The 123,908-nt window shown below is 44.6% G+C and overlaps 11 protein-coding genes across 17 annotated transcripts in view; 4 read left to right on the plus strand and 7 right to left on the minus strand.

Annotated features, from left to right (window-relative positions):
- The window catches only part of LOC130381076 (patatin-like phospholipase domain-containing protein 7), a 31,163-nt gene extending 17,392 nt beyond the window's left edge, over positions 1-13,771 (minus strand). For 2 of the 3 annotated variants that reach the window (XM_056588497.1, XM_056588495.1), the window contains exons 1-18: positions 12,855-13,771; positions 12,647-12,721; positions 12,122-12,209; positions 11,798-11,880; positions 11,370-11,470; positions 11,131-11,271; positions 10,479-10,638; positions 9,981-10,061; positions 9,482-9,610; positions 8,944-9,024; positions 8,109-8,232; positions 7,217-7,282; positions 6,370-6,449; positions 5,957-6,112; positions 5,615-5,692; positions 2,514-2,719; positions 2,007-2,138; positions 1,439-1,562 (exon numbers count right to left, since the gene is read on the minus strand). In XM_056588497.1, coding sequence (XP_056444472.1) covers positions 1,439-1,562; positions 2,007-2,138; positions 2,514-2,719; positions 5,615-5,692; positions 5,957-6,112; positions 6,370-6,449; positions 7,217-7,282; positions 8,109-8,232; positions 8,944-9,024; positions 9,482-9,610; positions 9,981-10,061; positions 10,479-10,638; positions 11,131-11,271; positions 11,370-11,470; positions 11,798-11,880; positions 12,122-12,209; positions 12,647-12,721; positions 12,855-12,905 — 1,956 coding nt within the window. In that variant the 5' untranslated portion in view covers positions 12,906-13,771. The remainder of the gene's footprint in view (positions 1-1,438; positions 1,563-2,006; positions 2,139-2,513; positions 2,720-5,614; positions 5,693-5,956; positions 6,113-6,369; positions 6,450-7,216; positions 7,283-8,108; positions 8,233-8,943; positions 9,025-9,481; positions 9,611-9,980; positions 10,062-10,478; positions 10,639-11,130; positions 11,272-11,369; positions 11,471-11,797; positions 11,881-12,121; positions 12,210-12,646; positions 12,722-12,854) is intronic. The other variant, XM_056588496.1, reaches the window with a different exon arrangement.
- A 9,696-nt stretch (positions 13,772-23,467) lies between these two features.
- Positions 23,468-29,071, minus strand: clic3 (chloride intracellular channel 3). 2 transcript variants are annotated; one of them, XM_056589500.1, is made up of 7 exons: positions 28,858-29,071; positions 28,675-28,783; positions 27,324-27,430; positions 26,741-26,866; positions 26,497-26,603; positions 25,471-25,646; positions 23,468-24,759 (listed from the first exon to the last, which is right to left on the minus strand). In XM_056589500.1, exons 2-7 carry the CDS (start codon positions 28,708-28,710, stop codon positions 24,589-24,591), a joined length of 723 nt encoding a protein of 240 aa, XP_056445475.1. In that variant the 5' UTR covers positions 28,711-28,783; positions 28,858-29,071; the 3' UTR covers positions 23,468-24,588. The 2 variants fall into 2 exon arrangements, with proteins under 2 accessions (XP_056445475.1, XP_056445474.1); XM_056589499.1 differs by having other exon boundaries at positions 28,675-28,757; positions 28,858-29,054.
- Positions 29,072-34,682: 5,611 nt separating this feature from the next.
- On the plus strand, positions 34,683-38,030 carry LOC130381698 (alpha-(1,3)-fucosyltransferase 7-like). Its single transcript, XM_056589408.1, has 2 exons — positions 34,683-34,938; positions 35,343-38,030. The coding sequence occupies exon 2, from the start codon at positions 35,350-35,352 to the stop codon at positions 36,418-36,420; it is 1,071 nt and encodes a 356-aa protein (XP_056445383.1). The 5' UTR covers positions 34,683-34,938; positions 35,343-35,349; the 3' UTR covers positions 36,421-38,030.
- Positions 38,030-40,890, minus strand: pou5f3 (POU domain, class 5, transcription factor 3). Its single transcript, XM_056589406.1, has 5 exons — positions 39,726-40,890; positions 39,491-39,602; positions 39,205-39,335; positions 38,696-38,860; positions 38,030-38,594 (listed from the first exon to the last, which is right to left on the minus strand). Exons 1-5 carry the CDS (start codon positions 40,497-40,499, stop codon positions 38,322-38,324), a joined length of 1,455 nt encoding a protein of 484 aa, XP_056445381.1. The 5' UTR covers positions 40,500-40,890; the 3' UTR covers positions 38,030-38,321.
- Positions 40,891-45,782: 4,892 nt separating this feature from the next.
- Positions 45,783-65,851, minus strand: LOC130381517 (neural proliferation differentiation and control protein 1-like). The gene is made up of 9 exons (XM_056589165.1): positions 65,517-65,851; positions 56,078-56,224; positions 49,004-49,108; positions 48,348-48,575; positions 47,685-47,751; positions 47,260-47,338; positions 46,765-46,844; positions 46,314-46,422; positions 45,783-45,986 (listed from the first exon to the last, which is right to left on the minus strand). The coding sequence occupies exons 1-9, from the start codon at positions 65,611-65,613 to the stop codon at positions 45,915-45,917; spliced, it is 984 nt and encodes a 327-aa protein (XP_056445140.1). The 5' UTR covers positions 65,614-65,851; the 3' UTR covers positions 45,783-45,914.
- A 1,259-nt stretch (positions 65,852-67,110) lies between these two features.
- On the minus strand, positions 67,111-81,252 carry si:ch211-282j22.3 (ER degradation-enhancing alpha-mannosidase-like protein 3). The gene is made up of 20 exons (XM_056587611.1): positions 79,106-81,252; positions 78,943-78,988; positions 78,098-78,198; positions 77,727-77,766; positions 77,428-77,540; positions 76,829-76,982; positions 76,107-76,241; positions 75,654-75,759; positions 75,458-75,555; positions 74,821-74,946; positions 74,590-74,673; positions 73,647-73,730; positions 73,327-73,451; positions 73,040-73,205; positions 72,140-72,297; positions 71,701-71,818; positions 71,156-71,329; positions 70,741-70,906; positions 69,548-69,739; positions 67,111-68,969 (listed from the first exon to the last, which is right to left on the minus strand). Exons 1-20 carry the CDS (start codon positions 79,258-79,260, stop codon positions 68,686-68,688), a joined length of 2,625 nt encoding a protein of 874 aa, XP_056443586.1. The 5' UTR covers positions 79,261-81,252; the 3' UTR covers positions 67,111-68,685.
- A 194-nt stretch (positions 81,253-81,446) lies between these two features.
- On the plus strand, positions 81,447-88,737 carry anxa3b (annexin A3b). The gene is made up of 14 exons (XM_056587613.1): positions 81,447-81,761; positions 82,081-82,121; positions 82,349-82,399; positions 82,724-82,811; positions 82,919-83,013; positions 83,137-83,250; positions 84,156-84,246; positions 84,347-84,426; positions 84,690-84,746; positions 85,100-85,193; positions 85,284-85,379; positions 85,867-85,925; positions 86,524-86,646; positions 86,762-88,737. Exons 2-14 carry the CDS (start codon positions 82,110-82,112, stop codon positions 86,819-86,821), a joined length of 1,020 nt encoding a protein of 339 aa, XP_056443588.1. The 5' UTR covers positions 81,447-81,761; positions 82,081-82,109; the 3' UTR covers positions 86,822-88,737.
- On the minus strand, positions 86,294-95,404 carry rcl1 (RNA terminal phosphate cyclase-like 1). The gene is made up of 9 exons (XM_056587612.1): positions 95,162-95,404; positions 94,758-94,829; positions 94,460-94,635; positions 93,599-93,673; positions 93,365-93,489; positions 92,890-93,015; positions 92,628-92,784; positions 88,226-88,329; positions 86,294-87,345 (listed from the first exon to the last, which is right to left on the minus strand). Exons 1-9 carry the CDS (start codon positions 95,289-95,291, stop codon positions 87,192-87,194), a joined length of 1,119 nt encoding a protein of 372 aa, XP_056443587.1. The 5' UTR covers positions 95,292-95,404; the 3' UTR covers positions 86,294-87,191.
- Positions 95,405-95,931: 527 nt separating this feature from the next.
- Positions 95,932-101,998, plus strand: ak3 (adenylate kinase 3). Of its 2 annotated transcripts, XR_008895333.1 has the most exons (6): positions 95,932-96,319; positions 97,714-97,833; positions 98,192-98,364; positions 98,741-98,784; positions 98,871-99,057; positions 99,179-99,266. XR_008895333.1 is itself a non-coding variant. In XM_056588302.1 (5 exons), exons 1-5 carry the CDS (start codon positions 96,172-96,174, stop codon positions 100,158-100,160), a joined length of 651 nt encoding a protein of 216 aa, XP_056444277.1. In that variant the 5' UTR covers positions 95,939-96,171; the 3' UTR covers positions 100,161-101,998. The 2 variants fall into 2 exon arrangements, 1 of the variants encoding a protein (XP_056444277.1); XM_056588302.1 differs by lacking the exons at positions 98,741-98,784; positions 98,871-99,057 and adding an exon at positions 100,070-101,998 and having other exon boundaries at positions 95,939-96,319; positions 99,179-99,297.
- Positions 101,660-110,134, minus strand: cdc37l1 (cell division cycle 37-like 1). The gene is made up of 8 exons (XM_056588301.1): positions 109,674-110,134; positions 108,463-108,780; positions 107,983-108,076; positions 107,646-107,761; positions 106,575-106,697; positions 105,945-106,121; positions 105,572-105,643; positions 101,660-104,387 (listed from the first exon to the last, which is right to left on the minus strand). Exons 1-8 carry the CDS (start codon positions 109,782-109,784, stop codon positions 104,268-104,270), a joined length of 1,131 nt encoding a protein of 376 aa, XP_056444276.1. The 5' UTR covers positions 109,785-110,134; the 3' UTR covers positions 101,660-104,267.
- Positions 110,135-111,360: 1,226 nt separating this feature from the next.
- Positions 111,361-121,342, plus strand: exd3 (exonuclease 3'-5' domain containing 3). 3 transcript variants are annotated; one of them, XM_056589243.1, is made up of 16 exons: positions 111,361-111,462; positions 112,663-112,722; positions 114,895-114,959; positions 115,427-115,582; positions 116,203-116,388; positions 116,478-116,531; positions 116,792-116,931; positions 117,032-117,138; positions 117,329-117,402; positions 117,602-117,640; positions 117,737-117,855; positions 118,335-118,482; positions 118,725-118,923; positions 119,397-119,500; positions 119,673-119,817; positions 120,134-121,340. In XM_056589243.1, exons 2-16 carry the CDS (start codon positions 112,704-112,706, stop codon positions 120,223-120,225), a joined length of 1,647 nt encoding a protein of 548 aa, XP_056445218.1. In that variant the 5' UTR covers positions 111,361-111,462; positions 112,663-112,703; the 3' UTR covers positions 120,226-121,340. The 3 variants fall into 3 exon arrangements, with proteins under 3 accessions (XP_056445218.1, XP_056445217.1, XP_056445219.1); XM_056589242.1 differs by having other exon boundaries at positions 111,372-111,471; positions 120,134-121,339; XM_056589244.1 differs by lacking the exon at positions 111,361-111,462 and adding an exon at positions 115,133-115,183 and having other exon boundaries at positions 112,700-112,722; positions 120,134-121,342.
- The last annotated feature ends 2,566 nt before the right edge of the window (positions 121,343-123,908 follow it).

Below are 123,908 nucleotides of genomic sequence, written 5' to 3' on the forward strand. Positions count from 1 at the left end.
CTTGAAGCAAATCAAATGACGTGTTGGAGTCACTGTGCTGGAGGAAAGGAGGGAAATGACACCAGCCCTAACTTCAGGACACTTTGGACCGAAATCAATACCAAGTAACAAATGCTGGAGACCACATTACTAATCATAACCCTACATTCACACGATGCTTCGACTTTTGTAACATCCATAAATATCCTCACACAGTCTGTGTCACGACACACAAAAAAACCTGCGAAACCGAATCATCTGATCGAAACGGGGTGGGGCAATGACGTCAACAGAGGCTACATTTATCTCAGAGTGCCATCCACCTTTCATAAACATCTTAATTTCCAGCGTCTCTGGCATTGGAACTGAGCCTCCGCGGTAACGGTAACCATGGCACCCGGATGCCAGTGCATTATTATTAGCATCCGTGCAGAGATGTAGAGCACATCAGCCGCCAGAGGGGAGGGTGAGGAATGGGGAATAGGCGTCAGCGTGGACTTTTGACAGGATGGACTTTCGCAACAGCTTTTAACGGTGTCAATGTTTTGCAAGGTTTAAGGTTATATCATATATAAACACACACACACACACACACACACACACACACACACACACACACACACACACACACACACACACACACACACACACACACACACACACACACACACACACACACACACACACACACACACACACGTGTATACTTCTATTTATACTTCACATGTGGTTTGAAGAGCCAGTGAACCCACTGTTACAGATGGAATTCGAACACTATGGGATTAAAAAAAAATATGTTTGGACTGAGTTTTAGGAAAGAACCACTTATCCCCATGGTTACGCCAACTTTATGATACTTTTTTAGTACCGTCGTTGTGTAACCGTTATCTGCGTTAATAACTGCGCTGTTGTATATAAAATCCGCCACACAACGTAGCAGTACTATTTGGTTAAAGCAGAACTTCTGATCCAGAAGTTCTACTAAGTTATGACAGAACTTCTGATCCAGCAGTCCCACTGTGTTACAGCAGAACTTCAGAGCCAGCTGTCCAACTATGTTACAGCAGAACCTCTGATCCGGCAGTCCTACTATGTTACAGTAAATAATCTAGGGGGGGGGGGGTGGCACAGAGCCTGGGCAGGAAACCAATAACAAGACACGGTGTTGATTAGAATCCTTTGCAGACACCTTTCCATAGTCTGCTCCCGCTGGCCGAGTTTGTGTTCTCCAAATAGGCGCCTACAGATCTCCATCTACAGCCTCGTGATTGGTCAATACAAAGATGATGCAAAAGAAAGATCTGTCCCACTGAGTTCAATCAGATTAGAGCTCGCCTGCCATCAGACATTAGATGATTCATGGAAAGTCCAAACTTTCATCTAAACTTCCGATGATTCATCTAAAGCCTGCGTTGGGAGAACAGTAACCCATCACCAGGTTTTTGTTTCATGCGGTTACCACGCCGATGAGGTCTCCCCGTCCGTACTCCCCCGTCAGCTCCTTCTTGCCGTCGTCCTTCTGGATGACAGAGCGCAGGCGTCCGCTCAGCACGATGTAGGAGCTGTCCGACTTCTCTCCCTGCCTGAGGCGCACACACACACACACACACACACACACACACACACAATTAGAAATCGTTCGTTTTCCAACTGATCATTTGAAATTACCAAACATAAAACAAATCAACAAAAAGTATCACAAAAGATGTTCAACTAATAAGAATAAGGAATATAAAATCAACAAAACAAAAGCCAAAAACGTCATTCAAGGAAATGTATCTGAATCTAAAGACTGGTACAAATAATTGTGTACATGTCCCAGTGGGACCACCTTGAGGACATGATACAGTAGATTCTCTGGATAAACGTGGCAAACAAACCAAAAAGGTGTATCCATTATCCATTTCTTTTTTTTACGATATACTACGCCTGGAGAGCGTTGAACGAGGACACTTGCGAGCGACTGAAACTAGGTGACCCGTGTCCACCCAGGGCGAGGCGTGGAGAACGCCGAGCGGCGGGCCTACCTGTAGACCGCCCTGCCGGCCTCCACCGCCACCCAGTCCAGGGCGAAGTCGATCTGCCGCACGAAGGGGGACATCCTGCGGACCACCGTGTGGGCGATGTTCAGCAGCACCTTGGGCTCCACCCGCATGATCCTGCACACACACACACACACACACACACACACACACACACACACACACACACACACACACACACACACACACACACACACACACACACACACACACACACACACACACACAGTAACATTACATTAACTTTACTTGACCATTATGCAATACAATTTATATAGTGAACTCTACTATATTTAAATTTAACTAAAATTATCAAAATATAGGATGACATCAATATACGGATGATGAATAGAACTGTCGTCATTTGAATACGATCCAGAATACTACAGAACCCCCGCGGCTGACATGTTGTGATCCCAGTGGCGGTGTTCACCTTACGGTCAATGTGTGTAAGCCTGGTGTGTGAGTCAGGGTGGGTGTCTGTATCTTTACTCATAGAAGTGGCTCTTTGAGATGGCGAGGAAGCGACAGTCCCGCTGGGCGCGCACGGTGAAGATGAGGGGCTCCCCAGTCAGCACGGCCAGCTGGCCCACCAGCTCCCCGGGGAAGGTGACGAACAGACACGACTCCTCCTCGCGGTCCACCATCCGCTGGAACACGTGCAGGGAGCCCGAGATCACAAACTGGATGCTCACCTCCTGGGGGGCCGAGACGGAGAGACAGGGTGGGAGAGAGGGAGAGAGGGAGAGAGAGAGGGAGAGAGAGAGAGAGGGATAGAGAGGCGGATAGAAAGAGAGAGAGTAAGGGAGAGAGGGATAGAGAGAGTGAGAAAGGGAGAGAGGGATAGAGAGAGGGAGGGACCGAGACAGAGAGAGACAGAGATGGAAATAGTGATAGTGAAAGAGACAGAGAGATAAACACAGAGATAAACAGAGAGAGTGAAAGAGAGACAAAGATGGAGAGACAGAGAGAGAGGGATAGACACACAGACAGACACATAGACAGAGAGACGGAAGAAAAGAAACAGAGAGGGAGAAAGAGGGGGAAGTAAAGGGATGATACGAGAGAACGAGGAAAGGGGAAAAGGGAGAGAGAGAGAGAGAGACAGAGACAGAGACAGAGACAGAGACAGAGATAGAGAGAGAGGGAAAAAAGATTGAGAGTGAGACGGGCGATGAGAGGGAAAGCAAGACAGAGAGAGAAGGGGAGTGAGGACATGAGAAAGCAATCATTGAGTGATAAAAAAAAAAAAGACCCACAGTCCATTACTTGATCATGTGACACTTGTGAGGAAAGGAGGAAGGAGTTTATCAGATGGAAGGGATTTGATAGAAGTGCGGCCTGAAATATGCAGCCATTATCTTAACTCCCTAGAATTCTAAATTGTCAGCCCTGAATACTGATAGGGAAATGCACACGCTATTGACTCACTGGTCAGGACTGAAGCTGAGGGAATGAGGTCATCACCCGCTGTGTTTAAACCTGGAAGGATTCATTTTAGTTGTGGAACTGGGTCATCACCGGGGAGATAGTCATTCATGAGAGCTGAGCCATACACCTGGCTGTGTGCCAGCCTCATAAACTGCTTAGAGAGGGAATCAATTAATGAAATAAAACCCCTGCGACGCCAAACAAATAAGTTCTTCAAAAAAATATTAAGATGCGTGTGGCTTCGAGGACATAAAGGATTCTCTGAGCGCATTTTGGTGCTCAAGCAAAAACACACTTAAGTCACAAAACCGATTGGCAATATTCTGTTGAACAGATTCCCATTAGGACTTTTTGGGGGCACTCAGAAAGAAGCCATTTTGCACCAGGGTGCCATGATTCTCCATATAGCAGATATAGAAAGCAAATTAGTAGAGTGCATGTGGGCATTGAGTGGCCTTGATTTAAAAGTCGAGAGCACACTAGAATATTTGCCCAAATGGTACAAATAAAAGAACAAAGAAATATCTAAAGACAATGGCCGTTGATGGCGCCCCCTCAGTCCAGACCGTATGAAATCAATCCCACAGAATCGCCTTCCTCTCAGCACATGAGACGGAAGCAATTATGAATGCTATATCTATATGAAATATATCCAGGTCTGTTGTGACACAAACAAACCAACTGCTGTGCTTTAGCCTCAATTCAATCCTCACACAGGCGGCAAAGGGAGGTTCAACCTTGACAGCACTTTATTACAGCACTCTTTCACGCGCACACACACACACACACACACACACACACACACACACACACACACACACACACACACACACACACACACACACACACACACACACACACACACACACACACACACACACACACACACACACCATTCTTTACGTTTACTGCCTCAATTCCCCTACAACTCCACTCCCTTGCCTCTCCCTCCCTCCCTCCCCTTCACCTCCACTCCCTTGCCTTGCCTCTCCCTCCCCCCCTCCCCTTCACCCTATCCTCCCCTCCCTCTCTGCAGTAGGTGGACTGACAAACGGGGCCTTGAGACGACATAAATGCAGTATTTATTCTGTACTGTACTTTACACGCTGTATTTATACCATAGTGACACCAGTGAAGCCCATTATTTTCTACTCTCCTGCAGTGAACAAATAGCGAACAATTAATAAATGCTTTGGGTCTAAACATAACCGTTTAAACATCGGCTGCCAACCGAGCAAGCCTGGAGGGAAAGAATGAACGTGAGAACAAAAGTCAACTCCAGTTCTTAAAAGTGTGCACACATTCACTTCTAAATAACTTATTCTTCCTAGTTTTGCTGAGACTATACTGAGAAGATAACCACATGAACCTGTCCCAACGATACAACAACCCTCATCATTCTCATCATGTTCACGGTTCCATTTGGAGTTACATGTGGTACGTCAGAGTAGACACACCCTATTATCGCTGTAATTGGAAGACTAAAAGCTATGATGAACTGCAAAAAACCCTACAAAGTATTTTTTTCATCGTGATTTAGATTTGTCTTTTGGTCTTACCAAAGCAAAATGCACATAACGTCCTTTGCAGAGGTAAAATGGATTAGCGTAATCCCCAGCAACGTTTGATGGGACTAATTACTTTTTTTTTCAGGGAAAAACTTTTTGTGGGGGGGGGGGGGGTCGCAATCTTTTGCATCTTGTTGTTTAATTTGATTCAAATAGATAGGGTACAGCTATATACTTGCCTCTAATGACTAGCAAACAGTGAGAGTGGCTCTGAATCATGAAGAATCACACCACGATTGCTACAGTCACAGTCCCGCCCCAAAATGACGAGATGGCAACAGGGAGGGCTGTTCTAATCGGATCTGGAACTCACACGAGAGTGGAGTTGCTATGCGACATGGGGGTTGAGATGGAGGTTAATATTAGGTTGTTTGCAGTCATGTGACACTCATGCCTCACAAACTACAGATAGCAGGGCAGGAGGTGGAACAGCGAGCGTGAAGCGGCGGTACTTGGTTTATATTAACAGTGTGGAACAAAATCTTCCAGAAAGTAAAACAAAAACATACATTGGAATGGATTCATATTTTTATAAAAAAGCTACTAGGCCGGACGTCGACTCTAAAAGGACCAATGAGAGAGGGATGCTCTGACCTGGTCCCCCTGATGAGCCACCACAGACCCGGCCTCTACGTGGTGGAGGGTGACCCGGTTCTCCAGCAGACTGGGGTCCTACAGCAGAGGAAAAAATGAAAAAATACTGAAAATCCAAGACAGACAACTTTTTTTGGGGCTATTGATGTGTGAAGTGTGAAATAATGAGTAAATGAGAGAGAAGTGAAAGGGAATCGATAAAACATGATTGATGCTTAATGTCCCCCACATTCATTTCTCAACTCAAATAATGGTAATCGGTTTCACGCCTGGCCGAACAAGGGTCCCTTTCACATCACAATGGATTTTATTTAGGGCGTTTTACAACCTCCATCCTTGTACCTGCAGCTGGAAGATGCCCAGGAGGTCTCTCTTGGCCGCCTCAAAGACCTCCCTGCTGCTGTAGACGTCGTCAGAGCGCCCCCTGCTGCCCGAGTAGAGGAACGCGTCCGCCAGGGGTCCGTCCGTGGGCCCGCTCTTCTTGGGAGTGCTGCGGGACTGAGGAGGTTCGGGGGACAAGTTTATATTGAGCCTTGTGCTGAAATTACTGCTCGGAATGATCCAATTATATGCAACAAAAATAGTGTTACTTGTCAACATTATACTGGAGTGAATTTGTGTGAGCAATGTGATAAGATCGCACACTAAGCTACAAGGCTATTAGTCGAAGGATGGTCTTAACGTGACGTGTGCGGAGGGCAGCGGGTCGTCAGAACGTGTAAAGGGGGCAGCGATGGGGCGGAGGAGGCTCCTACTTTATATGAGGTGGATGATGGTTCATCGCTGGCGCCTTTGGACCCGTCAGAGTCCAAGCCCGCGTCGTGACCTGAAGACGCTGTTCACAGAGCAGAGCGTTAATGCACACACACCTTTGACCTTTGACTTGGAGCACAACTACGCTCTTGAATTTATCTGTGTTTCAAATCTGACAGTTCAGTTGTCATCATCAGCTTCATCAGCGTCAGTAACATCATCATCTTTATCATTATCAGTATCATCATCAGCATTGCTTCAACTGGAATCACCATTTCAACATTTTAACTGATTGCAGAGAAGAAAGTAAATTATGAATACAGACTGGTTTACTATCGGGCTTGTAAATCAGAATGAATCAAGGGATTTTTTGTTGGAGATATACCGTAACCCAGACTAATGAACACTTTGTTTTGCTAGCAAGAGTTAGCTGCGGCAGTTTCAAGTACAATGTCTCGCCATAATGACATTCATTTCCCTATTAATCACTAAAGAAGGACCAAGAAAACATTACTACCAACACCAATAACGAATACATTCCAAGGCTCCTATGCAACCAAATTGGAGGCAGTCACTGCGGTACGACCTCACAATGTACAAGTCCTACGAACCAGGGAGAGTCTTTGAGGATGAGGGGTAACACAGTTCATTCGATGGAAGCCGAGTGAACATGCTGGTGTCCAACGTGACCGTTTAATCACACAAGTGCTGACACCCAAGTCAGTTATGTGAAGGTGTTGAACCACTGCGTGGGACCCGAGCCCCAGTACCTCTGTACCAGTAGTTGAGGCTCCAAGAGCCCCTTGCTCATAGGTTTTGAATAGCCAAAGCCCCCCAGGCCTTCCTCACCTGTGCTGTCAAACGGGAAGGTGATGGAGCGCCTCTTCCTGTGTGGATTAGTATCCTGTCCGCCATCTATCAAACAGAACAGGGGGAAAAGGGCAGAATAAGATCATCTTTCTTGTTCTTCTTGATCAACACACAAGCCTACATTCATATGTAGGCTTGTGTGTTGAGCTAACCAGGTCAGGTGAGTGATTCCCAATCATTGGAACCAGTAGCCTAGGGCAGTGTTTTTCAACCTTTGGTACGTGTGCAGATTGTACGTCAGCTGGTCTTTCAATTGTTTTCCACCTGCTATGGTCTTTTTGTGTTAAAGGGGCGCTGGCGCTATTTGCTCACTCACTGGATATGTATATATCTCTTTTTAACTATTTGCATATTAGGTGTTCCATCCTTGAAGACAATCTAGTGGCACACCTAAAGATAAAAGCTTGGGAAACACTGCCCTAGGGTCCATGAGCAGGTTGCAGGTGGTATGATTGGTTGAAACAACACAGACTTTCAATTAATCCAAGAGTAAGGAACAACTAGCCTAGGTAAAGCTGGTCGATCTTTGGAAAAACATTAATCTTGATTATTTGCTCCAAGATTGAGTTCAGGATTATACAGCCGATTATGCATTTGATATAATGGCTTATTAAGGATTTGAATGGAATTTTTGGCACTGAATGCTTCGATATCTCTCGCAACAAGTAAATACAAATTTGGTTTTCTCCAAAATGGGAAAACACATTTCTAAACAGTTCTACTTTAAATCGTGGGAAGCTTAGAGCGTCATCAAAGTTCCCAGAATCGACCAGCCCGAGACCCAGGGGACGTGCGATCCAGAACCAGCTCGTAAGTGCTGGATACATGTGCGGGGTCTATGTGCTCATACATGAACAGAGGATCCACAGACCTGCTTCAGGGAGGGCCTCTGTGGAGCCGGGGGTGTGGGGGTCGGGGCGGCGGGAGATCTTGCTCGGGCTGGCCTCGCCCCCCGTCAGCCTGCTCAGGTTGGAGAGGAGCACGGCCTGCCGCTCCTGGCGGGGCACAGGGTACAATAACCAACAGGAGGACCACCCGGGTTGGTGGGGTGGTGTCCTTTAGTGTCCTTTAGTGTCCTTTGACTCTAGTTAGGATGGTTATCATGAGGGGTGAGTGAGTGACATTTTTTTATCAATGTGTCAACTTTCGGGGGTCAACCAGTTTACCCTGGATGCAAACATACGGTCAGCGTCATGGAGATTTAAACAGGAATCTGATTACACTGACATTTTGAGAATGGACCTTCAAGAGATGCCTAAAACGGTATTGACATCATTTGCAGAGAAGAAAAAATGCGTAGGGCCCAGTTGAAAGAAAATAAACAACTGCATTCCGTTAAAAAAAAGACAATATTAGCTCTGGCTTCGAGGCAGAAACTCTCTGTGTACCAGATATAGTATAGTACAGCACCACACCCCAGGACCTCTTCCCACTGAAAACGAGGGTCTATTTCTATTTATTTTGCTTCTGGTTTCACGCTGTGGCCCGGGGTAGCTGATTGTGTTTGAAAAATACGAGGAAAAGACTGGATCAACAAAGTCCTGCCTGGGATCTCCCATGGGTGGGCCTCCACCCTCCCCCCCCCCCCCCCCCCCAAGCACTTCAAGGTAACATTCTAGGAATGTGTCACGAAGAGAAAATGTCTTCAGCCCCCTTCAGCTAATCCTCATGCAACACGTGAAGTCAAAGGTGTGTATGTGTGTTACCGGATTGAAGAGTTCAGTGGTGAGGCCCAGGTAGTTATGCAGTGCCAGGAAGGTGACCCTCTGAAGGCGAACCATAATGATCTACAAGTCCAACAGGGCAAGCCAATAAAGAAATCAAAACATTTGAGTACACTAACCCAAACGCTTAAAAAGTCTAGTAATATAAAAAACATAATGTTACATAACAATAAATATGTACTATGTCACTTTATCACTACATCCAAAACAGGTCAAATGTTTTTTCATCATTCTTGGTGTTGCATTCTTTAAACAATACACACATATCATGTAAATGGTTTCTTGATGTTTAATGCAGATTTAATACACATATCATGTAACAGGCAAATGATGTGTAGTGCAGCTTTAAACACCTATATACACATGTCTTGTAACGGGTTATGGATGTGCTGCTTTCCACCTGTCTAGATAGACTGTATACAGTAACTGATGTTTTAGTGCAACTTTAATCCCGTCCAGGTTGACGACATTACTGAAGTATAGCGCAGCCTGAAACATGTGCAGGTGGATTAGGGGTTACCTGAATGACGCGGACAAGCGTCTCGGGGTACTTGTCGAACACAGACTGAAAGGCCGACGCAGGCAGACGCAGTACGGTGGAGCGGGAGGCGGCTCTTACCAACACCGTCTTAAAGGGAGCAGGGTAACCCTGGAAGAACGAGGAAGGTGACCAATTGTGACTGTTGACTTATAGTTCAGCTCGATTCCTACAGGGTTTTACCGGATTAGAAAATCAACCTCACGGGTGATGTGTCGTCTGTGACGCGCTACGACCGCCAAGTTAAATTGGGTCAGAAAAATAACAAATGTTCCCCTGTTCCTTGATTTGCAGTTCTCCCAGTCTACGCATCCGCCCCCAACCCCAACGAAATAGTCACACTATCCAATTAGAAAGATAGTGGTCTGGAGACAATTGGAATATGAAGCAGCTTAAGTCTCAGAGAACAGGTCAAAAGGTCAAAGTGGAAGAGGCAGGGCAGTGGCTGGGGTGTGCAGACGCTGAGAGAGAAGAGTCTCACCGTGATGATGTCCAGGATGCTCAGCAGACTGTGCACACTGTCACCAGGAAGAACCTCCTTCACCACGGGCTCTGTGCCATCCTGGGCCAAACCAAACAGAAAAGCACCTATTACGATGATCCCTGGATGGCTCCAAGGATAGTGCAGTGAATGCAGGGCAGTAAATGTGTGTTTAATTGACATCACATGGTGGCTTTAATACGCGTTAGGCTTTATGTCAGACAATGAATGCCTGTGGATTAGTGGTTTGTGGTCTGCAGTGTATAGATCAAGCATTTGTGCCTAATGAGGGAAGACACACTTCTGCATTTTGTTCAAATGTCCCCCATGAGCAAGGGATGCTTTTCCTGTTTCTGAATTGGATTAATCCAAAATGTTTGTTCATTCATTAACTAATTTATTTATTTATTATACTTGCATGCATAAAGTTATTTCCAAAAACGTTTGAAAGCTGTGAAAAAGAATGAAGAAGAATTAAGATTTTTCACGTCTACATACGTTCTCATGAATGAGGAGCTCCAGGCGGCCATCTTGGACAACATAGATGCTGTCGTCATCGTCACCCGGTCGACAAAGCTCCTCCCCCTCCTGCAGCTCAATCAACACCATGTGACGACAGAGCTCCAGGAAAAGAGGCTTCTCAAAGTGACCCAGCACTCTTTAAACATCATGGGGGAAAAACAAAATGCATTGCGTTGTTATTCACCAAATCCTACACATAAGGGTGGAAAGCACTTCACTTTTTAGGTTTGGCTATGTTCAATTTTGGACTTGATGCAATTATTACCATTAGTTCACCTTTAAAAATATGTTTGATACTAGGCCAACTAGAATAGGATCAACATCATAAATTAACTAAACACACACAAACAGGTTCACGTGTCATGGATGAGTGATGATGCAGAACGTTCACTTTTATATCAAGACACTTAAAAAGGTGCTTTAGGTACGATTTGGGAGTTGAAGAGAGAGAGCGACAGCAGAGAGAGCACAAACCAATCAGGCCCCTCCTTCTAGGATTAATGTCCACACACACACACACACACACACACACACACACACACACACACACACACACACACACACACACACACACACACACACACACACACACACACACACACACACACACACACACACACACACTTACCTGACATTCTTCAGCATATAGAGGACCTCTGACGGTAGGTTGGAGCTTTGAACGTCAAACTCTGTGAGGTCGGCTTCCAGGAGGGAGGGAGGGGGCTCCTTGGGCTGTAGAGTGGGTGGATCCTTGCGAATTCTGAGGATTCTGTCAAAACAACACGCACACATATCACACACAAGATCTTGTGGATTCACGTACACACGAGGCCGGACGAGCCCAAGGTGTGGCTACGAGGAACATACTTGCGAGCTATGCTAAGCACTTTGGTCCTTTTGCGTATGCGCTGAGGTTGCTTAGACGTGGAGGTCGTGGCGCCGGGGGTCGTGTCGGACAGCGTCTGAACCTGCGTCACAAAAGAAAACACACATTCAGCGGGAAATAGGAAAAGCCCAGAAGAGTCCTCCGCACAGCTGTTTACATGAGACGTAGTAGAGGGAAGCATAGATCAGAAGCTACATAAAAAACAATATGCAAATCAGTCAAATGATTTATTCATAATTTGATCAGCAGACGGCTTGAGCAATGCATTTGGACCGTTCTTTCATCAAACAAGCATTGACAAGCAAACAAAATAATGCTACAATAAGGGATGACAAATAAAAAAAGCTTAAAATGCATCTTCTGAGGCCTTCTTGGAGGACAAGAGAGAAAGAGAGTGTAGCAAATCTACCTTTCGCATGATCTTCCTTCCGTAGAAGAGCACTTTGTCCCTTTTCCTGAAGCGGTAATGGGGCACACCAGGCTGCCGCTCACCTACATCAAGAAAACAACAAGAAAGAGCCTTTGCTGCTTTGCTTTTGCAATTGTAGGCACATTTCCGCTGCATAGCTCCATGGAGGTATGCGCCGGTACGTCACTTGTGTAGCCCACAAGGGCCACTGTCGTAGGCAACAGACAGCCCTGCGAACTACGTCTTTACCACCGCTGTCACCGGCTAATTTACGCAGACAGCAAAAAACAAAATGGACATATATATAGAGAGAGGGAGACTCACGGGCCAGCTTGTGTCTTCTGTAGAGGAAGAGGATCACCAGGCCAATCAGAGACACGGCCACCGCCGCTCCAATCAGCACGCCGGTGAGCTGCGAGTACAAGACCAGATCCAGTGAGAGACCGGTCACAGGAAGACAACCATATAGGGGGCAGGAGGTTACAGGGACAAGCTTGTCTTGAAAAATCCTCATGGCCATAAACTCAATTGTCATAATGACATAGCTATAATTTGTATTCAGAAAATGGGTGTTTCTAATGGCATGCTGGAGAGGTTTTCCTTTCTTAATGTGTACAAACTATTCCTCTCCTTTTCTATGACTTGTGTATTTTGAGGAATACAACATCGATATAGAACATGTAGTCATTCTTTTTTGGGATGCACCAACTATCACACAAGTGACTGTAAACACCTAAACATTCTACTACAATTGTTGTGGTTGAGTTGTTCCGTTTCCTATAGCTGCTGTGCAATATGGATGACATACATTGTCCAAAATGATTCAATGTACATCAAAACATTACACACCATAGTTGTCTGCATCCTCTCCTCCACAAACATCTGCACCCTGGCTTTAAGCTCACTTCTGCTGTTTGCCCAAACCTGTAAAGATACAGCAATGTAGCGAATAAACCAACCAAATCCATATGTATTTGATTGCAGCTCACACTGTTGAGAAAAGACTAGTCATGATCCTAATGCAGTACTCTGGTTGCCTACAGTTAACGTTACTTACCGAACTCGTCCACCCACAGAGCTCCCCTTGCTCGCCATCCTGGCAGTTCATCCTATCAGACAAGAGGTTCAAACCTGGTTTGGTTGTGATCGTCGTCACCCACTGAGATACACAACGTTTAAACGTCCTTAGAGATCTCTAAACGTGCCGTGAGTGACACATTAACAGTGGAGCAACATACTCCAGCTTGACCGAGATGGTGGAGCTGGACCAGTGTCTTGTTGTTTTAGTCCGACTAGCCGGTGTTCGTACATAGGTCGCAAGAGAAACGTGTTGACGAGTAGCACATAGTTGGTTGCTTTCCTTCTCGGTAGTTTTGTTGGCAGTAGGAGCTTCTATACCAGCTGACTGTCTGGGCACAGTACTAGCTATGCTAACATATATCAGAGCTCAGCCATTTGTATTTTAGTAATAACACAAATACAACGATAGCATGCTATGCTACGAATGCAACCCTCAAGGTAACCTTTGCGAAGACTCTGTTGTTACCTTTTAGTCCGCGTGACCACAGATAGACAGCCCGGTAAAGACTTTCAATACACCATGAGTCAATACAAAGTTAGCAAGCTAGCATACAAAGTTGTTCAATGTAGATGCTGTCACTTTCTTTGCTCCGCCCACTTCCTCGAGTTAACCAATAGATGCAATGCGTATTCCTGCACTCTTGTCGGAGGGGGCAGGATCATGAAGATCATAGCGTTATACCGGTTTAGAAAACGCCGTTTCCGGTCTCGTAATTCCTGTGAGATGTATATGCCGGTTAACAGTCCTCAGAACGAAAATAATATTAACCTGACCTTAATAATCGCAATAAAGACAGGGAAAATAATTATGTAGGGTTTTTTTTACGAATAATTCAACAAAACAACCGAAGCATCCAACGAAAACGGCATGTTTCTTTCAGAAATCCCTCCCTCTCTCGCCCCCAAAACCATGTAACGGAAAGTCCCGCCCCTCTCTCGTCGGAACGAGATGAACACGTATATTTGTCGGCCGGTCTTTTGTAATTTTGGATTCTGTTTACATCCACTGGAGTTAACTGTTTTACTCGTATGATCCTTATCTATCTAGAATCTATCGATCCCCTCCATCTCTCAGATCTGCTGTCCACTACCTGCTCCCTTGCCCCCGGCCCCTCCCCACCTCCCTGCGGAAGTCTTGCCTCCCTGTCATATGCCAATACCTCACTAACCTCTTAAATTCCTCACTGTCCCATTGAACCGTCCCCTCCGCTTTCAAAACTGCTGCTGTCACCCCAATCCTCAAAAAACCTGGTCTTGAGCCTTCCTGCTTTAACAACTATTGTCAATCTCCAAATGCCCCTTCCTCTCAAAAACCCTGCCAGACAACTCCTAACCGACCTGGATCACAATAACCCTCCAGTCCAGATTCCAGACCCTCCACAGCACAGAAACCACACCCCTCAAAGAACTCAATGACATCCTCCGCCACCTGAGTGCAGCTTTCGGCTTCAACACCATGAGCCACAACATCTTGCTCACTAGCCTAGGAGACCTTGGTATTGAAGGCCCTGCACCCAGCTGGCTCCGGTTCTACCTTTCAAACAGATCACACTTCATCTCTATTCATAACCACTCCACTGTCTCATCCACAGACACACAAGGCGTTCCCCAAGGCTCTGTACTTGGACCATTCCTCCATAGATATACATCCTCCCTCTCAGACAGATTCTCCGCCATTTCACCCTGGAATTCCACTGATATGCTGATGACATTCAGATATGCCTCAGCACCAAATCCACCCACAAGCCACCCCTCTCTCACATCGACTCCTGCCTTTCTACCACCTTTAAAATATTGCAAAGATCAGGCCCTCCTTCACATGCATTGTTGCTGACACCCTGATCCACATCATCACCTCATACTGTCCTGACTAGTTCAACTCGCGTCTCTGGCAACAATGTTCAATCAATCAACTCCAACCGGTCCAGAATGCATCCGACCACTAACTTACACCAAAAATCCTGGCACCACATCGTCCCTCCACTGGTGTCCTGTTTCCCACCATATCAACTCCAAGATCCTACAAAGCCCTTCCCAAACTGGCTCCTCCATATCTCACTGACATCCTCTCCCCCTACCAACCCCCTCAGTCCATCACATCCACCTCAGCCAGCCTTCTCTCCACCCCCAAGCCCAAACTTCACAGTTTTTGGGACAGAGCCATCTCCAGGGCAGCTCCCCGGCTCTGGAACTCCCTCCCCTAGACATCAGAGACTCAGAGTCCCTCCCGGTTTTAAAGCCTGCCTCAGGAAGACCCAACTATTCTCAACTGCCTTCTCTTAGCCCTGCCCCTCCCCCATCCACCCCTGTGTGTTTGTGCTGCCTGCCTGTTAGGTGAGTCAATCTATGAAAAAAAAGGGCTTAACCCCAAAAAAATGTATACAATGGATTCAATGGATTCTAGTAGTATTTGATGTGCTGAATAACATACTAAAAGTATACCAAAATATACCTCCCAGAAAGCCCTCATTTCCAAGATGGCGGCCGAATTTTCAACTGATTCTGGTACTCCTGGACATGCTTATGAACATACTAAAAATCTAGGAAAATACACCTTCCGGAAAGGCTTCATTTTCAAGATGGCGTCCAAAATGGTCCCCGGCCAAGCTTAAAATGGCTATATATCTCAATAGAAAAAGAATATTCAAATGATTTTTCCTTGATTCTGGTACCTGTAAATATGCTTATGAACATACTAACAATCTAGGAAAATATACCTCCCAGATAGGTTTCATTTTCATAATGGCGTCCAAAATGGCGGCCGGGAGCTTAGAATGGCTATATCTCAAATGGAAAATGTTACAAAAGAATGTTTCAACTGATTCTGGTACCTCTATACATTAAGAACGTGCGACAAATCTAGGTAAATATAACTGCTAGAAAGGCATCATTTTCAAAATGACTGCATGATGGAATAGGGGAGCATGGACTGCGGGAGTAAGACAAGTTCCCGTGCTTTGACTGCGGGAACGGACAGGTTCCTGTGCTTTGTGCGAGGAAATCACACACACACACACACACACACACACACACACACACACACACACACACACACACACACACACACACACACACACACACACACACACAGTGGAAGGGGGAGTGTCTTCTTTATAAGACTTGCACCATTAGACTTACTTCGAGTAAAGACCTAACTTGAGCAGCAGCAGCATATTCGATTCATTGACGAGGTCATTGAAGACTACCGGTGGTATGACGCATGGAAGTGGAATGACTGACAATCAGAGAGCCCTTTGGAGCCCCATGTCAAAGTGCATAACATCAGAGTACAACACCGCAATGCAGGAGTTCACAAACCAGACATAAACAACATCAGAACAGCACAAGGACTCAACAGAGGCAAGGATGAAAAGGGATGCTGCTGACCTGGAGAAGATCACTTCAAAACTTGCTATATGGTCACCTTTCTCTCCAGACTCTTCTTTAAGGAATGTTGTTAAAGGTGTTTTTGCTGAGGACGGAGTGAACGTGCATGATTATGACTCTGTTGGACGCAATATCATGCACAAAATGATTGGACAGCCTGCATTCACATTCTCATTTAGTAGAAAGGATAAAGTCATAACCCTTGGACAAAAATCGTCTATCAAGGTTGCTCTCCAAACTGGAGAGCTATCATTGGAGGAGGTTATGTGTTACGAACTCAGTCCTTTCCCTCCTGCCCTCTTTGAAGCTGGAAACATCTTCCGCAAGGCTGATAAACCACAACTTGCACACGCAATCTGTGATCATGCAAGTGATGCAATCATAGATACTGTACCAGAAACAGATCATTATGTTCTTGATGGAGGTTCACTCCTTCACCGAATACCATGGAAGCTCGGACAAAGCTACGGTAAAATTGCGCAGTCATATGCAGACTTCACCATCCAACATTATGGCTCAGCTACCACCATTGTGTCCGATGGCTATGGGGATGGGCCATCCATTAAAGACAACACACATCAAAGAAGAGGAAACAATATTCATCCCATTGTGAACTTCACTGCTGAGACAGAGTTCTCAGGTAAGAAGGAGGAGTTCCTGTCAAGAGATCTAAATAAACAGAGGCTGATCCAAATGATAAGCGATGAACTGAAAGAAAGGGGTTGCACTGTGGTCAATTCAATTGGAGATGCTGATGTAGACATCGTAAGGGCCGCAGTGGAATCATCTCTTCTTCTCACCACTACGCTGATTGGAGAAGATACAGATCTCCTTGTCTTACTACTTCACTATGCACAGAGAGATAGTAAGGGCGTTTATTTCAGATAAGACAAGTCAAAAGCTGATGGCAGTTTTAAAGTGTATGCCGTAAACCATTAAAAATAAGTACTTGGACATGATGTGTGTTCTCAGTTGATGTTCATCCATGCTTTCACTGGCTGTGACGCAACTTCTCGGATCTTCGGGGTTGGCAAAAAGACTGCTTTCCAGAAGCTTGTAAAAGGGGATCCTGTCCTTCGATCTTGTGCCAATGCATTCATTGTCCCAAACCAGACCACAGAGGTGATCGATGACCTTGGGTGCCAAGTAATGGCTGTCCTCTTTGGTGGAAAGTGCACAGATTCCCTTGCAGCAATGCGATATAACATTTTCAGCAAGAAGGTTGTCTCAGCTTCATCAACTGTAACGCCTGAACGTCTGCCACCAACTGAATCTGCGACCAAATTTCACTGTCGTAGAGCATACTACTAGGTCATGGTCTGGATGGGAACAGAAGATGGTATGGATGCCCTGAACTGGGGGTGGAGCCTGCAGGACAATAGATTTGTCCCACTCATGTCAACAATGAATGTTGCTCCAGACAGTCTCTTGAAGGTCATTCATTGTAACTGTACCACTGCCTGCAAGACACTCCGCTGCTCTTGCAGAAAATATGGACTACCTTGTACTACTGTCTGTGGACCATGTCAACTTAAAGAATGTGACAATCCACATAACAAGTTTCTTCCAGAGGAGCCCGAAGATGATGATGAATAAAGACCACAATAAGTGTGGCATTTATGTTGTTCAACACCAACACCACCTTTCTAGTTTGAATAGTAACCAATTTTAACCATTTAACCAATGTAAGCTTTTTGAAAATGATGCCTTTCTAGCAGTTATATTTACCTAGATTTGTCGCACGTTCTTAATGTATAGAGGTACCAGAATCAGTTGAAACATTCTTTTGTAACATTTTCCATTTGAGATATAGCCATTCTAAGCTTGGCCGGCCACCATTTTGGACACCATCTTGGAAATGAAGCCTTTCCCGAAGGTGTATTTTCCTAGATCTTTAGTATGTTCATAAGCATGTCCAGAAGTACCAGAATCAGTTGAAAATTGAAAATTGTCAGTTGCAACATTTTTTCAATTTGAGATATAGCCATTTCAAGCTCCCTGCCGCCATTTCGGCCGCCATCTTGGAAATGGGGGCTTTCTGGGAGGCATATTTTGGTATACTTTTAGTATGTTATTCAGCACACCAAATACTACTAGAATCCATTGAAAAACCTTTTGTATCAATTATTTTGGGGTTAAGCCCTTTTTTTTCATAGATTGACTGTGTTGTCTCTTTAACAAACACTGTCCCTCATTGCAAAGCGTCTTTGACTTTAATAAAAGTGCTATATAACATCCATTAATTATTGTGTTCAATTCACTTAAAGAGCACACAAATGCAAACATGAAGTGTTTTGACTTGACACCTTCCTGGAGACAATTTGAATAGAATCCACCCTAAGCAAACAGATCTATGATTTCATTCATTTAATGACATTGACTTATCTCTCTGTGGCAGTTGGTACATAATCTTCACAGTGCCCTACTGTAAAGTGTAATCTTTTATCATATGAAGATACATCAGAAACACTATTTTAGAACTTTTCGCAATTTTTTGCAATCCAATTGAAATGTTCAGATATTTCACATAGCCTACATATAATGAATGCTTAGCTCAGATGTCAAAATAGATAGATTTATGAGAGGAAGAATTGTATTAAAGGGGTCACCATTCAAACGTGAAGAAACCTATCCCAAACCATCATAGACAACAAATCTCCAGAAGGCATAGCAGTGGCGCCCCAAAATCCCTATTACTAATTGGCTCATAGCTATGAACACTTGATTGATTTGAATCAACCAATTATAAAACAGCGAATCGGACATGAGCTTATTTGATCTCCCTTAATCTCTCCAAAAAACTTGCTGTGTTTTTTTCAGTGCACATTATTCGGCTTTTGCTAGCCTTTCTCTTAGACCACCGATAGTCCCTCAGGCGGACTACTTTTTGAGGTACTTGGCCACCGTGTGGTAGGCCCAGAGGATCCATCAAACGTGAAGAAACCTATTCCAAACCAACATAGACAACAAATCTCCAGAAGGCATAGCAGTGGTGCCCCCAAGGGGGGGACATGGCCAGCCTGATACAATTGCTGACCTTCGTCTGGCGCCACTGCCAATAAGAGCGACAGACGGATGTATAAATATTTGATTCGGTTATTTGGTTACCTAGTGAAATCTACATAGGAGACTTCGTTGGGGGGACTACCACATGACTTTGCCACATGTTCAGTAATTGCAGAGCTTTACCCGTTCTGCAACCTTGTAAAGTTTGCAAGTTTCACATCTCATTTTAGATAATCGCAATGTCATTTCCTACTGTTTACTTAAAACCCCAGGTCCTGGCCCTGCGTTCGTGCAGGCCCAGTCACAATTATAACCTCATGACCCAAAATAACGCTTGTAGCATTTAACAATATTTAAAATGTGTAGGAATAATAATGTGAATGGATGTCTATGTCTTTTGTGGTTAAATTATTGTGTAAAAATGCCTAACCCTAACCTATGTGTGTGTGTGTGTGTGTGTGTGTGTGTGTGTGTGTGTGTGTGTGTGTGTGTGTGTGTGTGTGTGTGTGTGTGTGTGTGTGTGTGTGTGTGTGTGTGTGTGTGTGTGTGTGTGTGTGTGTGTGTGTGTGTGTGTGTGTGTGTGTGCTTTCTTGTAAAGACCATGTCAATATTTATTCTAGGCTACTTGCCACTTTATAATCAATCAGGAAGATCGGTTCATTGATACATTTATGTTCTTTATTAATTCATAGACTTCTCTATACCTTTTCAAATTTTGAACAATGTTCAAAGTTAGTATTATTAAAGTTGCAATACTCAGACATATTACCCAGACATATCTGTAGTAAATGCTGATAGATACATATTTTAATTATCTTATCAATGAAATCACAATTTATAAACCGATATATTTTACAAGAACAAAAAAATCTGGCTAGCCGGCCTGTATATACCTCTCTTTGTTACAAGAACGTCCTGCAGGGGGCATGTCTCATTTTACCATCGACACTCCAAACCCCTCCCACTCACGGCCCCCTGAGCTACGCTACGCTGAGTCAATTCGCGCCACAGAGAGATCCACAGACACACCACAGAAGGTGTGATGATAGCGCATTAAAGAGTTTCAAGACTAGGCTACTCGAAACTCAAGAGAAAAGAGCTCAGACTGGTTAAAATGTATTGCACGGTGGAGTTTAATGTGACTGAGTCATTCTAATTCTGAAAGTCTCCTGCGTACTTACTGGGTGTGGCTTAATCGTACACATTGCCACGTTTTCTGAATCACAGGATGTTTATTTCTGAAAGTCACTGCAAAAGGTCATCTATCATACATATTTGTACACTGACTGGACAATCATGGCTAACTATGGCCAAAAAACCTTTGAATGGGTAGTAAAATATGTTTTATGTTAGTGTTCATAAAATCTGTTCATATGTTTGATGTTTTTTTTTTTTTTTCAATGGACGATACCTCAACGTCTACATTATTTCTTCCATCAAGATCAAAAAGCTAAATGCTGTTTAATGCAAACAATCCGGTCGTCATCATGCTTTCTTCTCCTTTATCGTACAATATACTTCCAGAAGTTCCAGATGATAACATGAGCAATGGATTAAGAAATATAACTTGATTTTCTATTTATTTAACAGCAAACCACAAAAATCCCTATTACTAACAGGATCATAGCTATTGAACACTTGATTGATTCAAATCAACCAATTGTAAAACAGCGAATCGGGCATGAGCTTATTTGATCTCCCTTAATCTCTCCTAAACATTTGCAGTGCTTTTTTCAGTGCACATTATTCTGCTTTTGCTAGCCTTTCTCTTAGAACACCTGGTGTCCCTCAGGCGGACTACTTTTCGAGGTACTTGGCCACCGTGTGGTAGGCCCAGAGGATCCATTCAAACGTGAAGAAACCTATCCCAGACCAACATAGACAACAAATCTCCAGAAGGCAGAGCAGTGGCTCCCACAAGGGGGGGACATGGCCAGCCTGATACAATTGCGGACCTTCCTCTGGCGCCACTGCCTAGAGCGACAAACAGATGCATAAATATTTGATTTGGTTACCTAGTGAATTCTAAATAGAAGACTTTGTTGGGAAGACTTACCACATGACTTTGCCACATGTTCAGGAATTGCAGAACTTTACCCGTTCTGCAACCTTGTTAAGTTTGCAAGTTTCACATCTCATTTTAGAGAATGCAATGTCATTTCTGTTTACTGTCTACTATAGGTAAAACCCCAGGTCCTGGCCCTGCGTTGGTGCAGGCACAGTCACAATTATAACCTCATGACTCCAAATAACGCTTTTAGCATTTAACAATATTTAAAATGTGTAGGTATAATAATTTGAATGGATTACTGTCCTTTCCTGAATCTTGTGTGGTTTAATTATTGTGTGAAAACGCCTAACCCTAACCCTAACCATATCATATATATATATATATATATATATATATATATATATATTTATACCACGGCCTGCGGGAATACTCGATTCTGATTGGATGCAGGGTGTGCATTAACACCTGATATACGGACACCTGGACAAGTAGTTCCGTCAAATTGTCTGTTTACCGTTCTCAATTAATGCGCTAGCTGGCGTATCGTCTCTAAAATAGTAGTAACCATAGCAACGAGAAACAAAACAAAGCTCAGCGGACTATAATACCTCCCGCTACCTCCTGTTCTAAAGTCGTAGCTATGGTCCGTCCTAATTACTGGAGGAGTGAACAACGTTTCCGTTGCATGAGAACCCAACGGGCGTGTAATGGTGGTTCCGGGTATTAGTCGGACCCTCAGGCGTAACCAGGGAAACAAATGTATGTTTTGTGGAAAACTTCATATTCAGATTGTAAAACGCATGAATATATAAATTAATGGTCTTAATTTGGTCACCGTTGGTAAGTGACCGTGGTATAAGCGGGATAATGCCCTTCGAGGTGTCCATTATCTGGAATTAATGGACTTCGCGGAGGCAACCGTCCTCCGCTTCGTGTCGGACGGTTCACGCCTCCACGTCATCCATTAATTCCTGATAATGGACACCTCGTCGGGCATTATCCCTTACATATATATATATGTAAGGGATAATGCCCGACGAGGTGTCCATTATCAGGAATTTAGTCGGGCATTATCCCTTACATATATATATATATATATGTAAGGGATAATGCCCGACGAGGTGTCCATTATCCCGCTTATACCACGGTCACTTACCAACGGTGACCAAATTAAGACCATTAATTTATATTTTCATGCGTTTCATGCATCTGAATATAAAGTTTTCCACAAAACATACATTTGTTTCCCTGGTTACGCCTGAGGGTCCGACTAATACCCGGAACCACCATTACACGCCCGTTGGGTTCTCATGCAACGGAAACGTTGTTCACTCCTCCAGTAATTAGGACGGACCATAGCTACGACTTTAGAACGGGAGGTAGCGGGAGGTATTATAGTCCGCTGAGCTTTGTTTTGTTTCCCGTTGCTATGGTTACTACTATTTTAGAGACGATACGCCAGCTAGCGCATTAATTGAGAACGGTAAACGGACAATTTGACGGAACTACTTGTCCAGGTGTCCGTATATCAGGAGTTAATGCACACCCTGCATCAAATCAGAATCGAGTATTCCTGCAGACCGTGGTATAAATATATATATACTATTCGCTGCCGAGAGAGTTCTACCGGCCTCCACGATCTGGAGGCTTTTTATGGACTCAGCAGCGCGGACGGAAGAATTGTGAGGAACCGGTGTGACGTAATCCTCGGCTTTCCTCGCCTGGTCTGTGGTGCTGCCCTCTGTGGCTAAAGTATCTATTGCAGCCTTCAGTAATGTCCTGCTCCCCTTGTGGCTATGTGTAGTATTTACGGCTAATATGTTTGGTCCTACCCCCTATTGGTTAAGTGAAGGAAATACAGCTTGTGTTATTAAAATACGTAACAATATATATGTATATATATATATATATATATATATATAGGCCTACACACACACACACACACACACACACACACACACACACACACACACACACACACACTATATATACATATAGAGTGTGTGTGTGTGTGTGTGTGTGTGTGTGTGTGTGTGTGTGTGTGTGTATGTGTGTGTGTGTGTGTGTGTGTGTGTGTGTGTGTGTGTGTGTGTGTGTGTGTGTGTGTGTGTGTGTATGTGCTTTCTTGTAAAGACCATGTCAATATTTATTCTAGGCTACTTGCCACTTTATAATCAATCAGGAAGATCGGTTCATTTATACATTTATGTTCTTTATTAATTTATACACTTCTCTATACCTTTTCAAATTTTGAACAATGTTCAAAGTTAGTATTATTAAAGTTGCAATACTCAGACATATTACCTAGACATATCTGTAGTAAATGCTGATAGATACATATTTTAATTATCTTATCAATGAAATCACAATTTATAAACCGATATATTTTACAAGAACAAAAAAAGGCTAGCCGGCCTGTACCTCTCTTTGTTACAAGAACGTCCTGCAGGGGGCGTGTCTCATCTTACCATCGACACTCCCAAACCCCTCCCACTCACGGCCCCCTGAGCTACGCTACGCTGAGTCAATTCGCGCCACAGAGAGATCCACAGACACACCACAGAAGGTGTGATGATAGCGCATTAAAGAGTTTCAAGACTAGGCTACTCGAAACTCAAGAGAAAAGAGCTCAGACTGGTTAAAATGTATTGCACGGTGCGGTGGAGTTTAATGTGACTGAGTCATTCTAATTCTGAAAGTCTCCTGCGTACTTACTGGGTGTGGCTTAATCGTACACATTGCCACATTTTCTGAATCACAGGATGATTATTGCTGTAAAAAGGTCATCTATATCATACATATTTGTACACTGACTGGACAATCATGGCTAACTATGGGTAAAAAAACTTTGAATGGGTAGTAAAATATGTTTTATGTTAGTGTTCATAAAATAAGTGATGACCTAAACGTCTACATTGTTGTCAACGAGTGTTCTTCCTCCATTATTTCTTCCATCAAGATCGAAAAGCTAAATGCTGTTTAATACAAACAATCCGGTCGTCATCATGCTTTCTTCTCTTTTATCGTACAATATACTTCCAGATGATAACATGAGCAATGGATTAAGAAATATAACTTGATTTTCTATTTATTTAACAGCAAACAACAAAAATCCCTATTACTAATAGGATCATAGCTATTGGACACTTGATTGATTTAAATCAACCAATTGTAAAGCAGCGAATCGGACATGAGCTTATTTGATCTCCCTTAATCTCTCCTAAAAAATTGTAGTGCTTTTTTCAGTGCACATCATTCTGCTTTTGCTAGCCTTTCTCTTAGACCACCTGGTAGTCCCTCAGGCGGACTACTTTTTGAGGTACTTGGCCACTGTGTGGTAGGCCCAGAGGATCTCTGAGGCAGGCGGACAGGTGTGGGAGAACTGGTCCTGCTTGTAGGCCTTGTCCAGGTACTGCGTTAGACCCGGCAGGAGGCTCATCTGACTGATATCCACGCCACGGTACTTCATACACACCGTCTGGAGGAAAGGATCAGAGACGCCTCAGAAATAAATATGTATTATAGATTCAATAAATGACATGAAACTCCACAACTGCGTTAAAAAAGAGGTTTGAAGATGAGGGTAAAAGAGCACAACAGAGAGACATAAATTGGTATTCCAAACCCCCCTCTTTAGTCTTTTGATTGGGACCTAGGGGTGCCAAAGCAGCTGCTGTTGCTGTAATCTGGACTGATGCTGAATTGGTTGATGAGTGACAGTGTCTGTATCTAAATATGTGTATGTTTCTGATTGTGTGGAAGCGTGTTTCTGTAGGCACTAAATTATCAGTTGTCTACATGTTTTGTGTGTCTAATCATTATTATTAAATAAATTATTTAAAATGTTTGTTTATTTATGTAAATTATCTCACCCATTGCAAGGAATGAGGGCTATCAAATACTGTGTTCATTTTCAAGATTACTTCCTTGCTAATAAAGAGAGTTTCATCTTGCCCTCTTGGGGGTTAGGGCTAAGGGGGTCTCATCAAGATATGGCATGTTAAGCTCTTAGAGACTGTAACTGTCATTAAGGGCTATACACATAAAAATGAATCTAAAAAAGTATTGAAAAACTCAAATGCGTGAGTTAAATCATAACTTGAGCTTGCTATCTGAAGTAGCTGTAAGAGTTGTATTGCAGTAAGAGACAGAGAGTCAAAGTGTGCTCTATGGGGCTTCCTCTACAGACCTTGACTATGTTGAGCTTTGGGAGCAGGTTGCAGTCTGCCAGGGTCAGGGCGTCTCCGTCCAGGTAGGCCCGGCTGGACTCTCCTCCGTTGGGGTTCTTCTCCAGCTCGTGAGTGAGGGGGGTCAGCAGGTAGTCGTTCAGTTTCGCCAAGCTTTTCAAGAACTTTTTTTCCAGCACTGAAAGGCACATTGAGGATCCCTCAGTCATCTTCTTTGAACATACACTAAATGTTATCCCTGAGCCCTACCTAGTGTGATCCCTGAGCACTACTGGGCTTTCAACACTAGTATACCTAGTGTTTTGAATGCACTGTTTTCATTTGGAAAGAGAAGCAAATATGTATTAAAATACAATTTCTCACTAAATACGCTTTTGACTTTAGGTTATTTATTTATAGCCTAATAGGCTATGTATTAGGTGTTCAATTATTGCCTTTCATCCCAAATGTAACAAACAAAAGTATCCGTGACTATGTTCATATCCATCCCATTATTATTATTCCATGTATATTTCCATGCTACACAGAAAAGCAAGAGCAATTCCTTTCAGTTTTACTCTTGCAAAAGCAAGAGAAAAACTGAAAGGTTGTGTACCATCTAAGTAGTGGTTGTCTCATATTGTATTTGGTTAACTCAGTGGGTGGCTTTTCTACAGCATGTTTGCAGAAAGCTTGCAGAAGGCGTAGCCTGAAATAGAACTGTTGGCTGTAGCCTGTGTTGTGTCTTGTTTACTACGTTAGGGCTCAGGTTGACCTGAGGAACTACTTTCTCTTGTTTCAGTTCTTTTTTTAATCATCCTACTGACATTTTTTAACGCGCAAAAATAATAAACAGAGCACTTCAAGTCCCTCAATAGTAAAGTGACCCAATGTTTCCCCTTTGGCTTTTTACCTTGAACATTAAATCAAAACAGAGGTTAGGTTAACACATGGCTCTCGTGGTTAGGTTACAACAATGAGGGGTCTGTCTGTGCCTGTCAAACGCCACCAACAAAATGCTTTCTCAGTAAGGATTAAGTTTCTCTTACTGTCGTTCAGTCCGGGGTTTGGATTCTTAATGTACGCTGAGAATTTAAGAAAGATGTCATCGCCAGCTGTGTTGGACTCTTTGTATCTGCAAGCCAGTTCGGGGTAGCTGCCAGGAGAAACATAAGGTATTAGTTGGTGTGGTTGGGCCGTTTTGCTTTCAGAGCTGTCATGGTTCACTTTGTTTGAGTACAGGACTGAAACTCAATGGACCAGAGCGTGTCCACGTTGTGTGTTTAAGCTCACAGCGGCGGTGACAGCGCCTGCTCCAAGAACTCCTCGATCTTGTTGGTGTCCGTGCGAACTTCCCCGTTGAAGACGAGGAACGGGGGCTGGGAGCCCGGGGCCACGTCCTTGAGAACCTCAGGGGCCCTGTGAGGAAGACGTCGGAAACAGAGAAGGATTGTGAGACACCAGCAAACAGATCTCCCTAACCACCAGGTAAGTAGGGAAAAATCTCAATCCCAAAGTCAAACTAGGTGTCAAACAATTATGTAAATCAAAAAAATTTGATCAGTATTTTAAAGAAATTTCCCAACGTTTAATGTGAAAAGATTTTTTCTGAATTAATGTTGGAGAAATTGAGAAAGCAATACGTAATGGCAACACCAGGGACGGAGTCCCTAACAATTGAAGTATTGCTTAAAAACATTAGCATTGCTATCATTATTGCTCCTAATGTGTGTGACTTTTTATGTGTGTTTCATGCTGGCCTGGTCTGTGGCATGATGTTTTTTCTTGCAATTTTTAAGACATAAATGATGACGGAGAAAGAAGGAGTGGTGAAGAGGAGTCTTAGGAGAATGTGTGGAAGTGGCACTTGACTCACTTCATGTCCACGGTGGTAAGTCTGAAGGTCGCACCCTTCAACCAGAGAATCATGAAGATCCTCTGACTGAACGGACAGTTTCCCACACCTGCACAATCATCACTCGCCTGATGCACACATATGCACACACATACCCAAACACACACACACACACACACACTCACACACACAGACACACTCACACAGACAGACAGACAGACAGACAGACAGACAGACAGACAGACAGACAGACAGACAGAGGTGTACAAATGTGTAAGAATGATTAGCAGTGGGGGCTACAACCTAATATCTATGTCTGTGTGTGCTCCTTGGTTTTGTTTCCCAAGTTCAGTGAATCCAACTTTCCGGTCTAATTTGGTTTCCCTTCTCGTTTATTACCTGGAGTTAATTCATTAATCGGTGGCTGTTTGTGTCTTTAAGCTAATTGCTCATGCAGGTGGGAACATAAAGCCCAGGAAAAGGAGGCCTGATTGCCAGCAATGTCCTGTGTGTATCAGTTTAGTTTCTGTTCTTTCTGGAGTCAGCTCAATGTATTTTGCAGTGTACTTGTGTACTGTGCATTTCAGTTCTCGGAAGTTGAAGGGGAAGTAAACATCGACCCTTCAGATGATCTGCATATGGGTGTTGTTTTCCCTCCACAACTTCCTTGTAACTAGTCACTAGGTAGCACACTACTATGCATGGCTGATGTTTGACCATGCGCTGCACTCTGTTTTACGTAAAATAAAACATCTATAAACTCGGACAAAGCCATTATTCCTGGTCTAAACAAACCGACCGGCCGAAAGATAGACTAATAGACAGATGAATATTTATCTTAATACAGCATTTCACCCAATATATTAACAAGACCTATTTACATAATGTGTCATCTTTGATTCTCCTGAAAGGTTTTTGAGACATTGGCATGTAAGGTATTTTGTAGAAGGAAACGCAGGTAAAACTGGCCAGTCGTCTTGTTCCACTCTGGTTACGGCTGTGATTCTGCCGTTTAAAACATACACGAGTGGTTGATTATCCCTCTTCCTCTCAATTAAAATACATGTGTTTTATAATGATGCTATTGAACTGCCACTGAATACATCTAAAGAAAAGTCGACCAAATAATAATGCAACAAATATTCTGCTACCATCAATACTGCTAGAGATACAACTGACATTGACATTTCAATGACATTTTTTAGCTATATCATGCTGCCAAAGAACAAGCACAAAATAAAACCATAGAAACTTCTCACATGACAGTATTTTGGGTTCTTATTGTAACTACAGCTGTGTTTGAGGTAGTAGTTATTAATACATTTGAATTAGTATTAATGTATGCTTATCTGGAGGTTAATATGGGGCCTACCTTTATAAAGAGTTCAATATTTGGGGGCTCAGCCATCTCTCTCTCCTCTCCCTCTCCATTTGGACTCACAAACGTAGTATTTCCTGCACAGTTTGCCAAAACCACAAAACTGGAGTTTACTGTGGGATTAAACACACAACACAACAACAGAACAACCACATCAACAACCCTAAGCGTACTTACTTTGTGTGTCTCTTTGACCTAGTGACATGGTTGAAGTCTGGTCAGCTGAAACTAACCGCCCGACAACACTTGATTCCCTCGACACCAAGAGGAGGATGCAACACTTGTAATTCGAGTGCTGTCTCTCCTTCTCTCTCTCTTTCTCTCTGTGTCTCTCTATCGCTGTCTGTCTCTCACCACACCTGTCAAGCTGTGCCTGTGAGCCCACGCCCCCTCCAGACTTTCCAGTTAGACCAGCAAATCTGGAAATCTCCTCCTTTAGCCTCCCTTCTTGCCAACACATTCTCTGTCACTCACTCCACCGCTCCGTATACTGTATCCATGAGATCACAGCGCTTTCCTTTTTCCTCCTCTTTGGCCTTGCCTCTCGGGCTACCGTCTCCCGCTGAAGATTGGATTGTTCTTCGTACGTAGGGTGGAACCTAAGTTCAAGTTTAGAGGGCGTGACCTTAGGCGCTACCTTAGGCGGGACCTTAGGCGTGACCTTAGGCGTGACCTTGGGTGTGACCTCACGTGACCTTCATGGCAGTGAGCCCTCAGGTGGCCCAGGGTGAAACCTGAGCGGTCGATTAACATCAATAGAGGGAACAATAGATGAGTGACTCGCTCTGACACATTGTCTGTTGTTTTGTTTTCATTAGCGACGCTCATGCACACATACACAAACACACGTGTGTCTCATGTTAATTCGAGAAAAGGAAGACCAGGAGAGCGGGAGACCGGGGGTCAGGAGAAGGAGAGAGGGAGAAAGGGAGAGGTAACACATGGCTCTCGTTTAACCGAGAGCCATGTGTGTGTGCAGGGATCTAAAGTAGTGCAGTTCAACCCAGGTCAGCTTTGTGTCCCAGCTTCAGTTTAATACTGAATTCCAGTAGGGTGTGTGATTCATGTGAACATTGCATTTAATGATGCGTTGGAATCCACAAATCACAACAAGTGTGCCAGAGATCAATTCTGATTCTTTCGAGCATATTGACATCGGAATTAGTTGTTAAGATGTTATGATATTATCAAACAAGGCGAGAATGTGTAAGCAGCCGTTTTAATGTTTATTACAACACACTGGAACGGCTCACAAATAAATAATAAGCAATAAGTTAAATATTTACAACTAGCATTTATTAACACGTATAATGTAATATGAGGTGTATATCTTCTCTCCCCCATTTATTCAAGTGTTTAGTAACATTGTCTCTTGTACAAGGAAACACAAACTGATGTTCAAATTGCATGGAAATGAATGAGCTGCTTTGAGCACCAAACACTTTACTATCAACATACATGAAGGATATAGGGTTTTGAAGTTTCTATACTACAAAGTCTACTTTTGTTCTTAGTGTGAGCCCCCCCCCCCCCTTCTCTTTTTTGAAGAACCATCTGTATCCTGAATGTCTTTCATTTACACAGCACCACTTTTGAAGAAACACTGCTGCAACATTTCTGAAAGCATCCCGCAACACTTCAGAGTCCTGCAGTTATGTCCAAATAGCATGGTCCTCTAATAGTTAATGTAGAATAATGTGGTAAATGTCTCGGGCTTTAGGGATGAGTCACGCATTACACCAAATGTGCCAGCTGAACTTCTAACTTCTAGCTGAACTAGTACTTCTGGAGTGAAACTAAACCACAGATGGAAAGCCCCCAATTCAGAAGGCAACCGTGGGCACATTAACCGTTGACTATTCTATCATGATATTGAAGATGAAAATTAGACTAGAGAGTCACTGCTGAACACTGGGCATTTCAGGCACATGCCTCGTCCAGAGATGCCAAAAGTATTCACATTCATTACTCAAGTAGAAGTATAGATACTAGGGTTTAAAAATACTTCTGTAGAAGTTGATAGATACTCAAACTGTTCAAAACTACCCCCAAAGAAATATGTTTCAGCCGCATTTATGCCTATTGAAAATGGAAGCATTTTAGTACAATGAAAAGGGGATACATATTTTTGCAGGTTGAAGATACAGTCTATAACTTTGGCTAAAGGGAAAGAGGAAACATGTATATTCTTCATTCAGTGTGCATTATAGAGAAGTATCCCATATTTTCACTGTTTTCGTATTTATTTGAGCAGGGTAATGAAAGGCTCTATAATTGCGATAGGCCCTCATTATTAGGTCTACCATGATCAATGTTATTATTGTTATCTATTCCGAATGCAACTGAAAAGTGGATAAGCTTACAGGAATAAAATACGATCAGCTGGTTTTCAGTAGACAGCTGTCAGTTTGGCCGCAGTGCAATGAATGAATAAATATCGTAAACACGTAGGAAGAATAAAAACATAAATTTTGACAGATATGCCATAAATTACTACTTTACAACCTTGTTGATAATCAACAGAATACATCAGCCATTCAAAGTGTAGCGTGTAGTTCCGCCCACACTGGATGCACGCGCGCTTCCGCAGCCAGGGATACAATTCTTATCGCGGGTAGCAAATCTTTTTTTCGTAGGTTGGTGGGGAAAGTAGCGCCTTTTCGCCTCTGATTCGCCTCTGATTGGTTAACCCTAACACTAACCATAACCCTAAAAATAACTCTAACCCTAACCCTAAACTCCCCCAAACAGCTAGGACAAATCGAAACACGATCTAAAGGAGAGCCCTTCTAGCCCTTCTTCTCAGAGGCGAAAAAGGCGGAACTTGCCCCTACCATCCTACGAAAAAAAGATTTGCTCGCGGGTAACTACATTGGGACGACACCGGAATGAAATTGGAGTAACAAGGTTATTTTTTAAATGTAAGAAGTAGAAAGTACAGATAATTGCATGAAAATGTAAGGAGTAGAAGGAAATATAATTACTCCAGTAAAGTATAGATACCCAAAATTTCTACTTAGGTATGATTACAAAGTATTTGCATTTCATTACTTGTCACCTCTGGCCTCGTCTCAAATGTCTCATGATGGTTGAACATTGATTGATTTGAACAATTCCTCATTCAATCAGCAGATGCTTTTAGAGAACCTCGACTTTAAGTGACTTACGATACACGTCACTTTGGAACTTAGGCCACCCTGGTCAGGGATGCCTACTGGTCAGGCCATGGACATAATGATTTGAGATCGAACCCAGAACCTTTGAGCTGGGAGTCGAACACTCAGGAAGGACAGTGTCTCTAAGACGCCTAGAATTACCCCTAACCACAACTCTCGATCCAGACGACCAGACATAACCCTTAACCTAGCCCTTGACCCTAACCCCAACCCTAACCCTGATGTTCAGACCTAACCCTAACCCTCTAACCAGACGACCAGACCTAACCCCAACCCAGATGTACAGACCTAACCCTAACCCTCTAACCAGATGACCAGACCTAACCCCAACCCAGATGTACAGACCTAACCCTAACCCGCTAACCAGACGACCAGACCTAACCCTAACCCTCTAACCAGACGACCAGACCTAACCCCAACCCAGATGTACAGACCTAAGCCTAACCCTCTAACCAGACGACCAGACCTAACCCCAACCCAGATGTACAGACCTAACCCTAACCCTCTAACCAGACGACCAGACCTAACCCCAACCCAGATGTACAGACCTAAGCCTAACCCTCTAACCAGACGACCAGACCTATCCCTCACCCAAACCAAGATGTTCAGATTTAGGCCCAATCCCATTTCTACCCCTTACCCCTTCCCCTTACCCCTCCCCCTTGTTTTGAAGGGGTAAGGGGAAGGGGTAAGGGGTAGAAATGGGATTGGGCCTTAACCTGAACCCTCGATCTGAAGATGCTGAAGATAAGACTATACTATTGACAACATGATAATGTCCACTAATATAACCAGATCTACGCTTTATCCTCAAACAGCAAACTAAAAAGAGACAACAAACTAACTCTTAATTTGGAAGCACATAAGTAAATCCATCTGTTGTTCTGCTGGTGTACTGTCCTCTCTTTTATGGTACCATGTTGGATTAATTTGGGACGATACTATTGGGATTTAATTGATTTGTTTGGGTGATGACATTTCTGTTCAGACGTGTATTGTTTACTATTAACCCTCATAGGGTGTTCGTGTTTTTGTTACACAGGAGGTGCTGCCGGGTCTGGTGGACCCATTGCATTTTAGGCCTTTTAATTCAACATAATCTAACTTTTTTTTTAAATACTCACCAAATGGTTACTTCAACCCAATTGCAAGTAATATAAACAACACATATGTTAAATTTGATCCCTTTACCTTTGTTAAATCACATTTATGAATAGAGGTGCCACTCGTTTTTGTTTCTTTTTGTATTAAAATGCAACAAAATAAGGAAATGCCTCATAAAACAGGCATAACTGGGAAATAATCAACATCATTAGAAATTGAAACATACTCAATAACATCTGTCTGAACAACACATTAAAGCCTTTGAACACAGCCATTATACGTATATCAGACTATACCACACATGAGGGGCAGAGTCTCACTGTGTGTGTATTGCATATGTATTTTTTGCACTGGTTGCATGTATATTGTGTTTTTCTGTCCATCATGGGTCCACACACTTCACAGCGTTTCTTTTTGGCTGACGGGCTGGTCCTACATCTGGCTGCTTGCGGGTTGTTTCTGGGGCTGACTGCTTGCGGGTTGTTCCTGGGGCTGGCTGCTTGCGGGTTGGTCCTGGGGCTGGCTGCTTGCGGGATGGTCCTGGGGCTGGCTGCTTGCGGGTTGGTCCTTGGGCTGGCTGCTTGCGGGTTGTTCCTGGGGCTGGCTGCTTGCGGGTTGGTCCTGGGGCTGGCTGCTCGCGGGTTGGTCCTGGGGCTGGCTGCTCGCAGGCTGGTACTGGGGCTGGCTACTCGCGGGTTGGTCCTGGGGTTGGCTGCTCGCGGGCTGGTCCTGGCTGCTCACGGGATGTTCCTGGGGCTGGCTGCTTGCGGGCTGGTCCTGGCTGCTCACGGGATGGTCCTGGGGCTTGCTGCTCGCAGGCTTGTCCTGGCTGCTGAAGGGCTAGTCCTGAGGCTCTTTTACGTTTCGGAGCTGGCTGATGCTCATCCTCCTCTTCAAACTCGGTGTCAGACTCTGAAATGTTATCCTCACTTTCCGAAACTATTTCCTCTGCATCACCATCAAAACCCTCTGTCTCTTCAAATATCAACTGTAGGGCAGTCTGAACAGAGAATCGCTTTGCCATCTTGATCAGTTGTGGTATGGAACCACGCTGACAGAGCTTTTTTATAGTGTCAGGTCCCCAAGCTTGATAGTGTTGGGTGCTCCAATTTTGCAACCTTGTGCGGGATGCACAAGGTTGCAAACAGTGGGTGCACACTGTGGGTGCTCACACCAAGGGCCCATTCACCTGCTTTACTCTTTCCCCCTCTCTCTTTCCCCCTCCCTCTCTCACACACACACACACACACACACACACACACACACACAGAGGAAGAAGGGAAAATTAGGGTGCACAGAACCTATGATTTCCACACTTAAACAGCTCCGAACACCCTGTGTGTAATATAAATGTGATGGGGGGGTATAGAGGGGGGGGTCATTGAAAATGTTTTCTGATTCATGTTCCTCACAGAAAATGAGCCAAAGCCAATGAATCTTAGTTCAAAAAAATAATTATTTATCACTTTTATAAAGCTAAAAACTGAAAACGGGTCCCACAGACCCGAACACCTTATAAGGGTTAAACAGTACACTCATTCAGATGGTAAAGCAATCTGGCCACATCCTGGCTCATATGCTTACAATTTTCCTTCGCTTCACAGAACTTTTCAGTTGATTTTGACATGAACAAGTACAATGTTGTGCAAGAGGAAACAAGCCAAGTATGGATTATTCACCAGACAGAAAAAGGGAAGGGAATATACCTTAAAAGGCAGTACAATCACAAAGAGAGAGAGAGAGAGGTAGAAGAGGAGAGAGAGAGAGAGAGAGAGAGAGAGAGAAGTATGTTTCAGACTGCTGAAGAGGAAGTGTTTTCACCGCTTAGCATAACCTGGAAGAGAGTCACCAAGACCTAACTGTCAATGTCAAAGTTGATGACGGTTGAAAACTAAATACTGAGAACATCGGTCGCCGTTGTCAGTCAGCAGCCTGTTCAGTGTTGACCTCGGATCAGAAGGACCTTCATCTCTGACAGGTTAGTGGGGATAAAGTGTGTTGCAGTAAAAGTGTTGTTTGGGGGTCACAAGGTCCCTACTTCAAGTCTTGCGTTAAAACCACAATGTACATGGTCATGGAGGTCTGGAGTTACATGGAAATATCCATTGGAAAGTATTAATCTAAATATAAATACATATGTGATACATGTTACATTTAAGAATGCACCTGCAGCACAATTTATGCAACAAATGTGTATTTATGAGAAATCTTGAGAAATCTAACTTTACATTTCAGGAGTGTGTGGGGTGTCTAACTGGCCTCAACCTCTAACCTTCAAATAATTGTACACACAGAATGCTATGTTGATATGTATGGTTATTGTATTTGCACACACATTTTAAATGGATAATTGTGATTTAAACCCGGCTGAACATTGGCCAGGGTCAACATGTCGTTGCAGGTCGCTGATCGGATGACTCTGAACCCCCTCATCGGTTCGATGAAGGGACTGCTCGTCTTCCTCCTCTGCCTCCCTTTCCCACTCCTGCTCCTCTGTGAATTGTGGTTGCCGCCCGAGGCGGCGTGGGGAGAACCCGCCCCCCATCCAAACGTCACCGTCCTGCTGTGGCACTGGCCCTTCGGCTTGGCCCTGGACCTGGAAGGGGACGTGTGTCTGAAGCGCTACAACGTGTCGTCGTGCAGGCTCCGGTCCGACCGCTCCACCTTCGCCACGGCGGACGTGGTGGTCTTCCACAACCGGGAGCTGGTGCAAGGCCGGCAGGCCCTGCCCCTCGTCCTGCCCCGGCCGCAGGGCCAGAGATGGGTCTGGATGTCTCTGGAGTCCCCGCCTAACAACGGAGACCTCCGGCCCTTTGCAGACCTCTTCAACCTGACCATGTCCTACCGGAGGGACGCGGACATCCACATCCCGTACGGGAAGCTGGTGCCCAGGGGACCGGGAGATGGAGAGGAGCCAGTCCTTCACAATAAGAGCGTCCCCGTCTGTTGGGTGGTTAGCAGCTACAGGCCGGATCACCGCAGGAGCCGGTTGTACGCTCAGCTAAGCGACAGCATCCCCGTCACCGTGTACGGACGCTGGAACCACAAAGCCCTGTCTCCGGAGGACCTCCTGCCCACCATCTCCCAATGCTACTTCTACCTGGCCTTCGAGAACTCAGAGTCCAGGGACTACATCACGGAGAAGCTGTGGCGGAACGCCTACCAGTCGGGGGCCGTTCCGGTGGTGCTGGGCCCCCCACTGAAGGATTACAAAGCCGTGGCCCCGCGCAGCTCCTTCATCCACGTGGACGAGTTTGCGTCCGTTGGAGAACTGGGCAGGCGACTGCGAGAGCTGGTGAGCGATGAGGAGAGCTACTCGCATTTTTTAGGGTGGCAGAAGGAGTGGCGGGTGAAGCAGTACACAGACTGGAGGGAGAGGCTGTGTAGTATCTGTTCTCAACACGACAGCTTACCTAAGCACAAGATCTACACCGACCTAGAAGCGTGGGTTAACGTTTGACCAAGGGGTCGTGGCTGAATGGAAATCACAAGAGGACAGTATCCTGTTTTTCCAGACAAGTAGCATTACAGTATTAGGTATCCAATAAAAACTTATTGCATTCAAGCTGCTACATACAATTTTGATGCATTGATATATAAAACGGAATATAAAAGGTTCAGCCAAGGCTATGCATTTGTTGATTTTTGCTTAACATTTAGTTTATATACACATTGTATGCGTAAATGTTCACCAGAAAGTGCGTACATTGTATAAATTGAGGGCACAAGCATAGCTCCTCTTTGCTCATTCGCTATACACAGCAGTGCTGCAATACTGATCTGAACATGGCAGAGTACTGACCTCAAACCACATGATAACGGATTAGATAGGGACCTCAAAACAGAAAGTGGTTCCACTTGCTTTCAGATCTATAAGTGTTTGAAACGCCCAACATGCAGTTAAAGACTACATGACCTAAAACCAATAATTCAAAGAAAAATAATTTATATTGGATTGAATACTTTTGAAAAATGCATTTAATTGCTTGGCGCAGATACAGGTGAAGTATAGGGGACACGCACAACAGAAAACATTGGGTGAGCTAGTTTCAATAAATTACCAAGTAGCAGTTAGAATACAGTCACTATTGTATGCATAGGTATTGCAAAAAAGGAAATGTAAAATGAAAAGGTTTGTGAACATATACCACAGTACCAATATATTAAAGACTTCTGGTGGCCAGTCGGTCAAATCTTGATTCAGTCAATGTAGGCAGACAAACTCGTAAAAAATGCAAAAGCATGTTTGCATAAGGCACTGCTCTCACACACGCAATAGCCCAGCTAGTAGATTGCGAAATTTCCTCTACAGAATCCCAAGTTCTGTCACTTCAACTTTGATCACTTGATACAAACTGTGCTGGGCTAAATTATATTCAACCAAGCCGTAGACAAGAGTTCCTTTTAAACATTTCCCTGTGGCCACTATAGCGCACCCCCTTCCAGGTCTTCATTTACAGTCCAGTAGCCAAAAGTCTTTAGCTGATGACTGAATGGAAATGGCCGACTAGGAATGTTAGTCATTAGTGAAAAATATATCAAGAGAAGTCATTACATTTTAGTCGTCGAGAACTTGTTTGTCAAAGATACTTCAAGCAGCATTGCATCTGAGAACAATATACACTCTTTGTACCTGAATTAAGATCATAAGCCATAATAACTAGCATGAGTTTGATCAGAAACACGCCCGTTTTGTGCATAGAACAAGAAACAGACAGTGGACTTTTGGTCAAGATAAACCCACTTTGTGCAAAAATGTTACATCCTCCCAAAAGGAGGATTTTATTAAAATGAACCTGGTCAAAAAGGAAATTCTAATGCATGTCATAGGTTGTAACATTTTTTTTTTTTTTTTTTTTTAAATCATTACCAATTGAAATTCCTTGTTGGGGTGTTTTTTTCTTATATCAAACCATCTTCCAGGAAATCCTTTTCACAGCATTTACAAAAATAAAAACGTTTAAAAGCCGAGCTCATATGAATCATCCTTCGATGTAGCTCTTACTGTAAACACTGAGATTAACCAAATGAGAACTCTGTTCTCACAACAATTCAGAACACGAAGGAAACCCGTGGCATGACCTCCAACTGACGAAACAATCTAAAATACACAAGTAGTCGCTCCTTCGGAGGACCAAAAAATAAAAAATAGAAAAGGCACGGCGGTGCAAATACTTGACTGAGGTAGCCGTCCGAAAGAGATAAACATCCAAACGATGCCGAGTCTTACAGGACCGGGTTGTCAACAAGCCCTCTCGCACACGAGTCTGTTGTGGGACCTCCACTCTCCCTATGACTGAGGGGGTGGGGGGAACTCCATCATAGGTCGGAGGTGATTGTTGTTTTTGGAGGGTTGGTGGACTATCCCGTCAGGTGACCTACCAGCCCGGGGTGCAGGCCCTGCTTGAAGGCGTCGGACCGGTGCAGCTGGGGCATGTAGAGGGTGGGCGGGCCGCCCGGGTACGGGTGCACTGGATACCCCTGGCCGGGCATGGACGAGGGCATCATGCCCATGGCAGGAGGATGAGGAGGCGGGGGGCTCTGCTCGTAGTACTGGCCGTCACACTCCTCGTCCAGGGGCAACGCCAGCCGCTTGCCCTTCTGCCGGCGGTTGCAGAACCACACGCGGACCACCTGGGAACGGACAAGCAAACACGGCTCGGGTTAGTGGGGGGGGGGGTCCGCGTTCCGGTTCCGTTCATAAAAAGGGTTTTGAGGCGGGGGGGGGGGCTTACGTCTCTCTCGAGCCCGAGGTCATCGGAGATGTGCGTGATGTCGATGGTGTTGGGCTTGGGACACTTGATGAAGTACGACTCCAGGGCGGAGCGGACCGTACCCTCCAGGCTGGTCCTCCGCTTCCTCTTCCTGGTGTCCACGAACACACGCTCAATTTTGTACATCTGAGGAGAAAAATACTGCCAACAGTCAGGACGTTGTTCCACACTATGAGAGTCACTGGCCTGAGAATGTTCAAGTGTATATTATCGTCCAGTGGCCCATTAGGTGAACATGACGTAATTATGGTAAAAATGCTTATTCACATATCGCCACCAGATGGCAGCATTTAACCGCACCACAACTTCAAGTAAAATGTAAGGGGTTAGCAAGGTTGCTTGCTTTTCTTAACAGGTGAATGCAACTGGTGGGTAAGATTAGCATCCAGCAGTCTTTCCTTCGTGCTGCAGGGAAAGGTTTGTCCATGCAAAATGTAGGCCTAGCCGTTGGTCAAACTGTTGAAACTCACATCTTGAGGATTATCTGAAGTCTCTGCTTCGTTCAGCCACCTCTGAAGCAGCGGTTTCAGCTTGCACATGTTCTTAAAGCTCAGCTGGAGCGCCTCAAACCGACAGATGGTGGTCTGACTGAACATCTTGCCTGGAAACAGAAACATTCAAACTTATAAACGAATGATTGGTTTGGGGGGGAAATACAAATAACGAAAGACATGCAAATTAGTCATGCAGAGTTAACAATTAAATGGCAAGCATTTACAAAAACATTTCAGATGGATTCGAGCCAATTAGGCCTACCGTAGAGGTTACCGAGGGCGAGGCCTACATCCGCTTGGGTGAAGCCCAGAGTGATCCGTTTGTGCTTCAACTCCTTAGCGAACTGCTCCAGTTCTTCAGTAGACAAGTTCTCCTGTTAATAAAAAAATAAAGCAAAGCGTTTAATGAGTCACCCCGTGTAGAAAAATAAGGTTGTTTTTTTCTTCAACAAGTGTGCACCAAAAAGGTAAATACATTCGGGTCAAACCGACTTTACCTCTTCCTCCGAGTCACTGCATCCCCCGCTAGAGGACCCACTGCTGCGGGTCGGGGCCGAGTTCTGAGCCGGAGGTGCGGGCACCACCTGGTTTGCGTTCCCGTTAAAGAACGAGTTAGCCTGGACTCCGTTGCTCGGTGGCGAGGGGGAGAGAGACGGGGAGGACGCGGACGACGTGGACGGGTTTTGATTAATGGGGTGTTGGGTGATGTGTGCAAGACCCGGCCAGAAGGACGGGTTCCACGCCGGGGAGTAGTAGACACCGTGGGCCATGGGCGCGGAGGCCGCGGCGGTGGTGTAATGCTGGGCCTTTATCTCGGCGGAATAGTCTTCCTCCGGTTCCTTTTCTGTTTTGATCTCAGGCATGGGCAATTTTATCTGTTCCCTTGTTTCAGCGATGGGAGGACTGAGGTTGGTGGGCTGATTGGTCGCCATGACCCCGGGTACCTGTCCGGTGTAGTCCGTCGCGGCGAAGGGATACCAATGCTTGGGTTGGCCAAACTCTCCAGTTTGTAGATCGGAGGTCCTGTAGTCCCCAGCGACGTGATGGAAGGGGAAAAATGTCTGCGCCGTGGCCTGGGCGATCCCGTTATAAGTGGCCTTGTTGAAGAGGAGACCCGGGTCTTGGAGGACGCCGGACGGGAGCTGCAGTGACCCGGCGTTGTTTCCCAGGTTGTCCTGCCCCATGGTGGGGTGGCTGTAGAGGTTGGCCCGGCTGAAGTCATACGGTCGGCTGTTGCAGTCAGAGGCCGGACTCTGCGACCTGTCGGACATCCTTTCAAGCCTCGGGCTAACAAACCGCTTCACGCTCGACACGAAATGCTAGGTACGGCTACCGGTGTTTCGTGCTCATCGGTTCAACTTTTGCAAAGCAAACCTAAAAAGCCAAAAAGTCGTAATGGCAAGGATCCACTAAAAGTAGGCCTACTTGAACGTCTTCTCGAAGATTCACAGTGGGGGCCACACTTTAGGAAGGTGTGAAGGGCTTTCGTTGTCTTTAGCCTTTTAGCTTCAGGTCCATAGAGCGGTATAATCCACCGGCCGCCTCACCTTCAGACTGCTGGTCGGTGTGTGTGTGTGTCTGTGTAGTTAGGAGTGGCTCCACAGGTCCTCCTAATCACGCGTACAGCTGCTGGAGATTGGATGATCTCGTCTCCCATTGGCCAGCAGTAATGGTTGATGGTGAATTTGTGAATGACCTTGAGTCCTCCCCACATGGGCGTGGTTTCCCCACTTACTTCTTTAAAACGTTTTCTACGTAGTTTATAGGTTATAACTTCGATTTAAGACTATACTCTTAAAACAGAAACCACTGTATTGATTTAACTGGCAGGCTTATGCACCCTACATGTTTGCCACCCATATAGGCTGTGAAGGCCTATCATTTGGTCATCTTATTAACAATGCTAAACAGCCACGAAATACATATAGCAACACTATAACTGCAGTTCGCCTCATGCATCCTCATTATGCTCAGTTTGTTTAAATTATGCATCGTAAAGGAGATGTCTTTGATATTAAAATGTGTCTAATTGTGTTCCCAGTGGATCTCATTTAATTTCCCCAACATTTAGGCTAACAAATGATCGAGAAGGTAAACCCACTCAGTGATATGTTTCCCCAGAAAACAGCTCAGATGATCGGCTGTCGTTTGATCGGAGATGCATATGATTTAGGCCTGTATTTCGATTCTGATTGGTCTTAGAATTACATATCGAAAGGTCTCCATGCGGTCTTCAATCAGGCTTACAATATAGTTTTCAGTAGGACCAGAATATTGGGAAATGAGTCGACAGAGTAACCAGCTTTCACAAACAACCAGACCTTGGAAGTCCAAAACCCGCAAATATTTGAAGAACTTTCGATTTATATTAGGCCTACGTAATTTGAAATAAATAAATACAATAAATGTATTCTATTAGCATATGCCTATATCGAATTTGTCTTCCAAGATACATTCTGACATACATCCTGAATGTTGGAGGGGAAGAAACAATACAATAATAACCGATACAAAAAACACACACAAAAAAAAACGGAGACAACAGAGAGGAAATTCATAAAACCAGCCCCCGGCATTCAGGTGGACCTTGGCCATTCACACTTGATCGGTGGCCATTCAGGGTGCTCGATGGCTGCTCCACCGATACAGATGCGCTCCCCCAGCGTGAGGCGTGGGCCTACAGATTGCGGCAGGAAGACGCGCCGCGGGAAGGGAGAGGGGGGGGAGGGGTGCTATTGTACGACCCAGCCCGGGGCACCCCGTCGACTTCAGACCCCGAGTTGCGATGGTCGACCATTAGCTCCTTTTCACATTGAACAATACGTCTCAACCCTTTGATTCCGCCCCACACCCACCTCTTCTGTGAAACAAACACCAGGCCCCCCTAGTTTCACTTCAGACGTACAAGAGTGGGAGCAAGAGAGAGCGAAAGAGCGAGAGGGACAGAGAGCGAAGAGAGGCACTTGCTTTTTCAGAAGGGGCAAAATGAAATCGCCTCGAGCCAGCAAAATAAACTTGGTCTAACCTGGATGCAATCGGAACATTATTTCTCATTTCCCACAGTTCAATTCCACAGTTTATTATGACCACTGCCCAGTTGAAATCCTATTATGACTGAACGTTAATTAAAAAAAAATAATAATCTAATTTGTCGTCAGCCTGTGTATATATTTTGCTGCATTGCCTTCCACTGTGCTCTCGGATGGAAATAAAGAAATGGGAGTGTAGTGGAAATAGCAGATTGAGCAGCGGTCCAAAAAGGGGGGTAAGTCAATGGCCTTCGAAGACATCAAACCCCGGCCATAGCATTGTCCTGGGCCATGGCCTTGGTAGAGGCTGGGATTGTCATGCAAAGTGCAGCGACACGAGAGTCTTCGACTGTAAGCAGCGCTTCAGAGGCAGAGACGAAGGACTGCAGAGAGCTCTCTGGGGGAGTCCCATGGAAGCTGGTGAAAGTCTGGTGGTGGGCGGGTGGGGGGCTGGGAGTCCTCTGAATAGACCCCCGGTACAGTACCGAGGGGTTGATCTGAAAAGCCAGCAGATGTCTCAGATGTTGGGTCTTTAGATTCTTTACAGACAGTGTTCTCGAGAAACCTCTGGGGATTTGAGCCGTGGCTGAAAGCACAGCGAGAGGGCCGGGGAGGGGGGGACATGAGACTGGTGGAGGGGTTCGCCTGATCCATCCCTGAGAGGTTAAACATATTTGATGGGAGTTCTTCTTTCATGTAGTTTTTTTTTTGGTATCATATAAACTGGGCTTATAAACAAGCCTGGCTGTGGAATCCGGCCAGTCTTTAGCTTTTGAAAACAGTTTTTTTTTTCTCATATGAAATCCTAATCGGTTTAGCCCTGTTCTTTCATGTTTTGTATTTGCAGCTTTTTAATATGTATCTTCAGACCAGCCCAGAATCGTAATGCGTTCTCAGTAAAACTGAAACATGAATGTGAAATAAGTGCAGGTTCTCTGCACTCTACAACAGTTGAATCCCAGTACCAGTCTACGAGGACCATCTATAGATCTATACCTATACATAGCTGTGCATGTACACAGTTAAAGTCCTTGCATGTACAAGCATTTACATCTATACATAGCCGAGTATACAATTATACACAGTTTAAGTCCTTGTATGTTCAAGCATTTACGTCATTTATACGTTCATGTGACCAGGGTTCTCTTTCAGTAGGCAGGAAGATCCTTGTTACCTTGACGATGGCCGAAAGGCTTGTCCACCCACTGGGTGCAGATCACAGGTTTATCTCAGGCAAGACCCAATGTTTTTTTTAACATCTACATGTGCAGGAGACCAGGTCAGTCGAAGGCATGTCTCTCTAATTGGCACCTTTTTGCATTAATGCTGGGAAGATGGCTGACACCACATTTTAAAAAGGTTGTAACATCTGACCAAAGAACAGGTAAAGGTTGAAATTCTGCCTCTTTCCTTGCGATACGCTACACTTTATTTATCCCTAATGGGGAAAATTCACCCATTGGTCACCCTCACCCATGCACACATCACACTCCCTAACAGAGATACACGTACAACGCATCACAGGCCAGGAGGGCCTGGTCATAGCTCAGAGTACAAAACGCAAAAGAAATACAGCAAAAACACTTCTGATGCAAGGATTGAAAAACAAGGATTTTCCTGATCCTCCCCCGCAAACAAGTCTGATGGCTTTTTAATGGTTCTGAAACGGTTCTGCCTTTGACCCCACCCCCTCTCACACAGACACACGGACACGCACCCACACACACACACACACACAAATACAGGGTGTTGTCATCCTTGATGTAAAATGAGGTCAAACTGGATTCTTTGACAGTTTTATCATCCTGGATTCAGAAGATATCTAGGCTGTACACATTTAGAACTTTAAGTTGTTTGCAATTTTGTATAAGGTTTGATCAATATTTATTTCAAAATATGCATTTATATTTACATTATACAATAAGTGTGGTGAAATAGAAGATGCTAATTGAAAAATATATACATTTATGCTATAAATGGTATGGTTCATGGTTGTGAAGCTGTATATTGTGACACGTTTTGCTTTATTGTGTGTTCAACTCATTAAAAATATTGCTCCAAATATTACTCCAACCCAATTACATGTCATTTTAAAATGTTTTTTTAAATGGTGGCCTATTTTACAAAAATACCCAGCAATGTCTTTTTTATATCGTCTGCATATTCCAAACTTTTATTCTCCCTTGCTCACTACACCCCACCACCCTGAGACCGTCAACAAAGACACTGATAATCCAACTAATTTATACATCATGATAAAAAGTTTTATTTTTTAAATGTCAGCATGTACAAATATAAAAAAGGTGAATACTTTCACTTTTTCTTTTGTATGTACATTTTGCAGCACTATAGGTAGACTCGGAACAGGACAGGGGAAATTAGCGAGAAAGAAGTAGGAGCCAATACTTCTGGTCCGTCGTCTGATTGGTCAAACCTCATTCCCCGAGAGTTCCCTTTAAGTGCTTTCCAGCGCAGCCGTCCACATGCCACACAAGTCCAACGATTCAGGACGCATACAAACATACCAACACGCCAAACTCAAACCATGCAACAGACACCTTTAGTTAAACCATCTCATACTTATATTATATATTATATGCATGTATATCTATATATATTTATTGATTTAAAATGTGGATATGTGCTCTTTATATCATTAAAATTTGCAAAACAAGAAGGTTATATTTGCAGGTCAAAACTCACCGTGTTTCGGGGTTTTGAGAATGTTCCTGGGTATTTGTCAGGAGGTATAGAATGTTTCTTGGTTAAATAGTATAACAAGTTGTAGCTGTAAAGAATGTGGTTGAACTACAAGCAACGCATGACAATGACATCACAGGAGAGGGTACCTGTGTTGTTGCTTTCGGTCTGTGGGCCGTGTGTTTGTCTGTGGGCTGTGGGTGTGTGTGTGTGTGTGTGTGTGTGTGTGTGTTTGTCTGTGGGCTTCTCTGTGGGCTGTGTGTGTGTGTGTGTGTGTGTGTGTGTGTGTGTGTGTGTGTGTGTGTGTGTGTGTGTGTGTGTGTGTGTGTGTGTGTGTGTGTGTGTGTGTGTGTGTGTGTGTGTGTGTGTGTGTGTCAGAGGGAATGCAACAGAGAGCAAGAGAGCGCGAGATGATGTATTTGTGTCTTTGTATGTATCTGAGTGAATATTGCACGTGTATCACAATGTTAAATGTTCTTTGGGAAATAACTGTCAAAATTAAGTTAAGACAAGTCCCAGTACGGGGAACATTAAAAAGACCAAACAAGAGTTACATTTGTAATAGAAACTTCACAATGCAGAAAAACCCAGCAGGAAAACCAAATCCAACAACACAAAAGTAACCAAGCGTATCAGGACCCCGTCCGGGGCAGGAAGGCAGTGAAACCTCAAAACACCACCAGTGTGGAGTAGTGGCCCCATCTGGCATGGGTGCTGTTGGGTACTGGTGTGTGTGTGTGTGTGTGTGTGTGTGTGTGTGTGTGTGTGTGTGTGTGTGTGTGTGTGTGTGTGTGTGTGTGTGTGTGTGTGTGTGTGTGTGTGTGTGTGTGTGTGTGTGTGTGTGTGTGTGTGTGTGTGTGTGTGTGTGTGTGTGTGTGTGTGTGTGTGTGTGTGTGTGTGTGTGTGTGTGTGTGTGTTTGTCAGAGACTGTGTTCGTTAGTGTGTGTTTGTGTGTCTTCACTTTTGATGTCCCTGGTACTGTAGCGGTGAGTCATCAAACAGTGGATTCTTCACCTCCATCTCTCCTGTCTGTCAAACAAGGAGTGAGACACAGTGAAGGTCAAATTATGTCTGTCTGTGAGAGACAGGGAAAGAGAAAGAATGTGTTTGTGTTACTGTCTAAAGAATCCAGTTTTTACATCAAGGATGACAACACCCTGTGTGTGTGTGTGTGTGTGTGTGTGTGTGTGTGTGTGTGTGTGTGTGTGTGTGTGTGTGTGTGTGTGTGTGTGTGTGTGTGTGTGTGTGTGTGTGTGTGTGTGTGTGTGTGTGTGTGTGTGTGTGTGTGTGTGTGTGTGTGTGTGTGTGTGTGTGTGTACGGGTCTGTCTGTCTGTCTGTCTGTCTGTCTGTCCTACCGGTGCTAGTCCGGGACACTCGTACACGGTGAAGTCTCCTCCGATCTCTTCCTCGTCTGACGTCATCTCAGAGTCGGGGACCTTCTGCTCTGTGTGTCTCTCTTGGTGTCTGAGGAGCGGAGGCGGAACGCTCAGGGTTTACGTCATACATGCACATACATGACCAAAGAGAAGTTGAAGTTAAACGTGAGCATTATATGTTTGTTTAGATTCAGAGTACTCTTATTTTTTATTAATATTATTCCTTGGGGAAACAGTTTCTGTCACAATTTCACACACAAAATAAAATAAAACAATGAAATAAAAAACAAAAACGCAAAAGTACATTCAATATTTTTTTATCAAAGCATTAGCACCCCCCGTTAGAAAAAGATTACAAATGTAATAAAGTAGTGTCTGAGGAGGAGGAATGAGTCTTTGAAAGTAGGAGGATATGAAGGTGGGAACTCACTTTCCCATGGACATCATCTGCTGTTTCTGGTGCTGGTAGTGATACATCTGAGCACTCATTTGGAGATTTGCATCACCATGCTGAAGAGAAGATCCAAAGACAACATGAAAATACAGATCAATTAATCTAACAAATATTGCAATCACAATAGTTAGACACACAATTATTCAAGCTGATAGTGAGACAGAATAGAACAGGGTAGAAATTAAATGTTTAATAACATTTTTTTTATATTCCCTTTGCTTTGAAGACATGGACATCAATATTCCTTTATGATCGAGGATTTATTCATAATCTAAAATCCAATGGTTAATAATGTATCAGACATTAAACTTTATGGAAATATAGGCCTAGGTATATATTGCCATATAGCTTGATGTTGGCAGCCTAAACTATAAACAACCAAGTTAAATGTTTACTCTAACGGCAATGACAAATAAACCTTACAATACTGAATTGGTAAATAAGGGATCATTTAAATAACATGGGGCCTACCGATGTTCCATTAACCGTGCCTGGTCCTTTGAACCCAGGATAGTCTGCTTTCTTGGCCAAGCGCGATTCCCTCCGCAACCTGTAGGGGGCACCATGAAACAGGTTCTTTAGCGACACCAAAGGCTCACGTTCATCAAAGACGTAGATAATTGCATTGTTAGCATAACATATGAACAGTCTACATGCCTGTAATACAAATAAATGATCAATACCATAATAAAAGAAAACTGCCTTTATGTTACATATTAAAAAAAGGTATTACATTCTGGTTCATCTTTAGTTCACTGGCAGTTACAAGTTGTGTTTCTCTCAATCTTGCTCTCATTATCTTGCACTGGGTGCATGCACTGTTGGCAGTGTTAATTCCACACACTAACAGTTGCGTTAGACATGACCCTCATATGAATGAACAAATGAATGCTTACCTGAAGAAACAGACCCCTGCGACGATCAGAAACACGATGCCAAACGCCACGAACAGGCTGATCAGAGCTGGGGGGGGAAGAAAGCACAAGTAACATAAAACATGATGAGACGTGTGAAGGGGGACGCATCAGTCACAGGGCGTCAGGGTGCTCTCCCGTTGGGGTCCGTAATGAAACCGCTCCTAATGAGCACAAGGAAACCTCGGAATCTCTGTGACACCTGAAGACCGCGTGAACGACGAAAGACGTGGTGCTTGACGGAAACGACGCCATGACAACCTAAACCGATAGCCGCGTTTTGGAAAACAAAGACAACCACCAAACCAAGCTGTGAGAAACATCCAGAGATCCTAGATGTTGTAACCTACTGCACTGTGGCACAGAAACAGTGCAGAATGTTCAGATCAAAATTCTCGCTCAGCCTTTCACTATGACTCCGAAAAAAGTCATGGCGTCCATTTTGTGGTATCGTTGACTTCAAAGGAATTATGGAGGTCAATATTTCTCACACACACATACCCCCCCACCCCCCCCCCCCCACACACACACACACACACACACACACACACACACACACACACACACACACACACACACACACACACACACACACACACACACACACACACACACACACACACACACACACACACACACACTCACCGAGGACCAGGATGTCGTTGAGGGGGGCGGAGACCGGGGCCACCCTGGGGCCAGCCCGGCCGTCCAGGGCCGTGGCCCTTGGTTGAGGTGCCGGAGTGGTGGGGCCCTTGGGGTCCCGAGGCGGGGGGGAACCGGTCGGGGCGGTGGTGTTGGGCGAGGCTGCGGCCGGTCGGTCCGGTACGACCGCGTCAAAGAAGATCCTCGTATCAGAGCGGGAAGAGGTGTTCACTGGAGGGAGGGAGGGAGGGAGGGAGGGAGGGAGGGAGGGAGGGAGGGAGGGAGGGAGGGAGTAGGAAGGGAAGAAAGAAAGCGGTAAAGCAGAAGGGATAGAAGGAAAGAAGGAAAAAAGGGGAGCAGAGGGAAGAAAGGAAGGAAGGCAGAAGGGAAGGAAGGAAAGAAGGAAAGAAGGAAGGAAGGAAAGAAGGAAGGAAGGAAGGAAGGAAGGAAATTGAGAGAAAGATTCCTATTAGTTTGGTAACTTCAATATATGGATATACAATAGAAAAAAAATCATCAAAGCTCTCGCCAAAAGCGAACAGACTTCCTTATTTCAAAACAAAAGAGCTGAAATGCTAGAAAGGATGACTAAAGCTGAAAAACAAGGGACTTTACAGAAGGTCAGGCTGGTGGTTCTGGCGGCCTCTAGAAGCTCTTACCTTGCACTTTGGGTCGTTTTGGTTGGGTAACAGACACCTCCTTCTCCTCGATAACAGAGTGCAGGAAGTCGATCTCCTGGTCCAGTTCAGGGACCGTCTCTGTACCTGGAGGACACAAGGACACAGACACAGACACAGACACAGACACAGACACAGACACAGACACAGACACAGACACAGACACAGACACAGACACAGACACAGACACACAAAAAAGAGTTATAGACGTAGTGCTTTACCAGAATATCACTCACCAATATATATATATATATATATATATATATGTAAAATTGTGTAAAAAAACAGATGGCATGTCAGTGTCTCAGTGAAGAACCAATGCCCTGATTGGTAGATCTATCAGTCAGTGTTCACCGACGGCTACTGTATTGATAAGCATGGAGCCATCTGGCACTGCTAGCCCTACATCAGGGAGACCAGGGCAGTGGCTAATGCTGGAGCCTCAGTGATGGCATACTACAACTAGCAAAAACAGAATTTGTTGTTGTTAGTAAATTATTTGTGATTTGTGTAGAATATACTCCACAGAGATTTAAAGGGTTATCAAAAGGACTTTTTGCCTCTTGGACGTTAGAGGTCCCCAGATCCCTGAAGGTTACGCCTGTCAGTTGTTCACTCTTCCAACGCCGATACACGGCAGAAAACACCCTGAAGATGTTTGATTTGGCGCTTCAACAACATACCCATATGTCATGAGATCATGGGGCTGTTTAAACAGTCACGCAATCTTCAGCGAACGTGTTGCTGTTGTCCGATTCCTGCTCAGTTCTGAGTTTCAATACATTTTACGATTATTACATAACATGTGCTTCGCCAAACATCGGTTTCACTGCTTGTGCCTTCAACCCAATGTTCTACTCCTTAAAAAGATGAATAAAAAATAAATGCCATAATTGAAATGACACGTCGCCACGGCCTCTTAACCGAGCACTCAAACCCTGAGCCTACAACGGAGGCGATTGAACGCACTCCTGCGTGCGTCTGCCGGTGGTCCCGTAGCCCTGCTGCGTTTCTGACTGAGAGTGTGCCGCTACGTGCTGTTTGTTCGGGACCCGGTAGAAGGAGGAGGACAGACAATAGGAAAGTGTTGTTTAACAGTGCTGCTGTCCAGACAGTCAGCCGCATTCTAAAGAGACGAGCCCGCGTCTCCTAGGGGACCGGCCTTTCACAGTGTGTGTGTGGCCGCGGGAGGAAGCACCGCAGGGGACGGGGAGGGGGCAAGAACACACACACACACACACACACACACACACACACACACACACACACACACACACACACACACACACACACACACACACACACACACACACACACACACACACACACACACACACACACACACACACACACACACGTTCCCCCCCATGGAGTGTGACGGGTGAAGGGCTCATGTAAAAAAAAGACTCCCAGAGCTTCCTACTAATGGGGGTGATCATTATATAATACCCCTCAATATATCCTCAATAAATCATAACACCCCTCTATATATCATAACACCCCACAGTATAGCCTCTATACATCATAACACCCCTCAGTATATCCTCTTTATATCATTACACCCCTCAGCATATCCTCTATACTGTATATCATAACACCCCTCTATATATCATAACACCTCTCAGTATAGCCTCTATACTGTATATCATAACACACCTTTATATATCATAACATGCCTTGATATATCCTCAATATATCCTAAATCCTCAATGTATCATAACTACCCTGAATAAACCACAAGGTCCAAAAGTTATTCATAAGACTTGGGTCCAAACCGTAGAAATGGTGATGATAACTGTAAAATACATCACAGAAATCATGAGCAGAACGATGAAGCCCAAACTGCAGCTCATTCAGGTCAACTGTTTACCCCAGCTTTGACCATGCACATCTTCAGTTATACATATTCAGTTTAGTTATGTTCCATGAGGCAGTCTCTTCATGAATATGGATCTGACCCCCCCCCCACCCCCGGCCTCCCCAGAAGGATAGCCACCTGGCTGAGCCGACGTGCGTGATCTGATGCGGGAGCTCTTTCACCCTCTGTTGCTGTTTTTCCTCTCTCACAACACCCCCCCTACATCTCTGGCCACTCAGTACACTCCATGGCAGGTGTGTGTGGAGGCGGGTCGCGCCATGTGCCCTTTACAGGAGGCAACGTGCCGAGAACACGCAAGTGTTTGTGAAGAGAGGAACGACCTGGAGCGTCTCATGGATCCCCTGAAGAGGAGTGAATGGAGAGGGGACATGTTCCTTTGGATTGTGTGTGTAAACACATTGAGGCCCTCTGAAAATCTTTCAAAAAACTTTCCTGGAAAAGGTTGGCTTAGTTATGATTCCACGTCGCATAACGCAAGAGGGTATACAGACCCGTTCTTGCGTCCACCGCAAGGGCCTGACGTGCGCCTCCCAAAAATTGTAAACTTCCGTCGACGTGACGCAGCAGCAAGGGCTCACTAATACCCGACGCAGAATCAAAATAGGTTCACGACTGCGTCGAAGCGACTGCATGGTCATTGTGTTGGGTCGACGTGGAACCATAACTGATCCTTTAGTAACTAACCTGGGAGCACCAGTGAGGGTTAACATATGACACTAAGCTCACACTGAATATTGCATTATTCATATTCATTGTTGGTTGTCATGGTATCATGACGTAAGATTTTCAGAACTACTTGTTATGTTTGCTTTGGAAAAAAAGATGGAACATTTTAAGGCAAAACAAAACCAAACAACTCCCTTTGCAGGCATCTAAAACTGCTTAAACCCTTGTGGTTATGGGAACAGGACATCAACCGGGTGTAGAAGGAGAACTATCGGTGGTAGATCTATCTTTGTGTCAATTGCACCACGTGCTTTGTCATCATGCCTAAGCACACACACCTCTAGTTTTGTCCCTCGCTTGATAATGACCTGTAACCCCTGAGAGTTGGTTAGACAGGGGCGGGGGTGTCGGACACACCGCAAACAAACACTAAACAGCTCAGCGCTCAACGGGGAGCACACACACACACACACACACACACACACACACACACACACACACACACACACACACACACACACACACACACACACACACACACACACACACACACACACACACACACACACACACACACACTCCTACTGTATTAAATGAAAGTGTGCAGAGCTAAGACATCAAGGACACGTTTTTTGGGTGATTTACAAGGTCATTCGCTTTGGTTTTCAATTATCATAATGCGGCATTGATGTTAAAACTCCTTTAGATTAAAAACAGATAACATAAATATTTCATTAGCAAGCTAATGCTTTAACACATCAGTATTTAGCTCTGATTGACAGTTGCATTATAATTGTTTTAGCTAGGACGAATTGTTTTAGCTAGGATTACTTGTTATAGCTAGGATTAAATTAAGAATTACCCGTAAGTGATAATAAGGATCTTCTTAATTCGAAAAAAACAACTTCAGTAAGATTATAATATTCAATGCTGATAAGGATCAGACCACAAAGGGCCTCCGACCACTGAAGTTTAAGGAAACAATCAGTTGCCCCTGCTGCCCCCTTGTGGACACTTTGAACAATGACTGGGATGAAAAAAAATACACACGGGGAATAGTATAGTGTATGTTAAATCTGTGTGGACGTAACCAGGGCATTTGGTCGGTTTGTACTGGATTTTATAAAGCCTAGAGCTGGTAACTCTTTACTGGAGGTTCTAGATATGTATCCATGAGCAATGTGGGTACAATGTAAGCAACCATGAGAACCATCTGCTGTTATCGCTGGAAAGCCATTCTGTCAGTACATTATCGAGGCTGATGGGCAGTGACTTAGTGGAGTCCACCTTTGGCCATAGAGGGAGCGGTTAGCTCCTTGATGGATCCCAAAAGGCTCAGGGTCTCTGGGAGGATTTAAGCCTCCTGGCGCTCACCATTGATCAGTAGTCTGGAAGCAAAGGCCTGGTGGTCACTCTGACGAACTGACCAAGCAGGCAGCAGTAAAATCCCACTATAATAGTGGGAGGCCTTGTCTCTTTGTTAAGTTAATACCTCAGAAGGATTCAATCATATCGCCACTGTGTCCTCCAATATCTATGATGTTGTCAAGGTAAACCTGGTCTCTGGTACACCTGGTGCATTGCTGTGGGTCAGATAGAAGGAGCTGCTCTGAGCATAAGGGGGTTACATTCGTAGAGTATTTCCTGTGTATTGATTATCCATTTATGATTGTGGTGGTGCGGGGGGGTTAGCGCTGTCTATAGGGATATAAAGGGGTGTGGCTCTCCATATCCCGACTAGACAAGACAGGGGAGTTAGCGTCAGGTGTTGTTATTGACTAATCCCCCCGTCCTCACCTCTTTAAAACCAAGCAGCAGCCGGCCCCCCAGGGAGGGAGTCTTGGGCCTAAAGTCCCAGCACGACCCCCTCAGAGAGAACAGTCTCTGAGCGGCAAGGCCCACCACTGTTGTTGCCTTTCCAGGGATCGCTTTGTTCCTTTTTAATAAGGGACACACCTGACTAAGACTGCCCAGTACACCGAGTTCTCCTGCTCCATTTGTAGGTCCAACCCCACTAAGACTGTCCAGTACACCGAGTTCTCCTGCTCCATTTGTAGGTCCAACCCCACTAAGACTGTCCAGTACACCGAGTTCTCCTGCTCCATTTGTAGGTCCAAGCCCCACTAATGCTGTCCAGTACACTGAGTTCTCCTGCTCCAATTGGCGGTACGTTAGAGCCATATAAGCTTACGCTGGCTTAACTTGAATCACTAAACATGAAAACCACTCATATGAGTACAAAACCCCTAAAACAAATACAACCCTCGCCCAGCTGATCCAGGAACACCTTGAGAATCAAAAGGTCCATAAAATGTTGGCTAATAATAACAGATTGGCTCTTTTCAACAATGATATTGTAGTTGACAAACGAGAGCGCACAATCAGATCCGATCAGACGTACAGTGCTTTACGCTTCCTGGGGGGAAACATAAGGAGTTTACATGGACTGAGTGTAGTCATTCCCGCAGATGGGGCTGTTTTGTTCGGGTGCAATGGGAACAGGCTGCCGGGCGGATGGCATCCAGCCGCTCAGAGAGTAGGGATCTCCCCACCCTCAGTACATACAGTATCACAGTGGCTGCCCACGGCGACGGCCGGCTCGTACTTACAGTCAAGGAAGAACATCGGCCACAGGTATTAAGGTGTTTACCAATGGGAGTGTACACCTCCATGGTAAACACAAGGGACACACATGCACGCACGCGCACACACACAGACACGCACACAGGAAGACACACACCCAGAAATACATTCACGCACACACCCTGTCTTACTTGTTCAGCAGGTATGGTCATTGCTTGTTTTACTAATTATATTTGCATTTCAGATCTCATATCATTGCAAAAATGGCGATCAGCTTACAAGAGAAAAACGTGGTTTTCAGGGCAGCTATAGGATGTTGGTTATGCAATGATATGGTGCTGATATTGGAAATAGCCCTAGACTCCCAAATACAGTTCTGGGGTACAGAAGCTCTGAGGTCCATTTCTGTGATCCGATCAATTATATGTAACGCAAACCCGTTTGATCAATTAAAGTAACTGTGTGTGTCTCCGTCCCTCTCCTTTTCCCGGTTCTGACCTCCTGAACACTTAAGATTCTTCCAGTCTTTGGAAAGAAAAAATATGCATATTTGGCAGTTCCATGCAGAGAAAACAACAGTGTCGAAAGAACACAACGCAGGTGTAATTATGTAATTATGTCATATAGTCACTGGCCTCAGCAAATTCAAAACATTAATTAACCGAATGAGGGTGTTCATAATCCGAAAAAGGAAAAGACGTGAATGGTATTGTGTGTGAGTGAGACAGACTGACAGAGACAGACAGATGGACAGACAGAGAGATTATGTGTGTGAGAGAGAAATATCAGCAGAGGGAGACAGAAAAATATAATGAGGTGAGTGAGTGAGTGAGTGAGTGAGTGAGTGAGTGAGTGAGTGAGTGAGTGAGTGAGTGAGTGAGTGAGTGAGTGAGTGAGTGAGTGAGTGAGTGAGTGAGTGAGTGAGTGAGTGAGTGAGTGAGATAAAAAGAGTGTGGAGATGCCGAGAGACAAAGATAAAAAGAGTGGGGAGATACCGAGAGACAGAAGCCGATGTCATTGGCTTACATAACCACTTTAGGGGGCTTAACTAAGACTGATGAAACTGTGTTGTGGTGTGCGATTTAATAACTGCGCACGCACACACACACACACACACACACACACACACACACACACACACACACACACACACACACACACACACACACACACACACACACACACACACACACACACACACACACACACACACAGTGTAAATCTGTCAAAAACACATGTTGTTGTTGGAGTGAATAGAGGTAGATTGGGACAGGGATCTGATGGGAAGGAGAGAGTGAGAGGAGGAGAGACAGGGACAGCGCCAGAGAGAGAGAGAGAGATTCTGTGACATTTAGATGATTAAAACCATAATCTGAGCAGGTCTGCGGCGGTGTGTGTGTGCGTGAAACACACACTGTGTCATGAACGACAGGATGAGGGACAGATGTTAAGCAGGGGTCGTTACTAGCATATGATGCGCTGGGAGAGTGGCAGGAGATGACAACCAATCAGCCGGGACATGGAAAGTCTCATGAAAGAAGATCTCCATAAAATGACAGCGGAAAATTATAAATGAAAAGGAGCGTGACGTGGACACTGTGGTGAATGTGGAACATTACCGCTGTGGCCGATGAGTTAGCACTTAGCGTAAATGAATACTCGTGTACCTGAGACAGAGGTGAGGTGGGACAGCTTTCACATACTTTACATAGTTATTGTTTACTTCCTCATAGCTTAAAGGTCATTCATCTCTCACACACACACACACACACACACACACACACACACACACACACACACACACACACACACACACACACACACACACACACACACACACACACACACACACACCAGTATTAAGGTAAACACTTTACGTTAATTCTATGAATAACACTTTCAATCTTTCTTAACCTCTTTATGCATACCATGACGGTGGTGCTTTGGTTTGGCCACACAGAGTCCCTCCTTGTTCTCCACCAATGGGGACAGGCAGGAGCCGCAGTGGGAGGAGCCAGCCTTGCAGAAGTGCCGCCCCTTTTCGGCACACACCAGATGATGGCATCGACTTTTCACTGAGACCGATTGAGAGAAAGAGGAGTGGAAGAGCTTCATTAGTGACGAGGCATAAACTGAAAAATAAATCCATCAATGAAATCAATTCTGAAAAACGTCATAACTGTCAGGACACTTTGGACCAAATACAACAAAAAGCAGTGCAATATTGTACCCAGTGACGCAAGATAGAGAACAAAGAACACATCTTACACAGCTATGTTGGACAAATGATAACTAACCTTGCCCTAAAATGGGCCACATCAAAGTTTGACGTCTTAATAGATTGACCTGAATTCACCCTTGTCTGACGGCTGTTATACACATTCAAGTTGAAAAAAGGGTTTGGTGCTAGCAGTCAGCAGGCTGCTAGCTTCCTGTTATAAAACCAGCTTGACGAGACTACACGGGAATTAGACTAAAGCAATTACAAGCACTGAATGTCAAGTGTAGCAAAGGTCTATTTTACGATTAATTAAATGTTTACAATTTTATAAATATCAGAAGAGTTAAACCCCAACTGTCGAGTTAAAACAAACACAATGGCAGGGAACACAGCTTTCCAGATTTATTCCCCATCTTATCTGTAACTCTGCCGAACCAGATATGTGCAACACTACCACACACACACACACACACACACACACACACACACACACACACACACACACACACACACACACACACACACACACACACACACACACACACACACACACACACACACACACACACACACACACACACACACACACACACACAAGGGCTGAACGATTTTAAGAAAAAATTGAAATTGCGATTTTTCTGGTAGAGATTGCGGTTTCGATTTCAACCACGATTTATTTTCTTTAAATCAAGTTTCAGTATAAATTAATATAACCAATGAATTCCATTAAGGTAATGCAATAATGAAAACTGCTGGCAACAGATTTCAAATGCAAGACTGTTTATTCAAGTACCTAAGAAACAACAACCAAAAAAGTCAAATAAAAAGGGAGCCCTCTTTCTTAAGTAAACTTGCTTCAATGGCTCATCAGCATCAAAATAATTGCACTTTTGTAAAAAAAAAAAAAAATTATAAAAAAAACAAATAAAAAAAAACGCAGCTTTGACGATCCCAAAATCGTAATGCTTGAGATCGCGATTTTCGGTCGAAAACGATAGATCGTTCAGCCCTAACACACACACACACACACACACACACACACACACACACACACACACACACACACACACACACACACACACACACACACACACACACACACACACACACACACACACACACACACACACACGGGTCACTGCAGTGCAACAGGTGTGTTGAATAAGTGTTGCTGGGGAGATAACCGCTGTGCCACTGTCAGGTCAGATAAGCAGCATAGCCCAGCATGCTATTCTGAGCTAGCAGCAGAGCATGCTATAGCTATGGGCTAGAATAACAGCGGTGCTCATTACAGAAGGTCAGGTTGTTAGTCATACACCAAGAGGAAAAGCCATATTAAAAACAAGTCTCATATATTATACATGAGAAAAGAAACATGTGTCCAAGTCCAACTGTTAACATTCAAAAAGCTGAAATTGCATATGGTTGACAAGTTCGCAATCAAATCAGGAAAAAGGAAAAAACCTAACATTATGTTTAACCAAAACACGAGCAACACCCTTTAGTGGCCTTATGTTCTCCAGGGCTGCCTGCACAGAATAACTTCCCTTCATTAGGTGAGAGCGATGGAGAGATGTCGATGGGAAACTCAGTAACTACTCTGCAGACCGTGCCAAGCCACTGAGCGAGGGAGTCAGTGAACAAAGAGATATGGTGAGATAAAGACGGAGAGAGAGAGGTATAAAAAAGCAGAAGGATGGAAGAAGAAGAGACAAAGAAAGTGAGATTTTGTCAGAACGAATCAGTCCGCAGAAAGACAAATTCTAAATTAAATTATACACTGAAAGTTATACTAATAGGAGAATCAGTGCATCTATGGTAATGGTGAGGGATTTGTCAAGGGATAAATGATAGACATTTACGCGAGGCCCGCCGCCCCACAAAAACACCGCAGCTCAGCGCCAGCGACTTTAAAATAACAGAACAGGAAGCAAGGAAACACAGGGAAACCAAGACCTGCGGTATTTGGCAAAGAGCGAAAACAAGCAGTGTAGATGAGAGTGACGGTTGACACATGAGCCTGTGGGTTCGACCTCGGTGTAGTGTTAGTGCGATTCTGTGATCTGTTGCATATTCTGTTTTTTTTCTGACACAAGCCACAACAATAAGACGCTGAAAGCAAAATGTCTGCCATTGTGTTTGGTGAAGGCCCTAGCAGCAGCAGCAGCAGCACTGCTTTCAGACAATCACACGTACAAAAGTAAACTGTGGTGCAAGATTCACGGGTCACAAGGTTTCCTACTCGCTTGTTCTCATTGGTCCCTAATAATCAGCAGTCGCTTAGCAACAGCAGTATTGTAAGTTACAGCGTCTCACCTGCTCTGCCTCTTCGCCCCGTTGACGTAGCGACACGAGCGCCTGACACACATGCACGGCCGTCTGATAATTAAAGGCTGTTGCTCTCTCCTGCACGCACGCACGCACGCACGCACGCACGCACGCACGCACGCGCACACGCGCGCACGCACGCGCACGCACACGCACACGCACACGCACACACACACACACACACACACACGGTACCTTTTAAAGCACTGTACAAATGCAATCGATTATTATTTCTCTATCAGTTCATGGCGTTGGCTGCAATTTTCAACCCTCACTGACTGTGGGGTCCGTCCTTATCCCTTGGGTCTTCCCCTTTCACATGTTCCATCCTCATGTTATCATGGAAGGGGCTTCTCACCCCAAGGCATATCACTCTCTGAATATACCATAACCACAGAGATGAGCCGCTGGTGAATAATTCATCCGGCATGGGAAATCTGTGTGCACGTGTCAGTAACTGTGCCTTGAATGTATTAGGAGCCTCTTGATGCCCAAAAAGATGTCTCTCTCCAAGTCCACTGGATTAACAGTCTGAATAATACAGTAGGAGGTAGGTTTAAGGCATCTAAAACATTCTGGATTCTTGCCTCCAATACGGCAAAGCTCATATTGAGATTCTCTTTTTTGGGCCACATCTCCTCCTTAATTACAAAAAGCTAATAACTGGCTCAGCAAGTTATATCTTAATTTCATCCTTTTCATCCTTACATAATAATTTCTATCTTAGCTTCATCAAAGAAGGCCATATCACGTAATCCCACTGCGCCACCATCATCAAGGATAAAGAATGCTTCCCAAGGTGGTTTGCCTCAAATGCTCTCACTATTCATCTCAGCGCACGTCTCCATCTACCGCCAAGGACCAATTTAGTCTCACTGTTCAACAAGCCAGCAACCAGGCTCCCGACCCACTCACTTCTCTGCCTCGCTCAACACGAGCCTCCTATCATGACATCACACCGGTTCACATGCTTCCGTCATGTTAAATGTTTTGCTTCGTCGCTTGAGGCTCTTATCATAACACCACACTAGTTCAGATATTTCCGTCACGTTACACGTTGTACAAAGAAAAATGGGAAACTCCCTCCGTGAAAAGATTTTTGAAAATCATAACAAAATAAGCCGAACAAGCTTTGAACTACCTGACCTTGTATGATTGGACAAGGCCGTTTCTCAAACACAGTTAAATATCGGTTCTTCCCTCGGGCTCATCAGGCCATGGCAGCACTGATGAATATGGTAGAAGAAAGGCCTCTAAGGGCAGCATTATGTCACTAATCATAGAGAAGGTTCAGCATTAGGTGTCCTTCAAAAAGCACACGGCAACCACACTCACTACACACTCAATCAGCTGTCACACACACCGACATTTTTTATCTGAAACCGAACCGTTAGGTTATACGGTGCGTCGCGTGATGTACGTCTATGGCAACGCGCATTCCTGGTATTCACAATCGAATGCACTTGACCACGGCAGGGCTGGATGCACGCAGACATTGATGAGATGAACATAATGGTGTACACACTGAATGCAACGTACAGCATTAATGTTTCCACACTTAAAATTTGTCAAGATAATGACTTTTGAATGCAAGCCTACTAGGGATGTTTTCCCGCTTTGAAATCGATTTCTTCTGCATCTTTTGTGTAAAATAGATTGCTGTAATGAAAAATGGACCTGGAGCACAAATCAATGTGCAGTGTTCAGCACAGTTGAACAACATTCAAGTGCCTCTGATGATCTATAATGACATATCAACCCAGAGCGCTGAATGCAGCAAACACAATGCAATCAGAGGCCTATTGAATCCGTCTTGCTCCGCGCCCGCCGGCGGGACAAGCTCTGTTGATTTATGGAGGTTTATTTAGCACAACAATGAGGTCTAAATCGTCTACACACAAGAGAGTTGTCATTATTGCAACCCTTTCAAGAGCTATAACCTGAGAAAGACTGCTCTGGACTTAAATGTGTACTGACCTTTTGAATAAATACTGGGCTGGTAAATAATTCATTCAATATTTGTCACAGTACATCGATGATTGCACAAACCAAAAACACAGAAACGTGCATAGGAACGATCGGAAAACCATTTGGTCGATTTTAGTTTTGACGTGAAATAGTAAGAACAGGAAGAAATTGAATCGATGTAACTCTTACATAACCTGCCCTGCCAGATGGTTGGATTACAGAACCATCTGGGAAGTCGACCTTGAATTTTTTTTTTGCATAGGGGCAGGCACTTCCAAAAAATACTTGGATGGACCATCCATGTATCCCCACCATCTATCGTGTTGATGCCGATTGGTAGGAGACACTGTGGTTTCGGCCTCAAGCACCCCACTTGAAGCCTTGCGTGGTGGAATCTTGTGCGATCGTGATCGGGCAACCCCAGCTCCCTCACAAGTTTACTTTGTACCGTTGCACATCGTATTCCATCCTCACGTCGTGGCGGCCGAAGCGACACGACGATCCTTCAGGTTCCCCCGCCTCCCCAAGGTGCTACAGCAGTGCAGGCAGGGAACCGCGGGACTGGGCCTGGGTTCAACACACTGCCCACACAACACTGGCACCGGTCACAGAACGAGGAGGACGGCAGGTGACACACTCACCGAGACCCACACAGTGGCTTTATTAGGATAGAAATAACCAATTTACCAGCTTACGAGTTTGAAGGAATGCTGATTGTTCATGGTTGATGGAGCTCAATTCCTGTATATTTTTATGTTTACATCTTCCCACGAGAAAGCAAATCCTATTTTCTTAATCGTCGATTCAAATTTAAAATATACAATATACAAATGATAAAAAGACTCAGCTGAGAAAGTATATTTTCTGTTAAAAGTGTATCTTTGCATACTAATTTCTCTCCTTTGAAACCGCAGATAACTGACATTGGAGAGTTCAATAATAGGTGAGCAGGTATTGTGGTGTCAGCAACGTGTGAAAAGAGATTGCATAAAAGCTCTGGGACTCCAGCGAGTCCTTGAACTGAAGTGAGAAATGACTCAGAACCATCTGCTGCTGCTGTGGCCTGCTGTGGCCCCACACACACACACACACACACACACACACACACACACACACACACACACACACACACACACACACACACACACACACACACACACACACACACACACACACACACACACACACACACACACATTATGTTTTTGTCCCTTGTGGAGCAGAACACAACAAAATTAACTCTAATCATGATCAGAGGAGCAGCACAGGAGAGGTGTGTGTGTGCGTGCGTGCGTGTGTCAGATGGGTACATAGTAGGAAATGGCCAGGCCAGCAGGGTTACTTTCCCCCATTGTTGAAGCTTCCTGCCGTTCAGACTGCCCACAGGAAGAAAGACAAACACTCGAAATCAAGTGGCGACATGAGAAAGGACCCTTCACGGGACAGAGCAGTACTACACCTGCGTGAACCGGTGGAGTGTTTGCCTGTATTCTCGTCCGTGTGTAGCACATGGCAAATTATCATTGGCTCAATCTAAATTTTTTTTGTGCCACAAATAACAAGTCAAACAAACAAATATTCAAACACACATACACAGAATAGTTATACAATTTTAAAATATTATTTAAATAAGCTTATTTCCATGAGCTTAGATCTACCGATATGCATAAAGTATGAGTCCCCTGTGGTAGATTAGGAGGTCATTTTAACATCAAGCACATAATAATGACCATCTTGCCTTGCTAGTGGGTTTTCTAATGCATGCTACAAAATGTCTGTGATCGCTATCAGTGCCACAGGCAGGATCAGTAGACATGAACATTTATAAATAAAATGTCAGCAAGTGGAAATCAGTTTTTTTCTAAATTATTTAATTTTTAAAGGATTACGACTTATTCTCCCGGGGGTGAATTCTGTCTGAAAATATTTTTTTTTTGAAAGAAGGTGATAATTGCATGACAGAGTCATAGAGCTACATGGCATTGTTATTTTTTCCACAGCAAATTACAAGAGCAATGAAAAGGGTGACGACAGGTGATGCACAGGCAATACGGTAACAGTTTAGGCTTACTGAATTCTCCTGCATAACCTGTTCTGAAAGGCAGACACAAAAATGCCACAAGGAAACGTATTCCTTTTGTCAGACCTATCTACCTGGTCCGGCATCACTGCCACATCATCTTGGCCATATTTACTCATGCTGACCGTACTCAGAACGTTCTGGCGTATAAATGAGGCAACGACCGCTCCTTTCTATAGAGCCGTCACGCTGCAGAATACCTCTGGGCTGTAAAGCCGTTGCTGCTGATGGCAATCGCGTACATTAACAAAAAGGTTTTGTACTGTGTTGAGGAACCGGCCCTGACTCACTGAGAGAGGGACTGAGATAGAGAGATAGAGGGACAGAGGGAGAGAGAGACAGATGGAGGGATAGAGAGAGAGACAGAGACAGAGACAGAGACAGAGACAGAGACAGAGACAGAGAGAGAGAGAGAGAGAGACAGAGACAGAGACAGAGACAGAGAGGGTCAGAGAGAGGGAAAGTGGGACAGAGTGAGAGAGAAAGTGGGACTCTCAGAATCTGCAGCTTCTCTTTGGTCATCATCACTTTTACCATTTCACTCTGGCATTTATCTCCCATTGCAACACAGATTGTTTTAAGTTCATGAGCAGCAGAGTGGGTTGAGAACGGCACAAATCAGTAAAAAAAGTCTGAATAAAATTACTTTTTCCCCCAAGATTGTTTAGAACGAATGGCTAAACTGGAGCATATCTTTTTTTTATACATTCTGCCATGTCTTTCATGCTAAAATGCTTTAACGGATGGATATGGAAATGTGAGGATGTGATATTCCTACATCTTTCTGCGTCTTTTAAGTTGCGTGTGGTGTGCGTCCATCGGCCCGTACCATAGGTCGCTGGGTTGAAAGAGGCTTTGTGGCTCACATTCACACAAGCCTGCACCGCTGAAGGTAAAACCGGTAATTAAAAGAATGGAAGAAGAGAAATGGAGAAAGAAAGTGATCGTGAGACATTTCAGAGTTGCTATGGAAACAACATGGGCTGGGAGATCTCCAGAGCATCACAATGCTAAATGCAGGGGGCAGATCAATAAGAAGGGCTGTTGAGCCTTCTGAGGGAGTAGCTTGCGGTGCTGTAACCCGGTTACACCTCTATGTTCCCCCGTTTTATTGGCAACGGATGACATACGTTTCCTTCACCAAAACCACATAGGCAACATTACTTTCCAATTTAAAACCACCAGGCCTTTTGAAACGCCGTTTTCACTTTAACTTCAGTTAGTCATCGTATTAATAATAGATGCATCGCACGGGCCTCGCTGGGATAGTGAAACACAGAGAGCTATTGAACGCAATGCATATATGACTGTGTTTCAACTTTGGTTTAAAATGCATTGAAAGTGTAGACTTCCTTCATGTGGAAAATGACAACCTTAACGAACATTAAAGTCAATGAGTAAGAATGAGCCCTACCAGTTAGTAGGGGGGAGAGTTTCAGAATTCATAAAACTCAGTAACAGTGTTCTGTCCACTCTTACTGGATGGGTGACGTGAACTAGCGTAGCTCTGCTGGCTGGGTGGAATGAGTGGAGGGGTTTTGGTTTCTGTTTTGTTGAAAGTACAAAGAGAGATGTGTGGGCAGTGGCCGGATATTTTATTTGTAAAAAACATCAGTTATAGGATGTGATTTTATGGATAACATCATTGAAATCACCGTCGATCAGCATTGACTACAGATGTGTCCAAGTATTTTAAGCTGCAAGCTAGTTTAAATGTTACACACTGTGACTTTGACAAATGTAGCCTACCTTTCCCTACTAACATAACGTCAAAGCACAACCCTATACTTTTTACCTTACCTTGACCATCACAGCACCCTTACTCCTATATTATTCACACACACACACACACACACACACACACACACACACACACACACACACACACACACACACACACACACACACACACACCTATAGGCCTACCTGGCCTATCACATATGTCGCCAGCTGTAGAGCCATTGGCTCGGTACTCTGGTGCATATGTACATGACCTCAGTGCCTTTCCACCAGCCACCCCTGGACCTATCCCCCCCTTGCAGCCAGGCATATGGAACAGGTGTTATCTGATGTGGAAAACAACATACACACTTCATTCACAGTGTGTGTGTGTGTGTGTGTGTGTGTGTGTGTGTGTGTGTGTGTGTGTGTGTGTGTGTGTGTGTGTGTGTGTGTGTGTGTGTGTGTGTGTGTGTGTGTGATTTGCATTAATGGCTTACTGTTTAAGTGTTTAAGAGATTTGTAGTGGCACCATGCTTCTTCCCAGCATTCAGCCAATGCTGTATGTATACTGTAACTTTGGTTATAAAAGAACACTTAAAAACACAGCGGTCCTGTCACTCTCATTCATGCGGAAGACGCTACATGTGTGGCTCTTACTAAAACAATCTCTAGAGACGGTAAGAAAGGCATGAAGGAAAGGTTGTGTAATTCACAATATTTTCCTTGTTAGTTTCCCGTAACTTCACAGACCGCAGGACTCGTTTAACCCAAAGGCGTCCAGATGACTGAGAACCTAATTCTGCAGCACAATAAGCCAAGGAAAAGAGTCACTTGATTTAACATGGAGATACATCAAGACAATAATAAGCTGCGACTTAAGTTTATTTTGTTGTGAAAAGGGTTCAACACAGCCCAATGTTTACAGGTACAGGCCGAAAGAACCCAGACAACTATATTGGGAATATTCAAAAAATAAAGTAATGTGATAGACGGGAGGTGAAACCGTGGCATTAGGCAGTCGTCATGTGTCGTTAAAGGTGTTGTTTACCTGGAACGCTCGTGGAGACGCCGCCGAACAGGAGCCAGCACGCGCACATACACAGCAGAACCCCGTACCCGCTCCACGCGCTGCCGGACAGCAGCATCCTTCGAAGCTTCTTAACAACGGAGAACCAGATTAGACGACATGTGATATGTCATTCCCCCATCCTTTGCTATCCTTTAGATCCGAAGACGCCGGCGAACACGGCGGTCGCTGAAAATACAGCTACAGCCCCGTCTCAGGTAGAAGGATGTGACTCAGTCGACTCGCGCTCTGCAAATACTCGTTAATCCCCGGCACTAGTGCTAAAGATAGCGGCGTCCAGCCTCTGACAGGGAGGACGGACTAGGTGAGGGGGCGGGACCTGAGGATTTGACGTTGACGACTGTGCTGTGGAAGAAACAAGTGGGGAAACAGGGGAGGTGCAGCATCCGTGCGGCTGAGGTAAGCTGTGAGAGGGTTCTGCCTTGTAGCGTTACACCGGTCTTATCTTCAATGGATTGTGTAGGCCCGTTAAACAGTCCCCAGAACCAGAAAATTGAAGTTGACAATTAAAATATCTGGCCGGGGGGGGGACCCTCGCCCTCGACAATAACGCCTTTTTGGAGCATCTCATTCCAGGTGCTAGAGGGGGCGGGGTGCAGCTTGCATGCGGCTGAGAGACACGTCGTCTTCTTGGCGTCATGACGCAGTCAGCAGAGGGTGACGCAACGGTCAAGCGGGTTCATGGAGTGGATGCAGCGGTTGTGGTTGGGGGCATTTGGTTCTACCTAAGGTCAAAAGCTTAATAAACATATGAAATGCCTGGGCAAGTATATTAGCATGATGAAAATTCATGTGTCTGGTACATGCAAAAAACATACAAGCCACCATACATAAATGCTAAGCACACAATGTATATATTATTCAGATTGTTGCCAACAAAACTTGAACGGGTGCTTGAGTCATTTCTAAACATAATTAAACTAATGTTACTTTTAATAATTTGTGTTACCCAACTACTCTATGGTCTATTCCTGTGCATCTGTGAAAAAGATATCTTGGTACAATTTTAATTTTTCTTCTAAGAAGGGTAGGCTACTTGTAGGTCGTTTAAACTTGTAAACTTGAATAACGGCAACGTATGGAGTTAAAAGTTTGAATATCACACTGCATCAGGTGTGCTCCAGCAAACCACCTTGAGACTTTAGTGCCCCCTAGTGGTGGTTTGGAAACGGTGCGCTCAATCTGCCTTTTTGAGGAAAGTGATGGGGGTTTGTGCGCTATTGACGCGTCCTCAAATAATACCTGAGGTTGTACTTTGAAATCGTTGCCGAGTTTTCTATATATTGATACTTTATCAAATGTGTTGCTTGGTAACAATTATACACATCTAAAAGTTGCATTTTACAAGTTTACTGGCCTCAATTCCATTTCAGAATCTAACAAAAATCCTGTTCTAATGTTACCTTTGACAAAGTTAAATTGCTAATTTCCTATTGGGGAGAGTTGAAAGCATTTGATCATAAAAATCGTTATCTGTAAAAAACTTTACGGTAGGAAAAGCAATACATGTACTATGTCGTTGAGATTAAATATTTCAAGATCAAATTATTTTTAGATTGTTATTTGAAATTTATTGACAAGGCTTAATCAGTGGTACATCAGAAAATAAATAAGTCAGATTTCAGGAGAATGATATGAGAATGAAATAGAACATGCATTCATTTGGCACTTTTCCACTTCACCAACACAAAATAAAACCAAAAAGAAAAAGCAAAAGAAAAAATTGTATCTTGTTAACAGTAATGGTGCTGGACCACTGACTCAGTCTTGAGGTATACAAGTTGGCAATGCAAGCGTACACAATATAACAAGACTCCTAAATTGAGAGTATGCTAAGACTTGAAATGAGCAGCAGCACTTTGAAAAGGTCCACTGAAGAGAAGCCAAATTGTGGCACCAAACACTGTCTGCATAATGGTCACACAACACCTAACTCAGTCAAATGCATCTCACACAAAGAACTTGCAGTGAACTGTGTTGGGGATGAAGTGAGAATAGGAAAAGGACAGTCAAATGAACAATATAATCCTTGTTTCTTGCATTTAGGGAAAATAGAAATGAATGGATGTTTTTGTAATAATGCCCTTTGTAAGGATTTCCATTTGGAGGTTTTTGTGAATGTGTTTGTGTTTCAACATGGGTGAAACAATGTCCGGACGGTGAAGGTGAAGAACCATGAGTCTGAGACATTAACTATAACCCATTTTTAACATTGGACATGATCATGGTTAGCGGTTACAGTAATCATTCACAAAAAAACACACACACACACACACACACACACACACACACACACACACACACACACACACACACACACACACACACACACACACACACACACACACACACACACACACACACACACACACACACACACTTGAAATTCCCTGAAGTTTGTCAGACGGTATAAAATAAACTAATACAAGTGTTTCCAAATTGGCCCCATTTTACCCTTCATAATTGACATATTAATGAGCAGGTTTGGACCGATTCTAACAACGGGCCACATATGCCGTCTCTAGAAATGAAACAGTAATGCTCCTGAAGAGAAGATTGTTCCACACAATCATGGCCGACCGCTGGATGGGGGGGGGCCCTAGCCAGCTCCTTCCTGACTATCATAATTAAAGTTCCAAGAGTCACAAAAGGTGCAATCTAAACCATACACTTGCATTGCATAAAAAAAACAACTAAATACAACTTGTGGTGATTATGTTCTCTAGAGTAAGGTACTTATCATCCTCATCATCATCATCCTCATCATCAGGACCATATAGAAAGTTTGATGGCCTATCTTAGGGCTTTACGGTCTAGTGCGTCCATTTCTTCCACCAGCTGTATGCATATAACATTGAATTAACTAGTTACGCCCCGTCAAGCATCCACCACTCACAGGCAATTAAGGGGCCTGGGTACAACCGGACAACTAACTAGCAGACCAACTGGTTTTTAGTTTGACTCCCCCCCCCCCCCGACCCCTGCCCCCACCCCATTGCATGGCTACGTCTATGGCAGGGAGGGCCATGCCGTCCTGATACCTGGGAGGGGCCGGTGTCGGGTTAGGGGGCCCAGGCCCGGCCAGTCCGAGGAGGAGAAGACATCCCAGAATATCCAGCTAGGGGGGGGGTCAAGGCTGTTCAGAACCCGCCGGCGAGTCGCACAACGCCGTGTCTTCATCGTCGGCGCCCGACGCCTTTTCACAGTTTCTTTGCGACTCTGCGTCTCCTACCAGCTGCCCCTCCTCCTCCAGAGGCTGCTCTTCCTCCCCCTGCTCCTCCTCCTCATCCTCCTCCTCTTCCAGCAGCATCTCTCCCTTCTCCAGGACGAACTCCAGGGTTGGGCCCTCCGCCGCCTCCCCTTCCCCCGCCAGCCGGAACTTGATGTTCACCCCCAGGGGCTTCTCAGGCTTATCTGGGGAGCAGAGGGTATATTACCATGACCTCCGTGTCCTGCATCTCAAGTACATCAAACAACGCCACCGATAGCAATGTACAGCAGCGTTCACTGTGGAGCGTGTGTTTGGGGTAGACGGCTGGTTGAAGCAGCCTCACCTGGCCCGAGTCGGACTGATTAGACTCTGGGGCTGACTGAGGCTAAGGTTTAACCAGCCATCGTCACATCAACGTCGCACTAACTCGCACTAACTAAAGAGCTCTGACGTGCTGGCTCCTGAGCACCTGCTCTGCCCGATACAATTCCCGCCATCTGTGCAAATCAACCGGTTTACACATCCTCCATCCTGGGGTCCGGATGAGCCCAGGGGAGCCAGCGAGGTGGAGGGTGGCGTGGGGGACCGACCGCTACGTTTACGCTCACACGACTTAAGGCAGGACTGCGTCGAGAAGAACCCTCCTAGGATTCCTCTCGACGCAGTCCTGGCTTAAGTCGTGTGAACGTAAACGTAGAGCGTCGAGGTTCCTCGTCGTGTGAGCGTAACCGTGGGGGTTTTGCATCGTGGTTCGGAGTCATGGTGAGCGGTCGGCCCTCACCGTGCCCCAGCTGCCGCTCCTTGGGCAGCAGCAGCACGTCCACGTTGTGGTGCTCCTCCAGGGCGGTGGTGAGCAGCGCCCCCTCGCGGCTGAACAGGAACACCAGGGGCAGGGTGAGGTCGGCCGTGGAGTCCCCGTCGCCCACCATCTGGAACAGAGGGGAGTCCTCGATGTTGCTGCCGTCCCGGTGGTCTGGGGAGGAGAGCGGGGCGGGTGTTTAACGTTTGTGCTTTGCGTCGGGGAAGATAAAGGAAGATGCCTTAGTGAGACTTAGGGTGCACTCACACTAGCCCATCTGGCCGTGACCGTGGCCGTTTTCACACCTAATCGAGCTCAAATCTGCCAGTGTGAGTGTGGCCAGGCCAGGCCAACTTGGCCACTTGGGAGAGGTGTGCTGCTACGGTACGGGCCGCCACGGTACAGATGCTAATGAGCCGACACACGCACGGCTACGCCCGCCCGCCCGCCCGCCCGCCCCCCCGCCCGCCTGCCTGCCTGCCTGCCTGCTTGCCTGCCTGCGTGTAGTCAGCACCTGCCGTGGTGTGTGTGTGTCTGTGTTGTGTTGTTGTTTTAAGGGTGGTTGGCTGCTTTTTTTTAGGTGCGCACTACTGCCCTCTCTCCAGCATAAGGCCTTTCTACACTGCCAAGCCGGGTCGGTCGAGGCTTGGCACGCCCGGCGATTACACCGTCTTATCTCAAGTTTCCTGTGTAAAGCCCGCGTCATCGGCCGCGGGCTGTCTCGGTTCACTGGAAAAGGCGGGGCTGCGCACGGAGTCTAGACCTCTTTCGAATAATTTGCATATTCCAGAATGTTTTAATTTTTTTTGGATGAAGACACCCGCATGCAAGAATGAATCGCGTCTGAGTGTAGGCTACAAACGCGATTAACTATTTACAAGTGCAAAAATGCCAACATATTCTTTATTTTGCTGACCGCTTTTGGGTAAGGGACAGGTTAGGGGTTTTTTATCCCGACAAAAGCCTAGTAAGGGCAGTTCACAGTTGCACCATGCACACTTCAGCTTACAACAGCTCTTTATCACTCCCGTTCCTAAACACAGCAATCTGTTTTCTCCTTTGTTATTGTGTGGAACGTCGCTTTAAGCCACATTGTGTTTTTGTTTTACAACAAATTAAAGTACCGGTGCAGGCCTACACACCTATGAAGAAGACTATGACGGTGTGCTACTCACCGATGAAGATGACCCCCGTGGCCCCAGCCTCCTGTAGCCTGCGGGCCTTCCCGGCGAACATGCAGTCCCCGCGGAGCGCCAGTGCTATGTGGCCCCTCAGTTGGTCTGCGTTTTCTATTGGCCCACACGCCGTGTAGGGCGACGCCTTCATGATGCTGCCCTTCACCTGGTGAGCGAGTGAATGTCCGGAGGATGAGTGGAAAAGAGGTTGCATCCAAAGAACGATAAAGTGATGATCAAATGCAAAAAAAAAAAAAATTACTAAATCAATATAAAAAAAAAAGGCTTGTATTAAATCAATTTCATAAAACCGATCAACACCTCCAAACTCTAATCGGCTTTGGGCTTTTACTGTGAAAAGCCTGGAAGACTAATTTGATCAAATTGCGTTTAATGTCTGATCCGATGTACTGACGCCGTGCTCTTGCTTGGTGAGGTCCATCCCAAACTTGGCGGGCCCGGCGGTCAGGACCGTCCTCCCGAGGAAGGGAGGGGAGATGAGCTGCACGATGTGGGGCACCACCTCCTCCTCCTCCACAGCCTGGCTCAGCTGGGCCACCAGCTTCACCCGGTACACCCCTTTGTGCTCCTGCAGCCAGAGGTAGGACGACTTCATCGTCAACTCAACAGAGGCACTTCAATATATTACTCAACAACGCACTTCAATATATTTGGGAATTCCAAACGGCGTCGCTCCCTGTATTAAATGCAATGTAACGTGTATGGTGATACAAAGCAGGGACACTATATTATAAAATTTTACATTTCAATATAATTTATTCACCTACATTGCAGATTTACGGGAAACATTTCACTTCCTTTGAAAAAGAAGTAGACGTGTGAATCGGCTTTGTTTACCGTTTTCTGGGGTCTCTGATATTATTACATTGGCGAGCCCTCTCCTCACCATCCCTCACCATGTCTGCAGTGTAACCCCACAGAGGTCCGAGCCAGGCCTACCTTCAGGCCCCGGGCCTCCCCGAGGGCGGCCTCATTCATGGGGGTCAGGGAGATGCCCATGCTCTTCAGGAACTCAACCGGCTCCATGCCGTCATCGTGGAGGGGCAGCTCGATCTCCCTGTGGCAACCACACGCACACACACAACTTAACACCTCAAAGAAATACCACTCCCACACACACACGACAAGCTGTAACCCTCCGCCCGCCCCTGTGACAACAATACACACGTTAACCCTGCAAAGAACGACAACTCCCACACACACACACACACACACACACACACACACACACACACACACACACGTACACACGACCAGCTGTAACCATTCAACCGCCCCTGTGACCACAACTAACACATAAACACCAAAAAGAACTACAACTCCCACAACCGCATGACTAGCGGAACCCCTTGGCCACTGTGCCTGGGTAGACACACACCTGACGGGTATGGAGTTGAAGGGGCGCCCGACCCCGGTGAGGTACTTGTAGCCGTCGCGGATGGTCTTGGCGAAGGACGGGTTGTTGGGGAAGAGGGTCTGGACGCTGGGGCAGGAGTAGGTGAAGGGGTCCTCCTCGTGGACCACCGGGGGCGCGTCCTACGGCAACAGACAAGACACACTTTTAGAAAGAAGGGAAGAGGTGCTTGGGGAAGTCAAGCTCACAGGCGGTTGGGTTTCCGAGTCAGTTGTTGTGTTCTACTGGGGGGACCCTTAATGTGTTGAGTACATGAGCACTGAATTGCTTAATGGGGTTAAACTAAGCAAATCTCAAGAGGTTGTCTTTCAGGCAGAAGCACTCACCCCCAAATATATTAATCTATTTTGATATCTATTTAATATGTTTTTATAAATTAAAATAAGCAGAAAGACCTCCCCATACACAAAACATTTCAATCTAGCGTTGAATGAGAGTGAGTGAGTGAGTGAGTTAGAGAGTGAGTGAGTTAGAGAGTGAGTGAGTGAGTTAGAGAGTGAGTGAGTTAGAGAGTGAGTGAGTGAGTGAGTTAGAGAGTGAGTGAGTGAGTGAGTGAGTGAGTGAGTGAGTGAGTGAGTGAGTGAGTGAGTGAGTGAGTGAGTGAGTGAGTGAGTGAGTGAGTGAGTGAGTGAGTGAGTGAGTGAGTGAGTGAGTTAGAGAGTTAGAGAGTGAGTTAGAGAGTGAGTGAGAGAGTGAGTGAGTCAGCATGTGCATGTGTGCCTCTGTGTGTGTGTGTGTGTGTGTGTGTGTGTGTGTGTGTGTGTGTGTGTGTGTGTGTGTGTGTGTGTGTGTGTGTGTGTGTGTGTGTGTGTGTGTGTGTGTGTGTGTGTGTGTGTGTGTGTGTGTGTGTGCGTGCGTCCTCACGGTGGCGTTGGCCCGGCAGGGTGCCACGGTGGTGGACAGCGAGACGGGCAGCAGGTGGGCCTCGGTGGTGAAGATGTAGTCGTCGATGTCGAAGGGCAGCTGGCTCTTCTCCGAGAACAGCAGGTACAGGTACTTGAACATCTCGGCCAGGAAGAAGGAGTCCATGCTGCGGGCGAGCCACGCGTTAGCATGCATCCCAGTAATACTAAAGTAGCCGTTTAACTCTGAGTCGTTTTGGATCCGTCAAACCATAGCATCCAAGAAATGAGTCATGAGCCAGTCATTACCGGTCTTCGTGGGTCCCTGTGCGGACGTCTTGCACGGCAGCGAAGCCGCAAGGCACCCTGGCATAGGCGTTGAGCTTCTCCACGATGGACTGGCCCACTCTGAGGTAGTAGGGGTCCCCTGTGGCCTGTGGAGGGCAACATGCAGCCTCATCAAACCGAACACGGCCCCTCAGAGGTTCTGGGAGGTAGCGCCCTCATAAGACTAGTTATGAACAGCTGGTTCCTATAGTAATCTGATGTATGTCACGCTTTTACAGAGACTGTTATCAAGGTTTAATTCATATATACCCGTGTAACCAATATGATGAATATGCGCTTACCTTATAGAGGTAGTAGGTGCTCTCTGCAAACTCTGGCCTCAGTGGATGTTGGCCCCAGTGAACTCTGAACTCTGTGGTAAAAGCCTGCATCAAAATGGCAAAATTTGTTAAAGCTGTTCAGTCTAAGCTCCATTATATAATTGCCAGTTGTTATCCATTCTTTGTTTGCAAGTGTTGAGAAGAGGCTTTAGGAGAGGCTAGAGCAAGGGGTCAGCAACCTTTTCAACATGCATTGCCAGTTTGACATTTCCTCGTTAATGAGTGTGCCTTAAGCAAAAAAATATATTCAAAATTAAGCTGAATTATGACACAGCAACCAAAAACATTTCCAGAAGACCTGGAATTGTACTATTTCCATATAGTCCACAATCATGCATCAACAATTTAAATGTTTTTTTGGTTGTTATATTTGCAACATGGGCTTACTTAAATTATAATTACATATAACACCATTTTCAGAAACCTATTCAAAAACATATTTGCACTGTGAGAAATGTAAAAAACAAGAGTAGATGAGAATGTTGGAACCATCCACATCAATATCTTTATGACATGTACAGCTTTGCAAAACCATGTGAAGGCGATGAATACAGGCCACTTCCGACAATATTTTAAATATTTTCTTCTCTATTAATCACAACATAGGTTTAAAAACTATTAATTGATCCCAATTCAGAACACTGCTTTCTGTAACTAATTAAATCATATTTGCACTGGGAAGAAATGCCCAAAACAGAATAAAGTGCAAAAAAGAATTGGTAGTAATGATTATGCTGCCGTATTGTTCTGTGACACTTTTTAATTATAATTATAAAAAATAAAAAAAATTTTTTTTTTTAATTTTTCAAGTGTGCCAATGATAATGCTGCCCGTGCCAGTGGTTCACGCATGTCTAGGGTTGCCGACCCCTGGGCTAGAGGATCAGCTCGAGGATACCCCATACCTCTGGTAGGAACTTGTGCTGTTTGGTGACCTGGTAGAGCATCTCATGTGTTTCGATGGCGGGCTTCAGATCTCCTCGCAGAACCTGTGGGGTGCAGGGCATTCATCTCTGTAGCTTGATCAACCATAAGATGGCAGAAGGCAGTGATTGCAGTCGCGCTAGTAATCCAGCTGTGGCGCTACACCGCTGATGGGAGCAACCCAACAGATAAGAGAGGCCGCGGGCACTGACCTGCAGGCCGGGGAAGAAGGCCAGGAGGGAGTCCATCCAGCTGCGCACGCTCACGGTGGGGTTGTGCATGTGCACGTTGAGCAGCAGGGGGGGCTGGCTGATGTACTTCATGATGGCGCTGTAATGCTGCAGCGAAGGAGCGAAGGAGAGCATTAGCTTAAGAAAAACAACCTCTTATTAAAGACATTGGGGAGAAGGTAGGGGTTACGACCGAATTACACTTCTGCGTCCAGCATTTATGGCAAGCTCCAAGAAGATCTGTGTCGAGTACACAGCAATTTAAATGGAGCAGACTCGGTCTTACAAATATGAACTGGCTTGTGGGTCAACATACATTTAGGGCCAGAAAACGCAATACTGGTGTACATGTGAATGTGACGTAGAAGTATAAGTGCAGGCCCCTCTGCAAACTTTTTATTCAAAACCAGTCAGGACTATTAGACCAGGGCTATAAAACAAGGGCTGTAAATCCAGATATGTAAATCAAGTTTTAGGTTGGCTTTTCCACCAGACTTCCCTAACCCCTGCCAAAAGATAGCAAAACCACTGTGGGACGTTATTCATCGCTTTATCAAACCATAACAGGCCAAGAGACAGTAGAAAGAGAGCCATATTTAACAGTAAAACATGGACTTACAATATTGAACCTTTCCAGGAACACACTGTCTCCCAGCAGGATGTAGGCCTTCATCAGGTACTCGTAGTAGGAGTCGATACCAGCACCAACTCCACTGTCTGCAAACACAAAGGGCGAGAAAGTGATCATTAGTTACATCGGAATAACATTTGCTACCAAGTCGAGCACATGTTCACATGTGTTCTGTGAGCCTCACCTCTGCGGACCCAGTCTCCGCTGTGTATGTTGATGACGGTCCCGACCAGGTCACTGCCTCTCTGCCTCTTCTCCCAAAGGACGTCCAGAGCCTTCCTCGCGTGTTCCTGTGAGAGACGGTAACGCACGGGTGGAAGATGACGCCGACCACCAACTGATGTTTTCATTGTGATCCGCATTACGTCAAAAAGCATGTGTTGCTTCATTGGAACACATGCTTCATCGGGATGAGCAGAAGTATAATCAAAATAATAACAGACATCAGAAGCGACCAATGAGATACAGCGACCCATTCTTCCCGTCTTCCTCCCACACAGGTGCTTAATGTTAACTACGAGTGTCACCGCCCACCTCGGCGTTGGGGTAAGCCCACGATAATCCCTGGCCGTCAAAGCCCCGTTCTTTATACTTTGGCCACATGGGCGGGGACTGCGTCGCCGAGGCGACCACAAACCTCAAACACCGTTTCCCCGGAGAGCCTGCTGAGGGCGGCGAACTCCAGGATCATGGTGCCGGCGCAGGCGGTGCAGGTGTCCGACTCGGTCCCGGTGCGGGACAGGGGGCTGACCACGCCGTGCTTAAGGTTCACCTGGACGCAGAGAGTTTAGTGTTATGACACACAAGATGGTTTACGTAAAGATTAGTCATGCTATGGCCGTTTGACTTTGGATTCAAAATTACTTTTTGAGCGAGGGAATGGATTGTGCCTGCTCACAATGAGATAACAAAACTGTAGTTCTCCATCAGACGAACAACCCCAAAATGTGCTCATTGTTGCTGATGGATTTAGACTTTTAGATGGCAGCCCACTCACACTGTGGTTGTGTGCCTCGTTGCTCTTTTTAGCCAAATCTAGAATCATTTATTATTCCAGGACTTTTGTTTTATTCTATTTGATTAAATGTTGACAAATCTGGCGTCTTAAGTCCAAAAGTAAATTTGTAGTGCGACAACGAAATAAAGAAACAGAATAATCATATTGTCATATTCATATTGAGGACAAAGCAATCATAAAAACACTCCGACAACATATTGCATCCGTCCCAACTCGGCCGTGGCCTTCGAGCTCAGGACTGAAGGGGGCAATGGAGTATATTTGAAAATCGGCAACAACCTTTGCCTACGCAATACAATGCGAGAAAGCCCCTCCTCCGACCGCGAGTGACGGTGTATTACCCGGGGGTAGGGAAGGCCACTGGTGGTGTTGAAGGCAGGCAGCAGCCTGTGGCCCAGCTCCTTTGCCATGTGGAGCAGCTCGTCCTGGTACCACTGCATCCTGTCGCCCCGCTGCCGCAGCATGTCGGCCATCACGTGGGCCCCCAGGAGCCCCCTGGAACCGGCACCCAGGAGGACACACACCATGCAATTCAGTTTAGTAGACGCTTTCGATCCACGGCGTGCGTCGTGCAGCGGGCTCCGATCACAGATTAGTGAGGGTAGGGTCTTAGGCGTTTTGCTCAAGGATGCCTACAGGGAGGCTGTGGACATGGTTGTTCTTTTACAACTTAGTAAGTGTGAAGGAACTTCCTCACCGACTGTAGCCGCGGACATCGTGATCCACCTCCTAGTTATCTATTGACAATTTAGTGCTAGTCTGTAGCCTGATCTTCTGGTTCTGCTTATATTGGTATAGCTTTATAGTTATATAAATATGTTATTTGCATCTTTTTTTATTGCAAGTCAAAGTCAACATGCTTATTTGATTAGAGATATTAATGGAATAAACATTGGGGATTTTTAGACACATTCAAGTGTTTTCGTCGGATATTACATACCCCAGCACTCTGATGTTGGTCTCAAACACAGAGACCACAACATCATTGTCCAGCCGCACGTCCTTCAAAGTCTTTCTCACCCCCTCTTCGAATTCATCTAGCTTGTTCAATACCTGTGAACACACACACACACACACACACACACGTCACACACACTTTAGGTTTGCATTTGATTAAGGCATGCAAGCCTAATATAAAACCATCTGACCGGTAGTCAAATGATTCTGCTGTACACACTTCACAAGACGCCAGCGTACAGATACTACCTCTTAAAAAAGTAAAGTAGATAACTAACTCACCACCAAGGTATCGAGGGTGTCGATCAGCGTCAGAGAGAACCTACAATACAAAAGGAAAAATTAGTAGAGACTACAGACCAAGGAAAAACATCAGAAGAAGATAAATCGTAATTCAAGCGACTATCAAATCTCGACGATGTCATTGTGAACGATAGTGTACTATGAGAGGGCTGAGTCTGAGGACAGTGAGATACACTAACGAACAAACAGGGACGGCCCATCTGATCTTGGGCCTTATCTTATCTGTGGTCGAGATGTTCTTGCGTATGGATTTCCCTTGGAAACAATGTAGACCTTGTTGAACTGTAGCTGTCCCTTTAGCTGTGGTGTCTAAGCCGGTCACAGTGACACGACTAACAGCCTGAACTTACTTCCCCAGGGAGTCGTCTATGTCTCCTCGGTTGGGTTCCAGACCGCGGACTCTTCCACGACAACTCAAGGGCATCAGCTCATCAGCTGGGTAGGCGTATTTCTGGAGCAGCACAGAGAGATAATGATTCAGCCGTGTTCCTCATTTGATGTGAATGGACCAAGCCTTAACATCCGCTGCAAAAAGTTTTTGCTTCTGTATTCAGAAAGAGGATCGTTAAAAAGGGGATTGTGTCTGTGTTTGTAATGTCAGGGGGACACACGTAAAAACGATTAACTAAATTATTAAAATGTTACCGTTTCCATTGGCTTTAAAGCCAAGCTCTATTTTATGACAAAATAAAACAACATCCGTGGTCATTAAATCCACTCAATGGACCCAATCGAGACTATCAAACACGGCAGTGGGTCTTATCAAAACATGTCTTGTAATAACTGATGATTTCATTAGTGTTACTGAATAATAATATAAAAAGTTGAGGACAGAGGCCCGAATTTGACTTTAAACCAGTGGACCTTAGCTAGTTAACAGGGAAATATATATTCTTAATTATTATTACTCAATTGACAATTGCAGGCACAAGCCAACATTAATCATTCTACAAATGGGAGCAGATGTGAAAGAATATTTGGCTGTTCTTCTGCTCTCCCATTTTTTAAGTAACTCACTGCTGGGACCAGGAACAACCATCAGGTAAGATCTGACTTCTTATGTCATGACAGCCAAAACTAGTCTTGCTGGCTAGCAACACCCATTAGCTACTACAAATGTGTTCAAATGTATGATTCAACATGCACATGGCCCATCCAAAACATATTAAATTCATTCAAAGTTAAACTTCCTTACCATGTAGCTTCCGTAAGCATGGTCAAACATCTCAACAACCTGATCCCTGGAAGAACACAAGTAAAAAACAAATGTTCAAATAATAAGAGAGGGAACAATATAAGTTGACAATGTGTGGCTTGATAACATATATGGTAGAAAGCCAAACACTCATGTCATCTACCTGATAACAGACTTCTCCTCTGGTGTCATGTGTTGGCTCTCGTGACAACTCGCCCATCCACAAAGAAGTGTGAGAAGTAGAGTCTTGAGCATCGTTCCGGGGACCAGAGGGTAGCCTCGACCCGCTGCCGTCCAGCAATGACCTACTTGCTTCATTTATGGTCAGGCTGTTTAGTGTCAACGGACACCCACCCTATTCTAGCCAAGCGTCCACACAAACACTACAACACTACAATCGAGCAGAATGCACCCCCTCCAGAATGGACTTCATGCTCTGAGGTACGAATGGTGTGATGGGTGTAAGCTTGCTTACTTCTATAGGTTAACTTCCAGGCGGTGGGGTCATGTGTTCACCCTGTAGACGCATTCAACTGTACTTAACCTCATAATGCCGATACTCCAAAGGTATACAATTTAATCCATTCGCTAGTGAGGTGCCCTGTAGAGCATGACCTGCCAAGTGTCAACGTTAGTAAAAGTCACAAAGCCAAGGGAAAAACAGCTGGCTTCTATAATTGACTACCGTTACTTGTGTTACCGATACTGGGAACATAACATGCCTGTACCAAACCAGCGGCTTAAACAATACTTGAGCCGGGGGGCTAACGCTAGCCAATCAACAAAGAGACAGAGTGGGTCCGTAGTGTAACATCAAGGCTAGCTTCGGTGGACTCCGGTCGCTATCTGACCCAATGGAACGGGGCGTAAAGCCCGAATCCTCTCCGTTACAGCCGCCTGGGAGATACATGACCCAGACCTTCGCTGACACGTAGCTGGAGCCCGGGATCTCTGGCTGGCTGTCGTGTGTCGCGCTGTCACAGAACTGTCAGGCTCCTTCTCTCGCCAACGATTAGCCTTGACCCACTTCCTGGGAGTCTCCGAAAAACACAGTCAGACGTCATCGATTGTGATAAGCGTTGTGATAGGTGGATAGTAGCTTCGTTCTCATCTCGCGTTTATGGCGAGAGAGAGGGCGGGGCGCTTGTGGGAAGTATGAGTCCGGATATAACGTTGCAGCAGACCGGTATAACGTGACAATTAAGGATCCTCTCTCTATTATTAGAATAAACATATAATGAGGAATCATCTGCTATGATTGGTCGTTATGCCCAAGCGTTGACAAAAGTTATTTCAGGAACTAGCAGACCAGACTTCTCTCTATCGTCAATATATTTAACGAAGATATCAGAATTACTTTTAATGGTCTTTACGCACATTTTGATTCGAGTTGAAAGGAGAAGTTAGAATTGACATGGACATGCAATGCAATAAAATCGTTGTTATTCTTTTATGAAAGTTGATTTATATTGATTGAATTATGATCATAAATTAATACAGATTTCTGTTTGTTGTCCAAGGGATGGTTGCAGAGGAGCAGCAGTTGTAACTGTACCGTTGCATGTGTGTTAAATATGCCTACATGGCTTGACTTTAAAGGGCCTGCATTAAGTTAGTATTATAAGAGCGATGTATCCGTTATAAAAGGTCCATGGGTGTTACCTACATTAAGTGTGTAGATATAGGAGCCTCTAGCGGTGAGGATGCAGATTGCCATTTCAATAAAGTCAGGTTGACTTTATCATAATTATACAAAAACGAATCTCTAGTTTACACTGTACAAATCAACCCCTGTTTTTATATTCCTATGCCTCATCTTAAAATCTTTGGTTACACCAGTTTTGACTGTATACTAACTATATTCTATACCTCAAGTCTTACAAACAAAGTTGGTATTCATTACAATGCTGACGTTACCATCTTATAAATCTAAATATTAGGTTACAGTCACATGATATGTCTACTTATTATTACTAACACTAGCGCTGCTGTCGCTCTTTCGGGTTCTTGTCCCCTTCCCTCAAAGATGACATTGCCTCCAAGTAGATGCATATAGGTAGGCAGCCGTGGTGAATCATGCGTCCACTTGTTTGAAGGCGTCAGTGCTCTGTATTGCCTAATTTCGACTACATTTTGACTACCCGCCCATGATGTAATCCATTGTCATCCGATATAATTGGATATAATTGTTCGAAACCTGAAAGATTACTTGTAAAACTGACATGAATTGACGCAATTTAATCCAAGAAGCTTTGATTAATAAACCCCAAAATACTACGGGTCTATAACCTTCAGAGTAGGCCTACGCCTACATGGACACGCATCTGTTCCTCTTCCCAGTTCACTTCCATGTTCTCTTCCCTATTCCAGCCAGGCTGAAGGAGGATCTGGGATGTAGCGTTATCCCGGTCTACCACTGCGCAATTTCTGGGCTGTCGCTTCCGATCCCTGCTTCCTACGAACTATGTACGGCAGTTCACAGTTCAAGGGGTGAGACGAAGAACAAAATAGGCAGAAAAACAACAGAAACTACGAGAAGAATTATTCTGATTTTTTTTATGGGCATGTTCACGGAGCAATACCTGAAATATGTAGAACGGATATCTCTCTGTCGAAAGTCCCTCCCCCGCTTTCACCTCTCCCCGTTAAGCCCCATGTACCTGACAGTCCCTCCCATAACGCTCACTTGGAGCATCTCAAGCGAGGTGGGATCCCAGCCCATGGGCGTGCCTTATCAGTAACTTTACTAAAAGGTGCGGCAAGCTGCCAAAGTAATCTTTTGTAAAGCCTCCTGACTGAGTCCTCGTTGCTTTTCCAAGGTAAGCAAATTCATATTTGTGGTGTTTTTTAACAAGATATTTGATAATCGAACTTTCCGAATATGACGCACATCTGTTTAGTACTACGTTACCCTATTAGTATTATATGGATGCTCGTTACAGATTTAGTGATTTACTGTTTAACATGCTTGGCTGTAGGCTACTCCCATTGGCGTCAAAGTTGTTTGTTTAAATGAATAAACAGTGAATTTATTTACGTCACATCATTTGAACAGATAGTAGTATGGGGTAATTCTGGAACTCGATCTAAATAGGCCTACATCCTGTTAACAAATACATGTTATGATGTTATACCCAGTTTCTGACCTAACCTCAAACCGAAGGAAAATGTCTGTGTGGGTGAGTATTCTCATTTTGACAAACAGCACATTACGTGTGTGTGTGTGTGTGTGTGTGTGTGTGTGTGTGTGTGTGTGTGTGTGTGTGTGTGTGTGTGTGTGTGTGTGTGTGTGTGTGTGTGTGTGTGTGTGTGTGTGTGTGTGTGTGTGATAGAGAGGCCTCACATTATTGTAAAGACAATGGGTATTTATTGCACGATTATTCATTACTTATTATGACTTGCCCAGGATGATCTGGATCTGATGTTGGACTCTCCAACGCCCTCGCTGTCTGTAGCTGTAAGTGGTGAACATTTAGGACTGTCGTTCCCGTCTTTTTACTACATGAGCAGTTGTAAAACACTAAGTAAACACACACACAGACCCCACACATCACACACCACACACACTTTGCATTTCAAATGTTGGACTCCAAAGGATGGCTGTAGATGGCCCAGATATTACTGCGACCTTTGTGAGCCCTTTTAACCAGCGCTAAAATCTGATGAATAGAATTAGTAGGTATCAAAATATCAACTTGTTATTCACCAGGACAAATAAATGATGTTTTAGAATCTGAAATAGCTTCCTTAACATGACGATCACGTTCTGTTTGTGCTCCAGTCCAGTGCGAGGGGAACTGTTAAGGCCAGTGCAAATTTCAAAATGGCAGATGACGTATCAGTGTTGAGGAAAGCCATGGAGGGCTTGGGTGAGTTTATGCACAAATACTTCACCTAATATATACGTCTCTCATACTCTCGCACCCGGCTGAAACGAAGAATATAACCTGGATGTGTCTGTTTCTCTGGTCTGCAGGCACCACTGAGAAGAAACTGGTCGACGTTCTGACCCAGAGGAGCAACGCCCAGCGGCTGCTCATCAGTGATGCGTATCAGAAGGCCACGGGCAGGGTACACACTCGGCCTCCATCTTCAATATCAACCGCCCAACACAACAACACCATAAGGCTCGGATGGCAGTGGACTCAGAATTCTGTTCTCCAAATAATACAATTCCTTTATCTCCTCTTTCAGGCCCTGATAGACGACCTGAAGAGTGACACGGGTGGAGACTTTGAGGATGTTCTGGTTGCCCTGGTAACCCCTCCTGATGTCTACGACTGTCGGGAGATCATCAGCGCCATTAAGGCAAGGCTCTGGTGCATTTGAAAACACTTCTTTAGAGAAAGGACCGTTACATACCACGGAACATGCAGGATAGCTCTCCTACCCTGCCCATAAGCAAGGCTGGGGCACTACAAATGGAGTTGGTTTCCAGACACTACACTGTGGAGCTGCCAACTGCTTTTACCATAGGATATGTCGAATGCAGAGGGATAATTGTTTTTCCCACAGGGTTAATGAAGTATATTTTCTTATTATGCTGGTTCATTCATCTATAATCTTAAGGCAATTTATCGCCAAAGGTTTTTTCAAATTCAAGGATATATGGGTATGAAATACAAACACAATATCATGGATATTTATGCTAAATATCACCACATCAATATGGGGTAGTTCCCCATATGATTTATCTTACCCATTTATTACATGCTTTTCTTCAGGGGTGTTATGTTTAGGGATTCAGCCCCTATGAATCACCAAGCAGGCGTGGTCACAGTTCATACCCCGCCAAAAAACATGTATAAAATCAGTGAATCATCAGAGGTTGAGAAAGTCCACAGGAAACTGAAGGTTTGCAGTTAGCGGTTTGGCCAGTTAGTCAACATCTGACTGAGACATCTGGATAAGGACACCACGTCCAGCGACAATGTGTAAGATTGACCTTGAGTTACATCACAGACGATCTGTTAAAGAGCTTTGGAATATTGTAACATCACATATTATCTGGTCAAGAGTCTTGGAAAGTTGTGTGTTACTTCACAGATGCAGTGTTCAAGAGAGTTTGTAAGATTGTAACATCATAGATGATGTGTTCAAGATCTTTGGAAAACTGTAGTCACATACATGATGTGTTTGGAAGACTTGTTAAATCTCTTATGGCAACGCACGTGATGTCACTGGTGCTTATCTTTCCTCTGTTCCATGTCCAGGGGGCTGGGACCACAGAAAGTGTCCTGACGGAAATGTTTGCCTCCAGAACTAACAAACAGATAGTTGCCTTTAGCGCTGCGTATCTGGCCGGTAAGCGTCGCAACCTAACTCAACTCCTTCCTCTATGGCCAGATAAAATATTGTGTTATGCGTCAAGCAATGCCCATTTACTTTGCGTTTTTGTTCCTAGAAACGGGAAAGGCTTTGTCGCACGATCTCCAGTCAGAGGTATCGGGGGAATACGGAAAAGCCCTGATATTGCTGTCTGAGGTAACGTACAGTTCAACACATTAGGGTGTGGCAGGTAGAAACCATCAAGCTTTGCAGCTCCCTGGGAAAGCACAAGTAATTCATGAAATGTCAGACTATATTTCTTCGAGTGGAGTTTTTCCCTGATAAATATTTCTTTCTCGTCCAAAAACTGGTCGTTAAATACAATTTTGTAATAACAAAATTGAATAAATCATATTTTCTATAAAAAATGTATCCAAAATGACAAACATTCACAGCTGACTTTAACTCTGTCCTTGCAGGGGAAGAGAGACGAGAGCACCAAAGTCGATGCGGCCAAAGCCAAGGCGGATGCTAAGGTGTGTTTTGTGTTCTTCCCCTCCTCCCTATGTAAACAAGCCATGCCATTTTTTTTTCTTGTTGGCAAGGTTACGTAAGGGCCTAGTCAAGTTGTATGACTGAAATGATCATGTCGAAGACTGCCAGTCTGGCCCAATGTCAACAAGGTGATCATCGAATCTTGTTTGTTAATACAATCTAGCACAACTACTAAAGGACGCTATTCAAGAAAGCATTTCAAACGACTCTCTAATGACTCAACTGGTAATTAGCTTTGCAAATTGTTGTTTGGTTTGAAGACTTTGTAAATAAGTTTCAGTATGGGTTGTACCACGTTCACCTTCGACACTTCTGTACCCATGTGTCTCTTCAGATCCTCTATGAAGCCGGGGAGAAGAAATGGGGCACAGATGAGAGCAAGTTTGTGGACATCCTGTGCCACAGCAGCGTCCCCCAGCTCCGGCAGAGTGAGTTGATATACAGACAATCTGTGTGTTCCTCAATGCGTTTGTCCTTCCCCATGGTTTTAACATTGCGCGGGTCTTTTTTTACGACAGCCATGGTGGAGTACAAGAGCATCAGCAAGAAGAGTCTGCAGGAGAGCATCGAGGGGGAGATGTCCGGGAATCTGGAGGATCTCCTGGTCGCCATAGGTACGGACCACACCTGAATAATAGTCATGTTCTTCACTGTGGCACCTTTACCACGGCCACATATTAATGCCAACATGGGAAACATAAAAAGACCCAGTACCAAGTTATAACCAAATATTGTCCTATTACAGTGTTAAAAAGCCACTCTTAGGAGAATGCTTCAGATACACGATTTCGTTATAAATAGGATCAGTGGGCTTTCCGGCCATCAGACTGCTGTCTGTAGAGTCACCTGACGTAGTTCAGCTTCTTGTGTTCCAACAAGAACCTGAACTCGTATAAAAGGATTTTGATAAGAAAAATAATCTTGGTAGAACTAGTTACTGTCTTTCTTATTTAATATTCTTGTGGCTTTATTAATAAACGCATACATTTCAACTTTGTTTGCTGCATTGTGCACGTAATACGACTGCATTTTCTTTATACTACCGTCACCAACACATAACCTCCTAAATGCCGCTTTCAACCTGCTTGTGGATCTTTTCAGTGAAGTGTGCGAAGAGCACCCCCACCTATCTAGCAGAGAGGCTGTTCAAGGGGATGAAGGTAAGCTACTACTGCAGCTATTCTGTTTGTGCTTGAACAACAGCGCTAAGCCTTCGCTAAAGACCCACACATTGTGTGCGTGCCACATCTCTGACTGGCCTTGGACAAGAATGTCACACTGGACAAAAAATGTAAACTGTCGCTTTTCCTTTAAACCGATGTTACACACATTGAGTTTACCAGGAATTTGTCTGAGGCGAACATGAGATTTGATGGGCTGTTTCATTTACCTTTCAAATGATACATCGTTTTTTTGCTATGTTCAGTACTAAGTGTATTGTTTAACCATGAACCAAGTTTGTACCAAAGAAAGTATGCTATACTGTTAGTACATTCTTTTGAATAGTTTTATATTCCTTTTGTACAACTGGGACATCTTACATTTATACCATGGATCACCGACTATCCTATTTAAATATGTTTTATAAAATGTTATGTACAATTGAGGCATCTAGTGAAACTGTTTAATTTGTTAATTTGTGTCTGCCATCCCACCAACTCCACCCTTCAAGTTTAGAACACCTGCACGAAGAAGCTTGACATATTCTCGCCTGTACCTTTACTTTACGTGAGTTTGTCTGTGTGTGTGTGTGACTAGGGCCCGGGAACGACTGAGTCCATCCTGACCAGAATTATAGTGAGCCGCTCAGAGCTGGACTTGCTCGATATCAGAGCGGACTACAAAAAGCTGTTCGGCACCTCCCTCTACTCTGCTTTAACGGTAAACAACATGAACACACTCATTGAATATATTTATAATTGCCGATATTATACACAGCAGGAACCATATTTATCCATTTGAAATGTTTGGGCTAATCTTAATTCAATCTTTCCAGTCTGAGGTTTCCGGGGACTATGGTGAATGTCTGAAGCGTCTCTGTGGTGGAGAGGACTGAAGACACGTTTGATGAGGAACATATGACCCGTTGTAACCCCTGCAATGAGGATTATGACAGGAGATGGCAGCCATTGCTGCACTAATGTTTGTGCTTGTGTCTATGATTAAGTGTTGAACGAACGCATAAGTCAAAATGCTGTTGACAAATGTGTCGATGTTTGAGAAATACAATCACTAAGCTCTGATAAATAATTGTCATCTTTCTAACCAACATGGTAATATTGAATGTTTTTCATCTAAAATAACGTTAAAAAAAAAAACACCACAACCACAAGATCGACTTTATAATTTAATTACAAAACCTCCTTTCCCAATCCGACGGACATGTTTGAGCATATAAAAATGACGGGTTAGTGATATAAAAACAGTTACTTGGTAACTTTACTAATGTTGCTAAAGCCAACTCCTACGCAGGTCATCAGCACCTTCTCCCCTCCCTTCCTCTCGTCTTCCAGCGGTGGCTTGGCCTCCATCTTGAACATGATCTGGAAGAAGTCTCTAATATGGCGGAGGAATTCAACCCTAGACAAAAGAGTCACAGAGGAAAGGTTTCAAATCGTCAGCATGAAGTCAAGACTTGGCTGTATGTAGGATTGAATTGGCAAGCGATATTCCTGAACCAGGATACTTGCATGTGACTCCACAAATCCTGTGACAATAACTAAGTAAACAACAAATACGAAGAGATCAATTGGTCAACATGTCATTACACTAGGGGAGAAGCATATCAATTTTCTTCCTACAAAGGTAAACAATACGTTTTTCTCCTTAAGACTACATGTTTGACTAAATATATGAAAACAGAATCAATCAAGTTCCTATCTTAAAAGTGACCCTGGTTGACCATTGGTAGTACTCATAGGACAGACAACGAGTGGTGCCTTGCGATGGCACTGCCAATCTTCAGTTATCATAGTACTGTACTTTAGAAGGACACAGCACCGGTACCATGATAACTGAAAATGGACAGTTCATAGTCCTTGTGGTGCGCTCGGTCCCTGGCCCAGCTGGGAGCGGGTGTGGCGAGGCTTGCATCTGGCCCGTTGGCCCCCACCGCCACAGTTCAACATCTCTCATATACTTTAAGAATGATCTCAAACAGAAAAACAACCAAATATTTATATTACCCTGAGCTATGCAGCATTAAACAACAATTAATATAATAAAATGTTAGTTACATTTTCGAGATAAATTACCAAACCAATGAAATTAATTCAAACACATTTTCTGCTGATCCGACTACTCGTTTTAGTGCCCGGGTAAAATTAAACCAAAAACATTAGTCTCCATAGAAGCAGTTGCGCAACTACCACTATGATGGAATGACAACAACATGAAGCCGAAGCAGTTTGTTTTTCCAGCCTTCTGTTTATCGGAGCGCTTGTGTGGGTGCGCAACTTACGTGTAGGGAGAGAGTGGACCGAGCAGCACCTTTGACACATCCTGTTGGCCTAAGGTCATGAAGAGCAACGCCAGGCTCTGATTGGTCGAATCGACACAGCCGCCCTGAACAAAACAAGGGGGGGAATAGAGGGGCTATTGCGTCAGCAGCAGCAACAACCAAAAATTAAACAAACCTACGTCAGAAGGTTTGAGAGCTTTCCCAGGAAAGGACTCGTTCACCTTTCTTGCAAATCGATAACGATGCACGCGAACCACAATCATAGAAAAACACAGCGTCACTAAAGAGGCTGGAGGTCATTACACCCAAGAGACTGGCCTCCCCAATACACACAGGAGAAAGTTTGTTTTTAAAGGGTTCATCTTTCGAATCACAATGAGGGCCTCTGTTTTGGAGGAGGAGTTGCCAACTTCGTCTTTCCTCTCCATTAGACACACGTGTTTCATTCACTGCATTGATCACTAATTAAAACCTGAACTATTTCTGTCCTGGCGACGCGACGCACAAGGAGAAAGTCCTCACTTCCTCACCCAGAGGGAAAACATATTTGTTATTCTCGTAATGTCTGACTCATTTCCTCTGGCTGATTATTCGTGTCCTTTCCGCATTTTTTTTAAAACCTTTTAAAAGATTCTTCTAAGTATGTTCATAGAGTCAGGCTTTAGAGTTCAGAAGGCCGGAATGCTGACCATGAGTTTAAAATGCAAGACATTTTCACCTTGTTGGCCAACTTCAACATTTATATTCACCTTTTCAACAAGTATGCCAGAATTAATTTACATCAAGTTACTGCTTCCGCCCGGTTATACAATAGCTCACACTTTCACAGGATCCAATTAATAATAGTGAAACATTGAAAGGCAATCTTATGTTTTGTCATATTGTAATTACAAACTGAATTTAAAATGCACCACATTACAGAAAGATAATTAAATTCCAAATGACCTTTAAAACGAGTCCCCAATGGAAACCATTTACATACATTGAAATCTAGATCATTCTTATTATAAATGTGGGAGAACATTGCCTGCTGTGGTCTTCTTTGTATACCAAATTGGATCAACAAAAGGAAGTATTAAAAGTCTATTTTAAAACTTCAATTCAGTTTTTGAATTGAAATGCAATGGCATCTAAATTCATAGCTCATTATACCTATATTATTTGTCACAACACATACCATATGCATTTCTAAATTTCTTCTTGAAAGCACACACCAAAGAAAAGGACCATTTAATTTTGCCTAATTTCTGTGACTAAAGATAATGTGCCAGAGATACAATGTTGCTGTACAGTTTTATTTTGTTGTAATCCTACAAAAACAAACTTTACTATATCATTATTGCTTGTTGCAAAAATAACATGCAACATATTTTGCAACAAGATCAAGTTTGCCTCAACCTTTAGGAATAGGATACCTTCTTAAAAACGTACACATATATGTTTCCCCCATATAGCAATGACCTTACCTTCCTTGCTCTGTCCTGCACTGAAGCCCATTCTGAAAGTACAGAACCATCCTATATAGCCTCACCACGAGCCACCTGCCAACAGGTCTCATCTAGAAAAGCCCCTAGAATCCCTACCTAGAGAAAGACCCTCAATGCCACTCCCTACGGTACCATCTGGATAATTGTCTGTGGAGTAGCTCATACAACACTCACCTCCATGCAGACGTTAACTGGAACGGAAAAAAGGTTAACATATGGAGATCCCCACTTACATGAGTCTGTCCACGCTGGCTCCCAAGGCTGAATGCCCCGCCGTGTAGTTATGACATTTCACTACAAAAGTGGACCGTACTGATTAACCCGAAAACAAACACGCACACAAACGTATTGAGAGTAACCTTCGACAGCAGCAGCCGCACTTCTGGGCTTCAAACATTAACCGCCGAGGTCTCGCCTCCGCCTCGATCCGGAACCATCCTGCGTGTCCCCCTTGACACCGGCCACTGGAACCAAGACGACCCGTCTGCCCCTAGACATGTACCTGCTGCTACGCCCGACGCATTTTAACACCCACAAATGTTCTTAAGCGGAGGCTCACGTGACCACGCCCCTGCAGCGCCGTCACGGCGACGGGGGGAGCGACGACGTCTGACAATATCGCTCTTTCAGGGATAACCGGCGTTGTCCTGACCGCCTAACGCAACTCACATGGCTCTGACGAGGGGGGAGGGAGGGGTGGAGGAGAGGCCACCACTGCAGAATGAAGTCAGTGTCGCGGGATCTAACTAATTGTAAGGGCTTGTGTTTATCCTCATGTCATGCACGTTTTTAAATGATTTGTGCTGCTCTACATTTTACTAGTCAATTGCTTTAACCCGTACTTTGTGAGCCATAAACCATTCTAAATGATATTTCTCGACTTCCTCCCAGCATTGCCCCAGGTCCTATAAACAGCCATGTACTCAACCACACAGCTCAACGTGTCCATTCACAAACAATAGACATTCCTAGCTAGTGGATTCGTAAAAAGTTGAGATTGTGAAGTGAGATTCATTTTACTAACGAACAGAAATGTTTTGATATCAAAAAAGGTCAAAGGAATAGTAGTAAAGTCTCTTAGAAAGACGTCCACAAGTGATTTGCATATCAAGGGCTGTTCTCTGCTCGACCAATCAGCAACTAGTTGAAGTAACCTCTGCAGAGACGTAGCAAACTACAGGGAGGTGTGTACGTTTCACGTACGCAGGTCTGCAAACCACAAAAGGGGCGTGGTCATGTGTCAGTGTAGCAACGTGATCTTCGTACCCTTGCTGACCCAAAAGTGTCATTTGGGCTTCAGGAACCTTGGGTCAGGTTTACGTCTGTATTTTTGTATATTTTCGCATGGTTCCTAACAATACATATCATTTGTCACGGTTGTTTCAAATAAGAGGGTAGTGCAACTACTCCTATACAAGTCTACTCAACACTGCTCTGTAACCCTAACCTCCCAGTGCTTCCCATCTGTTTGACCTCTTTCAAGCAATCCAGCCTTTAGAATCAAAACCATTAAAAGCCAATGCTTTTCAGATACATATCGACTGACTCCTTCATGGATTGTCAGATCTAAACATGATCTCTTCTTTGCACCACTACATAAACGGTTCAAGATGGCCCACTTGAATTCCTTTTCTTTCGGTCTCCAGTCAAATAGTTCTCAACAACATTCCAAGCCCCGCATGCCTATCATTTCAAGACTTATGCGTAAACAATGACAGCCACTCTAGGGTTCTCCATAACTGAAGTATAGTCAACACCTCTGAATTACTGGCTGGGTGGGTGCTGCAGCATACAGCATGGGATTCTCCAACACCATTCCAGATATTCTCCTACAGAGAAAATTCCGTCCAATGGCAGGTATGACTACATGTTACCAGACACCAATGGGGTTGTTACTCTGCTACCTGGGTTTAAGTTAATATAGAATGCCTTCATGTAGAACCATGTTGGAAAACGCAGCCTGTATTAGGACATGTACACAACAGGAGCATTTTCGAACCATAACGTCTGTTGGACGACTCCTGCTCGCTACAGACTTATTTATTGCTTATTGTCTCTCTGGAATACCCACATAGATTGTATTTCACCCAGACATTGACAATAAAAAAAGCAGAGTGGCTTTTCAAAATGTGTACTACTTTCTGTCAGTCCTGGTTATATTTTCCATTGGTTAGTCTCTGTATTTAATTTAAAGTGGAAAATGTCTGTCCCATGTCTCTGTTGTAACGGCAACGCCAGGCTGAGCTTTCCTCCTGTGCTCTACTCAAAGCGAGATCGTGGTGAATCTGTGTACTCAGACGTCTTTAACTACGCGGTCAATACCGGTTGTACTGTCAGTGGACTGGAGCACTGAGCTACGGGCCTGGCCTACCTACAGTCAGAGTGAAACTAATTCCCTGACTGTGGTTGGACGCATTTCCAAGGAAAACGGGAATGTGCAGGGCTGCAACGGATCTTGTGTGTGTGATCTCTGATAGCAGGATAAATTAAATAAGACGCCCTGATTATTATTATTATCATCATAATATGGTATGATAACCATATCATGTTACATTATGATTTGAATCAGTCCATGAGTCAGACTCATGCTTGAGTTGTACTTTAAGAACACGATTGCACGCCTCCATGATTTGGTACAGAATTACTTTAACTGTTACCATTATATGTTATCCCTCCGCTGCTTGCTCGCCCAACATGACTTAGTGGGCCTTAGGGGCCGGTGTTGCCTTCAACACAACTCATTTTCCATTTCATTATTCTAATCCATTTGGAAATGGTGCTTTTTTGTGTATTCGTGCACGCTATCATGGGCCAATTAATAATGAACTCAACACTGGTTCTCAAGACCATCATTCAAAGCTAAAAAACACAAACACAACCGAAAGAGAGTTTGAGTGCGTGTGTGTGTTTCCCACCCTGTGTATCTCCTCCAGCAGCAGCTTGGCACAGTTCTTGCCGAGGTCCTCTGGGAGAATGGTTGGCCCCTGGCCCTGTGGTGCGGAGCTCAGCTCGGCGCTCAGGAAGAACCCCTTCTGGGTCTCCGCCGCCAGAACCAGCCCGAAGCCCGGAGACCTGGGGACCCATCAGACCCCGTTAGAAACACTGGTCCCAGTAGAACCCGGGAGGCGTTCTAGACATCCTCGTTGCAATGTTAATTGTTTTGTTCTGGAGACTCACTTCCCAGAGTTGGCTCCCTTCAGGTGGTCCGTGTAGATGTAAATGTCTGGAATGAACTTGTTAATGACGCTGCGGGCTGAGTCTACGATCCGGTTGGCCATCTGTGGGGAGACTCTCACCGAGTATCTGAACGCATGGAGTCAAGGAGCTGCAGCCGGCTTACCACATGCAGTGTAACTGGGATGGGCTCACTTCATGCTCCAGCAGCCAATCCCTCAACATAAGTCTAACACATGCCAAACCGATGTGGATAAGATCATAGAATAATGAATATTGTTGGCTACGAAGCTGCTGAGAGATATGCTAGTTTATTGTAGCGTGGGTATTGTTTTAAAGTTAGGAAGACACTAGATTTGTTGGCTCCTCACAACAAAACGACTAGCAGCGTCGCCTATTTCAGCATGATATTGACCTATACACAATGTGAATAATATTCCCGCCAGATGCGTTGCGCTACAACCGTGCTGTAGGATACGCTATGCCTCTAATCCTCTTGATCTTGCCTGGCTCCGTCAGTTGCACCGGCCGGAGGGTCCTGCGTATGGGACAGGAGAATATCACCTCCCCTCCACCGCCGGGGGCCATGCCTCTCTTCACCACCTAGGGGCGCCAGAAACACAGGAGAGAAAGGTAGGGAGCCAAACATGAGGAGGGTGGAGAGGGGGAGAACGGGCTTCAGGACTCTGTATTCGTGTGCTGATGTCCATACCTTCATTTCCAAGCCATCTCCGTCGATGCCAAACTGCTTCAGAAGAGGGAGGGCTGTGGTTTTAAGCAGATCAACCTGCAGGAAAACACAGTCCAGTCAGATCCTAGCACAATCCCAACCAGATGAACTGGGCTGTGCATGCTTTAGGTATTCCTGGGCCGTGTCCACATGTAATGATTTTGTTAAAAGATGCTGCTTTTGTAAAGAGAGAGGAACGATTAGAACAAGATTGTGAAAATAAACCTCAAGAATCTTTTCCTCTGCTCTGTCCCTCCTTATTTTATTCCTCCATTGAGAAGAGTTGATGTATCAATGATTGACAGGCAGGATGGATACCCCGAACCAATGAAGGAACAGCTGCCCCCGATTGGTCAGAAGAATGCTGGGTGTGGTCTCAATTCGACATTAGCTCATACAGACTCAAAAAACAATACTCAAAATTATCCTCAAAGCGCATTTCTCTCAGCAATGGCTGAGGGATTGGCTATACCTTTTCACCATCGCAATGTGGAACTGCTGCAAGAGCTACTTGCACGTCTAAATGACATAAAGCAGACTCCAGAATTGGTTGTATATGAAAAAGGATAGGCCATGACGTTTCTACTTTCTATTCCTCTAAATATAATATTTGTCAAATAGAGTCATACAGTCCAATACCACTAGTGCATAGTGAAAATCGACCCAGCAACCCTGGTGGGGTTGACAGCATACCTGGTAAGCTACAAAGTCCCAAAATAAACAACGCCTATTTGGTGGCAAGCTGTACAACGTGTACATTGACAGACGGGTAATATAAGCATATTCCTTTAAGCTGATCCTACAGATGCCACCTATCAGATCCAGGGATGATCAAATACTCACGGAGGGGTCAGTGGGGTCGTTGGTGACTCCCTTCAGGGTGGCCTTCAGGGGCGTCTTCATGAAGGCAGCCAGCATGAGAAGCCCCTCCAGGTAGTAGCCGATAGACCGCTGCGGGTTACAGTCATGCTCTATGGTTCCGCCCAACAGCAGGCCAGGCTGGTAAAACAACACGGTACCTAATAGGAATATGCATAAACAGAAGACATAATAATGACCGGAATGTCTTGTTAGTCGTCTAGTTATTACACATTAACGGTGTACACAGGAAGATGTATATGCTGGAGAAAAGGGAGCTCACCTGTTTGATTAATTTCTATCTTAGTTCCATTGGTCACTTTGTCGAGGAGCCTGATGAAGCTGGCCTCAAAGTCTAAGGAGAACATATAGGATTGCCATCAGCACGAGTCGCCGTCTGCGTGTTGTCTTACATAATGTGACCATGTGGTTCTGGACGGCTGCTGTGGAGTCAGTACTAAACACACCTGAAGGATCCACAAAGTGCGCTGGCTTCAGAACAATTAATTTTACGATCAACAAACGCTAAAATGTGTTGTGATGCCCGAAACGGAAACGTGGAACAATTCAATAAGTAAAAGACAGCATCACATGAACTCCTCCTCTTAGACGCCAAACCAACAACACAGAGTCAGTAAGTGCGCAGCAGCTAGCCGCCATGCTACCAGCTGAGGAGCTGCTACTCACCTCGCAGCCCTGGGTTGTCGTCTCGGGAACGGATGCCTTTTATTCTAACCCGCTTCCCGCTTAACGTGGACAACACTAGCCTCTGTCGGAAGAAATTGCATCCTTCATACTCGAGTCCGTGGCTTGTCATGTTTTTTGTCTCAGAAACACGTTCATGAGTTTCCACGTGTGTTTGGTTCGGAGAGCTGGGAGGCGGTGGTGGTGGTGGTGGGGGAGAGTACGGAGTGGCAGGAGGGTCAAAGAGGAGGGGACTCTTGAGGTGCAGCGTCTCTGATAACCGCTAGAGGGAGCGCGTGGACAAGTCAATGATGCGCCTTGGGAGACTGACGCTAAATCACATTTCAAAATGACAGGAAAACTAATTGCGTGTTTTACATTTTTTAAACACAACGTAGATTACCGCTAGCCGCAGAGCAGATCGATCGCATAAACCCACATTTTACTGTTGACATTCGTAGATATCTACAGAAAAAGGAAAGGTTGAAATATTTTCACATGGCATGGTCCTGTTTCACCACAATCACAGGGAACTGCACAATTTATGGGATTAGTCATGTAGCAGCACTAGATGTATTATATAATCGTGCTACACAATATAACTATAGGGTGTTATTGAGTTGTATTCCGCACCCGACAAAGTTGTAAGTGTTTTTTTTATAGCGAAATTCTAAGGATGGGCGCAGTGTCTCCTCTAGTTCAGTGTGCAACGTTAAGCGAGCTCCTATTGGTCCCCGCTGGGGCTGTGACGAAGATCTCTACACACATCCCCTCCGTCTCTCTTCCTGTTTCATTCTGGAGGGGAGGAACATATTCAAGGTCCAGTAACTGCTGTAAGACTCGCCCCCTTTTGACTATTGCGAAGATGTTTGGAGATAACTTGCGTGTGGTGTGCACGGTGCAGGCATAGGCACCCAGGAGTGCTACGTTGGTTGATCAAGTTGCGCCCGTTTTTTAAGGGGATGGAGACTTAGTTGCATTTACCCGAATAAGTTTGAAGGTATTGCCTCAAAATGGTTCTTCAGCGCATATTCCGTGCTGTCGTGATGGGACCCCCGGGTTCAGGGAAAGGAACGGTGTCTTCGCGTATCACCAAAACTTTCGGACTGAAGCATCTCTCGAGCGGAGATCTGCTCAGAGCAAACATCGAATCCAAGACTGGTAAGAAACTGTTCAACAACCAGACAAACGTTTATTATTATGCAACGAATTGTCCCAACAGGAGAATGGAAGGAGAGTGTCTGGTCTCGTTCTGTCTTGCGCCCCCCTCCCCCCAGACACGCACCAAAAAACACGCAGTTTGCCTGTTGTAGTTTGATAAGTTCTTCTTGCAGTTCTTGTTATCTTTAACTGTGTGTGTGTGTGTGTGTGTGTGTGTGTGTGTGTGTGTGTGTGTGTGTGTGTGTGTGTGTGTGTGTGTGTGTGTGTGTGTGTGGTGCTTGGGTGTGTGTGTGTGTGTGTGTGTGTGTGTATACGTGCAGAATGCACGTATACCTGCAAGCCACGTTGTCACCTGCCAAGGTCAAGACAGCGAATGGAGCGGCAGTGTGTTTGTGTGTTTACACTATAAACACACAACTATCTCCTCTCACACTTGGAGGAAGGCCCATATAATCCCCCACACCACCATCGACACTAGAGAGAATCCCATGAAGACTAATAACGTGCAAAACTCGACTGCTTTTAAAATATACTTTCATACCAGAAACGCATGCAAAAACATATGATACTGCAAAACCTCCTATACTGAACTTATGGTGATGTATATGATCATCAGCACTGCTAACCCTTTAGAATTTTAGATGCTGAGAAGTAGTGCTCTAGTTGTGCTTTCATTTACTTTACTACCACTAATTTACTACTAATTCTGTGTCCTTGCCACAATGACTTTGACTAAAGTGCCCATGACTAAGTTCATTTATTTGATCTAGCTTTATTCCTTTCAAACTTAACCTTCTTGGGTCCCATAGTCTCTGTTTCACATTGATTTTCTTCTACTCAAACTGATGGCTGTTTTAACAGCATTCTTGGCTTGGGGCTGTTATTAAGATCAAGACCTCTTGTTTGGTCTGACCTCATTTTGGAATGGGCAGAAATATGCAGAACCAGAGTGCCAGACAAAACAATTCATACTAATATACACCCCTTTATAGCCAACTGTATACCTTAGGGTCATCCTGAAGAAAAAATCTCAAATTACAACTTTTCTATTGTCAACAGGTGAGTAACTTTTAGTCAGTTGGTCCTCAGGGTTTGACCCTTCTGAGGAGCCGTAGCCCACAGTAAGGAAATCACAATCTTCAGATGGACTTTGGCCTGTCTGGGCCACAAACCACAGGGGAGTTAACATCTACTTCGTTCTTTGTACTGAACAGAATGTCCAAGCCATGGCTAAAAGGGATGTCAATCACTTCTTATGCTCTTAGGTCATTAGGAGGCTATAATAAAAAGAGAGATAGTCTGCTGTATATTCATACTTTTATATAGTTTGATATTGATATTAGCATGTGTGTGTGTGTGTGTGTGTGTGTGTGTGTGTGTGTGTGTGATCCCAGAGCTGGGTCTGCTGATGAAGTCGTGCATCGACCAAGGCCAGTTGGTACCTGATGATGTCATCTCCCGCCTCATCCTGAGCGACCTGCGGAAAATGGGGAACAGCAGCTGGCTCTTAGATGGTACACACACACACACACACACACACACACACACACACACACACACACACACACACACACACACACACACACACACACACACACACACACACACACACACACACACACACACACACACACACACAACATTTTATGTGTTGTCAGTCCTAAAGAAGAGGCATATAATCTATATTTTTATGTATTTGTGTAAACAAATGAGTGTTGCCCAAAAGTGACTTGTTTTTCGATCAGGTAGTGAAACATTTCCAAATGTATATCCATATATAATGGCCTTCCTGGAATAACATCTCTCTCTGTCTCTGTCTCTGTCTCTGTGTGTGTGTGTGTTTCGTTCCCTCTGGGTGTCTCTCTCCCCCAGGTTTTCCCCGGACCGTGTCCCAGGCGGAGGCCCTGGACGGGGTCTACAGTGTGGACACGGTCATCAACCTGGACGTTCCCTTCCAGACAATCAAGGAGAGGCTCACCTCCCGCTGGACCCACCTGCCCAGCGGAAGGGTCTACAACACGGACTTCAACCCGCCCAAAGTGGCTGTGAGTTCAGACTAATGAGCAGTACTGTTGTTGATCATCGTCATTTTTTCATTACACTGCGCACTCATGGGTATTTATACACACTACACACTATTCGCACACAGATCGCAATCAGGTTGCGGCCACACTGGTCTCATATTTCAGCCTTCAGACAAATCAACTTAAATCTGATAGCAGACTAGCTGCAATTTCTTCCATTCTTGTATAACTTAGGAATCAAAGGGCCAACTTCGGGCCAAACTGATTCAGCGTTTAGCCATGCAGTGATTTACTGGGGAAAGTAAATAGTAATTGACACACACACATGAAAGAGGGTCAGAGATAAGGTGTGTGAGATGTCAGAGGCCAAGAGGTGACCTTTGCTCTTCTGTTCCAGCCCAGTGAACAGGGTGGTTTGAAGAAGCCCACAAAAATATATTGGTTAAGTAAATATTGACAAAGGCTTATTTTTTACAAATGTTATTTTAAACCACACCATGAACATTCTTGTTCTGTTGGCTAAACAGGAAGACAAGAAGTGCAACTGGTTTCTCCATGCAGGAAGCTGGCATTAAACAAGGCATAAATCCCAGACAAACTTTATCTGTGAGAGGACCAGATGTATGACCTATCAGATGCCAGCACCAGGTGTATCCAATACCAGAATCAGGTGTATCAGATACCAGCTCCAAGTGTATCAGATACCAGCCCCAGGTGTGTGATGAAATCAAATTGGAGAAGCAACTTCAAGTTAGTGTCCCGGAGCCCAAATGCTGATAACGATGTAGTATTATGGTGGTCACTAAAATCGGTTTTGTTGTATCATATTCTCCAGGGTGTGGATGATGTGACCGGGGAACCACTGGTCCAGAGGGACGACGACACCCCGGATACCGTCACCAGGAGACTCAAGGCCTACCAGACCCAGACCGAGCCAGTCCTAGAGTACTTCAGGTAGAGTCAGACCCCCCTGGACCTTAGGCGTAGATTATTACAAAGGTTTCACATTGTAAAGGTGATGCAAACCACATAAATAAAAGAAACATCTGGAATCAGCGAGAAGACTGCCTCTAGATGTTGGGCAATTATTTTGGTTCATTGGGAAAGAGAGCAACGATACACATTATACAGTTACAGACATTTGTCTTTTTATGTTTAACATGCAAAGCAGGTTTGACTGTTGGGTTTCCATGACCATGCCTTGAACGAGTCGGAGAGAAATAAGGGCCTATGTGCATTCTTGTCTACTCTAAAATAATATTTACTTGAAACGTGGATGTGGGGGTGAACCTGGATGAAAAGTATCAAGATAAGTAACATAAAACTGTGGTTTTCCAGTGTCTCAAGGCTGGGGGTTTCATTCGAGCATTAAACCAACACAAACAAAATACAGCCTGCACTACTGTCTTGCTCCCCCCCATTCCAAGAAACATTGAGCAAAACTATTGGATTATCAATGTAAAAGTTAAAAAAAGTAAAGAATACTGTATAACATACGTACAATATGGCCATGCAAGCCAACAGTCAACTCCGTATTGCACTAAAATAACAATATTATCATTGTAATAATAGCATTCTTAGATTTACAGATCCCATAGAATCGTACTTTTTGATTACTTTTGTATCCCTTTGAATCTGTTGTTCCTATCCATGTCAATACTACAGGCAGTATCACTACATTCGGATAATTGGTCAGTCGATCTGTAATCTGCTATTTGACTTGCAGGAGTAAAGGGATACTGGAGGTCTTCTCTGGCACAGAAACCAACAAGATCTGGCCCCATGTGCAGACCTTCCTGAATAGAAAACTCTCCTAAAACGGAGGACGCTAGAGACGACTTGAAATGTTTACCAGCAGAAACCTTGTTTAAGGTCTGTGTGTACGCTCCAGAGATCGGGCGTCACAATGACCTTTCAATTTAGTGCCATGCTTATTGCAGCAACACTCCAGTAGATTGTATTTAATAATGTTTTAAAGAAATAACGTTTTTGCTATAGGCACAACTGCTCCTTTTGTATTTATAAAGGTGGTGGCTTTTAGATGGTACACTTTGCATAATTAGATGTCCTTGTTCCATGGTTTTGCCTTTCGTGAACCTGAATAATGACTCATGTAACACAACTTTCAAAAAAGGGAATCGTCCAATCAAAGCTTCTGTAATTAGTTTTGATTAATTTGAGTTTATTTGATTTTACTTTGTCTATCCACATCTAAAATAGATGTAAACCAATAACTGGTGGCAAGCCATATGCTTTCCTGATTCTGTCTTGAATAGATGCACCTCATGTGCTTTCGTCTTAAAATGTTGAATGAAAAAGCAATACTCAATGCTTAACTTCCTGTGAAAAAAGTAATCTTGATTGTTTGGTGAAATTATGATTATATATAATTATGTAAAAACATGACTATCTGGCTCATGTACCCAATGCACAGCGACAGGAGTACAATATGAAGTGCCTCTGAGAGTTATTTCATAATTTTGTAGATATAGACACAGAAATGATGAGTGCAAGAGATGTGACCAAATAATGAAGACGTCTCATTCATTGATTTGTGGTATATTATTTTTTCTAAGTCTTAACCTGTTATCAGGAACTAATGTATCGACGTAGTGTTTAACTTAAATCCCAATGGCACTCCTGTTCATTTTACCCTTACCCTGTCTAAACACTCCTAACAGCCCTTGATCACAGAGGAGTAGTGAAACCAGCTGTAGCCGACAAAAAGCCCTTTCACACATGCACTGTAGGCCCGACATTCTCCAGTTTATGCCCCGGGGTTTGTTGGGATGCTGGTTTAACATCATGACATGCACCTGTTTTATTGTCATTACATTTCTGTGTTACTGGCCTATAGTTTGTATTTTGCGTATCTTACGTCAATGTAATATGTTTTCCAAGTCTTAATTGCACAAAAGATTTTTGGCTTGGTAATTGAACTAAATACTAAGGGAACATTTGCCTTTAGTAGACTTAAAGGTTGGGTATGGAATTCTTTTTTGGCCATTTTTGAAAAATTACTGGAAATCCTTATCATAACCCACTTACAGCCACTGAGTTAGAGGAACTGACATGAAAATTAAACAAGTCAATCATCTGTGGAACGGGCAGGGCTCGAAAACTCCAGCCAATGATTTCCAGAACTACCGAGTGGCATTGGATAGTAAGTACGTCAATCAAACGTAGTTTGATTGTAGTTGTAGTGCACTCCCCTTCTCCCGCGTGACCCCTTCGTGCACGTACTCAAAGCTCGTGACCCAGAGCAAGCTTCTGTTTGTTATCCTGAGGTAGCTACTGGAGCTAGCTAACTAGCTAATGGCTCGCTCTCGCGCATCTGTGTTCGCGCTCGTGCATTACGTATTTGGAATGGGTGGAGTTAGAGTCAGCGTTGAAGAAGAGGGGGCAGGACCATTCGAGTTGTGTGTTTTCAAAATCTGCTGGCGTTTCGCAAATCCCATACCCAACCTTTAATCAAAGCACTTCTTCTTGAATAACTTGTACTGTATTGCCAACCACTAAAAATCCGAGATCAATAGCTGCCTTTGATTTGTAATTGTATACATACACACAAATTAATAGATTTATGGTGTGTAATAAAAAACGTCTAATAAAAGTTGCTGTTGCAATATGCTCCTTCTGTAATCCTTCTTTGGATATACACTTTGTCAAATTGTGTCAAACATTAGAACAATTTTATATACGAATGTCAAATGTTTTAAAAAAGAAAAGAAAAATTACATCTCCATTATGCCATATTGTTATTAAAAATAACAAAAGAAAGTTGCTGTTGCAAATACAAAACATGGAAACGGTTATTTTGAACTTTTTATTTCATTGATTCAGTTACCCGCCCTTTTCTAATGAACAATAGGGTTTTCTGAAGGACTTAAAGCAATTTTCCGGAATATAGTTTAAGGCCATTCAAACACAAAGGCCAAAAGATGTCAAACCAAATGTTACCAAATGATTCTTCCACAGCCGATCAACCCGTTCTCAGAAAAGACACCGACATTCCTTTAACAGACTAGAATACAAAACATCAGTTGATTACTTTGCATAGTGAAGAATGACAGCAATGATGAACCTACACTGTGCTATTAATGAAAATGGAAAATCAAGTTTTACCGATAAATGTGTATATATATTTATATAAATATATGTACAACTGTTTGACACTGAATAACATCTGGCTTGATCGAGGACTAAACAAGGCTGGAGCAAAGGGACTTTCTGAAACTGAACCGATAGAAACCAAAGGCATTTGAAATATTTCTGAATGAGTCCGATTTTGCAGAATTTGGCGGGAGACGAGAGCCAGTAAGGTGGAAGTTGCCGGATAAATGAACGCTGTTGCTGAGAACATGCAGAAGTGCCAGATTTATGTAGTTGAATTACTTGAAATGGTAAAAAAAAAAATTTGTAAAGATTTACTTTCTTTAGAAAGCAACAAAACAGGATAAATGGTGTGTCTTAAGTCCTGTTCTTAATCAACACTTCAAGCCTCTATTAAAAACAGAAATAGGGTTTAAAGTGCAAGATATTCATACGTCTGTGTACAAAAATAAAAAGTCTTTGTGGGAGTGTATCCCCCACCCTCTGCTCATCCCCTCAACGTGAATGAACCAATCTTCCCCCAATTTACCACCTACAGCGGCCTTTATACTCACACACTAACACACACACACACACACACACACACACACAAAGTACTGATATAAGTATTGTGAAAACAGGTGTGGCCAAGTTCGGTTAGTCCTACTAGTCCTACTTAGTCCTAACATTAACCATAAAAAACAAAGACAATCCCTCTGTTGACGGTTTATCAAGCGAACATTTGGCATTAGGCAAGTCCTTTGTGCTTGCATTGTTGTATGCGTTTCAATTGAGTTTATGCGATGGAGGGTCAAATTAGGTTAGGACCATTTTCACCTTTTGGTCCCAGCACATCCTCAGTGCAGGGACCAACATGCATGCTGATTACTCATGCAGCGGGTCTCTCAAGTTCCCCTTCTCCTTTCAGGTTTGATACGAGTTGGTTTTTGAGGGAGGCACGATTTTGCTACAATAGATGCCATACATTCTTTAAAAAAAGAAAAGTGGGGTACAATGCCGCTTCGTAGGGGACGCAGTAGGCTATGGTGATAAAGGACTTATGCACAGGTCCAGTGATGCTAATCGGTTGCTGATATCATTATTCAAAGTGTTTCATATTAGTGTGGTGTCTTGCATGAGTTGACATTTTATCAATGATTGAATCACTTTGACATCCGGATCCATCCAGATCCATTCATTTCTTATATAGATTAAGCAGCATATCTTCTATGGCAGCAGGAAAGGTCCACACTTGTCATTTCCATCTCCCATCAACTGTAGGCCTTCATCACAGAAGAGTTACAGCAGGGTGGAACCAGGTGTATCTCATTAGGTAATGATGGATCTGTAGGCCTGTACCCAAAACCAAGGGCTACACCCGTGTTCATCCCTACCGGGAACCCCGTCTACTAAAGACCTGCCCCCAGAATGACGTTAAATGTTTATGTAGTACTCAAATTCTAGTTTACACAAAATGTTCATCTAATTCAGAGCAATCTGGAGAATAAACGAGTGTGTTGTGTAACGTCGCACACTCCTTTCCACTTAATGCTGCATACATTCAAGTAGAGAGCAGAGAGCGAAACCTCCCGGTGCCTGATCAGTCACGACTCAAAGCATTCGCTCTGCAGTTGAAGTGATGAAGGGCAAGTAGGAAGTAGGAGCGTTTGGGCGGACTCCCCTCATAACTGTCATCGTCGTCATAATCATCGTCCTCAAACTGCCAACCAAACGGGGGTCTGCGGAGCCCTTTGAGATCGCCATTGTGTGAGGCGGTAAGCCTTTTGATTATTTCCCTGCCATCAGCGTTCGCTAGGACACCTTCAGCTCTGCTAGGACATCTCCATCATGCGGCCGTCGTCCGCCTCTCCCGAGTCCTCCTTCCCGTCCCACCGGCCCGCGCTGCTCCACAGGCCCGCCTCCAAGCAGCGCTTCACGTGGTACTCCGCCACCTAGGGATACAGTGCGGGATTCTTTTTAATGCAAGAGTGAGAGAGAGACCGTGGGATGGGATTAACCTTGTGCTCCCGACACCAGGATTACGTTGGTTACGCAACCCTGGGCCGTTTCCCTGTCCCAACACCACACCGACGCCAACCGCGGAGGACCAGTTGTGTGTTAAGAAAATACCCTGTTGGACTGGATTCTTTGGAAAACCAGGCCTTGTTTCCCCCATGCTCTGTGCAGCCAATGGCAACCCGTCAGCCAAGGGAGACAGGAGAGGGGAGAGGGGGCTCGTTCCTCATTCTTGTAAACCCTGGCGTACTTGAGTCTACTCTGGGGCAGTGTGAGGGCCTGTAGAAACACTTGCATAGAGTTTTTCTGGCTTTGAAGACTGCAGTGCCTGATTGAACAGGGCTACTGAAAATAGACTTGGAAGACATTGTCCTATAGTGTGAATACACTCAAATCCAATTTACAAAAAGTGGATGTGTTTACAGTCAAGGTACTGAAAGATATCAATTGTATTTGTTAGCATGTTTTGCTGAAAGATTTATTGATAGGCAGTTTTAATATGAATTCAGTAATTTCAGGACACAAAAACAATAGCTAAATGTGTTAGTGGGATTAGAATCCCAATGCTTTATGGCGCCATCTAAAGAACACTTGAAGCTACTGCAACAGTGAGAATGCATGTCATTCACAATGCATCCTTTCATAATTATACTTAAGGCAACACTTTCCAATAAGGTTACATTGATTGAACATTAATTAAAATTTGTTGATGCAATAATATGCATTAACTAACAAAGAACTTAGTCAATTAACAGTTCACTGGTCTAGTAACCTTTATTTAAAAGTTTATGCAATAATAAGCGTTATTATATGGCATAATTGTAGAGGTAAGGTGAGGGTTAGTAACCCTTAACCTATTAAATAAGGAAAACTTGGTTAACACACTATAACCTTAGTTAACATGAACACCATAAGTATTCATGAACACCATTAGTAAATTATTACTAGACCGTTTATTTATTTGATAATGCTTTGATTATACTCATTGTTAGTTAATGCGTATTACTGCATTCATTAATGTTAATTAATGGTTTACAATTGCGCCATATAGAAATGGATATGGGATAGTGTAGATAAGTATATCCACCAACATTTCAAGTCAATTATACATTTCCATTACCTGTGGATTCATCGTGCTGAGAACATTCTGTAAAATCTGCATATCTTGCAACTGGAAGCCCGTCTTCAGCTCCTAGGAATAATAAAAGAAAGATGCCTAATTTGTTGAATGATGTTCAGTTCTTCTCACACATTGCAGCACGGTCTTTACCATGCAGCTGCTGACATGACGATTGCCCTAACGTTCACACTTTCATTCCCACCATAGTTAAGACTTGCTAACGCCAAACAGATGAGGTTGTTTGTTAAACATTGAACCACTTAAATGCTCTTTGAGCCTTTTTATGAGAACCAAACTCCAGAGGTTCTCGATTCAACGTCAGTGTAAACCGACCGATGGCAGAAAAAAGAGCCAGGCTGCTCCGCCAACGTACCGGAGGCAGAGACTCCAGGACCTCTCTGGGGTCCAGCCGGCCGCGCGGGGCCACACCCTGGAGCCCGCCGTCTTTGGGCGTGTCCACTCCCAAAGGTTTGACCGAGTACTCCTTCACCCGGCCCTTGAAGGCCTCAAGCTCTGTCTGGAAGACATTGAGGTAGCCCTCCTGTCCCGCCTGCAGCCACATGGAGGGGGGAGAGGAAACGGTAGGAAAACCTGGCGTTGTCATTGCATAGCTGAATTAATGACTGGAGTATCAGTAGTTACAGCCTGGCGGATGTTTATCAAGGATCAACTAATTGTCAGGACGTTTAAGTGAGGAATGAGTAGCCCTGAAAAGCCAGTCCTAATAGTTTAGTTTTTGTCAGATAACAATCTGGAATGTAAGTTGAATAGCGTAATAAATGTACATTAAAGTTTTAAGACGTATTTTCTCTATATTAACAAACGAGGCATCTTATTGCCTGATTTCCCATTATGCGTTTTGGACTTGAGGTAAAAGGGAATAAGCCAAATGGGCGAGGGGCAAACGAAATGCAAACCAATATAAAAAAGGTAGTTCACACAGCCTTTAGGCCAACGGTGTTTCTCCTCCATGCGTGTCCCAATAAGGCAGACGGTGGCTTACCCTGGCTTTCTGGAAGAAGAGTCTGAAGCAGCCTCTCGGGTCCTGTTTGGAATTGGAGGCCATTTCTAGGATGAACTGCATGACAACCGCCTGATGGGCCACCTGCTCCATCAGCGCTTCTTTCTGCAAATAACAAACCCTGAACTGATGATAAACCCTCACATGAACCCACATCGAGGAGGACACAGATAGGACCGACCGTTCTCAACCTAAGGTCAACCCACCACTAATGCACAATCCACTTCTGCAATATACACCTCACCTAATTATCATCAGCTTTACTGAATTGTAGGCAACATCAAAGGACCGAAAAAATGTGAGATTGCAATGCATTTTCTGATGCTTAAAGGGTAATTCCGGTGTAAAATGGGTTTGGGATTTGTTTTGTATGATAACGAGCTGAAACGTTCGTTTTGGAGCACAAAAAACGCATGTAGACGCTTTCTTCAGTTGGCTGTTTTTAGCCGATTCTATCAAAACACTATAAACTTGGAACGATGGGGGCACTGGTTATGGTAAAAACTAAATCGCTATTTTGAACCACTTAAAAGGTTAAAAGTAGCCCGACACTTCTTTCATGGAATAATAAGGGTCATAACATATAAAACGAGGCCTTGAGAACTTTGTAAGTGTATAGATTGTTTATTGAAAAGGACATTTTATACACACAATACCATCAGTAGATCACCCGTCGACGCCATTTTGTTTTTAAGACTCGATAAGTAGATTGGCGAACACAGATCTTGCGTGTTGCTGACGGATGTCACAATCTCTGTGTTCGTCAAAACCTATCGAGTCTTAAAAACGTTTTAACGTTCCAAGTTTATAGCGTTTTGATGGAATCGGCTAAAAAGAAAGCGTCTATATGCAGTTTTGTTTTTGTGCTCCAAAACTAATGTTTCAACTCGTTATCGTACAAAACATATCCCAAATCCATTTTACACCGGAATTACCGTTTAATACACAATTTATATTTAACATTTAACATAATCTGAAGTAAACTACTGATTTTGGTTGCCCACCACTTTAACATGCATCAAAGCCCAGTCTGTCACGAGCTCATCTCCTCACCCCTTCCTGCTGCAGCCGGAAGCACCAGAGGATCAGGTAGTTGGCCGTCTCCTCACAGATTAGCAAAGGCTGCTCGGAGAGGTACCTCTGGCTGTCATCCCAGCGCCGCAGCATGCCTGTGGACACGCGAAGGAAGCATGACATTACTAAATATAAAAACATGCTTCAACAGGCTTTTCTTTGCTAATGCTTGCCCCACAGCAGTACACTTGAAAAGGTATTGGAAATTGTGATGAACGGGTGAAGCTATCACCTTAGTAGCATTGATCTATCAGGACAAGTTAGCACAGTAGCACATGTCAGGGATGTCAAATCTATTTATATACGATTGACTCACCAAAATGTCGGAGTTCATTTTCGTACTTCTGGGTGAAGTTTTTACTTCTGTCGTGTTCACAATCTGAGGACGTCTGTGGGGTGTTAATTATACTCTGGAATAGAAAGGACACAAAAAATATGAGTTAGGAGGAGGAGGGGGGGTCCGCCACCTTGCTAAAGGACGCCTAGAGAAGGGCTTCAGACATTAGGGATCAAACCCAGAACATTCTGGCTGAACATTCTGGTCCCAACACTAGCCGCTATAATCTTCCTGTTCATAACGAAACACGGCTGCATCAAGTACAAGAGATCTGGTCCAAACACACTCGTTCACGGCAACAAGGACAGCCGCAGGGTCCTCATTTTTTACCTGCTAGGGAAAAAAAAAAAAAACACGCTTTTTCTTTTCTGCAGAGTGTTCAACTTTATCCCCCTCGGCGGTCGTTCATGAGGTCAACACACATGACCGTGACCCGAGGGCTGCGTCACTCAGGGCTACCTTATCAAACACATCCCAGCTAGCGACGGCTCCGAGCACAGGGCTGTGGCTGGTGCCGCGGGGAGCTCCGCCTCCCAGCACGCTCTCCTTCCGTCGCCACTCCTCCTCGGTGTGGGTGAGCTCCGAGGGGCAGGCCGTGGTGCGCGCCTGCTCCTGTTCCAGGGACTCGGAGCCGTGCAGCCCCAGGGAGCAGAGCTGGTGCTGGGCCTCGGCCAGGCTCCAGCCGGACGCGATGGACGCCTTCACGCATCGCTGTTGACTCTGGCACAGGGAGGTCAGGGCGCTGTCACTGAAAGGGCCGGAAGCCGGTGATGCGGGCTGAGCAGCAACAACACAAAACAAAAACGGGGAGGGGTGAATAGTAGAAAACTAAAGTTTCAGCAGCCACTGGTTGCTCCAACAGTATGCGGCCCTTCCCTTATGTATCAATATTATTGATATCAAAATGCTATTCAATTTCAGACCAAATTTTGGTTGAGTAAAGTAGGACACTCTTTGCTGATGAGTGATTCAAATAGACCATAAGCACACAGTCATACTTTACCCCAGGATTGGGTGGGTGCAATTTAGTGCAGTAGATATAGAGATCAATAGAGTACAGTTTTCCGACGCCTTCCTCAGCAGATAATGTATTTTGCGCAGGGTGTGGTGAGGACTAAAAATAAACAAACGTTTTCCTCCGCCATGAACACCCTATCAAAACCAAGTACCGTTTCCAACCCACTATTATTATCCAATGCAGTCATAGGCTGGGAATGTCAACAGTGCATAATTGCATATGGAAAGAATAGCTACGTTTTCTAATTTAATCGAACACAAAACATGACGTTATCCCAAAAAATATATGCGTCATGCTCTGCCGGAATATGATAAAAAAAATTACAATTTGAAACAGATGTAACGTTGTCAATGGAAGAACTAGCCCAGTGCGCAATGAACTTCGTTTGAAACAGTTAGATCTTTTGATGCAGTATTATTATCCAGTTGAATATGAACTGCGACGCTGCCTTGAATTTGGGACGAGGCGTTATAAAAGGAGGAAATGCTAATCCCACAATATACTGACATAAAACCAGAACACACAGTAAAACATGACCTGCATGTCTCTCAGTCCCACACTCCCAAGAACAGGCTTAGCACTAGTTGGCTTTCATACCATCGCCATGAAGTCTCAGTAGGTAACAGCCGATAACAATAGACCACTCTGTTACCTGTCGGAGAGGAGACGGGACATCGGAGCTCCAAAGAGTAGAAGCAGCTTCGGTGGTGCCATGCTGCCGATCTGGGGTTATTCTCCCCCCTGCGTGACCTGTCCACTCCATCTCGCTGTTGCAGCTAGCTAGCGCCCCTGTATCACTGGCTAGCTAGCTAGCTGCTAGTTGCTAAACACCCCAGACCAGCAGTCTGTCACAGTGGTATATTTAGCCCAGATACCACACACTGTGCAGTCAACCGTCCTGGGCTGCTCTCTGACGGACCACTACATTGGACGTAGTCCTGTGAACAGAACACGGACTCCTTACAAGAGGGTTGTTGCTTTGTAAAAGAGAGGCTGCAAACATAAGAGGCTACGAATAGACACACATACATACAAACACACACGCAGCCTGGTTTACTTTCTCGCGAGACCACAAGCGGCACAAACTTGTAACGTTTTGCCGGACCACCCATTGTTACCATGGCACCCACTAAAACATCCGCCTTTACCTAGTAGGAGTAGTAGTACGTGTACCCAGGAGGTCTCTTTTGCAGTAGGCAACTTAATGATATTAGGATTCACATATTTCACATTATATATGAAAAAAAATTAACTTCAGGCTTGTGTGATTATGGTTCAGTCCCTGAGCCTACTGGTCCAGTCCCTGAGTCTACTGGTTCAGTACCAGAGTATACTGGTCCTGGTCCAGTCCCTGAGTCTACTGGTACCATTCCCTGAGTCTACTGGTACCAGTCCCTGAGTCTACTGGTCCAGTCCCTGAATCTACTGGTACCAGTCCCTGAGTCTACTGGTACCAGTCCCTGAATCTACTGGTTCCAGTCCCTGAGTCTACTGGTTCAGTCCCTGACTCTATTGGTTCAGTCCCTGAATCTACTGGTCCATTCCCTGAATCTACTGGTCCAGTCCCTGAATCTACTGGTCCAGTCCCTGAATCTACTGGTCCAGTCCCTGAATCTACTAGTCCAGTCCCTGAGTCTCCTGGTTCCAGTCCCTGACTCTATTGGTTCAGTCCCTGAATCTACTGGTCCAGTCCCTGAATCTACTGGTCCAGTCCCTGAATCTACTGGTTCAGTCCCTGACTCTATTGGTTCAGTCCCTGGATCTACTGGTCCCAGTCCCTGAGTCTACTGGTCCAGTCCCTGAGTCTCCTGGTTCCAGTCCCAGACTCTATTGGTTCAGTCCCTGAATCTACTGGTCCCAGTCCCTGAGTCTACTGGACCAGTCCCTAAGTCTACTGGTCCCATTCCCTGAGCCTATTGGTTCATTCCCTGAGTCTATTGGTTCCAGTCCCTGAGTCTACTTGTTCCAATACTAGAGTCTTCTGGTCCCAGTCCCTGAGTTTGCAGTGTGCTGTTAACACCGCGGGTTAACCAGATTGTTTTGAATCCCACTTAATCACTGGTGAAATCAATCGTTTTTTATTTAAACGTCATTATTATTTTCAGGATAACAGAACATATCAAAGATAATAGTTTTGGAAATATACTATTGAAATAGACCAGAGGTGTTTACAATCTTGCTATTCAGTCGGTATTCATCAACATTTTAATGGATAATCATAAATCATAAAATCGAAACCTTACCACACCTGAAATCAACAATCTCTCCACCTCAACCAAGGTTTTTTTGTCGACGACCGTTCCCCTACTGCGTGGCCGTCGACGGAGACAGCCGAGAAGTACCGATGATGACGTACAGTGACTGGTCTGACGCTCGTCCCGAACCAGACATAAACACGGAAGTGGCAAGCAAAAGAGACGACCAACTGGGACACAGAAACGGTAAAGAAAGTAAGATATTTGAGAGTATTAAACAAAAGCAAAAGAAAGCGCGTAAACATTACGAAAAGTATGTGGATATTTGTTATCTTTCAAATTCGTAAAAGGACAAAATACCCTTGTTTCCACCCCATAACACGGTTAATGCCAGTCCTGTCCCTCACCCGAGCTGATACCAGACAGCCTGTGCATGATAGGGTACTTTGTAATACACGGAGCGACATACAAATAAAGCGTTGTAATAGAAAACCTCATGGCATGAACTGACTATAGGACTAGTTGTGCGGTGTTACAACGGTTTAAACACTAGGACTTGCCTGATTGTGGCTCAACCGGATGATAGCCCACAGTCTGTGTCCATTAATTGTATATACATCTGGCATCATGCAACTCAAAATGTGTGTCGATTCTATGTAGAGCTATGGACTTTATCCCACTAGTTGATAGTCTGAGATTTGTCTTATCATCATCTTACATGTTTATCTAGATTATTCTGGTTACCCCAAGGAAGCGATGTAATGCACCTTGTGGCTGGTAGGTGGGGCTACAACATTACTGTGGAGACCTTACCCAGCTGTGTGGTTAAGGAAAATCTTACTTCTCATTATAAACAAACACACACGCACACACTTGGAGCTAGGTTATTTCGTGATTATAGTTGAGGGAGAAAGGTCCTAAAATGAGATGGGTCCTAATTGTAAACATAAAATAAAAACCTCGCCTTCAAATGACTTCTTGCCCTTTCTCAGCTTTGTGTTCTCACACATTTCCTTTCTGCCCTAGCTCTCACAATTTGTAATTCATACTCACAATTCACTCTCACGTTCTAGACATTGGTCCTATGGGGCTCAGAACAAAGCTATGTGTGTTGTTGGAAGTAGCTTATGAACTCAACTTGGCCAGAGGGGTCTTGAATTGTTAGGTCCTCCCTCATGAACCTTTTTCGATGAACCGCAATTTGAGTTATGTTTCCTCAAGACAAGGAGGGTGCCATAAAATGTGGCCTGTGAAGCCCTTTGAGACTGTGACAGGGTTTAAGGGTGAAACAAATACAAATCTACTGGACTTCAGAGCAGCACATACATTAGAGCAATACAGATGCTTGAAAACTATTTTGTTTTTTTGTCTTCCTGAACCCTGACCATTGAATTACGATGTGTAAAACGATATAATCCCCTGCAATTTTGTCTTCCTCCTCTTCAGGAGCCAATCACCCACAAAAGGCTGACCTCCTGTTGTGAAGGATGGATCAAGTTGCAGAGGGTTTGTAACACACTCTTACACAACACACACTCTTACAACACTCACAGCACAGCCAACTCACATGCTTCCATCAGGACCACCGTTCACACGTTCTTTGTTGCATCTAGGCGTCAATGATCAATATGTTCTTGCAAAGCCTGAACAAGATAATGAAAACAGAAACAGACGGAATAACAAACTCCCACTAGGGTTTAACAGAGGATTCAATTCCTTTTTCTTCAGAGTTTGCAGAGGGGAATTTGGTATCTTGATGCTGACTTTCAGCCACACAATCAAGTGAAAACCACAAAGGGTTTTCCAGGGTTTAATGTTTCGCCGTGCAGCATTAGCATGAACACATGTGAGCCTGCAAGTGAAGCATCAGATGTACCAGTGGCTGCAGTCCGCTATACAACAACTCGGCACGAGAAAGGTTCGAACCCTCAGCAGGAAGGCTTCTGCACGGGAGTAGAAGCCGTGTTTGATGGGGAGCTGAAGGTTCTTTGTCGGTTTGTGGTTGGCCATTGACAGTAAAATGATTTTCTCGCACAAGTTTAACTGTTGTTTGGGAATTGACCAGTGTGAATGTATAAACCTATCGTTGGACCTGCCCTATCATCTCCCATCTACATTCACATGGTAAAATGCAGAAGCACAAAGCATGCTAGGAAGACAAGCCAATTAAATGTGTCCAAAACCACACTTTGTCAGAATATGAATACAAAGTTTTATAAATAAATAACCTTCATGCAAAGGATTTAACAATTGTAACAACACCTTCAGCTCCCCCAGAGGAACATGTGTGTGTTGTGTTTTAGGAGAATTCCTCAAGCCCTGTCCACACGCTAGCCCGGTCTCTCCGGTGACGACACATGTTCCACATTCCTACGGAGCCCCCCTCCACTCTTCCCCTCTCGCCCCCTTCCGCTGGTTCCTAATGACCCCTCTGCCACCACCCCCACCGCGTCATACCCTCTCTGCGGTTCAAAGACTCGGAGCCGAGTTCAATCGTCCCTCCCTGTTCACATCCAGACGCTCATGTACCAGTGCACGTATGCACGTCAGTCTCTGGTGGGAATTCACCGAGCTGGGTGAGAGGAATGGGCCGATGTTTTTTCAAATAGTAACATTAACACAAAAGAGGATTTTGGACTCCCCCCCCCTACAATAGGGGAACTCTCAATAAATCCATGTGAATGTTTTTCTTTTGCAAAAAGAGAAGTCGGACAGGTCGCATTACATTGCAACGTAACTATTTTGGAGCCGGCTTGCTCCAGTGACGGCGAATTCCTAGGGAACGCTTAGACAAAACATGGGGCCGTTAAAGAGGGAAAGAAAGAAAAGCTGGTGCTCTCAAGACCCATCCATGGAGAACGCACACACACTGAGAGCCCGACCCCCCCCCCCCCCCCCCCCCCTAAAGAAAAACAACCACACACCTCTCTTGTTTCTGCAACCCTGTACCCCCGCCGTGGCCGTTAGGGGGGAGAGAGGGCCTCGTCGTCTTCCCCAGAGTATTTTGGCTGCAGATCGGAGTGGAATGCAGGGCTAATGCCGGGTTCCTCCGTGACTACCCAGCGAGCCTCAGCTGTTGTTATGGCTGCTTTACTCCTGCCTGTTCAACATGCTACCCCTAAGCCTCGCATGAAGCCTGTTTACAACATCTATGCCCAACGCGGGCAGTGTAAGCCACAAACTGCCCCCTCTAAGTATGGTAGAATGAAAATAATAAATATTTCTGTGCATAATGTGTTGTTGATCAAAGAGATTTTTAATTTGGGTTGGGTTTCCAAACGTCATAATGAGAACTGGTGGTGGTGATGGACTAAACGCAGGTCCATTAGTTGCAACTGTAGTCTGTAATGTGTAGCGTGATTGATTATCTTAGTCACTGATATAATAACAGAATAGAAAGAAGATGCCAGTATTACATTTTTTCCTCTAACAGCTGTTTTATTAAATGAGGAGAACAGTGATGTAATCAAAGAAACCTATACCTCACCTCTGTTAGTCCTCATAACAAAGTAGCTGGTTACCAATATTCACAATGTGTCATTGTGAGTGAATGCCAGAAATGGAAAGCTATATTGGCAGATGAATATTAGCCAAGAAATATGCCTTAATTACATATTGCCTTGGCCAATGGTCAGAGTGTAACTTGACCTGTGTTTGTTTGTGCATGTGCGCATGCAGGTATCGACCCTAATGTGCTCAGACTGGAGATCGCAATTCTGTGGAACAATAAGGCGTGGGCCGGGGTAAGTCAGAATGACGCATCGGGTCCATAATGTCAGGAGGGGTTTGATTCCCATCCTGCATCAAACATTCTTCTAAGGCCCAGACAATCATTAAATTAACCGTGGCACCAAATTCACACCTATTGACGCACCTCACCACATCTAATTTGTGCGTCATTGATTTGTCCTTTCAGACGTGTCAATTACCGCTGTGAATACAAGACTTAATGAAAAAGTTTCTTATAGTAAGTGGTGATGAGTCTGAAAGTGCTAGAAAAAACAATCCCAAACACCCCCCCCCCCTCCCCCCAGCTACTTCACAGCCCCTTTAATGCCAGTCACGATCCCCCCCCGGTCTTTGAACGTTGCATCTCCCCAGCTCCCCTCCTCCTCCTCTCACCAGCCCCCTCCCTCCCTCCCTCTCTCTCTCTCTCTCTCTCTCTCTCTCTCTCTCTCCACATTCCCCCGTGTCATCCCCCGCCACCCAGCTGCGCGCGGCGGCCTCCCAGGGCTTCTCCCAGGTGGCCCGGCCCCTGGAGGCCCTGCTCACCATCCTGGAGGGCTGCGCCGCCTACAAGAAGCCCGCCGACCTCAAACAGAGGGTCCTGCTGGAGTTCCAGCAGTGGCTCAAGGACCACCCACAGGTCAGCGGCAAAAAGAAAAACGGCGACCTCTGACCTCGGAGCTTCATGGATATGAGGGCTGAGACTAATGATTGTTTTTATTGTTTATTCCATCAATCTGGGAAACAAGAGCTGTTTTGGTTTTCTAATCTCAAACAGAATGCTAACCATTTAAGTGTATTTCTAAAGCCTTGAGCAACAGTTTTCTTTTATTGTATTATTCTTAAGGTAATGAAGCTATGTTTTAAGCTATATATAACTTAATATATATTATAATTTTTAATCTTCTAGAACGCATGGATCAATTCTTGGTCAAAGGTTTCAATAAGCACCCTGTGCACTCTACCTGTGATAAGACCAAACTAATTTAATTGTAGAGTATAGTTTTTAACAGTTTAATTCTACACATTCCTACTCTTGATGAACTTATAGCGTTCATTAACACATATTAAAACAGTTGCTTTGTGGGTTGATATTTCCACTCTAGCAGTCACAAATAAGTATTTGAACCCTGTTCACATACACTTAACTTTATCTCTAAATTTCTAACGTCGTTGTGTTCAACCTGGATGAATAACGGTTCACTAAAGAACCCATATCAAATCAATCGGGTGAACCCCTCCGTCGACCTCACCCTACAGGTGAGCCTGGCGTCGCTCCCTGAAGAGCAGGCCCTGCCCCTGCGCCAGCGCGCCCTGGAGCTGGTGACGGAGCGCCTGCCGGGGGTGGCCAACCCCATCATAGACATCTACCAGCTCCGGCTGATGGAGCCGGCGGCCCTCACCCAGCACGTGGCCCGGCTGAAGGGCCGCAGCCTGCACTGCGAGGTGCGTGGAGGTGCTCTCACTGGCGTCGTGATCTGCATCGTCGGATGGGGGACTCTTAAAAAAAAAGACCTTCCCTTTCTCACATCCAGGCGGCGGCGTTCAGTGTGAAGATGGGATTGCAACTCGCGCTGGACATGGAAGATGTAAGAACATGCTTTTTATGTGTGGTGTTATGGTTGGGGGTTTCATGTATGTAGGGCGAATCCTTCAATTCGTCTGTACCATATAATATTGAGTAATTGTGAAACCCACATATGATTAAATGTAAAAATCCACCTCTTCTCCGTTTGTACACATCATCCTTATTCCCTCAGATATACATCCATGTTGGGACTAGAAATCCTTCAACCTCTGCTTAAACCACATGATCTAATACCGGCCCCCCCCACCCCCAACACCCCAGATGTGCATCCCCCTCCTACTACAGGACAAGGTGACGTTAGCGGAGTCCTTTGTGCACGGACATCCTCACCTGGAGCTCCGTCTGGTCACCCTGCTGGACTCCTGGTGTGACCCGCGCACCACCCAAGACTTCCTCAGCGGGTACGGCCGATGTGAACGGTGAACGCATCCACAGTCCCATGTACGCGTCACGTCTCGTGGCTCGTGGTTTTGAATGCAGTTTTTCTTTGTTTATGGATAGGATGTACCCTGATCTCGTCCTGAGCCAGTTTCACATCAACCAGTTGACGTCAAAGGTTCTTTCCAAGCACGTATTTCGACTGATCGGGAAGTTCAACATTGACCCAGGTAAGGGGGGGGGGTGTGTGTGTGTGTGTGTGTGTGTGTGTGTGTGTGTGTGTGTGTGTGTGTGTGTGTGTGTGTGTGTGTGTGTGTGTGTGTGTGTGTGTGTGTGTGTGTGTGTGTGTGTGTGTGTGTGTGTGTGTGTGTGTTCATTTAAAAGCCACAAACAGACAGGGAGTTTCCTCTCTGTTCCCAGCCCTGTGTCACCACTCGGTGCACATGAGGAAGAAAGGCACCCTGCGATTCCTCATGGAGAAGAGATTCAAATGGGTGAGTAGATGGACCACAGGCTAACCAACGGTTAAACCACAACATAGGAAATATGCTGCGTTTTCAAAGTGATCTCCATTCCAAACTTTGATATCTTGTTTTGCAATGCACCTCTGCTTTGATGTGAAGTGTGTGTTGTGGGGAGGAAGAGTTGGCAAGTTCTCAAAGAAAGAAAATATTAATCCACTTTTCTTTATAGAAAGATATTGATCAGGAAAACTGGTGCGACCACACAAAGGTAAATAGGCTTTACTAGCAGATATGCCTGCCGGCCCTCTCATTTTAAATGCATATATTACTATATTGTTTGACCATATCTAATGTTTGTTCTTAGGCAATTGTAGCAGATGACCCTGAGATGCAAATATATCTGGACGCACTTTTGACAAATTATACTAGTTCAAAACATGCGGCCCATTTGTCAAAGATTGTCAGAGGTGGACCAAACGCACAGTAAGTTGACAAAACACAAGTGGACTTAATGAGGTCATCAGACAGACCAAGCCTTCTTTTCAGAATAGAAATCCAGACGTCCCTTCAGCAATCTTGGTGTAATCTTAAGCCTGAGGCACACGAAAATATCGTGTGCCTAATTTTTTTTGGTTGCACTGCAAATATGAAGTAAATATCTGTATTTTCTGTAAACTTTTGATTTTAAATGTTTTTGATGAATGGCTATACTTTAAACTCATCGAAATAGACCTCTTATCATAACTCAGTGTGTTCATAATATTGTCTGGAACAATATATGCTTTGTTATTTAAAAGTCAGACGCTAGTCTCAGTTGATCCATCCCAGATAACGTGCTGTCATTGTGTCCACCATCATGACCTCAAGTTCACCCACAACTGTCTACCGTTCTATTGGCACCAATATTAACCCCCCAGTTTTCTAATTCACATGCACCCCCAATGACTTGATCTTCGCTTCAGAAAGTCTTGTCTGAATGCCACAACCCAGGAGTGGGACGTGCCAAAGCATCACTCTGACCGCTACTACCAGCTGCCCATCAGCAGAGACAACATCCACTTCCTGGGCACTGTGGAGGACCTGCAGCAGTGCCGAGAGCTGGTGTTCAAGGTACAGCTGCCCCATACAAAAATATACACAGAGCTATATTGATATAGGAATATAAATAATGTGTCGCTATTCTTCAGTCCTTTTTTTTAAACGGCAGGGTCAAGTATCAACGTAATGCTGTAACGTTTGATAGACTGATTTATTTTCCATTAGCTTAGACTTGACTTTCAAAATAAAGGCGTGTATAAGTGAAGTAGCATAAGTAATCTCATCTGCAAAAAACGTCCCTGGTGGCTCCCCAGGAAGGCGGGACGGTGGGGGTGGACATGGAGTGGCGGGCGGGCTTCGGCTGTGTGGTGCCCCAGCGCGTGGCCCTGATCCAGCTGGCCGTCCTGGACCAGGTCTTCATAGTGGACATGTGCTCCGCGGACCTCTGGCAGCACCCCGGCACCCTGGACTTCATGAAGTCCTTCCTATGCGACACCAAGGTCCGGAAGCTAGGTAAGGGGGCCGGCTAAAGGGAGCGAGTCGGGGCAAGAGAAGAGCTCCGGAGGGGCAACGGAAGGCGCTTAGCGACCTGTCGCCGCTCACAGCTTCCGCTTAGAACCAAGATGGAGGCTGGGTGGATTAGGCCTGTCGAGTGCATTTTAGATATGCAGGCTTAAAAGACGTCCCGTTCGTTGAATGCTTGTATACCTTGCGCAGTACCATGTTCAAAGAAATACCACCAAAAGAAGCACCTTATTAACAAACATTCGTCATCTGACGGCTTCCTTTACGATTGTCTTTGACGTTTTAGTTTATGAGCTAGATATTTCTATTCACTGTGTCCTGTCCCTATATCGTTTAATCTTTTGATACCGTGGCAAACAAGCTGATGTCGGCAAAAGAGAGAGATTTTCTCCATCTGAATGAAGGCTCTGAGAACCATGTTGTTTCTTTCATCCCGCTTCCTTCCTCTACTCCTCTTGAAGGCTATGATCTGGGAGGAGACCTCAAGTACCTCCAGACCACCTGGTCTCTCCAGGAGCCCCTGAAGATGGCCCGTGTGCTGGACCTGCACTCGGTTCACCAAGAGGTAGCACTGCCCGCTGCACCGCTAACGTCACCCCATCCTATATAATGTGGATAATTAGAATTAGAATCTCAAATGAAAAAGAAGCAGATTTTTTTTTTTTTTTTTTTTGCCTTGAACCTTGATTGAAGACGACGTGTTTAAACTCCCTCTACCCTCCCGTCCGGCCCTGCAGATAAAACGGTTGAAAGTCAAGCGCACGGCGGAGAAAGGCCTGAGTCAACTGGTGCAGCACGTCCTGGGAAAGCCACTGGACAAGAGGGAACAGCTGTCCTACTGGGAGCGGAGGCCCCTCCACCAGAGCCAGATTAGATATGCAGGTAAAACCCAGCCGGGGATATGGTGTGTGTGTGTGTGTGTGTGTGAGTGGAGGCTACAGGGAGCCATCCATCCACACAGCCTTCCGTCTCTGGCCCCAGACTGGGGGCCTGAAGGAAAAATTCTCCATTCCTCCTCTCTGGTAAACAACTTGAACTCTCCAGGGTTCATTGCTCCGTTGCGGTTGTGTGTTTTTTTGTTAATGGATGTTTAATGGAGCTGGTTAAGTTCTTGCTACAAACAAGCTGTGTCTGTGTGTTCAGTGGGAAACCCAACTTGTCTTTTGTTGATGTTCTCTGTGTCTCTCTGGTTCTCCAGCCACGGACGCGTTCTGCCTCCTGGAGGTGTTCTCCGCGGTCGGCAGGGAGCCCTCCCGCTACGGGCTGACCCCCGAGAAGCTCGCCGTCTGATGCCTTTTTAAACATGAGTACACGACCACCGTTCTTTGTAAAGTTTTAAATGGAGACGCAGACTCTACGCTTTTTTTTTTATGAATCGCTCATCAAAGCAGGGTTTTTTTATCAATTGTTCAAAGGTTACCACTTGAGTTTATGTTTGAAACCAAAGTGTATTTTTTAACTTTTCTTTTAAAATAATTCCAAACAAGAGAACAGGGTATTTCTTTATCTTTGCTAATAAAAGATGCCTGCTACTTTCCACAACTTTGAAATGTATTGGTTTTGACTATTAAAATATGCTGCTCAACTACAAATCTGGGAATGTCTGATTTTCCACTGAATAGCTGAAACCTTCTTGGCCTGTGACGGCATGCCCAGAATGAGGTCCTTCTCTCGTCATTGGGATGGAGGCTGTGTTACCCAAGTACACCTGTTTTCATAATTACTTTATCCGACTTAGTGTATGACAAGAAAGTTGAGGAAGTATTTGGGAGAAAACAGTTCAGATTCATTTGAACTTGCCAACTCTTCTTTTCATTTAAAACTCGACAGAGATCTATACAGTTCCAACCTGTCATTAACACCATTACATTTAAATCCCAAAACTGAAATATACCATGAAACAGTTCATTATACAGTTCATTTCAACTTTAATATAAATACACACATAAATGCAATGCATGGAAACTGAATTGAAATTGGTTCTGAGTTGTGTAATACTACAACATGTTTTGATAAAAGTTTAGAAAGTGGTTAGCGGTTCATGATACCAGAAGTTCAATCGTCTGAGAAATACCTGACAGCTGCTTATGGTGGGAATCCAGTGTCAATGCGTCAAGCCCGCCTGGCTGAACAGCTCCCTCAGATACACACAGTCTGGCCGGACCACCAGTTGACCGCTGTGTGTGTGTAGATTTGTGTGTATTCTGCTGGTATGCCTTGATGTATGTGTTTGTGTCAAGATGGGTCTGGATATTCTTTGTGTGTTGCTCTTGTACTTGCACATTTGTGCATGGGTGTGTGTGTTTGTGTGTATAAGGGTATGTGTGTGTGTGGTCAATGTAATACATAATGGAGATGAATGATATGACATAGGGAATGAAACTGCTTGTTAACCTGTAAAAGTGTGTTCTGCTCAGCATACGGTCCTGAAGGTGTCCACACACACACACACACACACACACACACACACACACACACACACAAACCCTCACTCACATTCACACACACACACACACACGCACACACACACACTCACTCACTCACACTCACACACATTCACACACACAACCACACACCGCAGGGCTTGTTTGTATGCCACTGGGGAGGGGGGAGGGTGGGATACACCCAGGTTATCCAAAACAACCCCCCAGGGAGCGATCCCCAGGGGACTGACAGTGAGCATTGAGTGATTGGCAGCCTGGCAGGCAGAGAAGTCAACGGCTGTGAAGAATTAAAAAAGATTCAGCTTTTCAACAGTTTGTATGTGAGGCAATAACATGGGAAAGAGAGCAGTGGATTTTTTTTTCACGTTGCACAACTGACCTTGAATTACCAAGTAACCAGCGTGTTAAAACGTATTGGAACAAACGGCTGGACCTTTTTTACTCCCAACCCCTCAGCTTCTCTCCAAAGGCGTATAGCCTAGAGTAGCTGTTCATTCACATTATGCATAAGCTACTGGCAAACATTGATTGCCACGTCCCACCTTCATGCTGTGTTTTGTCAACTATCTACAAGAGTGGCTTTTTGCTATGATTAATTTTATCATAATGCTTTCATATAACAACTGAATGTATGTGTTTGTGTGTTTGTCTGTATGTCTCACACACATGCACGTTGGTCATATTTAACCATTATCATCAAATTAGTCATAGGAGTGTGCGTGTGCATGTGAATGTTTGTGTGTGTGCCTTGTGTGAGTGCATGTGTCTGTGGGTGATTTACCCCATCCTGCACCATGGCCCTCCAAGGAAAAGTGAACCCCTTTGTTATTTGATCATCTAACTCACAGATTAGCTATAGTCTCTCTCTCTCTCCCCCCCCCCCCCTCAACTCATGAAGAATAATGTACAGGATAGGGATGCATATGTCATGTAAGTAATGCCTTATCTCATAAATAAGGTAATGCTATCCGGCTTGTGAATGCATGTGTGGGTCTGAACGGCCACATTTGCTGTTGCATACTCAGTGTCAAGTGCGAAATAGCTTGAAATAGCTTGAAATAACGGCTGTTATTTCTGAAGAAGAAGACGCACATGTACACAGGCACTTAAACGCACACACACACACACACACACACACACACACACACACACACACACATACACACACACACACACACACGCACGCACACACAAGCAGACCTTTACTTATTCCCACCACAGCGCAACAATTTTGCACATCACAGCACTGACTCAACTCTGCACACCGACATGCCACTCTGCACACACTCCCACACACAACCACACACACACACACACACACACACACACACACACACACACACACACACACACACACACACACACACACGCATGCACAACACGATGCAACGTTGAGAACCCACAGCACCAATAGAAAATCAGTTATGACACCTTTTTTATATGTGTACACCACACACACAAACACAAACACACACACACACACACACACACACACACACACACACACACACACACACACACACACAGCAGTAGCTCTGGTTCCCACGCAGCAGACTGCAGGGGAAGTGAAAATGAGAGCAACAGGAACTACCACACCGTGAGAGAGAGAGAGGTGGGGGGGGGAGGCGGAGGAAGGAAGGGAGGGGGAGGGGAGAGGGAGAGAATAAGAGGGGCGATCGGTGAGAGGCAGGGAGGGAGGGAGGGTGTGGGGGTGAGAGAGACTGAGATGGAGAGAGACGATTACAAGGGTATTACAGAGTCAGAATAAATAACAGTGTACGAGGGAGAGACAGAGAGAGCGTGAGAGAGCGAGGGACAGAGACAGCGGGAGAAAGAGAGAAAGTTGGAGAGAGAGAGAGAGAGTATATATTTTGTTTTTGTTTTTTATCAGCAGGAGCAGAATTCTGATTTGTTTTTTTTAAAGTTTATTCTAAATATTATATAATTGATGGCAATGTAACACATGGCTCTGTTTAGACATTTCTTGATACTTTTTTTTTGAGAGAGAGAGAGAGAGATCGATACCGTAGATTGTAACATACTACTGGACACCGAATTCATTCAGAAATGTATTATAATTATAAGTGTCACTGGCTATGGCCGGGTCCAAGGAAATAGCTTGATGTAATTAACCACATCCTAAAAATTACCTCCTTACTTAAAAGTATCATCTTACTTTTTCATCGTGTACACACATTCTCATTGCTATTAAATTGTGTTTCAGGGGATTGTACTTAATGTGTTGCTACTAACTTTGTTTATAAGCATGTTATTTTAGTGCTTTGGCGATGTAAATATGCGTTCTCGATGCCAATAAAGAGAGAGAGAGCGAGAGGGTGAGCGAGAGAGAAGGAGAGGGTGTGAGAGAGAGAGCGAGAGAGTGGGAGAGAGAGAGAGAAAGTGTAAGAGAGAGAGAAAGAGAGGAAGAGAGAGTGTCTGAGAAAGGTGGCATTGAAGGAAGGAAGGAGGAGGAGGGGGAGGAGGGGGGAGGGAGGGAGATAGAGAGACTTGTTGTCTGTGCTTTGATCT

This window comes from Gadus chalcogrammus, chromosome 4 (assembly GCF_026213295.1).
Source record: "Gadus chalcogrammus isolate NIFS_2021 chromosome 4, NIFS_Gcha_1.0, whole genome shotgun sequence".
In the NCBI taxonomy this organism is placed as follows: Eukaryota; Metazoa; Chordata; class Actinopteri; order Gadiformes; family Gadidae; genus Gadus; species Gadus chalcogrammus.

Bases quoted from the DNA above. Each gene is read 5' to 3' on its own strand.
- cdc37l1 (XM_056588301.1), bottom strand. From the start codon at position 109,784: ATGGAGTGGACAGGTCACGCAGGGGGGAGAATAACCCCAGATCGGCAG. The intron at 107,762-107,982 runs GTGAGTCAATCG...GCGTGTCCACAG, and splicing joins AAATGAACTCCGACATTTTG to GCATGCTGCGGCGCTGGGAT. The intron at 105,644-105,944 runs GTACGTTGGCGG...TATTATTCCTAG, and splicing joins TCCTGGAGTCTCTGCCTCCG to GAGCTGAAGACGGGCTTCCA.
- LOC130381698 (XM_056589408.1), top strand. From the start codon at position 35,350: ATGTCGTTGCAGGTCGCTGATCGGATGACTCTGAACCCCCTCATCGGT.
- ak3 (XM_056588302.1), top strand. From the start codon at position 96,172: ATGGTTCTTCAGCGCATATTCCGTGCTGTCGTGATGGGACCCCCGGGT. The intron at 97,834-98,191 runs GTACACACACAC...TCTCTCCCCCAG, and splicing joins CAGCAGCTGGCTCTTAGATG to GTTTTCCCCGGACCGTGTCC. The intron at 98,365-99,178 runs GTGAGTTCAGAC...CATATTCTCCAG, and splicing joins TCAACCCGCCCAAAGTGGCT to GGTGTGGATGATGTGACCGG.
- clic3 (XM_056589499.1), bottom strand. From the start codon at position 28,885: ATGTCACTAGGTCAAAGAGACACACAAA. The intron at 26,604-26,740 runs GTGAGCTTAAAC...TTCTCCTGGCAG, and splicing joins CAGGCGCTGTCACCGCCGCT to CTACCCCGAACTGGCTTGCA. The intron at 24,760-25,470 runs GTCTGTAGAGGA...CCTTTCCTCCAG, and splicing joins CAAAGCTCAACATAGTCAAG to ACGGTGTGTATGAAGTACCG.
- exd3 (XM_056589243.1), top strand. The intron at 117,641-117,736 runs GTAAATAGGCTT...GTTTGTTCTTAG, and splicing joins ACTGGTGCGACCACACAAAG to GCAATTGTAGCAGATGACCC. The intron at 118,483-118,724 runs GTACAGCTGCCC...GTGGCTCCCCAG, and splicing joins GCCGAGAGCTGGTGTTCAAG to GAAGGCGGGACGGTGGGGGT.
- rcl1 (XM_056587612.1), bottom strand. From the start codon at position 95,291: ATGACAAGCCACGGACTCGAGTATGAAGGATGCAATTTCTTCCGACAG. The intron at 94,636-94,757 runs GTGAGCTCCCTT...TATTCCTATTAG, and splicing joins GATAGAAATTAATCAAACAG to GTACCGTGTTGTTTTACCAG. The intron at 92,785-92,889 runs GTGAGTCTCCAG...ATGGGTCCCCAG, and splicing joins AAGGGAGCCAACTCTGGGAA to GTCTCCGGGCTTCGGGCTGG.
- pou5f3 (XM_056589406.1), bottom strand. From the start codon at position 40,499: ATGTCCGACAGGTCGCAGAGTCCGGCCTCTGACTGCAACAGCCGACCG. The intron at 39,603-39,725 runs GTAAAGTCGGTT...TTTTATTAACAG, and splicing joins GCAGTGACTCGGAGGAAGAG to GAGAACTTGTCTACTGAAGA. The intron at 38,595-38,695 runs GTAAGCCCCCCC...GTCCGTTCCCAG, and splicing joins ACCTCGGGCTCGAGAGAGAC to GTGGTCCGCGTGTGGTTCTG.
- anxa3b (XM_056587613.1), top strand. The intron at 85,926-86,523 runs GTAAGCTACTAC...GTGTGTGACTAG, and splicing joins GGCTGTTCAAGGGGATGAAG to GGCCCGGGAACGACTGAGTC. The intron at 86,647-86,761 runs GTAAACAACATG...CAATCTTTCCAG, and splicing joins CCCTCTACTCTGCTTTAACG to TCTGAGGTTTCCGGGGACTA.
- si:ch211-282j22.3 (XM_056587611.1), bottom strand. From the start codon at position 79,260: ATGAAGCAAGTAGGTCATTGCTGGACGGCAGCGGGTCGAGGCTACCCT. The intron at 76,242-76,828 runs GTAATACACCGT...CTCTGCGTCCAG, and splicing joins GTGGCCTTCCCTACCCCCGG to GTGAACCTTAAGCACGGCGT. The intron at 68,970-69,547 runs GTGAGGGCCGAC...TCTGCTCCCCAG, and splicing joins GGAGCGGCAGCTGGGGCACG to ATAAGCCTGAGAAGCCCCTG.
- LOC130381517 (XM_056589165.1), bottom strand. From the start codon at position 65,613: ATGCTGCTGTCCGGCAGCGCGTGGAGCGGGTACGGGGTTCTGCTGTGT. The intron at 48,576-49,003 runs GTAAGAGCTTCT...CCCTCCCTCCAG, and splicing joins AAAACGACCCAAAGTGCAAG to TGAACACCTCTTCCCGCTCT. The intron at 45,987-46,313 runs GTAGGACAGACA...CTTGTTTGACAG, and splicing joins AGTGTCCCGGACTAGCACCG to ACAGGAGAGATGGAGGTGAA.